The following is a 103546-nucleotide window of genomic DNA, read 5'->3' as shown; positions in this document are numbered from 1 at the left end:
CCAAGCCACCATTGTTCCCATGCACATGATTCTTTGATAAAGTTGTGGTGGGTCTGTAGAAAGAGACTGAAATCCCCAGGAAAGCTCATCCAATTCTCCTGATCGCTAACACAATTCTCTGCAGTGAATACCTTCTTGTGGCATCCCCATTGAATATCAATATGTTCATTCTCAGTGCCTATTTCTAGAGGTGGCTCCACATAATTCTACTGCAGATCTGGTCACTAAACTACAGATCAGATTCTTCCCATGTTTTAATCAACCAGTCAATCCTTTACCAGTGCCCATGAAACTGTATATCTGCGTCTGAAGCCATTTGTCAAAAGGTAGATATTCAGATATGCTGTTCAGTGATTTGCACTCTCAGAAGATTTTGCTTCCTCCCTATATTTCATAGCCATCTTCAAGTGGAGCTATGTCATAGACCACCTCCTGCTGCTGCTGAAATATCATGTAGACTCATATTGAAAGTGGGAATGACTGTTTTTTTCTCTTCTTTTACCTGGAGTTTCCCACAATAGTGTAGTTAGGGTTTGAGGGAGATTGACTGAAAGACCTTTATAGGTTCCATGACGTTCTAAGACACCTGCTGAGACAATTATTTTGCTTGACTGGACATGCTCTTGCCTGATCTCATACACACCAGTTCCACTTAATGGTATAATCCTGCTTTTACTATTCAGTTATATTTTTGTTGTTATCACAATATACTGGGCATCTCAGGTATCATACTTATGTAGTGCCCATGGTCAGGCATTCAGTCTCTACAAGAGCTCAGCAACAAGCCAGGAGTTGATTTTCAAATACAGTTTTGTGAGAAATACTAAGCATGTATTTGCTTCAAGATTTAAGATTCAAGATTCCTCTAACTGAGTTTGTCTAAGGATTATTTAACATTGTATCTACTACAGTCATAGCAGCACAGTCACAACTGCCTAATTTTAAGATTAATTTCACAGTATACTTCTATTCAAGCTAGACACATGTGTATCATATACGTGTATATATGATACATAGGGTATATGTATATATCTATCCTATATAATAACAAAGGATGGAACAATATAAAGTAGGTTGTCCATATATTTCACCCAAAGTATAGTGAGATTAATTACTCAATGGCACAGTTACTTGTAGTTTAATACACTCTGCTTAAAACTCTGCCATGTGGATGGTTTTGGGTAACTTTTCTGATGAGGTCTATATTAACTAAAGAAATCCTCGAGGCCTCTATTATTCTACTTTCCTGTTATTCCCCCCTGAAATTGGAAATCCTACTCCATTGAATCAACTCCCAAATTCATCTGTAACCTACAGAAGGAAGTCATCATAGAGATTTTCAAGAACGCTGATGTTCCTCTCACTGATGCATTTCATATAGTCATAGGTAGGGTGAAATGGTATCTGAGAAGATTGTACAAAATAAATCCACTCTAACACACATCTCCCTCAACGTCTAGACTCTTTTCTATACAGTGTAACAATAGGTTCTGACATTTAAGTTTAATAATAAGCACAATTGACTCCAGCCTTTATTAGCCAACATAGCTGGCTGATAATGACAGTTAGTGCTTAGCCCAAAATATTAGCTATGAAATCCCGGATAAATATACACTTCTTTAAATCTGGCCAATTCAAACTTACAGGTTTTTTTGTTTGGGTCTAACACCATGAAAAAATAGGTGTCTAAATTATTCTACCAAATTTGCAAAATTTTGCCTTTCTTTCTGTACAAGCTAGTTTCTCTCCAAGCAGGTCTTATGATTCTCATGCTCAGCTAAATGGCTATTCTTGAAATCAATAAAAAGTGTAGGAACAACACAAAATTAGTTTCTTCAGATAGAGGAGGAGTATCTACTGCTCTTTGCAAGGGAAGCTCAAGTACATTTAAAAGTATATACTTTTTAACTCTCTATGAAACTCAAATGACCTTTCCTAAATCTCATGGCTCTTTTCATTTCTAATCAGAGCCATATTACAAACTAAGGAAAATTTGTGATTTGTGCACTTAACAGGCATTTTAATTCACCAGCACAATTAGATTTGGAGTCTGATACTCAGTCATAATTTCCCTTCAGCTGTATGACACAAGAGATATTTTACAGCTTCCATAGATGATTTTGTTGCTCCACACATGACTTTTGAGTCAATGGCTCTAAGATAATTTTCATTTCTTTTTTTGTGCTTTCCAACTTAGCAGCAGTCATATTCCTCTAACTTCTATTGGAACCATAATAATCAAGTATCTAATTTAAGCTCCCCAAACAAACACACTATCAGTATTTTGTAATGCTTTGTAACCAATGATAACTTCAGGAATCATGATACCACTCTACAAAATAGATGACTAGTTTCATAATTTCCTCTGCAAGGAAGGCAACCATATTTGAGTCAAATGTAAGAGTCATCTTAGACTATAAATGAGAGTTTCTTGCCTGGCCCCATGCTAAGTACCAATACAGAATCATCGGGCCCCCTGCAGATAACAAAATCACTCCAGATGTTTCAAATAAAGAGATTTTAATGAAGGGAATACTTACAAAGGTCTTGGTAATGTTAAGGGAACAGAAAGAAATGGTACAACACCCAGAGATAAGCAATAATTTTCTTTCTATTCCTATCCTTCAAAGTGTTTTCAGCAAATAGGGATGCTGAATTTTGTCAAATGCATTTTCTGCATCATTTGAGATGATCATGTAATTTTTCTTCTTTAATTTATTGATATGGTGTGTTACATTGATTGATTTTCTTGTGTTGAACCACCCTTGCATAAATGGAATAAAACTCAATTGGTCATTGTGTATCTTTCTTTTAATGCACTGTTGGATTTGGTTTGCAAGATTTTGTTGAAGATGTTTGCATCTAAAGTCATTAAAGGAATTGGTCTGTAATTTTCTTTTCTTGAAGTATCTTTGCCTGGCTTTGGTATTAGGGGATGTTGGCTTCATAGAATATTAGGTACCTTTCCCTCCTCTTCAATTTGTTTTGAAGAGTCTGAGCAGCATTGGTACTAATTCTTTCTTGAGTGTTTGGTAGAATTCACATGTGAAGCCACCTGGTCCTGGACTTTTCTTTTTGGGAAGTTTTTTAATGACTGATGCAATCTCTTCACTTGTGATTGGTTTGTTGAGGTCTATAACTCTTCTAAAGTCAATGTTGGTGTTCATGCTTTTCTAGGAAGTTGTCCATTTTGTCTAAGTTTTCTAGTTAGGAAAATAACTGTAAATATGTTTGAATATAATTATTTGTAGTATCTTCTCATTCTCTCCTTTATTTCTGTGGGGTCAGTAGTTATGTTCCCCTCTCCTGTTTCTCATTTTATTTACTTGCACCCTCTCTCTTCTTTGTCAGCCTAGCTAAGGTCCATAAATTTTATTGAATTTCTCAAAGGACTAACTTCTGATTTTACTGATTCTTTCTGTTATTTTCATGTTCTCAATTTCATGTATTTCTGCTCTAATTTTTGTTATTCCTTTCCTTCTGTTTGCTTTGGGTTGTGTTTGTCATTCTTTCTCTAGTTTCTCCAGGTGAGCGTTTAATTTCTCATTTTTTCCTCTTTCTTCTTTCTTAATATAGGCATTTAGGGCAATAAATTTCCCTCTCAGCACTGCCATTGCTGCTCCCCATAAGTTTTGATATGTTGTGTTCTCATTTTCATTTTCCTTGAGATATTTATTGATTCCTCTTGTAATTCCCTCCTTGACACACTGGTGGTTTAAGAATGTGCTGTTTAGCCTCCATACATTTGTGAATTTTCTAGCCTTTTGCCTTTTATTGATTTCCAAATTCATTCCATTATGAAATGAGAAACAGTTTTGTATAATTTCAATCTTTTTAAATTTACTGAGCTGCTTTGTGACCCAACCTATGGTCTATGATAGAGAATGATCCGTAAGCATTTTGAGAAAAATATGCATGCTGCTATTGTTGGGTGCAATGTTCTGTAAATGTTGTTAAGTCTTGTTCATTTATCATATTGTTCAAAATCTCCATTTCTTTATTGATCATTTGTCTAGGTGTTCTAGCCATTAATACCAGTTGTGCACTGAAGTCTCCAACTATTATTGTCAAAGTGTCTACTTCTCTATTCAATGTTGTCAGTGTTTGTCTCATGTAGTTTTGGTCTCTGGCTCATGCATATATATTTATAAATGTTATGTCTTCTTGATAGATTGTCCCTTTATTAATACAGTGTCCTTCTTTGTCTCTTTCAGTTGTTTTAAATCTGAATTCTAATTTTTCTCATATTAGTATAGCTACCTCCACTCTTTTCTGATTGTTGTTTATATGAAACATCTTTATCCAACTTTTAAATTTCAGTCTGTTTTAGTCCTTGGATCTTAAGTGAGTTTCTTTCTAGACAACATATTATGGATCCTTTTGTTTTGTTTATTCTTCATTCTTCCAATCTTTTTTTTTTTTTTTTTTTGATTGGGAGTTTAATCCATTGACACAATGTGATTAGTGTAACGGCAGTTCTTTCTTCAAGCATATTTTTAATTTTATGTGACATATTTTATTTTTTCTTTCTTTTCACCCTTTTAGTTACACTTACTGAAAATCTTCAGTTCTACACTCCTCTCCAAAACTGTCTCTCTAGTCTTTTCCTATCTGCCTGTAGTGTTCCCTTTAGTATTTCTCATAGAGCAGGTCTCTTGTTCATGAAATCAGTCAGTATCTGGTTTCCCGACAGTTTTGCTGGATATAGGATTCTTGGTTGGCAGTAGTTCTCTTTCACTATGTTAAATATACCATTGCCTTCTTGCCTCCATGGTTTCTGCTGAAAGATCTGTACTTTGTATTATCATGCACCCCTTGTATATGATGGATCACTTTTCTCTTGCTGTTTTCAGAATTCTCTCTTTATCTTTGACATTTGACAATCTGATTATTAAGTGCCTTGGAATAGGTCTATTTAGATCTATTCTGATTGGGGTATGCTGTACTTCTGGGACCTGTAAATTTATGTCTTTCCTAAGAGTTGGGAAAATTTTCATTGATCATTTCCTCCTTTATTCTTTCTGCCCCTTTTCCCTTCTCTTCTCCTTCTGGGACACTCATAACAAATACATTCATGCATTTAGTGTTGTCATTCAGTTCACCAAAACCCTGCTCATATTTTTTCCATTTTTTCCTTATCTGTTCTTTATTTATTTTTATTAAAGTAGTTGTGGGTTTACAAAACAATCATGCTTAAAACAGAGGATTCTCATAAACTACCCCACCAACAGAAACTTGCTTTGATGTTGAACATTTTTTTTTTTTTTTTTTTTTACAACTAAACCTGTCTGTTCTTTTCTGTGTAGAATTTTGGAAGACTTGATCCTTTCTCCTCTCTCTTCAAATCTGCTATTGTACATTTCCATTTTCTTTCCTTCTTTTCTTAACTGCCTTTCATTCCCTTAAGTTCTGTCATTTGTTTTTTCAAGTTTTCAAATTCTTCTGCATGGACACACTGAGTCTTCTTTATATCCTTCATCACTTTTTCCACATTTTCTTCCAGTTCAGTGATTTGATTTAGATCTGTTTGAACATCTTTAATTAGTTGTTTCAACTCCTGTATCTCACTTGAGGTGTTAGATTGTTCCTTCCACTGGGCTTTATCTTCATGCTTCCCTGTATGAGTCTTAATTTTTTTTCTGGTATCTAGACATCTGATTTTCTTAATTAGTTTATTCTGGAGGTCATTATATCTGTTTGCCTAGGGTTTTCTTGTTGAATGGTTTTGTTCCTTACCTGATCATCTGTTTTTCTGGGGAGTTGTCAGGTTTGCTCTGTCGCCACTCTCCCCACAAAACCAATGCCTTCAGCAACCTTCCTCAGGAGGGGTAGGCACTGGGCACCACAGCAAGATTTCTGTGTGTGATAAAACAAGTCTGCTGGCCCACAGTGGTGCTCTTTTTTGACAGGACAGCAAGACATTGGTTTGTTTTAGGGCACTGATTTGACAGTTGGCCTATCTGTATTTCTCAGCCAAAAGAGGGCCTGGATTCCATGCAGGGGATGTAGACCAGCTCCAGTGGTCCTAAGATGGGGTCTGGAGAGTCTTAAAAGTCTTTCAATTCCCTTGTCCTTTGTGGTCTGTTCAGCAGTTGGTGCTGTTCTGTGACTTAATTGTCCTCAGAAGCTCTTTTGCCTCTTAGCACAAGCTGTGTCTGAATTTTGTGGCTGAAAACTACTGAGATCCTGTGCCTTCATTTTGCTGGCAAAAATCTGGCATGATGTATGGCTGTGTCTCAGCACTGGGAGAGGCAGCCAAGGAATGACTGTGCTAGGTGTGGGCAGGAGCCACATTGGCAGTGGTAGCTGGGGTCAGTGAACACAGTGGGCAGCTGCCCCCTCCCAGCAGTAGTGGAGGTGATGGGGGTCCCTGGGAGCCATGCCACACTGCACAGTGCAGTGGCCATGCAGTGAGTCTATGGCCTGGCAGGAATTGCAGGAGGTGCTACTGAGAAGACATGGGCTAGTGTGTATGATCATGGAATCTCCTTGCTAACATCACCACCTGCTCTCCTTGATAAGTGAGAGATTGAGTCAGGGGCAAAGGAAAAGAGGTCAACATGAAGCTGAAGCAGTGAGTCATGATGTCAGCAATTATCCTTCTCATCTTCATCTTCACCAAAGGTTTTCTGATTGATAGTTTAGATACATTAGCTGCCAAGTGAAAGGACCAGAGTACTTTTCATTGAATGATGGCTGGCTTGTGGGTAGAGCTGTGTGGCTCAACCTGGATCATACCCTATGGTCTCTCTGTGAGATTGCAGCCCAATAGGTGGTTCCCCAGGAAGTGCACCCCAAAGAGACACCAGAACTGGGGGCAATCATGCATGCCATGGCCGCTAAGAAAATCATTAAAACTGATGTGGTTTATAAAAGGACACAACTGAAAATCTTACTGATACTCAAAGGAGGTCAGAAAACTGTCTTCAAACCTAAGCAGTATAGCCAAGACTATGTGGTAGAAGGGGAACCATATGCCAGTTAAGACAGACACAATGCAGAGGTAGCAGCCTTCATTTGGATAGGATTCTGGGCTTCTGCTGAGCCCCCTTGGTGGTTGGCAGATTTGCTAATCTGCAGATAGAGATCAAGTCTATTGTCATAGAGCAGCTGTTGAGCACATTCTTAACTGTAGGAAACAATATTTGCTTCTATGGGAAGTGCTATTACTGCCAAGATATAGAGCCAGCTTGTGCCAGTGTAGACACAATGGAGGGATCTGTCACACTCTGGTTTCCAGATATGTGGCCTCTGCAGAAACACTGACACCAATGGGGTAGAACTCACAGACGGAGCAAATTGTCTAGGTGGGAGTATGATGAGAACTACTGCAGTGCTGTGAAGAAAATGTCTCCTTATGACTCTAGCCCATGCCTCCTGGACATCATCGACATAGCCATGTTTGATTACCTGATTGGCATTGCTGATCATCATCAACACAAGATCTTTCAAGATAATGAAGGAGATAGTATGCTCATCCTTCCTGATATTTCCCAAAGATTTGGCACCCATCACTAGACAAGAGAAACATTCTTGCCCCTCTCTGTCAGTGTTATATCATTCAAGTTTCTACTTGAAACAGAGTAAACTACCTAAAGAACAGTGTGCTGAAGTCTGCCTTAAAATCTGCCATGGCCCATGACCCCATCACTCCAGTGCTCTCTGGGCCTCATCTGGACCCCATGGACCCACAGCTCCTGAGCATCCTGGCCACTGCAAAGCAGTGCAGTGACCAGTTTGGGGTGGATTCTGTGTTGGTGGAAGATGGGATGCCTCTCTCCCACTTGTAATTTTCAACACAGAATATGTGAAGCTTCTTTTAGAAAGACAGAAAAACACCACAATCAATTCTAAATGGTAACAGATGGATTGGAAATGGCCAGCTGCAAGTTGTGGTGATAGGGGACAGGATGGCCTTGGATGTCCTTGGTGTTTTCTGTAGCAGAAACTAAAGCAAAGACTACAAGTTTCAGACCACAGAGATGTTCCTGCTGAATCACTTTCTGACTTCCTTGGCATCATCTGCCCATTCTAGCAATGGGCATCATGGTTAGTGTTAATTTCTCATGCCAAAGGACAAGCAGAGAAATGCCATTGGATAGGTTAATGCTGGCATTCTTTCTGGAGTGTGTGTTTTGAGTTAAACCTTACAGTCCTTTCTCCACATGTGTGGATTTCCTGAAAACACTTTACAGTCTCTTGTGTCATTTTTTACCATGGCTAGTCAAGTTGGAAAGCTTACTGCCTCCTAGGGAGTGGTGGCAAATAAAACCTTGCATTCTATTGAGCCAAAAGAGCACTCTGTGTTGCAGTGGGCATGTTTTAGGATAGCACTGGAGAGGAGGGCAAAAGCAGAGAAGGCATTTGGGCTTTTAAGCAGTTGGCTAGTGGTGCTTCTGATGAGGAGGAAAGAAAAGAAAGGGCACACTTGATCTACAGAACCAGGGAGATAGTTGAATTGTATACTGAGACCATTAGTGAAAACAGATTCCCTGAATTTGGGTTCTTCAGGTATGTAAAAATCAAAGATGTCTTTGTATGTAAGTAAAATCTGCATTCTCACAGTTGTGTCCAAATTAGCCAAATAATTATCTCTAAAGAAAATATTGTACATCCCAAGCATGATTCTCTTATGGAGACTTTTTTTTCCTTTTGCCCAAAGCAAGCAAATCCTTTGTTAATTAACAAAGCAAGCTGAAATAATACCTTGAGCAAGAGTCAGGTTGCCTGTGTTCTCTGCCTTCTTCATTTCTCTACTGAACTGAATTTCCACTTCTGCCTTTAAGGCACTTGTGCCTAGTGGAGACACAATGGAGGGGTCAGTGAAGTTACTGCTTCCAAGAGATTGACAACCCTGTCTGGTCCTTTCTTGTGAGAAAAGCCAGGTCACTCCTACAGATGATAGTGGACGTTCTGCTGGTGGCTTACGATTTGGGCCATCAAAAGACTGGAAACAAAGATTTTAATCCTTCTGGGCCTTGAAATTAAGGAGGTTACCATGAGGTGCCTTCAGATTTTGATTTAATCAAACCCTGATCTCATTATTCAGTCTCTGATGGAGTTCTGAACCCATGATGTAGTCCTCTCCTTCCACCTCTTAGTACATTCAGATTTTAGGCTGCTAAATCACAAGCTCATTTTTGTGTTCTGTCAAAGTGATTTGACATGTAAGCAGTGACAATGAAATACAGGCCAGAAAGCAACATGCCTGGTGCACCCACTCACCTGTGCTCAGAGTCATGTGTTTCTGTCCTGCATCTTGTCTGGGTGCTGTTTGAGTTTTGTACTTCTGTCCAACAGAGACTAATATTTAAATAATGTGGTTGAACAAATTTTATTTCAGCCATTGGAGATCAATTTTATGCAACCACACTTTAAATAAAAAAAGCAACTTTAGGATATATGCCCTAATTTTCTCCTATTGGAAGATAACTGAGTAACTTGCAATGACTTTAAAATAGCATAAAATTGGGTGTACTTTTGTACTTTGCATATTTGTTTTAAGATGGGCATGGGCTGAGTTTTAAAAGGGGTATTGAATTTAAGAAGACAGATATTAGCACAAAACTGAGGGAATATTAACAAAAGGAGGCATTGATTTCCATTTTCAGGTCATTTGCTATGTGCTTCAAGGGACATGCACAATTCAGCTTGAGAATACTTTGGGTAGTGCTTATCCTACAGCTTCTGGTAGACAGCTAGAGCAAGACAGTAGGAAAGATGTCAGCTCTGTTCTTGGTAAATTGTTAGTTTTGGACTAAATTGTGAATTAGTGTCTTTTCAAAATCATGATGCCACACAGTGTGCCACACCGGAATAAGTCAAAACTTCCCAAACTGGTAACTTCATTTATAACATTGAAGGAAGAAGATTCTGCTAAAGAAAAAAAAAAAAAAACAGGTGGGAAAGCTACTTTGAAAAATGCCTCACTCTTTCTTCAAAATATTGCCAAAAATATATCATTTGTCTCCCTAATAATTTCAAATTCATGATATTAAAAAATGTTCAGATCCATTAAGTTAAAGCTAGAATTCTGCTAGTAGAATGGCATGACATGACACTGAGAATACAGATTTATGTCCTGAGTCAGGATTGGATTCACCTGGAAAAGTTTGTTAAGGTGAGTCTTGGAGAAAGGAACCATAAGTTTATAGCCCTAAATTTCACAAACAGTACTGTTAGAAAAATGGGGTAGCTATCTTTTTAAAGTTTTATAACACTGTCCTCCTTATGTTTTATTTATTAGGATCTAGCACTATTATAATCAAAACCAGCCATTGGAAGGATATTTGGCATTTCATCAACACTGAGTTGAGTGTACCTAGCTAATATCTAATATGTGGATGTGGATACATTTTAGTATTACAAAACAAGGAAAATCAGAGCTGACTGCCAATTCCTCCTACCCTTCTCATACTTTTAAAAAATGTTTATTTGAAAGTTTGAGTGGGGAAGTGGGTGAAGTTGTTTCATTCTAAAAGTGTTCCTTAATATGAGGCTGGTTGTGGATTTTAGGAGGGACTTAAATAAATTTCTGTAAAGAACAGATTAATGGACAGGATCTGCTTGCTCAGAGTATTGTTCAGTAACGTATTAATGAAACATTTCTCTTCATTAATAAACCCTGTTTTCACTCAGGGAAAAAAAAAAAGGCAGTGAGTTGAAATTCTTAAAGTGCTGAATTAAAACAACTGCCAGTCAAGAATGTTTACATGGTGAGACTTTCTTTCAACAATGAGGGAGAGATTAAGACATTACCAGATTAAAAAAAAAAAAAAAGCTAAGGGAGTTCATCACCACAAGACCCGCCCTACAAGCAATATTAAAGGGAGTTCTTCAGACAAAATGAAAAGGACACTAGACAATGATTCAAAGAAAGAAATAAAGGCCTCTGGTAAAGGTAATCATTTGGATAATTATAAATGCCAGTATTATTGTATTGCATTGTTTGGTATGTAACTCCATTTCTTACTTCCTGCAGGTGCTAAAATGCAAATGCATAAAAGTATTGATAATCAGTGGTTTGGGACATATGATGTACAAAGACATCAGTGATAACAATTACAAAACAGATGGGATTAGAGGGATATGGAAAATGTATATTTGCATGATATTAAAATCAAAGTGTATCAAACCAAATATGATTGCTAAATATTTAGTATATTAAATTTTAGCCACCAAGTAACCACAAGGAAAATAGAATAAACAAAAATTGAGATAGGAAAGAAAAGGCACTCATTATGGTACAACAGAAAAAATAAAATAAATATGAAATTAGGAATTAACAGAGTAATTAAAGATACAAAATGTATAAGACTTACAAAAGATAAATGGCAAAATGGCAGAAGAAATTCCTGTATTATCATCAGTGACCTTAAACATAAACAGATTGTGCTATCCAGTCAAAGGCAGAGATTGGCTAAAAAAAAAAAAAAATAATAATAATAAAAGAAAGTATGTCCCAGTGATATGCTATCTGCAAGAGAATCACCTTAAATTCAAAGACACAAATCGGTTGAAGTGAAAGTTCGGGAAACAATATCATGAAAGTGGTAACCTAAAGAGAGCTTTGGAGCCTAAATTAATATCAGATAAAATAGACTTCATGTCAAAAATAATTTCAGGGGGAAAAATGACATTATATTCCGATAAAGAGGTCAATTCAATGAGAAGATGTAACAATCATGTATCAATTATAGATATGTATGCACCTAACAGCAGAGCCCCAAATTATATGAAGCAAATTGTGACAGATTGGAAGAGAGAAATAGATGGTGCTACATTAAAGTAGAATATTAAAGTATGTCAATTTCATAATGGACAGAAAATCTAGTCAGAAGATCAATAAGGAAATACAAGACTTGAATGATAATCCAGACCCACTAGAATAACAGATATGAATAGAAAACTTCACCAAACAACAACAGATTACACATTCTTAGGTGTACATGGATCATTCTCCATGATCAACCATTTCTTAGGTCACAAAACAAGTCTCAATAAACTAAAAAAGTATTGAAATCATACAATGTATCTTCTCTGATGACCATGGAATGAAGCTAGAAATCAGTATTAGAGGGATCATTGGAGAACCTTAAAAATGTGAAAATTAAATAACATACTCTTAAACAAACAGTGGGTTAAAGGAGAAATCAGGAAATATCTTGAGGAAAGTGAAAATGATAACACAACATACAAAAATGTAAGAGATGCTGTAAAGACAGTACTGAGATGGAAATTTCTAGCCTAAATGTTGGCATTAAAATAGAAGAAAGATTTTAAAGCAGAGACTGTTCCAGTTTGCTACAGCTGCTGTTATGCAAAATGCCAGAAATGGATTGGCTTTTTTAAAGGGGGTTTATTTGGTTACAAATTTACAGTTCTAAGACCATAAAAGTGTCCAAATTAGGGCACAAAGAAGAGGATACATTCACTGAACAGCCAAGGGTGTCTGGAACACCTCTGCTAGCTGGGAAGAAACATGGCGGGGGGTCTGCTGGTCCTTTCCTACTGGGTTGCATTTTTTTCAGCTTCTGATTCCAGTGGCTTTTTCACTAAGAATCTGGGCATCCTCTGTTAGCTTCTCTGGGTCAAACTCCGGTTCCATCTCTTACCTTAACTTCTCCAAAAGTCTTTCTGCCTGCAACTCTAAGCATCTCTAAGCATCAGCAAGTGTCAAGGCCTAGAGTTCTCTTAAGTAATCCAGTGATTTAATCAACACCTACCCTGAATGGGGGGGGGGAGTCAAATCTACATGGAAGCATTCAATGAAGAGGTCACACCATAATAAAAAAGATTAGTATGTCTGCCCCCATAATATTTCATTAAAGAATATGGCCTTTGGGGAGACATAATATATCCAAACTGGCACAGATACTTAACTTTAAAGCTGGAAAACTAGAAAAGAACAAACTAAGCCCAAAATGAGCAGAAGGAAATAATAACAAACATTAGAGAGAAGGTAAATAAAAAAGAAATCAAAGAACAACAGAGTAAACAAAACCAAAAGTTGGTTATTTGAGGAGACCAATAAAATTGACAGATATTTGCCCAGACTGACAAAGAAAAAGAGAGGACAAAAATAACAAAAAACAGAAATTAATCAGGATAACATAACTACCAAGTAGGTGAAATAAAAAGGAATTCAAGAGGGTACTATGAACAATTTTACATCAATAAATTAGATAACCCAGATGAAATAGACAAATTTTTAGAAACACACAAAGTATATACATTGACTCAAGAAGAAATAAAAGATCTTAAGAAACCTGTAACTAGTAAAGAGATTGAATCAGTTATCAAAAAACTCCCAGGAAAGGAAAGCACTGGACCAGATGACTTCACAGAGATATTTTACCAACCATTCCAACAAACCTTAACTCAAATTCTGTTCAAACTCTTCCAAAACATTGAAGAGGAGGGAGCACTCCCAAACTCATGTAATAAGACCAAGATAACCCTCATACCAGATTCAGATAAAGATGTCACAAGAGAAAAACTTAAAGGGAAATATCTCTTATGAATATAGATGCAAAAATCTTGAACAAAATAAAAACAATCTAATTCAACAGCATATTCAAAGAATTATGCACCATGATCAAGTTAGATTTATTCCTGGTATGCAAGGGTGGTTCAACATTAGAAAATCAGTTAATGTAATATACCACATTAACAGAATGAAGGGAAAAAAACACAATTTTCTCAATTGATGTAGAGAAGCATTTAATAAAATCCAGCACCGTTTCTTGATGAAAACACTTTGAACACTAGGAATAGAATGAAACTTCCTGAACATAATAAAGGAAATACATGAAAAACGTACAGTTAACATCCTACTTATTGGTGAAAGACTGAAAACTTTACCTGTTTGCCCAGGAACAAGAGAAGGATGCCCACTGTCACCACTATTATTCAACATTGCACTGAAAGTTCTAGTCATAGAAATTAGGCAAGAAAAAGATGTTGAAGTCATCCAAATGGAAAAAGGACAAGTGCAACTTTTTCTATTTACAGATGACATAAAAAAAATCCTGGAAAAAAACAACAAAGATCCAAGAGCTAATAATTGAATTCAGCAAAAGGTGAGGTATAAGATTCCAACACCCCAAAATTAGTAATGTTTCTATACATAAGTAATTGACAAACAGAAGAAGAAATCAAGAAAAAAATTCTGTTTGCAATAGCAACTAAATAAATCAAATATATAGGAGTAAATGTAAGGAAACATATAAAGGACATATACACAGAAAACTACAAACATTGCTAAAAGAAATCAAAGAAGGCCTAAACAAATGGAAGGAATTTCTATGCTCATGGATTGGAACACTAAATATGGTTAAGATGTCAGTCTTATACTAAGTGATTTATAGGTTCAACACAATCCAATCAAAATTCTAACAACCTTCTTTGAAGAAATGAAAAGCCAATCATCAAATTTATATGGAAGCTTAAATGACCCAGAATAGACAAACCCAGTTTAAAAAAGAAAAATGAATAGGAGGACTCACATATCCTAATCTTAAAACTTATTACAAAGTCACAGTAATCAAATCAGGGTACTAGCATCAGGACTAACATATATACCAATGGAACAGAATTGAGAACTCAGAAGTCAACCCTTACACTTTTCACAAGGGGGCAAAAATCACTTAATTGGTAAAGAAAAGTTTCTTCAACAAATGGTGTTGGATTTCCATTTGCAAAAGAAAGGAGGCAGACACTTACCTCACAACTTATGCAAAAATCAACTTAAAATTGATCACAGACCTACTATAAGAGCCAGAACTATCAAACCCCTGGGAAAAAAATCTAAGGAAGTATCTTTAGGACTTTGTGTTAGGCAATGGTTTCCTAGACTTTTCACCCAAAACACAAGCAACAAGAAAAACTAGTTCAATGCACTTCATCAAAATTGAAAACTTTGTGACATAAAGAAATTTATCATGAAAGTATAATAACAACCTACACAAAGGGAGAAAATATTTGGAAACCACATATTGAATGAAGATGAAAAATCCAGAATATATTTAAAAAATCCTTTAAGTCAACAACAAAAAGACAGACAAACCAATTTAAAAATTGGCAAAAGACTTGAATAGAGAGGTCTCCAAAGAAGATATACAAATAGTCAAAAGTGAACAAAAAGATGCTGAACAGCATTAACCATCAGGGAAATGCAAATCAAAACCACAATGAGACAATATTTTATGCCCAGCTGAATGGCTGCTATGAATCAAAAAAAAAAAAAGAAAAATTCAAGTGTTGGAGGGAATGTGGAGAAATAGGAACACTCATGCATTGCTGATGGGAATGTAAAATGGAGCTGTCACTGTGGAAGACAGTTTAGCAGCTCATCAGGAAGCTAAACAGAGACTTACCATGTGATACAGCATTCCCGCTAATAGGTATATACCCAAAGGATTGAAATCAGGGACTACAACAGATATTTTCACACTGATGTTCATAGTGGCATTATTCACAATTGCCAAAGATAGAAGCAACTGAATTATCCAGCAACTGATGAATGTGTATACAAAATATGATTCATACATACAATGGAATATTACTCAGCTGTAAAAAGGAATGAATTTCTGATACATGCAGCAGCATGGATGAACCTTGAAGACAATGTGTTGAGAGAAATAAACCAGACACAAAAGTACAAGTATGTTATGATCTCAGTGATATGAAATAATTAGCATAAGCAAAACAATACAGTCAAAATCTAGAATATAGCTTACCAGGGGATGGGGTGGGACTAGGGGATATGAAGTTAAGGATTAAAATGTAAAAATTTCCCATTTGGAGTAAAGGAAATGTTTTGGTAACAGATGGTGATGATAGTAACACAATATTGTGAATGTAATTGACAGCACTGAAATGTATATTTGTATGTGGCCTAAAGGGGAAATATTAGGATGCAAATATGGTAATAAAATAAAAATTTCAAAACTCCAAGAAACCACACTACAAAAAAGTGAACAATAAATTAAACCATAGACTGTAATTAATAGTGCAATTATACAAATGTGCTTTCAGTTGTAACAAATTCGCCACATCAGTGCAAAGTGTTAATAATAGGGTGGTATATGGGAATCCTGTATTTTATGTACGATAGTTTTGTAAGTCCACAAACTCTCTAATAAAAAAAAAAGAACATATAGAAGAATACATGCATCAATGGAGAAAGGGAAAACCTTCTTATACAGTAAGACATAACAGGCAAAGACCTAAAAGAATAGATTAACAAATATTTAAACATGATTTAAAACGTATTTTAAAAATCTTATAAACATGGAAGGAAAACTACAGAATAATTAAAAATCTTTGCTACATGTCTAAAAATCATATAATTTTTCAGATTATGTTTGTTTCTTAGAAACAAAAATAATAAATTTTTATATCAAGATGTTACACATATTTTCAAACCAGAATCAAATATTTTATCATGATTGATTTTCCAATGGCATAAAATTTTTGCTTTTCTTTTTGTTCCTTTATGCCTGAATTTTCAGCAAAATAATTTCTTCCATCTCTCTGTATGTATATATACATTGGATATAGATACAGATAACAGGTATAGATATATACATATGTATACATACATATATATACTTATTTTTCCAAAATGCCACAGCATATCTATTCCCATTGTCTTATTTTCCCAAGGTTTTCTTTTCTGAGACCTCCCTGCACCTGGTCCATTTGGGGCTGTGCTATCTAGAGCTGATGCAGAGCTTGCATTGAGTGATGTAACCTTTTCCACTCTCTTCAGTAGATCCCTCAATTCCTTTGTCTCCTAGGAAAACAGTCTTCTTCTTTCTAAGTTTTTCTGTTTCCACCTCTTATTTGGCAGAAGTATGTTTTCAAAAGTTTCCTTGAAAAGGGGTGCATTTTTAATTTTGGAGAATATTGCAAAGCCCACATTGCTCATCACTGTCTATTTACCCATATTCTTTCTAGCAGTAAGTTTTGCTACTGGGATAAGTAAAGTATCTTCTTGGTTTTTGCATTGCATTTACTAAATCATAAGTTTATTTGTCAACTGTATTTATTTTATTGAAATATCCTTTAGAATCTTTCATCTTTTTAAAATTTGGTAAAGTATCTTGTAAAACTTTTATGTGTCAGGAAAATAAAACAAATAAGTCCTTATACTATTATATTTATGGCAGATTTATTTCATTATGCGTCTTTCAACATTTGGTTCGTTTAAATTCTATTATACCATACCATAAAACTTATAAAACTATGAATATAAATTTATCAGTTTTTTCCTTATCACTTCTGAGTTACTTATCCTCTTAAAAGGACTTTCAACTTCTATTTCTTCTTCTTCTTCCTTTTTTCCTTTCTTTTTTTTTTTTGATATGGTCCTCTGCTGTCTTCCCATTTGTAATTTTTTGTATTTATCTCTACTCAGAGTTGACATCAGATATTATGCAAAATATAATGATGAAATACATTGTTGCTCTCTAATCCCTGACCTTGGATTTACCTTGCACCTTCCATAAAATCTATTTTTAGCAAAATATTAAAAAGTCATGATTTTAAATTTTAATAGTTTATCTATTCCACAAAATTTTATATCTAAATACAGTCCTTTATATAACCTACATCATGCTTCTTAGAACACACAAACACACATGTATCAATAATCCTTTTCTCTCAAATGATACTTTTCAACCTGCTAAAATACTCACTCCTAAAGACTAAGCTAAATCATTATTCATCATTTCCTTCCTCCACCAAGCAAGCATATTCATAGGATTGCCCCTCTCTAGGTATTCATATCTTCTAAGACTCATCCCCATTACACTTGGAGAATAGGTGTTGGTAAACTGAATTATAGTCTGCAATATTTCCACTTTAAATTCTAACTGTATCTTTCTTGTAACTTTATGTCCTGTGCATAGTGTAAACTTTTTCAAATAGCAAGTAATTTCTAAAAGTTGTCTGTTGAAGTTATGAAATAATGTATTTAGAGCGGAACTTAAAGTGGATTCAAAAATGTATGGATGACTGGACATCAAACCTATATTATTAAATATACTTCTCAAAAGATTCAAGTATTCATAGATTTGGTGGATTGAACTGTGTAGCCCAGTTTAGATATGTTCTTGGTCTTGGTGTGAATTCTGGTGGGTGTGGACCCCTTGTAGATAAGACAACTTCAAAGTATGGTTACAATTATCCAATGACCCAACTGAATCAGGAGTAGCTTTAAACTGTATTACTGGAGCCCTTTACAAGCAGAGTGAAAGTCTGACAGATATAAGCCACCAGAAGCAGCCAAAAGTTAACAGAACCAAAAGAAAATAGAAAATGTCAGCATATGCACTACCATGTGACAGAAAAGCCAAAGAACAAGGATAGTCAGCAGCCAACCCCAGAATGCCAGAATCTCCTGGGAGATACCATCACCTTGCTAAAACCTCAATTTTGGACCTCCTTCACCTCAAAACTGTAAGCCAATAAATGTCAATAAATCCCCATTTGTAAGCCAAGCCAAACCATTGTGTAGTATGGTGTTTTTTGTTTGTTTGTTTGTTTGTTTTTTATATTTTTTAGCAGTTAGGAAATTGAAACAACTTGCCAAATAGGTATCTTCACTGGCAAGATGTGTCTAATCATTACCCACAAACTGCACGTCAAATAAAAATCTTTCCACAGCAACTCCTCCGTTTTGGTTTCTTGTTTTTACTAGAATCGTTGTAATTCTCTGGCTACACAAATTGGAAACCAAAGCACTTACTATGTCTTTTACCTTATTTCTCACCTCTTATTTCTCATCAAAGAATTCTTGTTCTATGCTTTCCATTTACAAACCAACATTATTTACTCACTGACATTTTCATCAAATCTTGCTTTTCTGATATATATTTCTTTAACACATGACAGTATTTTTTGTTCTCTTGTCTACCATTCAAATTCTATTTAGATGGCAGAACAGTTATATTAAAGAACAAATATGGTTAACTTACAAACCTGATTTGAAAATTTGAGTAGACATCATTTTATAGAGATTAAAACACTGCCTAAAATACAGAAATTGATGCTCTCCAAAGCACGCTATTTGAAATAACTTTCTTTTTCTTCACTGCCCCTGTATCAACATCTACTCCATAAACACCGAGTTAGTGTCTACTAATGAAACCATTATTTTTCTCATGCTGTTCTATTCACTTTGAGTATCCTCCTTCTGTCAACTTTGCTTCTAGTCTCCCTGCCAGAAATTATCAGATTGTGCCATGCCCAAAAACAACATCGAACAAAGTTCAGTGCATATAAACGTCCTTTCGTAGCTCTAGAAATTAAATTTTAATTTATCCTTTGATTGACTGCCATTTTATATCTGTACCCAGCAGCACAAAAACGCCTGCAGACCAGTGTGTGATAGAGCTGCTGTCATGGTGACCGAGAAGTGGGTTTTGGCTCTTCTGCTTCTGCAGCTGTGCTGTGTTGGATGTGGATTGTGTGGGAAGGTCCTGGTGTGGCCCTGTGACATGAGCCATTGGCTCAACATGAAGATCATTCTGGAGGAACTCATGGCAAGGGGTCATGAGGTGACGGTGCTGGTTCCTTCATACAATAACATCATTGACCACAACAAGCCTTCCACACCAAACTTCAAGGTGGTTTATGTGCCAAATGATGGAGAAAGAGCTAAGAATTTACTAAAAGAATTTTTGGATGAAGCTGTTACTGACATGCCAAAATTGTCAGACTGGCAAGCAGCAATAAAACTACAAGAGTTTCTCCTTCGGTCAACTGGAGAGCTGAAATTTGTGTGTGAGAATGTTGTGTACAATCAGACACTCATGAATAATCTCAAGGAAACTAACTACAATGTAATGATTATAGATCCTGTGATACCCTGTGGAGAGCTTGTAGCTGAGTTGCTTGCAATCCCCTTTGTGCACACATTAAGGTTTTCTGTAGGTGGCATTTTGGAGAAATACTGTGGAAAACTTCCATCTCCACCTTCCTATGTGCCTGTTCCCATGGCTGTACTACAAGACAAGATGACCTTTCTGGAAAGGTTGAAAAATCTGGTGTTTTCCCTTTTTTTTGACTTCTTGTTCCAGCAACTTAATGTTCAGATTTGGGATCAGTTTTACAGTGAAGCATTAGGTAAGAGACTCTGCTTTTCTTTCTAAACTAGCAACCAAAGTGTAAGAAAAGTCCACAGTGATGAAAGAAAGTCCATTTTAAAATTCTGTCTATCCTGTAAAACTCTTCAAGTGATACCAATGATATGATCATTAATAACTAATTGCAGGTGTGGAGGCAAAAAGGTTTTCCTATACCTACTCTTTCTTCAGAGTCTTCTGAACTTTTCTGTGTTACCTTGCTTATACTTAACAGATGCCTTTGATACAAAACAAAATGTAAAACACACAAATATATTAATCTAATGAAGAGATTTTGTTTGTTACACATAAGTAAACATAAGTATATGAATTTTCATATAGGTTGTAGATACACTATTATACCTTTTTTGGTAATATGAGTTATAATGCTTGTTCTGTGAGATAACCTCTTTGCCTGCATACAGTAATAAACTGAAATATGATCTACATTAAAAATGTAATTTTTAATTTTCTACATTTTTTACTTTGCTTGAACATTCCTTAACAACTTTTGAGATTGTTTGAGAATCACTAAGTTTCACTCTTTATTTTAAACAATTTCTCTTGTAAAACTATACCTGTCCTTCTTACCCATTTCATAAATTTTAGATGGAATTTCAGAAAATCTTATGTCAACTATTTCATCATGGCTGGTCATACTGAAGAGTTTCATGGATGCACTATATTTCTTGGGAGAGTGTTAACAGAGCCCTCAAAAGTTAAATAGAGACTATTAAAAGACTTTGCATCCGGAAGTCGTAAAAGAGAGTTGATTTTTCTCTTCAGCGATTTATTAATTCTACCTACTTTAAGTTGGTTGCCACTTCTACTGAAAGGTGTTTGGCTTTGTAATTTTTATGCACCCAGCTGTTATCTGAATTCATCTAAGGTAGGTTTTTATTCTGTCATCTTTTAGAATTACCTAGGGATATGAACTAACAAAGGAAGGATTATAATAGAGACTACAAATATTACCTAATTTAACTCAGTGACCTTCAAATGATAAGTTGTTTCATGGAACTAATATCAAAGGAATCCACATCCAAAATTCTTAGCTTTAGGCATGACTGACTTTATACTGCATTGATATCACAGTAAATAATTTACAATCACTAAACACTACCTGTTTTTCAGGATTATGTTAGGCACAATAGGTTTGAGTTAAATATTACAAGGATCTTGACTTCAAGTCTGTGTTCAGAGACAAATGGAAGAGATAAATTTCTATAAATACCACTGTGAATTCTTTGGGATATGAGGTTATGAAGAAAGCCCTCTCAGAGGGCAAAAGTTGAAGGCAAGAGGAAACAGAAACATTTTTACTGGGGAAGAATAGGGAAAATCATTTTCCATTAAGCAAGAGAGTGTACTGACAGTAACTCCCATCCTTGTGCTACCTATTATAACAAAGATTTGCAATATCATTCCCCTGGTGAAAAGAAGTGGATAGCTCTAACTTTCCTCAGTTTTGCATCTTACTGGCATAAAGCTACTTATGGACCCTGCCTTTTCACCTTAGTCCCCCATTCTTTATTATATGTTTAATGTATATGTTTCTATTTCTACTTCCCTAATCTTCATTTTCTTCTACCTATTCCTATATTCTTAACCAGACTGAGAGAAAATGTCATTCTGTCTATAAAATCTTTTGAAGTTTATTATTAATATCTGTGAAATCTAAGAGAATATTTATTTCACAGTGTGTGAACAATTCTGGATTACATCAGAACATAAAACAACAAATATTGAAAACAAATAGTAAAAATTCCTGTTTTGCAACATCTTTGGACCACAGGCATCAGATTTTGCATTATACAGGGCATTTTCATACTGATGTCTGCCTCTTGTCATGTTTTGGGGCTTCTCTCCACTTTTTTAAAAAAAAATTAATTTTTTTTAGAGACACTGTTGGTATACAGAAAAATCCTGTAAAATATATCCACCTATTATTGATACTTTGCAATTGATGAAAGAATATTAAAATATTACTATTAACTATAGCCTACTGTTTACATTAGATTTATTTTTTCATATATCACACTATCTTCTTATATTCTCATATTTCATAAATTTCTTATGATTTATGAAAGAATATTCTTCTACTGTACTTCACTAACCTAAGTCCATCATCCACAATAAGGTTCACTGTTATACAGGCTCATGTTTTATCTTTTGACTTTCATTCTAATAACATTCTAATAACAATTCTAAGGACCCAAAATTTCCTCTTTCAACCACATTTACTTACTTAATTCAATGCTGTTAAATACTCTCACAATAATGATCTACGATCACCACCATCCCCTTCCAAAGCCTTACAATCAGCCAAAATGAAACTTATGTACAAATTAAGCATCAACTCCTGATTCACTACCCTCAGTCTCTTCCTTGATAATCTGTTGTCTAGATCCTAACTCTATGAGTTTGCTGATCATAATTAGTTCATATTAGTGAGATTATACAATAGTTGTTCTTTTGTGTCTGGCTTATTTCACTCAAAATAATGGCCTCAAAGTTCATCACTGTTGTTGCCTACATCAAGACTTCATTCTTTTTAGAGCTGAATAATATTCTATTGCATGTATATACTGCATTTAGTTTATCCATTCCTCAGCTGATGGACACTTGAGTTCTTTCCATCTTTTGACATTTGTGAATAATGCTACTATGAACATTGGTGTTCAAAAGTCTCTTTGAGTCCCTGCTTTCAGTTCTTCTAGTTATATATTTAGTAAGTGGGTTGCCAGATTATATGGCAATTCTATACTTAGCTTCCTGAGGAACTGTCAAAAACTGTCTTACACAGCTGCTGCACTGTTTTACATTCCCACCAGCAATGAATGAGAGTTTATATTTCTTCACATACACTCCAACACTGGTAATTTTCTGTTTTTCAATAGTGGCCATTCTAGTAGGTGTGAAATGATATCTCATTGTGGTTTTCATATGCATTTCCCTAATAGTGATGTTGAGCGTCTTTTCATGTACTTTTTAGTCACTTGTATTTCCACTTTGTAGAAACGTTTATTCAAGTCTTTGGCCATGTTTTTAAATTATGTTTTTTGTCTTTTTATTGTCTAGTTTTAGGATTTTTTTTTATATATTCTAGATATTAAACCTTTATCAAATATGTATTTATAGTCCAAATATTTCTCCCACTGAGTAGGTTTTCTTTTTATTTTTGTGTAAAAGCCCTCTACAGCAAAAAAGTTTTTATTTAGTAGGTTCCATTCATCTATTTTTTCATTTGCTGCTTGTGCTTATGTGTGAAGTCTAAGAAACCATTGGCTAACACTAGATCCTAAAGATGCTTCCCTACATTTTGTTCTAGGAGTTTTATACTCTAGGCTCCTATATTCAGGTCTTTGATCCATTTTGAGTGAATGCGTATATGAAGTAAGACTGGAATCATCTTTCATTTTTTTGTGTATGGATATCCAGCTCTCCCAGCGCCGTTTGTTGAAGAGACAATTCTTTCCCAATTGAAGGGAATTGGCAGCCTTAAAAAAAATCAATTGGCCACAGGTATGAAGGTCAATGTCTGAGCTCTCAATTCAGTTCCAGTGGTTGAGATATATCCTGGTGCCAATACAATGCTGTTTTGACCACTGTAGCTTTGTAATATGCTTTAGAGTCAGGAAGTATGAGCCCTCCAACTTCATTCTTCTTTCTAAAGATGTTTTTGGAAATTCAGGGCCCCTCACCATTCCAAATAAATTTTACAGTTGGCTGTTCCATTTTTGCAAAGTAGGCTGCTGGAAATTTTATTACGAGTTTGTTGAATCTGTAGATCAATTTGGGCAGAATTGACCTTTTAACAATATTTAATCTTCCAATCCATGAGCATGGAATGTCCTTCTATTTATTTAGGTCTTCTTTGATTTACCCAGGTATTGTAGTTTTCTGTGTATAGATCCTTTATACCCTTTACTAAATTTATTCCTAGATATTTGATTCTTATAGTTGTTATTGTAAATGGAAATTTTCTATTTCCTCCTCGATTGCTTATTGCTAGTGTATATAAAAACTACTGATTGCTTTTAAAATTTTTAACCAGTTTTGTTTGGAGTTATTTTCACACACCGTACAATCAATTCAAAGTATACAAACAAAGACTTTCAGTATAATTACAGAGTTGTATATTCAACAACACAATCAATTTTAGAATATTTTCATTATTCCAAAAAGAAAAACCACATATCTCTTATAGCCCCTTTTTGTTCACACTTATCAATGGTGTAGTAACTTTGTCAAAACTGATGAAAGAATATTAAAATATTACTGTTAATTCTAGTCCCTAATTTGCATTAACTGTATTTTTCCTACTTATAACCCTATTCTTGACACCTTATAATGGTGATGTAGATTTGTTCTAGTTAATGAAAGAACATTCTTATATTCATACTATTAACCACAGTCATCATCCACAATAAGGTCCATTGTGTTATACAGTCCCATGTTTTATCCTGTAGCTTTACTTCTAGTATCTACATGGGTCTAAACTGACCATTTTAAACACAATCACATAATTAAATCTATTAATTACACTCACCAAAATGTGCTGCCATCACATATACCCATTTCCAAATTTTATATTCAACCTAATTAAAAACTCTATGTACATAAATAATCAGCTGCCCATATAGACACTCATTCTATCTGCTGGTAACCTATGTTCTAGAGTTTAACTCTTTGACTTTGCTTATTAAACTAGTTCATAACATTGTGAATGTACAATATTGGTTCCTTTGTTTCTGGCTTATTTCACTCAATGTAATGTCCTGAAGGCTTAGCCCTGTTGTTAGTTGCATCAGGACTTCATTCATTTTTACAGTTGAATAACTTTCTATTGTATATATACCACACTTTGGTTATCCATTCATCAGTTGATGGACACTTGAGTAGTTTCCATCTTTTGGCAATTGTGAATAATGTCACTATGAACACTGGTGTTCAAATATCTGTTTGAGTCCCTGCTTTCAGTTCTTCTGGGTATATACCTATTAGCAGGATTGCCAGATCACATTGCAATCCTACACTTAGCTTCCTGAGGAACTGCCAAAATGTCTTCTACAGCTGCTGTGCCATTTTGCATTCCCAGCAGCAATGAATGAGGGTTCCTATTTCTCCAAATCCTCTCCAACTCTTGTAGTTTTCTGGTTTTTAAACAGTGGCTTTCTAGCAGGTATGAAATGATAATCTCATTGTGGTTTTGATTCACATTTCCCTAAAAGCTAATGAAGACAAGCATCTTTTAAAGTGTTTTTTAGCCGTTTGTATTTTTTTTCTCTTTGGAAAAAATGTCTAGTCATGTCTGTTGCCCATTTTTAATTGTGTTTTTTGTCTTTTTTATTGTTGAGTTGCAGGATTTCTTCATACAGTGTAGATATTAAACCTTATCAGATATATGGATTCCAAATACTTTCTCCCATTGTGGAGTGGGCCAGTTCATTTTCTTGACTTTTGAAGCACAAAAGTATTTAATGTTGATGAGGACCTATTTATCTCTTTTGTTTTTGTTGTTGCTTTTGCTTTGGGTGTGAAGTCTAAGGAACCATTGTCCACCAGAAGATCTTTTTGAATATACTGAAATGTCCCAGTTCAGTGGTCTTGGCAGCATTGTCAAAAATCAATTAGCATAAGGAGGAGGTGCAAGATGGCAGCATAGAGAGGTGTGTAATTTAGTTAGTCCCCTGGAGCAATTAATAAACAACCAGAAACAACTAGTAAACAATCTGGAACAACTTCTGGGGGATAACCACAACTGTCCACACATCATACACTAACCTGGATTGGATTGAGTAGCTGAGATTGCAGCATAAAAACTGTAAGTAAAATCTGTAGAACCATGTGGGAGCCCCTTCCCCCCATATGAGGCTAAACTGAAAGACCTCACTGTGAGAGAAAGAAGCATTCCCAGAGTGAGCAAATACAGCAATAATCCAGCTCTAACTGGGGTTTTAATTAACAAAGGTGGACTGCTGAAAAGCTACACACATAGACAAACAAGCAACAAGCAGCAAAGTACTCTGAAGTCACTCCCAGTAGAGAGGAGGTGTGGCTGATGGAAAAAAATAAATAAAAACAAATACAGAGGCTTTTAGAGAAGACTGAAAGTGGAGAGCCAAAAAATGCCTGTGCACCAGGAAAGGGAGCCCAGAAGACCAGGTGCTCACTCTGACTGATGGGTGAAGCTTGGGGCAGTGGGCTGGCTCTGAAGGGGGGGCTTTCTTCCCCATTTTCCCTCTCCACTGAGTGGCTCAATGGAGAAAGGCCCAGCCATTTTCAGTTTGCAGTGCTCTGACCCAGACAGGGTGGAGATAGAATCAGAGACAATAAGGAGTAATTCAAAAGCAGAAGATAATTCTCTAGGGGGTATATTTTCCTAATATCAATAGATATATTTCCTAGTATCAATAGAGTTACAGTTGTGATATTGTCTCACTTTAATGAAACAATCAATTAAAGATTTTCAAGTAAATATGCTAAATCCATTCAAAAACCAAGTCAAAGAGTTCAGGGAAGATATGGCAAAAGAGACAAAGGATATAAAGAAAACAAAGTGTGAACATAAGGTAGAAATCAGAAGTTTGAAAAAACAACTGATAGATTCTACGGAAATGAGAGGCCCAACACAAAAGATGGAAAAACACAGTGGAGACATACAATAGCAGATTTCAAGAGGCATAAGAAAGCATTCAGGAACTGGAGAAAAAGACACTTGAAATCCTATACACAAAAGAACAGATAGGGAAAAGAATGGAAAAATATGAGCAATGTCTCAGGGAATTTAATGACACAGAGAAGCACAAATGTACATGTCATGGGTGTCCCAGAATGAGAAAAAGAAGGGAAAAAGGGCAGAAGCAATAATAGAGGAAATAATCAATGAAAACTTCCCATCTCTTATGAAAGACATAAAATTACAGAACCAAGAAGTGCAGCATACCCCAAACAGACTAGATGTGAATATACCTACACCAAGGCACTTAACAATCAGATTATCAAATATAAAAGACAAAGAAGAATCCCAAAAGCAGCAAGAGAAAAGCAATCCATCACATCCAAGGGAAGCTTGATAAGACTATGAGTGGATTTCTCAGTAGAAACTATGGAGGCAAGAAGGAAGTGGTGTAATATATTTATGGTACTGAAAGAGAAAAACTGCCAACCAAGAATCCTATATCTGGCAAAACTATCCTTCAAATATGAGGGAAAGTTTAAAATATTCTCTGACAGATGAGAGAGTTTTTGACAAGATACCTGCTCTACAGGAAATAGTAAATGGAGCACTACAGACAGATAGGAAAAGGCAGGAGCGTGAGGTTTGGAACACAATTTTGGGTGATGGTAGCACAACAATGTATGTACACTGAACAAAGATGACTGTGAGTATGGTTGAAAGAGGAAGGTAAGGAGCATGTGGGACACCAGAAGAAAAAACAAAAGATAAATAATGGGATGGTATAACTCAGTGAAACCTAGAGTGCTCAACAACTGTGATAAAATTTACAAATATGTTTTTACATGACGGAGAACAAAGAATGTCAACCTTGCAAGGTGTTAAAAATGAGGTGGTATTGGGGAAAAATACAATGAATGCAAACTAGAGACTACAATTAACAGAAACATATACTTCCTTTAATGTAACAAAGGCAATATACCAAAGTTAAATGCCTATAAGAGGGGGACATAAGGGATGGGTATGGAAGTCTTGACACTGGTAATATTGTCTGACTGTTTTATCATACTTGAGTTTAAGTCTATCTTTCCTTTTGTTGATTTCTACCTGCCATGTTTTTTCTTTCTTTTTCTTTTGTCTCTCTACCTTCTTTGACTCTTCCTCCTTCTTTGTGGAAGAAATGGAGTTGTCCTTATATATATCATGGTGATGGTGGTGAATACATACATATGTGATTATACAGGGAAACATAGTTTACTTAGGACATAAAGTATGGTGGGTGAACAAAACTGTCTTAAAAATAGGGCTGATGAAGAAATCTTGAGGGAACAATATTCAGTGAAACAAGTCAGTCACAAAAGGACAAATAATGTATGGTCTCAATGATATGGACTAATTATAATAAGTAACTCACAGATATCAAATATGAGTTACCAGGGTATAGAATGAGGCTAAAGAATGGGGAATGGTTGCTTATTATGAGTAGAATGTTTAACTAGGTTGAACTTAAGGGTCTGGAAATGGACAGAGGTGATGGTAGCATGTTATTGTGAGAATAATGATGAGTGCTGAATGGTTTGTGAATGTGGTGCAAAGGGGAAGCTTAGAGTCATATATGTCACTAGAAGGAAAGTTGGAGGTTAAAATATGGGAATGTATAAAACAGTGAATCCTGTGATGGACAATGTCTGTGATGAACGGTACAAATATTAGAAATATCTTTCATGAACTAGAACAAATGTATGACACTATAACTAGAAGTTAATAATAGAGGAGTCTATAGGGAATATATACCTATTGCAAACTATGTGCTACAGTTAGTATTATTTTAACATTCTTCATCAACAGTCACAAATGTACTATACCAATACTATGAATCAATACTAGAGGAGGGTTAGGGGTATGGGAGGATGTGAGTTTTCTTTTTTGTTTTATTTGTTTGTTTTAGAATATGAAAATATTCTAAAAATTGAAAAAAATTAATTGTGGTGATGGATGCACAGCTGTGTGATGGTACCATGGACAATTGTGCACTGTGGATGACTGTATGGTATGTGAACAATCTCAATAACATTTAATTTAAAAAATTGCAAGAAAATCAACTACTGTAAATTTTAAGGTCTATTTCCAAACTCTCACTTTGGTTCTATTGGTCAGTATAGCTATCATTATGTCAGTACCCTGCTGTTTTTGTTTGTTTATTTTTCAGTTTTTCTTAATTTAATGAAATAGAGCATAATAAGAAAGCAATTGCTAGCACAGTTCACTGGTAATATTTTCTGATGGCTTTCCTAATTCAGCCAGCAGAACAGAAGGAAATATTTTAATGAAGGAAAGAAACATAAAACAGAAGAAACAGTCATACAGCTATCCCTTAATTCGGTGTTTTAAATGATTGACAAAATTCATCTTCTTGTCTCTCTCTTTTTTTTTTTTTTTTTGACATTTATAGCCATCCTCTCTTTATATCCATTTTATCAGTATATTATATCAACTCCCTATATCCTGCTTAAAATACTGGCACAAGCCTCCTAAGTGGCCTCCTTGGCTCCAGTCTTCACCTATTTTACCTTTTATCTTTTTTAATGAAATTCAGTTTTATTGAGATATATTCACATGCCATACAATCATCTATGGCGTACAATCAACTGTTCACAGTACCAGCATATGCATTCATTACCACAATCTATTTTTTCCACCTTCCTTACACCAGAAAGAATCAGAATCATAATAAGAAATAAAAGTAAAAAAGAACACCCAAATCCTCTGTCCCATCCCACCCTACTCTTCATTCAGTCTTTGTCTCCATTCTTCTACTCATCCATCCATACACTGGATAAAGGGATTGCAATCCACATGGTTTTCACAATCACACTCTCACCCCTTGTAAGCTACACTGTCATACAATCATCCTTAAGAGTCAAGGCTACTGGGTTGGAGTTTGATAATTTCAGGTATTTACTTCTAGCTATTCTAATACATTAAAACATAAAAAGTGTTATTGATATAGTGTGTAAGAGTGTCCATCAGAGTGAACTCTCAACTCCATTTGAAATCTCTCAGCCACTGAAGCTTTATTTTGTTTCATTTCTCATCCCCCTTTTGGTCAAGAAGATGTTCTCAATCCCATGATGCCTGGCCCAGATTCATCCCCTGGGGACACATCTTTTGTTGCCGGGGAGATTTATGCCCCTGGAAGTCAGGTCCCACATAGTGGAGGAGGGCAGTGAGCTAGAGAGAGAGGGCCACATCTGAGCAACAAAGAAGAACTCAGGGGGAGGCACTTAGGCACAATTACAATCAGGTTTAGCCTCTCCCCTGCAGCAACAAGCTTCATAAGGGCAAGCCATAAGACACAGGGCTCAGCATAGAAAGCTGTCACTCCTGAATGTTGTGAGAATATCAGCAACAATCCAGGTGAGGAAGTCCAACACTTCTGCATTTTCCCCCAGCTCCTCAGGGGGGCCCTGCATATATATTTTTATTCTCTGCCCAAATTACTTTGAGGAAGTGTTGCTATTTCACTCTAACCTATACAAACCTACCATATCTCATTTCCTATTCAAAGTTCAATGTAATTGTGGTGTTTGAACAAACTGGCTGTAGATGTTATATTGTTTAGAAAGTATAGATCCTAAACCAAATAAACAGCTCTTCCCTTGGACTCACATGGAAGTTGAAGTTGTAACACACAGTCAGTTTCAACCTTTACCCTTTGGCCTGATTTGCCTTAGTCTTAACCAGATCTGCTTCATGCATATCTCTAATTGAAGTCTGGGCTCTTTTCCAGGTTATTTTTTTTTTTTTAACCATTGCTGTATGCATTAATACTGACTTCATATCTGCCAGGCTCTAGCTCTGAGTTTCAGGTGTCACTTAAACACCCAATCTTCCAGACACCAATCAAGTTATTAAAAAAGGGATCAGCATCACAGACTTTGCAGATAGCCATTACAATTCAGGAATGGATTTGGCTGCTATAATTGCTTACAATCTAGTGATCATCACAATAATCATTTCCCTGTTAGGCTGTGCTCTAAGATTCAATTCTGAGTTTATACATTGTAGTTAGTCCACATTGGTGAGGCATTATAGTGTTTGCCTTGGTTTCTGGCATACTTCACTCAATATGCTGTCTACAGGATCCATTCACCTCATTGTGTGTCTCACAGCTTCACTCCTCATGGTTGCTTAGTATTCCATTGTATGCATACACCACAGTTCACCGTTCTGTTCCTCAGTAGGTGTACCCTTAGCCACCTTCACCCATTACATATCTTGAATACTGCCTCCATAAACACCAGTGTGCAAATGTCCACTCATGTCTCTGTTCTCAGTTCTCCCAAGTATGTACAACATAATGAGGTTACAGGAACCCCATGGCCCACACATACTCAGCTTCTTGCGGAACCACCACACACTGACCTCAAGAAAGGCGACACCATTCTGCCTCCTCATAAACAGTAGATAGGTACATGACTCTCTCCATGTTTTCTCCAGCACCTTTACCCATATTCATATTTTTCCTACAATTTTATACAGCTATATTCATGTACCATACAATTATCCACAGTGTATAGGCAGTTCGTGGTATCATCATATAGTTGTATATTTATCACCACAGTCAGCATTTGAACATATTGATCACTATGAAAAAGTTTTTTTTTTTTTTGGTGAATAATAAAAAAGATAATAAAAAGGAAAATAAAATGTCACACAATAAAATATGATAGTAAGGACAGAAAACAACCCCACTGCCAAGAATCCCATATCCCTCCCTGATATCCCACTCTCATACACATTTAGTTTTGGTATATTCCCTTTGTTACATTTAATGGAAGCATATTACAAAGTTACTGTTGACCATAGACTCCTCTTTGCTTTGATTATGTTTTTTTCCCGAATACCATCCCTTTTTCAACAATCTGCATAGTTGATATTCATTCATTCTCCCATATGTAAAAACATTTTTATATTTGTACATTTAACAGTCATTGGCCACTCCAGTTTTGCAAAGTCATACAGACCCAGTCTTTATCAGTTATCTTTATCTCTGATGTCATACATCCCCCATCCCACCTCTTTCACCTTTACTCACAGACATCTTTGTTCATTGTACTTACAATATTGTGCTACCATCACACAGTACTATGCCATCTATTTCTGGAGCTATGCAATCAATCCTGCTGAACATTCTGTAATCCTTCAGCATCAAATGCCTGATCTCTACCCTCTTTCTATCTCCTGGTAGCCCATGTTATCAGCTTTTAACTCTCAAAGTTTGCTCATTGTTAGTTCATATTAGTGAGACCATACAGTATTTGTCCTTTTGCTTCTGGCTAACTTCACTCAACATAATGTCCTCAAGTTTCATCCACATTATATGTTCAATGTCTTTGTTCTATCTTACAGCTGCATAATATTCCATCATGTGTATATATCACAGTTTATCCACTCATCCATTGATGGACATTTGGGCTGCTTCCATCTCTTGGCAATCATAAAAAGTGCTGCAATAAACATCAGTTTACAAATGTTCATTTGTGCCTTAACTTTCCATTTCTTTGAGTATATACCTAGCCATGGAATAGTTGGGTCATATGGTAAATCTATAATTCGCTTCCTGAGGAACCTCCACACTGTCTTCCAGATTGGTTGCACCATTCTTCATGCCCACCAACAATGAATAAGTGTGGCATTTTCTCCACATCCTCTCCAGCACTTGAAACTTTCTGTTTTTTGGATAATGGCCATTCTGGTAGGTGTGAGATAATATCACACTGTGGTTTTGAGTTGCATTTCCATAATAGCCAGTGAAGTTGAACATTTTATTCATATGGTTTTGAGCCATTTGCATTTTCTCTTCAGAAAAGTGTCTGTCCATGTCTTTTGCCCTTTTTTTAAATTGGGTTGTTATTGACTTGCAAGATTGCTTTATATATCTGGGATAATAATCCCTTATCTGATATGTGATTTCCAAATATTGTCTCCCATTGTATAGGCTGGATTTTTACTTTTCCAACAGAGTCCTGTGACGTACAAAGGTGTTTAATTTTGAGGAGATGCCATTTGTCTATTTGTTCTTTGGTTGCTCATGCTTTGGGTGTAAGGTCTAGGAAACCACCTCCTATCACAAGATCTTTAAGATATTGCCCTCCAGTTTCTTCTAAGAGTCTTATGGTCTCAGCACTTATGTTTTGGTGTTTGATCCAGTTGGAGTTCATTTTTGTATAAGGTGTGTGGTAGGAGTCCTCTTTCATTCTTTTGGAAATGGATATCCAGTTCTCCAAATACCATTTATTGAAGAGGTTGCTCTTTTCCAGTTGTTTGGCTTGACTGTCTTATCAAAGATCAATTGTCCATAGATGTGAGAGTCTATTTCTGAACACCAATTTTATTCCATTTGTTGGTATCTATGTCCTTATGCCAGGACAGAGATAGCACAGTAGCTTTGTAATATGCTTCAAAGTCAGGTAGTGTGAGACTTCCTACTTTGTTCCTCTTTCTCAAGATATTTTTGGCTATTTGGGGCACCTTGCCTTTCCAAATAAATTTGGCTATTGTTTTTTTCTACTTTTTCAAAGGAAGTTGTTGGGGTTTTAATTGGTATTGCATTGAATATATAAATCAGTTAGGTAGAGTTGACATCTAAATTATATTGAGTCTTCTAATATGCGAACATAATTAGGTTCTTCCATTTTTTTAAGGTCCAATTCAATTTCTTTTAGTAGTTTCTTGTAGTTTTCTTGTATAGGTCTTTTGTGTCCTTCCTTCAGTTTATTCCTAAATACTTCATTGTTTTTGTTGCTATTTTAAATAAATTGTAAGTTGAAGACTCCAAAATTTGCATTTCTTAGTGGCATGTATTCCCCTGCACTGCAGCCTTATAAATCCCTTTTGCTACTCCACATATCTGTTTGGATGTCAACTAGTGTTTCATAATTTTCTTATTTAAACCTGAGTTCCAACTCAAACCCCACCCCAAACATGTTCTTCCTATCTTTCTCCATTTGATAATGGAAACTTAATTCATGCACTTACTCAAATAAAAAATACAAGCCACAACATGGGTCTCTCTTTTTTCCCCTACTCCACAAAGAATTTGCCAGAAATTCCTATCAGCTATACCCTCAAAATGTACACAGAATTCCACTCTTTTTATCACATGCATTGGCATTATCCTGGTGAGAGTTACCATCATTACTCACCTAAATTAAACCAGTTAATTTTGCAGTATAAGCTGCAATGAAAAAGAGGAAAACAGATACCATGCTCTAAGGTGCAGAGAAGTTAATTTCTTTTGATTAACTGTTCAAAGGAAGAAAGACAATTCTGCTTATCAAGTCATCCATGTATCCAGGAACTAAGTATGATATTACTCTGGCACCCCTTACGGTGCCAGTTTTTTCCATAAGGTTAAGAAAGGACATTTGTTTTCTGACTAGAGAGAAAGTTAAAGAGAAATGGAGGACAAGCAATATCCTTTTTTAAAAATGTAATCCAAAAATTGTACATATTATTTTATTCACATGGCTTGAACAAGAGTAAGTTATTGGAATAAATGACCTGAAGCATAACTTCAAACTTAGAATGTGAAGACTCAAAAAAGGTGCTTTTCCTGACATACATATGACCACCAGCTGAGATTCTCTTTTCTTTCTCTTATTTTTAAAATATGCTTTCCTCCTATTGAAATGATCCAGCTGGTAATTTGTAAAGGTAGTTATTTTGTACATAATTCCTAATAATACCTAGAATTTGTTCCCCTTTAAAAAACATCATTTGAAGATAAAATAAAGTAAGCATGTAATAATGGTATGTTCATGTGTACCTTACATTCCAAAAGAGGGTCAATATGGATGTGAATTACACAGGCTCTTGTTACTAAGAAATTAATGACCCTTCCATAGTAATGATGGAATTGACTAAGGAGGATAAAGTGGGATGTAAGTGGTGACATCTTTTAAATATGAGGCAAGTATATTCCTGACAGGAAACTGGAAACTATTGACTGATGATTTTGTACAGATATGTTGTGAATGAACCAGCATCTGTAATTTAACCAGAGAGAAAAAAAATGAGTAATAATTCATCAGTATCTTGGAGCTATGGTTCAATTTTGATTGAACCTATTGTGGTACCAGTACACTTACTTAAAGCTATTCTTTCTATGCAAAATTCCTTGCCCCTCTCCACTCTCCTGTACTTCATTCATCTCTATCTCTTTTCCTTTCTCTCTCTTCTTTCCACTTTCCTCTTTCCTTCCTACTTCCTGCCTTCTTCCTTTCTTCATCCTTCATTCTTTCTTTCTTTTTTTTATCTGTTCACCTTTCCTCTGTCTTTCTTTATTCTTATCTACATTCCTTATTTACATTCTAATTGTTTCATATTAGAACCTTCATGCACCCTAATGCACTACATTTTGACATCTAGAACCCATGGGTTTCTAGGGGATACAAATTGATTTTCCTTTCATAGCTTAGCAGAAAATTGCCAGTGCAATTGTTTTCATTTATCTTTTATGCTAATCTTCCCCCACCATTCTTTCTTTCTCCAGGAAGACCCACTACATTATGTGAGACTGTGGGGAAAGCTGAAATTTGGCTAATTCGAACATTTTGGGATTTTGAATATCCTCGTCCATATTTACCTAATTTTGAGTTTGTTGGAGGATTGCAGTGCAAGCCTGCCAAACCTTTACCTAAGGTAAGTCTATTAAATGGGAGGCTTTTGTATACCTTAAGACACTATAACTTATCCTTATTTTCTTTTAAAGCATGCTGTCTCAGTAACAGATACGTGGGCTAGGTAACTTTAGTTTTCCATTCTAGTTCTATTTTCCAGGTCACAGGTGTTTTTATGAGTAATATTAAGTATGTTGGTCTTCACATTGAAATGTTAAGCAGAAAAGTGATGTAGACACTCTTAAAAATGTCCTTGTGGCTATCATTCAGGTAACAGGTTGGTGGGCCAGGAAACTAGAACTAAAAAAAAAAAAAAAACCAAAAAACTAAGAATCTAACATGATAGAATTCTGAACAAGGGAATTTACCATGGTAGAAAAAAAGATAAAGTTGCTTTCACAAGAACTTTGGATTAAATACACAGATTTGGTAAGTATAGATTCCATGAAGACTGAATTTCCATCGTGGAGGTTATTTGGACACTGGTGAATTTTACTGAGATAGGAAACACTTAGTGGAAAAACATCTCTGTGCTGAGAATGAGTTCATTTTGTTCCTAATCACTGTGAGGTGACAACACAATTTTAGGGGGAATTTAGGAATTAATTAGATAGTACAAGGTCCCAATCTCAGCAGACAACAACAGAAATAGATTAAGATACATCAGCATAAAGTAGAATTCAGAGAAATGAGAGACCAAATGTTGAATTGGTTCTTTATCAGCATGAGTTTTGGGAGTGAAAAATAAAATTCTATACCATACACCAAAGTATAAATGTAGAGTTCCAGGAATGTTGGAAGTTAATAGTACTGAGAATCAAAGAGAGTAATAACAAGCATGATAAGAATCTTGTATTTAGTTATCAATAGTAATAAGAATACAGATCCTATTTACTGAGGTTGTGGGAAAATGACCAAAATCTCCTTAGGAATATATCAGGTAAATGTTATTCTTGCCAGGAGAGTTCTTTATTTCTTTTTATGATCAGGTGCATATTGATGTATGAAATTTGTTTTGAGGATTCTGAATATCCTTTTGATACCAGTGAATTATACTTGCAAATCAAGCTCTATTGAGAGTTGGTTTTATGGGCGATAATGAACCACTATCCAACTAGAGAGAAAGAGATGTGACTTTGTCATGGCTCTCTAGATCCTCTCTCATTATACACTACTATGCTTTTCCTTCCACCTTCACAGCCTCCCACCTCCACCTTCCCCATACACACACAACCACATGAATCTCATGATTTCATAAAAACATATCAGGTAATTTATGCAAGAGGGAGATAATTATTCTCTTTCAAATTCAGTGTACCTATTGATATAGAAGTTTGGGAAATCATGGTTTATGACACCTATGAATGATTTATGTCAGTCAATAAATGCACAGAATAAAATAATACTGGGATTACAAAAATTAAAATGACACTCAGTATAGTGAAATCAAGGTCAAAAACTCAACTGATACATATCTATGTTTTTATATACATTTGTACACAAACGCACACACATTTGTTTAGAGTAGATAAATCAAAATAGTAAAACACCAATTTCTGTGGCTACTGAGATGTTCCTCTAACATTAGGCAAGCTGAGAAATAGCATTCTATGTTCACCTCATATACTCCCCTCCCCTGATTATTTTAATATCTGCAAATTGAGAACCATAGTAACTCCAGAGGTGCTACAAACAGTTTCACAGGGAATATGACATATATTAGAGGGTAGCACTCACAGATATTATGAAATGAATGACTGCAAACCCAGAGGCTGCAGTGCCAAACTTGCACAAGTATAAGTGTGACACAGGGAATTACATGTCAATTCTGGGATAAGGTCCAATTGAAGGCCTGAAGTTAGTATTCCACTGTGGTGGGAATTTTATACATCAGGATGCCAAAATAGCACTGTTTCATAATATTTTTTATGGCATAACAGCATCAGACAATTTATCCTCTTTTAAAAGAAATTATTATATGTTCCTTTTCTAACAAAATTCTTCTTCACCCAATTAATCTGTAAAGTGTAAGCTTGTGAAAATAATCCTGAACTTCTGTCTGAAAGGAAAGATGATCAATTTGGTAATAATTTATTGGATGAAAAATAGCTTGCTGAAAGTTCCAGAAGCCCACTTCAGGACCCTTCCTTGGGCTTGCTTCCAAATAATATTTTTATAAGTTTACAAACTCAGTTGTTTGGTAAATTTAAACCTGGGGGATAACAGTGTCCATCAACCAGGAAAAGTGCTACCCTACTTTATCACCTATTGCTGTTGTATGAGATTTCATTTAATGGCTATCCTAGTAATCACTGATTATATATTTAAGCCATAAGTATCAGTTTATATTTCCTCCTAAAGAATTAGATGCTTCTAACTTTTAATAAGCCTTTCTAACAATGGTTTTTATACTTTGCTTGAATCTTCAAGTTAAGAAATGTAGGTGAACCTTACTTTTTTTCCATTGATGTTGTACGTTTGTAATAGAGCTATTTTTCTTTGCAGGAAATGGAAGAATTTGTCCAGAGCTCGGGTGAAGATGGTGTTGTGGTGTTTTCTCTTGGGTCAATGGTCACAAACCTCACAGAAGAAAAGGCCAATCTCATTGCCTCTGCCTTTTCACAGATTCCACAGATGGTTAGTTCAACTGCTTATCTTGTGGACATTGCTTTAGTTTCCTAAAAAGGACCACTTTTCTTTCAATTTCCAATAGCACATTCATCCTTTCCTTCTAAGGCCTCATTGAAAGGACTTTTTGCATCCATATTTCTACCAACAGTCTCTAGTCTTCTATCAGTCACATCACAGTTCTTCCAGCCTTTACCTATTATCCAATTCCAAACCTGTTTCCACATTTTAGCTATTTTTAATAGCTGTACACCACTTGCTGGTACCAAAAACTGTTTGAATTTCCTATCTGTGAAAACAAATACCATGCAATGGCTTGGCTTAAAAACAGGAATTTATTGGACCACAAGTTTGAGGCTAGAATTCCAGTAAAGGAGTTATCAAGTGATGCTTGATTACTGGCATTCTGGGGCTAGATGTCAGCGATTCTTGGTCCTTGGCCCTTCCGTCATATAGCTATGCATATGGTGGCCTCTCCTGGTTTCTCTGTGTTCCATTGCCTTCTGACTACTTGTGGCTTTCCCTCTTTCTACCTGAATTTCATTCTGCTAATCAAGGACTCCAGTGATAGGATTAAGACCCATCCTGATTCAGTTTGGCCATCACATAAATGAAGTAACCTTATCAAAAGGTCCATTTATAATGGGTTCACATCCAATGGAATAGATTAAGATAAAGAATGTTTTTCTGAAGTGCATAGCGCCAAGTTACCCCAGGCAGTTACTATAAGAATTGGAAAGTGAATGTAGTCACAAGTTCTCCTCTGAACTGAATGTCAGAACTAATTATAGAATATTATTTGTTGCACATAACTAGCAAGACATAGTTATCATGGATAATTAGCAAGAGCATTAAGTAAAAATTCATTAAATATTAACAGTGCACTTAGGAACATTTTCTCATTTATCTACTCAGTCTTGGAATTACTGGGGAAATAAATTTTTGTAGTCATGTATTTTAAAGGTAATAAATATGAAAGCATTAGGCCCCCACCAATATTTCAGTATTTGAAAATAAGGGCTTGTCTGACTACTGACAAAAGTTCTGAAGTATTTTATGTCCAAGTTCTTGGTTAGGGAGAACCAAAATGACTGAGAGTTGAGAGGAATTATGCTCAAGAATATACTCCACACCTCTATGCATTCTTAGGACTCTATCCAAGTATAGATGGGTCAGGAGAATTTGTGTTCTGTCAAAGTGATTTGACATGTAAGCAGTGACAATGAAATACAGGCCAGAAGCAACATGCCTGGTGCACCCACTCACCTGTGCTCAGAGTCATGTGTTTCTGTCCTGCATCTTGTCTGGGTGCTGTTTGAGTTTTGTACTTCTGTCCAACAGAGACTAATATTTAAATAATGTGGTTGAACAAATTTTATTTCAGCCATTGGAGATCAATTTTATGCAACCACACTTTAAATAAAAAAAGCAACTTTAGGATATATGCCCTAATTTTCTCCTATTGGAAGATAACTGAGTAACTTGCAATGACTTTAAAATAGCATAAAATTGGGTGTACTTTTGTACTTTGCATATTTGTTTTAAGATGGGCATGGGCTGAGTTTTAAAAGGGGTATTGAATTTTAGAAGACAGATATTAGCACAAAACTGAGGGAATATTAACAAAAGGAGGCATTGATTTCCATTTTCAGGTCATTTGCTATGTGCTTCAAGGGGCATGCACAATTCAGCTTGAGAATACTTTGGGTAGTGCTTATCCTACAGCTTCTGGTAGACAGCTAGAGCAAGACAGTAGGAAAGATGTCAGCTCTGTTCTTGGTAAATTGTTAGTTTTGGACTAAATTGTGAATTAGTGTCTTTTCAAAATCATGATGCCACACAGTGTGCCACACCGGAATAAGTCAAAACTTCCCAAACTGGTAACTTCATTTATAACATTGAAGGGAGAAGATTCTGCTAAAGAAAAAAAAAAAAGCAGGTGGGAAAGCTACTTTGAAAAATGCCTCACTCTTTCTTCATAATATTGCCAAAAATATATCATTTGTCTCCCTAATAATTTCAAATTCATGATCTTAAAAAATGTTCAGATCCATTAAGTTAAAGCTAGAATTCTGCTAGTAGAATGGCATGACATGACACTGAGAATACAGATTTATGTCCTGAGTCAGGATTGGATTCACCTGGAAAAGTTTGTTAAGGTGAGTCTTGGAGAAAGGAACCATAAGTTTATAGCCCTAAATTTCACAAACAGTACTGTTAGAAAAATGGGGTAGCTATCTTTTTAAAGTTTTATAACACTGTCCTCCTTATGTTTTATTTATTAGGATCTAGCACTATTATAATCAAAACCAGCCATTGGAAGGATATTTGGCATTTCATCAACACTGAGTTGAGTGTACCTAGCTAATATCTAATATGTGGATGTGGATACATTTTAGTATTACAAAACAAGGAAAATCAGAGCTGACTGCCAATTCCTCCTACCCTTCCCATACTTTTAAAAAATGTTTATTTGAAAGTTTGAGTGGGGAAGTGGGTGAAGTTGTTTCATTCTAAAAGTGTTCCTTAATATGAGGCTGGTTGTGGATTTTAGGAGGGACTTAAATAAATTTCTGTAAAGAACAGATTAATGGACAGGATCTGCTTGCTCAGAGTATTGTTCAGTAACGTATTAATGAAACATTTCTCTTCATTAATAAACCCTGTTTTCACTCAGGGGAAAAAAAAAAGGCAGTGAGTTGAAATTCTTAAAGTGCTGAATTAAAACAACTGCCAGTCAAGAATGTTTACATGGTGAGACTTTCTTTCAACAATGAGGGAGAGATTAAGACATTACCAGGTTAAAAAAAAAAAAAAGCTAAGGGAGTTCATCACCACAAGACCCGCCCTACAAGCAATATTAAAGGGAGTTCTTCAGACAAAATGAAACACTAGACAATGATTCAAAGAAAGAAATAAAGGCCTCTGGTAAAGGTAATCATTTGGATAATTATAAATGCCAGTATTATTGTATTGCATTGTTTGGTATGTAACTCCATTTCTTACTTCCTGCAGGTGCTAAAATGCAAATGCATAAAAGTATTGATAATCAGTGGTTTGGGACATATGATGTACAAAGACATCAGTGATAACAATTACAAAACAGATGGGATTAGAGGGATATGGAAAATGTATATTTGCATGATATTAAAATCAAAGTGTATCAAACCAAATATGATTGCTAAATATTTAGTATATTAAATTTTAGCCACCAAGTAACCACAAGGAAAATAGAATAAACAAAAATTGAGATAGGAAAGAAAAGGCACTCATTATGGTACAACAGAAAAAATAAAATAAATATGAAATTAGGAATTAACAGAGGAATTAAAGATACAAAATGTATAAGACTTACAAAAGATAAATGGCAAAATGGCAGAAGAAATTCCTGTATTATCATCAGTGACCTTAAACATAAACAGATTGTGCTATCCAGTCAAAGGCAGAGATTGGCTAAAAAAAAAAAAAATAATAATAATAAAAGAAAGTATGTCCCAGTGATATGCTATCTGCAAGAGAATCACCTTAAATTCAAAGACACAAATCGGTTGAAGTGAAAGTTCGGGAAACAATATCATGAAAGTGGTAACCTAAAGAGAGCTTTGGAGCCTAAATTAATATCAGATAAAATAGACTTCATGTCAAAAATAATTTCAGGGGGAAAAATGACATTATATTGATAAAGAGGTCAATTCAATGAGAAGATGTAACAATCATGTATCAATTATAGATATGTATGCACCTAACACAGAGCCCCAAATTATATGAAGCAAATTGTGACAGATTGGAAGAGAGAAATAGATGGTGCTACATTAAAGTAGAATATTAAAGTATGTCAATTTCATAATGGACAGAAAATCTAGTCAGAAGATCAATAAGGAAATACAAGACTTGAATGATAATCCAGACCCACTAGAATAACAGATAATAGAAAACTTCACCAAACAACAACAACAGATTACACATTCTTAGGTGTACATGGATCATTCTCCATGATCAACCATTTCTTAGGTCACAAAACAAGTCTCAATAAACTAAAAAAGTATTGAAATCATACAATGTATCTTCTGATGACCATGGAATGAAGCTAGAAATCAGTATTAGAGGGATCATTGGAGAACCTTAAAAATGTGAAAATTAAATAACATACTCTTAAACAAACAGTGGGTTAAAGGAGAAATCAGGAAATATCTTGAGGAAAGTGAAAATGATAACACAACATACAAAAATGTAAGAGATGCTGTAAAGACAGTACTGAGATGGAAATTTCTAGCCTAAATGTTGGCATTAAAATAGAAGAAAGATTTTAAAGCAGAGACTGTTCCAGTTTGCTACAGCTGCTGTTATGCAAAATGCCAGAAATGGATTGGCTTTTTAAAGGGGGTTTATTTGGTTACAAATTTACAGTTCTAAGACCATAAAAGTGTCCAAATTAGGCACAAAGAAGGATACATTCACTGAACAGCCAAGGGTGTCTGGAACACCTCTGCTAGCTGGGAAGAACATGGCGGGGGGTCTGCTGGTCCTTTCCTACTGGGTTGCATTTTTTCAGCTTCTGATTCCAGTGGCTTTTTCACTAAGAATCTGGGCATCCTCTGTTAGCTTCTCTGGGTCAAACTCCGGTTCCATCTCTTACTTAACATCTCCAAAAGTCCTTCTGTCTGCATCTCGAAGCATCTCTAAGCATCAGCAAGTGTCAAGGCCTAGAGTTCTCTAAAGTAATCCAGTGATCTAATCAAGACCTACCCTGAATGGGGGGGAGAGGGGTCAAATCTACATGGAAATATTCAATCAAGAGGTCACACCATAATAAGAAGATTAATATGTCTGCCCCCATAATATTGCAGTTAAAGAATATGGCCTTTGGGGAGACATAATATATCCAAACTGGCACAAGATACTTAACTTCCAAAGCTGGAAACTAGAAAAAGAAGAGCAAACGAGCCCAAATGAGCAGAAAGAAGTAATAATAAACATTAGAGAGAAGGTAAATGAAATAAAAATCAAAGAACACACAGAGTAAGCAAAACCAAAGTTGGTTATTTGAGGAGACCAATAAATTTGGCAGATATTTACCCAGACTGACAAAGAAAAGAGAGGACAAAAATAACAAAAAACAAAATTAATCAGGATAACATAACTACCAGCAGGTGAAATAAAAATGGAATACAAGAGGGTACTATGAACAATTTTACATCAATAAATTAGATAACCTAGATGAAATAGACAAATTTTTAGAAACACACAGTATATATACTGACTCAGGAAGAAATAAAAGATCTCAGGAAACCAATAACTAGTAAAGAGATTGAATCAGTTATCAAAAAACTCCCAGCAAGGAAAGCAACTGGCCCAGATGACTTCACAGAGATATTTTACCAACCATTCCAACAAGCCTTAGCTCCACTTCTGTTCAAACTCTTCCAAAACATTGAAGAGGAGGGAGCACTCCCAAACTCATTTAATGAGGCCAGGATAACTCTCATAGCAGAGCCAGATAAAGGTACCAGAAGAAAAATACTTAAAGTGCAATATCTCTTATGAATATAGATGCAAAAATCCTAAACAAATAAAAACAATCTCACTCAACAGCATATTCAAAGAATTATACACCATGATCAAGTGAGATTTACTCCTGGTATACAAGGGTGGTTCAACATTAGAAAATCAGTTAATGTAATATACCACAGTAAACAGAATGAAGGGAAAAAAACACAATTTTCTCAATTGATGTAGAGAAGCATTGATAAAATCCAGCACCCTTTCTTGATAAAAACACTTTGATCACTAGGAATAGAATGAAACCTCCTCAACATAATAAAGGACACATATGAAAAATATACAGTTAACATCCTACTTGTTGGTGAAAGACTGAAACCTTTACCTGTTTGCCCAGGAACAAGAGAAGGATGCCCCACTGTCACCACTATTATTCAACATTGCACTGAAAGTTCTACTCATAGAAATTAGGCAAGAAAAAGATGTTGAAGTCATCCAAATGGAAAAGGAAAAGTAAAACTCTTCCTATTTACAGACGACATAAAAAATCCTACAAAAACACAACAAGATCCAAGAGCTAATAATTGAATTCAGGCAAAAGGTGAGGTACAACGATTCCAACACCCCAAATTAGTAGTGTTTCTATACATAGGTAATTAACAAACAGAAGAATGAAATCAAGAAAAAAATTCCATTTGCAATAACAACTAAATAAATCAAATATATAGGAGTAAATGTAAGCAAATATATAAAGGACATATACACAGAAAACTACAAACATTGCTAAAAGAAATCAAAGAAGACCTAAACAAATGGAAGGAATTTCTATGTTCATGGATTGGAACACTAAATATGGTTAAGATGTCAATCTTATACTAAGTGATTTATGGGTTCAACACAATCCAATCAAAATTCTAACAACCTTCTTTGAAGGAATGTAAAAGCCAATCATCAAATTATATGGAAGCTTAAATGACCCAGAATAGACAAACCCAGTTTGAAAAAGAAAAATGAATAGGAGGACTCACATATCCTATCTTAAACTTATTACAAAGTCACAGTAATCAAATCAGGGTACTAGCATCAGGACAAACATATATACCAATGGAATAGAATTGAGAACTCAGAAACAACCCTTACACTTTTGATAAGGGGGCAAAAATCACTTAATTGGTAAAGAAGAGTCTCTTCAACAAATGGTGTTGGATTTTCCATTTGCTAAAAGAAAGGAGGTGGACACCTACCTCACACCTTATGCAAAAACCAACTTGAAATGTATCAAAGACCTACTATAAGAGCCAGAACTATCAAACCCCTGGGAAAAAAATCTAAGGGTTGCATCTTTGGGACCTTGTGTTAGGCAATGTTTCTGAGACTTTTCACCCAAAACACAAGCAACAAGAAAAAATAGTTCAATGGACTTCATCAAAATTGAAAACTTTGTGACATAAAAAAAATTATCAAAGTATAATAACAACCTACACAAAGGGAGAAAATATTTGGAAACCACATATCCAATGAAGATGAAAAATCCAGAATATATTTAAAAAATAGAATATATTTAAAAAATCCTTCAAGTCAACAACCAAAAGACAAACAAACCAATTTAAAAATTGGCAAAAGAGTTGAACACAGAGCTCTCCAAAGAAGATATACAAATAGTCAAAAGTAAACAAAAAGATGCTGAACAGCATTAGCCATCAGGGAAATGCAAATCAAAACCATACTGAGACAATATTTTACACCCAGTGGAATGGCTGCTATGAATTAAAAAAAAAAAAAGAGAGAAAATTCAAGTATTGGAGGGAATGTGGAGAAATAGGAACACTCATGCATTGCTGATGGGAATGTAAAATGGAGCAGCCACTGTGAAAGTTTGGCAGCTCATCAGGAAGCTAAATAGAGACTTACCATATGATACAGCAATCCCACTAGTAGGTACATATCAAAGGATTGAAATCAGAGACTACAACAGATACTTTCACCACTGATGTTCATAGTGGCATTATTCACAATTGCCAAAGATGGAAGAAACCTCAATTGTCCAGCAACTGATGAATGTGTATACAAATTATGATTCATACATACAATGGACTATTACTCAGCTGTAAAAAGGAACGAATTTCTGATACATGCAGCAGCATGGATGAACCTTGAAGACAACGTGTTGAGAGAAATAAACCAGACACAAAAGTACAAGTATGTTATGATCTCACTGATATGAAATAATTAGCATAAGCAAACCAATACAGGCAGAATCTAGAATATAGCTTACCAGGGAATGGGATGGAACTAGGGAATGTGAAATCAAGGCTTAAAATGTACAAATTTCCTATTTGGAGTGAAGGAAATATTTTGGTAACCGATGGTGGTGATGGTAACACAATATTGTGAATGTAATTGACAACACTGAAGTTTATGTTTGTATGTGGCCTAAAGGGGAAATATTAGGGTGTATACATGGTAATAGAGTAAAAATGTCAAAACTCCATGGAACCACACTACAAAGAAGTGAACCATAAATTAAACCACAGATGGCAATTAATAGTACAATTATACAATTGTGCTTTCTTCAGTTTTGACAAATTTGCCACATCAGTGCAAAGTGTTAATAATAGGGTGGTATATGGGAATCCTGTATTTTTTGTATGATAGTTTTGTAAGCCCACAACCCCTCTATTAAAAAAAAAAAGAACATATAAGAGAATACATGCATCAATGGAGAGAGGGAAAAGCTTCTTATACAGTAAGACATAACAGGCAAAGACCTAAAGGAATAGATTAACAAATATTTAAACATGATTTAAAACTTATCTTAAAAATCATGTAAACATGGAAGGAAAACTACAGACTAATTCAAAAATCCTTGCTACACAGTCCAAAAATCATATAATTTTTCAGACTATGTTTCTTAGAAACAAAAATAATAAATTTTTATATCAAGGATGTTACACATATTTTCAAACCAGAATCAAATATTTTATCATGATTGATTTTCCAATGGCATAAAATTTTTGCTTTTCTTTTTGTTCCTTTATGCCTGAATTTTCAACAAAATAATTTCTTCCGTCTCTCTGTATGTATAATATAATTGGATATAGACATAGATAATATAGATATATACATATGTATACATACATATATATACTTATTTTTCCAAACTGCCACAGCATATCTATTCCCATTGTCTTATTTTCCCAAGGTTTTCTTTTCTGAAGACCTCCCGCACCTGGTCCATTTGGGGCTGTGCTATCTAGAGCTGATGCAGAGCTTGCATTGAGTGATGTACCTTTTCCACTCTCTTCAGTAGATCCCTCAATTCCTTGGTGTTCTAGGAAAACAGTCTTCTTCTTTCTAAGTTTTTCTGTTTCCACCTCCTATTTGGCAGAAGTATGTTTTTCAAAAGCTTTTCTTGAATAGGGGTGCATTTTTAATTTTGGAGAATATTGCAAAGCCCACATTGTTCATCACTGTCTATTTACCCATATTCTTTCTAGCAGTAAGTTTTGCTACCGGGATAAGTAAAGTATCTTCTTGGTTTTTGCATTGCATTTACTAAATCATAAGTTTATTTGTCAACGGTATTTATTTTACTAAAATGTCCTTTAAAATCTTTCATCTTTTTAAGATTTGGTGAAGTATCTTTAAAACTTTTATGTGTCAGGAAAACAAAGCAAAACAGTCCTTATACTATTATATTTATGGCAGATTTATTTCATTTTGTTGTCTTTCAACATTTGGTTGGTTGAAAATCTATTATACCATATCATAAAACTTATAAAAACAGGAAGATGAATTTATCAGTTTTTTCCCTTATCACTTCTGAGTTATTTATCCTCTTAAAAAAGGATTTTCAACTACTATTTCTTCTCTCTCTTTTTTTTTTTTTTTTTCTGGTATGGTCCTCTGCTGTCTCCCCATTTGTGATTTTTTTTATTTATCTCTACTCAGAGTTGGCACCAGATATTATGGAAAATATAATGATGAAATACATTGCTGCTCTCTAATCCCTGACCTTGGATTTACCTTTGCACCTTCCATAAAATCTATTTTTAGGAAAATATTAAAAAGTCATAGATTTTAAATTTCATTAGCTTATCTATTCCACAAAATTTTATATCTAAATACAGTCCTTTGTATAACCTACATCATGCTTCTTAGAACACACAAACACACATGTATCAATAATCCATTTCTCTCAAATGATGCTTTTCAACCTGCTATAATACTCCTAAAGACTAAGCTAAATCATTATTCATCATTTCCTTCCTCCACCAAGCAAGCACATTCATAGGATTGGCCCCTCTTTAGGTATTCATATCTTCTAAGACTTATCCCCATTACACTTGTAGAATTGGTGTTGGTTAACTGAATTATAGTCTGCAATATTTCTACTTTAAATTGAAACTGTATCTTTTTCGTAACTTTATGTCCTGTGCATAGTGTAAACTTTTCAAATAGTAAGTTATTTCTAAAAGTTGTTTGTTGAAGGTATGAAATAATGTATTTAGAGGGGAATTTAAAATGAATTGAAAAATGTATGGATGACTGGACATCAAACCTACATTATTAAATATACTTCTCAAAAAATTCAAGTGTTCATACATTTAGTGGATTGAACTGTGCAGCCCAGTTCAGATATTTTCTTGGTCTTGGTGTGAATTCTGGTGGGTGTGGACCCCTTGTAGATAAGAAAACTTCAAAGTATTGTTACAGTTATCCAATGACCCCACTGAATCAGGAGTGGCTTTAAACTGTATTACTGGAGCCCTTTATAAGCAGAGTGAAAGTCTGAAAGAGAGAAGCCATCAGAAGCAGCCAAAAGTTAACAGAACCAAAAGAAAATAGAAAACACCAGCATATGAACTACCATGTGACAGAAAAGCCAAAGAACAAGGATAGTCAGCAGCCAACCCCAGAATGCCAGAATCTTCTGGGAGATACCATCACCTTGCTAAAACCTCAATTTTGGACCTCCTTCACCTCAAAACTGTGAGCCAATAAATGCCAATAAATTCCTATCTGTAAGCCAAGCCAAACCATTGTATGGTACGGTGCTTTTTTTTGTTTTTTTTTTTTTTGTTGTTGTTTGTTTGTTTTTAGCAGTTAGGAAATTAAAACAACTGGCCAAATAGGATAGGTATCTCCATAGGCAAGATGTGTCTAATCATTACCCACAAACTGCAGGCCAAAAAAAAAAAAAAAAATCTTTCCACAGTAACTCCTCCTTTTTGGTTTCTTGTCTTTGCTAGAATCATTGTAATTCGCTGGTTACACAAATTGGAAACCAAAGCGCTTACTACATCTTTTACCTATTTCTCACCTCTATTTCTCATCAAAGAATTCTCATTCTATGCTTTCCATTTACCAAACCAACATTATGTACTCACTGACATTTTCATCAATCTTGCTTTTCTGATATATATTTCCTTAACACATGACACTATTTTGTGTTCTCTTGTCTACCATTCAAATTCTGTTTAGATGGCAGAAACAGTTATACTAAGGACAAACATGGTTAACTTATGAACCTGATTTGAAAATTTGAGTAGACATCATTTTATAGAGATTAAAACACTGCCTAAAATACAGAAATTGATGCTCTCCAAAGCACACTATTTGAAATAACTTTCTTTTTCTGCACTGCCCCTGTAACAAAATCTACTCCATAAACACCAAGTTAGTGTCTACTAAAGAAACCATTCTCTTTCTCATGCTGTTCTATTCACTTTTGAGTATCCTCCTTGTGTCAACTTTGCTTCTAGTCTCCCTGCCAGAAATGATCAGATTGTGCCATGCCCAAAAACAACATTGAACAAAGTTCAGTGCATATAAATGTCCTTTCCTATCTCTAGAAATCAAATTTTAATTTATCCTTTGATTGACTGCCATATTCTATCTGTACCCAGCAGCACAAAAACTCCTGCAGACCAGTGTGTGATAGAGCTGCTGTCATGGTGATCGAGAAGTGGGTTTTGGTACTGCTTCTGCAGCTGTGCTGTGTTGGGTGTGGATTGTGTGGGAAGGTCCTGGTGTGGCCCTGTGACATGAGCCATTGGCTCAACATGAAGATCATTCTGGAGGAACTCATGGCAAGGGGTCATGAGGTGACGGTGCTGTTTCTTTCACACAATTACATCATTGACCACAACAAGCCTTCCACACAAGGTGGTTTATGTGCCAAATGAAAGAGAGAAAGCTTAGAATTTACTAAATGAATTTTTGGATGAAGCTGTTACTGACATGCAAAATTTTCATACTTGCAATCAGCAATAAACTTACAAGAGTTGCTCTCTTCGGTCAACTGGAGATCTGAAAATTCTGTGTGAGAATGTCATGTACAATCAGACTCTCATGAAGAATCTCAAGGACACTATCTACAATGTAATGATTATAGATCTTGTGATGCCCTGTGGAGAGCTTATAGCTGAGTTCCTTGCAATCCCCTTGTGCAACATTAAGGACTTTTATAGGTGGCATGTTGGAGAGAATATGTGGAAAACTTCCAGCTCCACCTTCCTATGTGCCTGTTCCCATGGCTGTACTAGACGCAAGATGATCTTCTGGAAAGGTTGAAAAATCTCATGCTTTCCCTTTTTTTTGACTTCTGGCTCCAGCAACATGATGTTCAGATTTGGGATCAGTTTTACAGTGAAGCATTAGGTAAGAGACTCTACTTCTCTTTCTAAACTAGTAACCAAAGTGTAAGAAAAGTCCACAATGATGAAAGAAAGCCCTTTTTAAAATTCTGTCTATCCTGTAAAACTCTTCAAGTGATACCAATGATCTGATCATTAGTAACTAATTGCAGGTGTGGAGGCAAAAAAGATTTTCCTATAGCTACTCTTTCTTCAGAGTCTTCTAAGCATTTCTGTGTGTTATCTTCCTTATACTTAACAGATGCCTTTGAAACAAGCCAAAATGTAAAACACGCAAATATATTAATCTAATTAAGAGATTTTGTTTGTTACATGTAAGTAAACACCAAATAAGTCCAGTATGCTGAATTTTCATATAGGTTTTAGATACGCTATTATACCTGTTTTGGTAATATGCGTATAATGCTTGTGTAAAGGAGATACCTCTTTGCTTGGATACCAGTAATAAACTGAAATATGATCTACATTAAAAATGAGACCGAATTTTGTACATTTTTTGCTTTGCTTGAACATTCCTTAACAACTTTTGAGAATGTTTGAGAATCACTAATTATCACCTTTTGATTTAAACAATTTCTCTTGTAAAACTAGTACCTGTCCTTCTTACCCATTTCATAAATTTTAGATGGAATTTCAGAAAATCTTATGTCAACTATTTCATCATGGCTGGTCATACTGAAGAGTTTCATGGATGCACTATATTTCTTGGGAGAGTATTAACAGAGCCCTCAAAGTTAAATAGAGACTATTAAAAGACTTTGCATCTGGAAGTCTTAAAAGAGAGTTGATTTTTTCCCTTCAGCGATTTATTAATCTACCTGTTTTAAGTTGGTTGCCATTTCTACTAAAGGTGTTTGGCTTTGTAATTTTTATACACCTAGCTGTTATCTGAATTCATCTAAGTCAGGTTTTTATTCCATCATCTTTTAGAATTACCTAGGGATATGAACTAACAAAGAAAGGATTATATTAGACACTACAATATTACCTAATTTAGCTCAGTGATCTTAAAATGATAAATTGTTTCACAGAACCAATATCAAAGGAATCCACTTCAAAATTCTTACTTTAGACATGACTGAATTTATACTGCATTGATATCACAGTAAATACTTACTAATTACTAAGCACTACCTGTTTTTCAGGATTACGTTAGGCACAATAGATTCGAGGTTAAATATGACAAGAATCTTGCTTCAAGTCCCTGTTCAGAGATAAATGGAAGAGATAAATTTCTATATATATCACTGTGAATTCTTTTGGATATGAGGGTTATGAAGAAAGCCCTCTCAGAGGGTAAGAAGTTGAAGGCAAGAGGAACAGACACATTCTTACTGGGAAGAATAGGGAAAATCATTTCCATTAAGCAAGAGTGTGTACTGACAGTAATAGCTGTCCTTGTGCTACTTATTATAACAAGATTTGCAATATCATTCCCCTGGTGAAAAGAAGTGGATAGCTCTAACTTTCCTCAGTTTTGCATCTTACTAGCATAAGCTACTTATTGACCCTGTCTTTTCACCTCAGTCCCCCATTCTTTATTATATGTTTAATTATATTTTTTCTGCTTCTGGTTTCCCTAATCTTCATTTTCTTCTACCTATTCCTACATTTTTAACCAGACTGAGAGAAAATGTCATTCTGTCTCTAAAATATTTGAAGTTTATTATTAGTATCTGTAAATCTAAGAGAAATATTTACAGTGCATAAACAATTCTGGATTACATCAGAACATAAAACAACAAATATTGAAAACAAATAGTGAAATTTCCTGTTTTGGCAACATCTTTGGATCACAAGCATCAGATTTACATTATATAGGGCATTTTCATACTGGCCTCTGCCTCTTGTCATGTTTTGGGGCCTCTCTCCACCTTTTTTTTAAAAAAATTATTAATTTTTTTTAGAGACAGCTGTTGGTATACAGAAAAATCCTGTAAAATATACCCACCTATTATTGATACTTTACAATTGATTGAAAGAATATAAAATATTACTATTAACTATAGTCCTACTGTTTACATTAGATTTATTTTTTCATATATCACACTATCTTCTTATATTCTTATATTTCATAAATTTCTTATGATATATGAAAGAAATATTCTTCTACTGTACTTCACTAACCCTAAGTCCATCATCCACAATAAGGTTCACTGTTTATACAGGCTCATGTTTTATCTTTTGACTTCATTCTAATAACATTCTAATAACATACATGACCCAAAATTTCCCTCTTTCAACCACATTTACATACTAATTCAATGCTGTTAAATACTCTCACAATAATGATCTACGATCACCACCATCCCCTTCCAAAGCCCTTACAATCAGCCAAAATGAAACTTATGTACAAATTAAGCATCAACTCCTGATTCTCTAACCCTCAATCTTTTCTTGTATAATCTGTAGTCTAGATTCTAACTCTATGAGTTTGCTGATCATATTAGTTCATATTAGTGAGATTATATACACTAGTTGTTCTTTTGTGTCTGGCTTATTTCACTCAAATAATGTCCTCAAAGTTCATCACTGTGTTGCCTACATCAAGACTTCATTCTTTTTAGAGCTGAATAATATTCTATTGCATGTATATACTGCATTTAGTTTATCCATTCCTCAGCTGAGGACACTTGAGTTTTTCCATCTTTGACATTGTGGAATAATGCTACTATGAACATTGGTGTTCAAAAGTCTCTTTGAGTCCCTGCTTTCAGTTCTTCTAGTTACATATTTAGTAAGTGGATTGCCAGATCATATGGTAATTCTACTTGCTACTTCCTGAGGAACTGTCAAAACTGTCTTACACAGCTGCTGCACTGTTTTACATTCCCACCAGCAATGAATGAGGGTTTCTATTTCTCCACATGCTCTCCAACACTGGATAATTTTCTGTTTTTTAATGGTAGCCATTCTAGTAGTGTGAAATGATAGTCTCATTGTGGTTTTCATATGCATTTCCCTAATAGTGATGTTGTGCTTTTCAGTTCATTTGTATTTCCACTTTGTAGAAATGTCTATTCAAGTCAGTCTTTGGCCATTCTTTTAGATTGTGTTTTTTGTCTTTTTATTGTCTTGTTTATGATACTTTATATATTCTAGATATATACAACCTTCATTGAATATATATAGTTCAAATATTTTCTCCCACTGAGTAGGTTTTTCTTTTCATTTTTGTGTCAAGCCTCTGCAGCACAAAAAGTTTTATTTAGTAGGTTCCATTTATCTATTTTTTCATTTGCTATTTGTGCTTATGTTGTGAAGTCTAAGAAACCATGGCTAACGTAAGATCCTAAGATTGCTTCCCTTCATTTTGTTCAAGAGTTTTATACTCTAGGCTCCTATATTAGGTCTTTGAGCCATATTGAATTAATATGCATATGAAGTAAGAAAGAAGTCATCTTTCACTTTTTTGAATATAGATATACAGCTCTCCCAGCACCATTGTTGAAAGAGACAAGTCTTTCCCAATGAGGGAATTGGCAGTCTTGTAAAAAATCAAAATCAATTGGCCATAGGTGTGAAGAGTCAAAGTCTGAGCTTTCAATTCAGTTCCAGTGGTTGAGATATACCCTGGTGCCAATACAATGCTGTTTTGACCACTGTAGCTTTGTAATATGCTTTAGAGTCAGGAAGTATGAGCCCTCCAACTTCATTCTTCTTTCTAAAGATGTTTTTGGAAATTCAGGGCCCCTCACCATTCCAAATAAATTTTACAGTTGGCTGTTCCATTTTTGCAACGTAGGCTGCTGGAAATTTTATACGAGTTTGTTGAATCTGTAGATCAATTTGGGCAGAATTGACCTTTTAACAATATTTAATCTTCCAATCCATGAGCATGGAATGTCCTTCTATTTATTTAGGTCTCTTTGATTTACCCAGGTATTGTAGTTTTTCTGGTATAGATCCTTTATACCCTTTACTAAATTTATTCCTAGATATTTGATTCTTATAGTTGTTATTGTAAATGGAAATTTTCTATTTCCTCCTCGATTGCTTATTGCTAGTGTATATAAAAACTACTGATTGCTTTTAAAATTTTTAACCAGTTTTGTTTGGAGTTATTTTCACACACCGTACAATCAATTCAAAGTATACAAACAAAGACTTTCAATATAATTACAGAGTTGTATATTCAACAACACAATCAATTTTAGAATATTTTCATTATTCCAAAAAGAAAAACCACATATCTCTTATAGCCCCTTTTTGTTCCACACTTATCAATGGTGTAGTAACTTTGTCAAAACTGATGAAAGAATATTAAAATATTACTGTTAATTCTAGTCCCTAATTTGCATTAACTGTATTTTTCCTATTTATAACCCTATTCTTGACACCTTATAATGGGTGATGTAGATTGTTCTAGTTAATGAAAGACATTCTTATATTCATACTATTAACCACAGTCATCATCCACAATAAGGTCCATTGTGTTATACAGTCCCATGTTTTATCCTGTAGCTTTACTTCTAGTATCTACATGGGTCTAAACTGGACCATTTTAACACAATCACATAATTAAATCTATTAATTACACTCACCAAAATGTGCTGCCATCACATATACCCATTTCCAAATTTTATATTCAACCTAATTAAAAACTCTATGTAAATAAATAATCAGCTGCCCATATAGACACTCATTCTATCTGCTGGTAACCTATGTTCTAGAGTTTAACTCTTTGACTTTGCTTATTAAACTAGTTCATAACATTGTGAATGTACAATATTGGTTCCTTGTTTTCTGGCTTATTTCACTCAATGTAATGTCCGGAAGGCTTAGCCCTGTTGTTAGTTGCATCAGGACTTCATTCATTTTTACAGTTGAATAATGTTCTATTGTATATATACCACACTTTGGTTATCCATTCATCAGTTGATGGACACTTGAGTAGTTTCCATCTTTTGGCAATTGTGAATAATGTCACTAGTGAACACTGGGTGTCAAATATCTGTTTGAGTCCCTGCTTTCAGTTCTTCTGGGTATATACCTATTAGCAGGATTGCCAGGATCACATTGCAATCCTACACTTAGCTTCCTGAGGAACTGCCAAACTGTCTTCTACAGCTGCTGTGCCATTTTGCATTCCCAGCAGCAATGAATGAGGGTTCCTATTTCTCCAAATCCTCTCCAACTCTTGTAGTTTTCTGGTTTTTAAACAGTGGCTTTCTAGCAGGTATGAAATGATAATCTCATTGTGGTTTTGATTCACATTTCCCTAAAAGCTAATGAAGACAAGCATCTTTTAAAGTGTTTTTAGCCGTTTGTATTTTTTTCTCTTTGGAAAAAATGTCTAGTCATGTCTGTTGCCCATTTTTAATTGTGTTTTTTGTCTTTTTTATTGTTGAGTTGCAGGATTTCTTCATACAGTGTAGATATTAAACCTTATCAGATATATGGATTCCAAATACTTTCTCCCATTGTGGAGTGGGCCAGTTCATTTTCTTGACTTTTGAAGCACAAAAGTATTTAATGTTGATGAGGACCTATTTATCTCTTTTGTTTTTGTGTTGCTTTTGCTTTGGGTGTGAAGTCTAAGGAACCATTGTCCACCAGAAGATTTTTGAATATACTGAAATGTCCCAGTTCAGTGGTCTTGGCAGCATTGTCAAAAATCAATTAGCATAAGGAGGAGGTGCAAGATGGCAGCATAGAGAGGTGTGTAATTTAGTTAGTCCCCTGGAGCAATTAATAAACAACCAGAAACAACTAGTAAACAATCTGGAACAACTTCTGGGGGATAACCACAACTGTCCACACATCATACACTAACCTGGATTGGATTGAGTAGCTGAGATTGCAGCATAAACTACTGTAAGTAAAATCTGTAGAACCATGTGGGAGCCCCTTCCCCCCATATGAGGCTAAACTGAAAGACCTCACTGTGAGAGAAAGAAGCATTCCCAGAGTGAGCAAATACAGCAATAATCCAGCTCTAACTGGGGTTTTAATTAACAAAGGTGGACTGCTGAAAAGCTACACACATAGACAAACAAGCAACAAGCAGCAAAGTACTCTGAGGTCCACTCCCAGTAGAGAGGAGGTGTGGCTGATGGAAAAAAATAAATAAAAACAAATACAGAGGCTTTTAGAGAAGACTGAAAGTGGAGAGCCAAAAAATGCCTGTGCACCAGGAAAGGGAGCCCAGAAGACAGGTGCTCACTCTGACTGATGGGTGAAGCTTGGGGCAGTGGGCTGGCTCTGAAGGGGGGGGTGCTTTCTTCCCCATTTTCCCTCTCCACTGAGTGGCTCAATGGAGAAAAGGCCCAGCCATTTTCAGTTTGCAGTGCTCTGACCCAGACAGGGTGGAGATAGAATCAGAGACAATAAGGAGTAATTCAAAAGCAGAAGATAATTCTCTAGGGGGTATATTTTCCTAATATCAATAGATATATTTCCTAGTATCAATAGAGTTACAGTTGTGATATTGTCTCACTTTAATGAAACAATCAATTAAAGATTTTCAAGTAAATATGCTAAATCCATTCAAAACCAAGTCAAAGAGTTCAGGGAAGATATGGCAAAAGAGACAAAGGATATAAAGAAAACAAAGTGTGAACATAAGGTAGAAATCAGAAGTTTGAAAAAACAACTGATAGATTCTACGGAAATGAGAGGCCCAACACAAAAGATGGAAAAACACAGTGGAGACATACAATAGCAGATTTCAAGAGGCATAAGAAAGCATTCAGGAACTGGAGAAAAAGACACTTGAAATCCTATACACAAAAGAACAGATAGGGAAAAGAATGGAAAAATATGAGCAATGTCTCAGGGAATTTAATGACACAGAGAAGCACAAATGTACATGTCATGGGTGTCCCAGAATGAGAAAAAGAAGGGAAAAAGGGCAGAAGCAATAACAGAGGAAATAATCAATGAAAACTTCCCATCTCTTATGAAAGACATAAAATTACAGAACCAAGAAGTGCAGCATACCCCAAACAGACTAGATGTGAATATACCTACACCAAGGCACTTAACAATCAGATTATCAAATATAAAAGACAAAGAAGAATCCCAAAAGCAGCAAGAGAAAAGCAATCCATCACATCCAAGGGAAGCTTGATAAGACTATGAGTGGATTTCTCAGTAGAAACTATGGAGGCAAGAAGGAAGTGGTGTAATATATTTATGGTACTGAAAGAGAAAAACTGCCAACCAAGAATCCTATATCTGGCAAAACTATCCTTCAAATATGAGGGAAAGTTTAAAATATTCTCTGACAGATGAGAGAGTTTTTGACAAGATACCTGCTCTACAGGAAATAGTAAATGGAGCACTACAGACAGATAGGAAAAGGCAGGAGCGTGAGGTTTGGAACACAATTTTGGGTGATGGTAGCACAACAATGTATGTACACTGAACAAAGATGACTGTGAGTATGGTTGAAAGAGGAAGGTAAGGAGCATGTGGGACACCAGAAGAAAAACAAAAGATAAATAATGGGATGGTATAACTCAGTGAAACCTAGAGTGCTCAACAACTGTGATAAAATTTACAAATATGTTTTTACATGACGGAGAACAAAGAATGTCAACCTTGCAAGGTGTTAAAAATGAGGTGGTATTGGGGAAAAATACAATGAATGCAAACTAGAGACTACAATTAACAGAAACATATACTTCCTTTAATGTAACAAAGGCAATATACCAAAGTTAAATGCCTATAAGAGGGGGACATAAGGGATGGGTATGGAAGTCTTGACACTGGTAATATTGTCTGACTGTTTTATCATACTTGAGTTTAAGTCTATCTTTCCTTTTGTTGATTTCTACCTGCCATGTTTTTTCTTTCTTTTTCTTTTGTCTCTCTACCTTCTTTGACTCTTCCTCCTTCTTTGTGGAAGAAATGGAGATGTCCTTATATATATCATGGTGATGGTGGTGAATACATACATATGTGATTATACAGGGAAACATAGTTTACTTAGGACATAAAGTATGGTGGGTGAACAAAACTGTCTTAAAAATAGGGCTGATGAAGAAATCTTGAGGGAACAATATTCAGTGAAACAAGTCAGTCACAAAAGGACAAATAATGTATGGTCTCAATGATATGGACTAATTATAATAAGTAAACTCACAGATATCAAATATGAGTTACCAGGGTATAGAATGAGGCTAAAGAATGGGGAATGGTTGCTTATTATGAGTAGAATGTTTAACTAGGTTGAACTTAAGGGTCTGGAAATGGACAGAGGTGATGGTAGCATGTTATTGTGAGAATAATGATGAGTGCTGAATGGTTTGTGAATGTGGTGCAAAGGGGAAGCTTAGAGTCATATATGTCACTAGAAGGAAAGTTGGAGGTTAAAATATGGGAATGTATAAAACAGTGAATCCTGTGATGGACAATGTCTGTGATGAACGGTACAAATATTAGAAATATCTTTCATGAACTAGAACAAATGTATGACACTATAACTAGAAGTTAATAATAGAGGAGTCTATAGGGAATATATACCTATTGCAAACTATGTGCTACAGTTAGTATTATTTTAACATTCTTCATCAACAGTCACAAATGTACTATACCAATACTATGAATCAATACTAGAGGAGGGTTAGGGGTATGGGAGGATGTGAGTTTTCTTTTTTGTTTTTATTTCTTTTCTGGAGTTATGAAAATATTCTAAAAATTGAAAAAAATTAATTGTGGTGATGGATGCACAGCTGTGTGATGGTACCATGGACAATTGTGCACTGTGGATGACTGTATGGTATGTGAACAATCTCAATAACATTTAATTTAAAAAATTGCAAGAAAATCAACTACTGTAAATTTTAAGGTCTATTTCCAAACTCTCACTTTGGTTCTATTGGTCAGTATAGCTATCATTATGTCAGTACCCTGCTGTTTTTGTTTGTTTATTTTTCAGTTTTTCTTAATTTAATGAAATAGAGCATAATAAGAAAGCAATTGCTAGCACAGTTCACTGGTAATATTTTCTGATGGCTTTCCTAATTCAGCCAGCAGAACAGAAGGAAATATTTTAATGAAGGAAAGAAACATAAAACAGAAGAAACAGTCATACAGCTATCCCTTAATTCGGTGTTTTAAATGATTGACAAAATTCATCTTCTTGTCTCTCTCTTTTTTTTTTTTTTTTGACATTTATAGCCATCCTCTCTTTATATCCATTTTATCAGTATATTATATCAACTCCCTATATCCTGCTTAAAATACTGGCACAAGCCTCCTAAGTGGCCTCCTTGGCTCCAGTCTTCACCTATTTTACCTTTTATCTTTTTTAATGAAATTCAGTTTTATTGAGATATATTCACATGCCATACAATCATCTATGGCGTACAATCAACTGTTCACAGTACCAGCATATGCATTCATTACCACAATCTATTTTTTCCACCTTCCTTACACCAGAAAGAATCAGAATCATAATAAGAAATAAAAGTAAAAAAGAACACCCAAATCCTCCGTCCCATCCCACCCTACTCTTCATTCAGTCTTTGTCTCCATTCTTCTACTCATCCATCCATACACTGGATAAAGGGATTGCAATCCACATGGTTTTCACAATCACACTCTCACCCCTTGTAAGCTACACTGTCATACAATCATCCTTAAGAGTCAAGGCTACTGGGTTGGAGTTTGATAATTTCAGGTATTTACTTCTAGCTATTCTAATACATTAAAACATAAAAAGTGTTATTGATATAGTGTGTAAGAGTGTCCATCAGAGTGAACTCTCAACTCCATTTGAAATCTCTCAGCCAATGAAGCTTTATTTTGTTTCATTTCTCATCCCCCTTTTGGTCAAGAAGATGTTCTCAATCCCATGATGCCTGGCCCAGATTCATCCCCTGGGGACACATCTTTTGTTGCCGGGGAGATTTATGCCCCTGGGAGTCAGGTCCCACATAGTGGAGGAGGGCAGTGAGCTAGAGAGAGAGGGCCACATCTGAGCAACAAAGAAGAACTCAGGGGGAGGCACTTAGGCACAATTACAATCAGGTTTAGCCTCTCCCCTGCAGCAACAAGCTTCATAAGGGCAAGCCATAAGACACAGGGCTCAGCATAGAAAGCTGTCACTCCTGAATGTTGTGAGAATATCAGCAACAATCCAGGTGATGAAGTCCAACACTTCTGCATTTTCCCCCAGCTCCTCAGGGGGGCCCTGCATATATATTTTTATTCTCTGCCCAAATTACTTTGAGGAAGTGTTGCTATTTCACTCTAACCTATACAAACCTACCATATCTCATTTCCTATTCAAAGTTCAATGTAATTGTGGTGTTTGAACAAACTGGCTGTAGATGTTATATTGTTTAGAAAGTATAGATCCTAAACCAAATAAACAGCTCTTCCCTTGGACTCACATGGAAGTTGAAGTTGTAACACACAGTCAGTTTCAACCTTTACCCTTTGGCCTGATTTGCCTTAGTCTTAACCAGATCTGCTTCATGCATATCTCTAATTGAAGTCTGGGCTCTTTTCCAGGTTATTTTTTTTTTTTTAACCATTGCTGTATGCATTAATACTGACTTCATATCTGCCAGGCTCTAGCTCTGAGTTTCAGGTGTCACTTAAACACCCAATCTTCCAGACACCAATCAAGTTATTAAAAAAGGGATCAGCATCACAGACTTTGCAGATAGCCATTACAATTCAGGAATGGATTTGGCTGCTATAATTGCTTACAATCTAGTGATCATCACAATAATCATTTCCCTGTTAGGCTGTGCTCTAAGATTCAATTCTGAGTTTATACATTGTAGTTAGTCCACATTGGTGAGGCATTATAGTGTTTGCCTTGGTTTCTGGCATACTTCACTCAATATGCTGTCTACAGGATCCATTCACCTCATTGTGTGTCTCACAGCTTCACTCCTCATGGTTGCTTAGTATTCCATTGTATGCATACACCACAGTTCACCGTTCTGTTCCTCAGTAGGTGTACCCTTAGCCACCTTCACCCATTACATATCTTGAATACTGCCTCCATAAACACCAGTGTGCAAATGTCCACTCATGTCTCTGTTCTCAGTTCTCCCAAGTATGTACAACATAATGATGTTACAGGAACCCCATGGCCCACACATACTCAGCTTCTTGTGGAACCACCACACACTGACCTCAAGAAAGGCGACACCATTCTGCCTCCTCATAAACAGTAGATAGGTACATGACTCTCTCCATGTTTTCTCCAGCACCTTTACCCATATTCATATTTTTCCTACAATTTTATACAGCTATATTCATGTACCATACAATTATCCACAGTGTATAGGCAGTTCGTGGTATCATCATATAGTTGTATATTTATCACCACAGTCAGCATTTGAACATATTGATCACTATGAAAAAGTTTTTTTTTTTTTTTGGTGAATAATAAAAAAGATAATAAAAAGGAAAATAAAATGTCACACAATAAAATATGATAGTAAGGACAGAAAACAACCCCACTGCCAAGAATCCCATATCCCTCCCTGATATCCCACTCTCATACACATTTAATTTTGGTATATTCCCTTTGTTACATTTAATGGAAGCATATTACAAAGTTACTGTTGACCATAGACTCCTCTTTGCTTTGATTATGTTTTTTTCCCGAATACCATCCCTTTTTCAACAATCTGCATAGTTGACATTCATTCATTCTCCCATATGTAAAAACATTTTTATATTTGTACATTTAACAGTCATTGGCCACTCCAGTTTTGCAAAGTCATACAGACCCAGTCTTTATCAGTTATCTTTATCTCTGATGTCATACATCCCCCATCCCACCTCTTTCACCTTTACTCACAGACATCTTTGTTCATTGTACTTACAATATTGTGCTACCATCTCACAGTACTATGCCATCTATTTCTGGAGCTATGCAATCAATCCTGCTGAACATTCTGTAATCCTTCAGCATCAAATGCCTGATCTCTACCCTCTTTCTATCTCCTGGTAGCCCATGTTATCAGCTTTTAACTCTCAAAGTTTGCTCATTGTTAGTTCATATTAGTGAGACCATACAGTATTTGTCCTTTTGCTTCTGGCTAACTTCACTCAACATAATGTCCTCAAGTTTCATCCACATTATATGTTCAATGTCTTTGTTCTGTCTTACAGCTGCATAATATTCCATCATGTGTATATATCACAGTTTATCCACTCATCCATTGATGGACATTTGGGCTGCTTCCATCTCTTGGCAATCATAAAAAGTGCTGCAATAAACATCAGTTTACAAATGTTCATTTGTGCCTTAACTTTCCGTTTCTTTGAGTATATACCTAGCCATGGAATAGTTGGGTCATATGGTAAATCTATAATTCGCTTCCTGAGGAACCTCCACACTGTCTTCCAGATTGGTTGCACCATTCTTCATGCCCACCAACAATGAATAAGTGTGGCATTTTCTCCACATCCTCTCCAGCAGTTGAAACTTTCTGTTTTTTGGATAATGGCCATTCTGGTAGGTGTGAGATAATATCACACTGTGGTTTTGAGTTGCATTTCCATAATAGCCAGTGAAGTTGAACATTTTATTCATATGGTTTTGAGCCATTTGCATTTTCTCTTCAGAAAAGTGTCTGTCCATGTCTTTTGCCCTTTTTTTAAATTGGGTTGTTATTGACTTGCAAGATTGCTTTATATATCTGGGATAATAATCCCTTATCTGATATGTGATTTCCAAATATTGTCTCCCATTGTATAGGCTGGATTTTTACTTTTCCAACAGAGTCCTGTGACGTACAAAGGTGTTTAATTTTGAGGAGATGCCATTTGTCTATTTGTTCTTTGGTTGCTCATGCTTTGGGTGTAAGGTCTAGGAAACCACCTCCTATCACAAGATCTTTAAGATATTGCCCTCCAGTTTCTTCTAAGAGTCTTATGGTCTCAGCACTTATGTTTTGGTGTTTGATCCAGTTGGAGTTCATTTTTGTATAAGGTGTGTGGTAGGAGTCCTCTTTCATTCTTTTGGAAATGGATATCCAGTTCTCCAAATACCATTTATTGAAGAGGTTGCTCTTTTCCAGTTGTTTGGCTTGACTGTCTTATCAAAGATCAATTGTCCATAGATGTGAGAGTCTATTTCTGAACACCAATTTTATTCCATTTGTTGGTATCTATGTCCTTATGCCAGGACAGAGATAGCACTGTAGCTTTGTAATATGCTTCAAAGTCAGGTAGTGTGAGACTTCCTACTTTGTTCCTCTTTCTCAAGATATTTTTGGCTATTTGGGGCACCTTGCCCTTCCAAATAAATTTGGCTATTGTTTTTTTCTACTTTTTCAAAGGAAGTTGTTGGGGTTTTAATTGGTATTGCATTGAATATATAAATCAGTTTAGGTAGAGTTGACATCTAAATTATATTGAGTCTTCTAATATGCGAACATAATTAGGTTCTTCCATTTTTTTAAGGTCCAATTCAATTTCTTTTAGTAGTTTCTTGTAGTTTTCTTGTATAGGTCTTTTGTGGCCTTCCTTCAGTTTATTCCTAAATACTTCATTGTTTTTGTTGCTATTTTAAATAAATTGTAAGTTGAAGACTCCAAAATTTGCATTTCTTAGTGGCATGTATTCCCCTGCACTGCAGCCTTATAAATCCCTTTTGCTACTCCACATATCTGTTTGGATGTCAACTAGTGTTTCATAATTTTCTTATTTAAACCTGAGTTCCAACTCAAACCCCACCCCAAACATGTTATTCCTATCTTTCTCCATTTGATAATGGAAACTTAATTCATGCACTTACTCAAATAAAAAATACAAGCCACAACATGGGTCTCTCTTTTTTCCCCTACTCCACAAAGAATTTGCCAGAAATTCCTATCAGCTATACCCTCAAAATGTACACAGAATTCCACTCTTTTTATCACATGCATTGGCATTATCCTGGTGAAAGTTACCATCATTACTCACCTAAATTAAACCAGTTAATTTTGCAGTATAAGCTGCAATGAAAAAGAGAAAACAGATACCATGCTCTAAGGTGCAGAGAAGTTAATTTCTTTTGATTAACTGTTCAAAGGAAGAAAGACAATTCTGCTTATCAAGTCATCCATGTATCCAGGAACTAAGTATGATATTACTCTGGCACCCCTTACGGTGCAGTTTTTTCCATAAGGTTAAGAAAGGACATTTGTTTTCTGACTAGAGAGAAAGTTAAAGAGAAATGGAGGACAAGCAATATCCTTTTTTAAAAATGTAATCCAAAAATTGTACATATTATTTTATTCACATGGCTTGAACAAGAGTAAGTTATTGGAATAAATGACCTGAAGCATAACTTCAAACTTAGAATGTGAAGACTCAAAAAAGGTGCTTTTCCTGACATACATATGACCACCAGCTGAGATTCTCTTTTCTTTCTCTTATTTTTAAAATATGCTTTCCTCCTATTGAAATGATCCAGCTGGTAATTTGTAAAGGTAGTTATTTTGTACATAATTCCTAATAATACCTAGAATTTGTTCCCCTTTAAAAAACATCATTTGAAGATAAAATAAAAGTAAGCATGTAATAATGGTATGTTCATGTGTACCTTACATTCCAAAAGAGGGTCAATATGGATGTGAATTACACAGGCTCTTGTTACTAAGAAATTAATGACCCTTCCATAGTAATGATGGAATTGACTAAGGAGGATAAAGTGGGATGTAAGTGATGACATCTTTTAAATATGAGGCAAGTATATTCCTGACAGGAAACTGGAAACTATTGACTGATGATTTTGTACAGATATGTTGTGAATGAACCAGCATCTGTAATTTAACCAGAGAGAAAAAAAATGAGTAATAAATTCATCAGTATCTTGGAGCTATGGTTCAATTTTGATTGAACCTATTGTGGTACCAGTACACTTACTTAAAGCTATTCTTTCTATGCAAAATTCCTTGCCCTCTCCACTCTCCTGTACTTCATTCATCTCTATCTCTTTTCCTTTCTCTCTCTTCTTTCCACTTTCCTCTTTCCTTCCTACTTCCTGCCTTCCTTCCTTTCTTCATCCTTCATTCTTTCTTTCTTTTTTTATCTTGTTCACCTTTCCTCTGTCTTTCTTTATTTCTTATCTACATTCCTTATTTACATTCTAATTGTTTCATATTAGAACCTTAATGCACCCTAATGCACTACATTTTGACATCTAGAACCCATGGGTTTCTAGGGGATACAAATTGATTTTCCTTTCATAGCTTAGCAGAAAATTGCCAGTGCAATTGTTTTCATTTATCTTTTATGCTAATCTTCCCACCCACCATTCTTTCTTTCCTCCAGGAAGACCCACTACATTATGTGAGACTGTGGGGAAAGCTGAAATTTGGCTAATTCGAACATTTTGGGATTTTGAATATCCTCGTCCATATTTACCTAATTTTGAGTTTGTTGGAGGATTGCAGTGCAAGCCTGCCAAACCTTTACCTAAGGTAAGTCTATTAAATGGGAGGCTTTTGTATACCTTAAGACACTATAACTTATCCTTATTTTCTTTTAAAGCATGCTGTCTCAGTAACAGATACGTGGGCTAGGTAACTTTAGTTTTCCATTCTAGTTCTATTTTCCAGGTCACAGGTGTTTTTATGAGTAATATTAAGTATGTTGGTCTTCACATTGAAATGTTAAGCAGAAAAGTGATGTAGACACTCTTAAAAATGTCCTTGTGGCTATCATTCAGGTAACAGGTTGGTGGGCCAGGAAACTAGAACTAAAAAAAAAAAAAAAAACCAAAAAACTAAGAATCTAACATGATAGAATTCTGAACAAGGGAATTTACCATGGTAGAAAAAAAGATAAAGTTGCTTTCACAAGAACTTTGGATTAAATACACAGATTTGGTAAGTATAGATTCCATGAAGACTGAATTTCCATCGTGGAGGTTATTTGGACACTGGTGAATTTTACTGAGATAGGAAACACTTAGTGGAAAAACGTCTCTGTGCTGAGAATGAGTTCATTTTGTTCCTAATCACTGTGAGGTGACAACACAATTTTAGGGGGAATTTAGGAATTAATTAGATAGTACAAGGTCCCAATCTCAGCAGACAACAACAGAAATAGATTAAGATACATCAGCATAAAGTAGAATTCAGAGAAATGAGAGACCAAATGTTGAATTGGTTCTTTATCAGCATGAGTTTTGGGAGTGAAAAATAAAATTCTATACCATACACCAAAGTATAAATGTAGAGTTCCAGGAATGTTGGAAGTTAATAGTACTGAGAATCAAAGAGAGTAATAAACAAGCATGATAAGAATCTTGTATTTAGTTATCAATAGGTAATAAGAATACAGATCCTATTTACTGAGGTTGTGGGAAAATGACCAAAATCTCCTTAGGAATATATCAGAGTAAATGTTACTTCTTGCCAGGAGAGTTCTTTATTTCTTTTTATGATCAGGTGCATATTGATGTATGAAATTTGTTTTGAGGATTGTGAATATCCTTTTGATACCAGTGAATTATACTTGCAAATCAAGCTCTATTGAGAGTTGTTCTTATGGGCGATAATGAACCACTATCCAACTACAGATTGAGAAAGAGATGTGACTTTGTCATGGCTCTCTAGATCCTCTCTCATTATACACTACTATGCTTTTCCTTCCACCTTCACAGCCTCCCACCTCCACCTTCCCCTGATACACACAAACATACCACATGAATCTCATGATTTCATAAAAACATATCAGGTAATTTATGCAAGAGGGAGATAATTATTCTCTTTCAAATTCAGTGTACCTATTGATATAGAAGTTTGGGAAGTCATGGTTTATGACACCTATGAATGATTTATGTCAGTCAATAAATGCACAGAATAAAAATAATACTGGGATTACAAAAATTAAAATGACACTCCAGTATAGTGAAATCAAGGTCAAAAACTCAACTGATACATATCTATGTTTTTATATACATTTGTACACAAACGCACACACATTTGTTTAGAGTAGATAAATCAAAATAGTAAAACACCAATTTCTGTGGCTACTGAGATGTTCCTCTAACATTAGGCAAGCTGAGAAATAGCATTCTATGTTCACCTCATATACGTCCCCTCCCCTGATTATTTTAATATCTGCAAATTGAGAACCATAGTAACTCCAGAGGTGCTACAAACAGTTTCACAGGGAATATATGACATATACTTAGAGGGTAGCACTCACAGATATTATGAAATGAATGACTGCAAACCCAGAGGCTGCAGTGCCAAACTTGCACAAGTATAAGTGTTGACACAGGGAATTACATGTCAATTCTGGGATAAGGTCCAATTGAAGGCCTGAAGTTAGTATTCCACTGTGGTGGGAATTTTATACATCAGGATGCCAAAAATAGCACTGTTTCATAATATTTTTTATGGCATAACAGCATCAGACAATTTATCCTCTTTTAAAAGAAATTATTATATGTTCCTTTTCTAACAAAATTCTTCTTCACCCAATTAATCTGTAAAGTGTAAGCTTGTGAAAGATAATCCTGAACTTCTGTCTGAAAGGAAAGATGATCAATTTGGTAATAATTTATTGGATGAAAAATAGCTTGCTGAAAGTTCCAGAAGCCCACTTCAGGACCCTTCCTTGGGCTTGCTTCCAAATAATATTTTTATAAGTTTACAAACTCAGTTGTTTGGTAAATTTAAACCTGGGGGATAACAGTGTCCATCAACCAGGAAAAGTGCTACCCTACTTTTTATCACCTATTGCTGTTGTATAGAGATTTCATTTAATGGCTATCCTAGTAATCACTGATTATATATTTAAGCCATAAGTATCAGTTTATATTTCCTCCTAAAGATATTAGATGCTTCTAACTTTTAATAAGCCTTTCTAACAATGGTTTTTATACTTTGCTTGAATCTTCAAGTTAAGAAATGTAGGTGAACCTTACTTTTTTCTATTGATGTTGTACGTTTGTAATAGAGCTATTTTTCTTTGCAGGAAATGGAAGAATTTGTCCAGAGCTCGGGTGAAGATGGTGTTGTGGTGTTTTCTCTTGGGTCAATGGTCACAAACCTCACAGAAGAAAAGGCCAATCTCATTGCCTCTGCCTTTGCCCAGATTCCACAGAAGGTTAGTTCAATTGCTTATCTTGTGGACCTTGCTTTAGTTTCCTAAACAGGACCACTTTTTTTTCAATTTCCAATAGCACATTCATCCGTTCCTTCTAAGGCCTCATTGAAAGGACTTTTTGCATCCATATTTCTACCAACAGTCTCTAGTCTTCTATCAATCACATCACAGTTCTTCCAGCCTTTACCCATTATCCAATTCCAAACCCGTTTCCACATTTTAGCTATTTTTAATAGCTGTGCCCCACTTGCTGGTACCAAAAACTGTTTGAATTTCCTATCTGTGAAAACAAATACCATGCAATGGCTTGGCTTAAAAACAGGAATTTATTGGACCACAAGTTTGAGGCTAGAATTCCAATAAAGGAGTCATCAAGTGTTGTTTGATTACTGGCATTCTGGGGCTAGATGTTGGCGATTCTTGGTCCTTGGCCCTTCTGTCATATAGCTATGCATATGGTGGACTCTCCTGGTTTCTCTGGGTTCCATTGCCTTCTGACTTCTTCTTGTGGCTTTCCCTCTTTCTACCTGAATTTCATTCTGCTAATCAAGGACTCCAGTGATAGGATTAAGACCCATCCTGATTCAGTTTGGCCATCCCATAAATGAAGTAACCTTTTCAAAACGTCCATTTATAATGGGTTCACATCCAATGGAATGGATTAAGATAAAGAATGTTTTTCTGAGGTACATAGCTCCAAGTCACCCCAGGCAGTTACTATAAGAATTGGAAAGAGAATGTAGTCACAAGTGCTCCTCTGAATAGAATGTGGGAACTAATTATAGAATATTATTTATTGTGCATAACTAGCAAGATATAGTTATTATGGATAACTAGCAAGAGCATTAAGTAAAAATTCATTAAATATTAACAGTGCACTTAGGAACATTTGATCGTTTCTTTACTCAGTCTTGGAATTACTGCGGAGATATATTTTTGTAGTCATGTATTTTAAAGTTAACAAATATGAAAGCATTAGGCCCCGATCAGTATTTCAGTATTTGAAAATAAGGGATTGTCTGACTACTGACAATAGTTCTGAAGTATTTTATATCCAAGGTCTTGGTTAGGGAGAGCCAAAATGACCGAGAGTAGAGAGGAATTATGCTCAATAATATACTCCACACCTCTAGGTATTCTTAGGACTCTATTCAAGTATAGAAGGGTTAGGAGAAGCAGTCTAGATTTGCATACAACTATTTATGGAATATCCAAGGGTTCTTTTTATTTTGATCATTTTTAAAACACATGACATTCTATAGAACAAGTATGCTAATTGAATATATTAAAACTTTGATTTTGTGTTTAAATATCTTTAGTTAAATGTATAGGACATCTATATCTTTCTTTATTATTTAATCTCAGATTAGTCTAACAGACTTCCCAAAGCATAAAGAGCATGAAACAAAAGGTTCATAGCCTCACTAGAAACTTCATACAAGAATGGAATGAAAGCAAACCCCTCATCTCATTCTCATTCAAAAAAAACTATTAAAAAAAAAAAAAAGGAAAGAAGGGAGGGAGGAAGGAAGGGAAGGAGGGAGGGAAGGAGGGAGGGAAGGACAGAGGGAAGGAGGGAGGGAGGAGGAGAAGAAGAGAAGGTGGGACTAAGGAAGGGAGAAAGAAATGAAACCAATCATTCAGATAAGAGACACAAAATATAAAACCAATTATATTTATGAAAAACATTACATTTGAAACATGAGAGTTAGGATGTCCAAAGTGACAGATTTACACAGAAGTTATATTGTCCACAATAAATTTTAACACCCAACCCTGATTCATTAAACTGTTCTTTTGATTTTCTAATTTTGCTCCTATGATCTCATTATCTCAACTTCTTAAATGACAAATGGCAGTATGATTTTGTGATAAAACAATAAAATTGGAACATGAGAGTGTGGCCCAGGACTTAAATTTACACAGATATTCATGTTTTCTGGAAAAATTTTGACTCTATAATTTGATTGAACCAATATTAATTTATTTTTCATCCACTTGCAATCTCACTACCCAAATCTTTTAATGAATAACTGTCAAAATGATACTATACCTAAAAGACTATTAATAATCCCTGTAAAAAGATGGTTTCAAACCACCCTACTAATTCATTCACTGTTTGCAAAGAACCTATTTTATACTCCCTCTCATCTACCACCTGAAGTAGGATGTGAACTGTGATTATGTGATTTATAAATAGTTCTAAAGCATGAAAATGCCATAGTCTTGGGGTTTTACTTGTGAAATTAATTCATTTTCTTGTGCAGGTTTTATGGAGATACAAAGGAAAAACACCAGCCACATTAGGAGCCAATACTCGGCTCTATGACTGGATGCCCCAGAATGATCTTCTTGGTAAGGTTATGAGGAGGAAAAGCTTTAGTGTTGCACGAGGGACAAATCGAGTAACTGTTTAAAGCAAAGAAATTAAAGTCTTGTTTAACAATTGTAAAGTTTCACATTTTATTTCCTGTTTTAAATCAGATATAATTTAATAATTGTCCACAACTTTTATAGATTTATGCCTCCGATTGTTGACTTACATGTATCTTCAGTTCAGACTCATAATTCTTCAAGTTTCATGCTCAGATCAGATAGCATCTGTCCAGTAAAAACCTTCCTGACAATGCAGGGGTGTTAAGTCAGGATTTCCAAAGTTGCGATTTTTCTTTGGAAGCAAAGCGTCAGGTGTTTGGCTTTTATACAATATGTTTATACAATATATTTCCTCCTAGACTGTTGTTTTTTCCCCTTCTGTCTCTGAAATTATGTTAACATGTTGTAACGAAATTCTACCCCACATCTCACCTATCTCCCAAACTAGGTCATCCCAAAACAAAAGCTTTTGTCACTCATGGTGGACTGAATGGAATCTATGAAGCTATTTATCACGGGGGTCCCTTTGGTGGGAATTCCCCTGTTTGCTGATCAGCCTGATAACATCGCACACTTGAAGGCCAAAGGAGCAGCTGTGGACGTGAACATGAACACAATGACAAGTGCAGATTTGCTCAGAGCTTTGAGAACAGTCACTAACGAACCCTCGTAAGTACAGCTGCTCTCTAAAGAGTCACCATGGATGTGTTAAACATCATATTAGAAAATGTCCAATGTTAACATTGAGGAAGTTCTGATGCACCCTCTCCTTGCTACCACTTGCCGGTCCCACACTGGACCCTGGAAATGCAGCCATGAGCACAATCCAGGCCGGGCCTGCCCAGTCAGGACTGTTGTCTCCTTTCAAAGTAAACAATAATTTCTGAGATTTATGTGAAGAGGCCTGAGATGGGGTGGGATCAACCCACCCCCACCCTCTCCTGGCCACTAGGGACCTCAGACCCTGAGGATCAGGCACAGCACGACCCCTGCCTCAGGCTTCACTTCTCTGGAGGCCTCTGGCACAGTGCACCCCTTCTCATAGCCCAACGCAGCAGATCTGTGCATAACCACAGAAACACTCCTCAGTGGGTGCTTATTCAGAAGCCCGATGTGTTAAACTATCTGTAATTCACAGAAACCCACGTTTACTCTATAGATGGAGAGTTGGAGGCTCAGGTCCCCATACCCCCCACCCTGAATGGGCTATGGCCAGCTCCTCAAGGAGGTTGCAGACCCCTCAGCCCTCACCTTCCCGACTCAGAGAGGGAGCATGTGCCAAAGCCTGGGGATGAGCTGTCAGCAGCAGACAGGGAGCTGTTGGCTCACCTGGCTCCTCACTTGCAGCCCCCAGGCCCTGCCCTGAAGCCTGACCCCAAGGCAGACAGTCCTTAGAAGCTTGAAGTGACCTTCCCAAAGGCCCAGTGTGTGAGCTGAGCCTCACTTAGAAGGAAGGAACAAAGCAAAGGGAATATTTCTAGTCTGCTCTTTAAAAACATGTAATTTTTGTAAATGGCTTATTTTCTAATAACCACCATAATATGAAAAACATAAAAGTCACTGTTTTGTGTTTTTCCCAAACTAAGTTCTTTACTGAAATTGCAATAAAAAAATGATGACCACAGATATTCTATCAAAATATTTTTCAAAATGAATATATAGTGTTATGGCTTATATAAATTCTCAGAGTTTTTCCAGAAAGATCTCTTTATTTTGGTAAACATATACACATACACACACACACCTACATATATATATGTACACACACTGTCTAATTTATACATTATAAACCATTCAGTAAGAACAGAAATGAAAGAGATAATTTGCCTGATAGTAGCCATTCTGAAATGATCACTATCAACACAGAATGTAAACCATTCATCATTATGCACATAATACAAGAGGAGTGATGTAGATAAATAAATAATTTTATACATATTGTTGGAACTATATGTGGTTGTTTAAAATAATATCTTTAAATATAATACCATTTTATTTAACTGAAAAATGAATTGAAATAAAACTATATGTGTATTTAATTTTAGATAGATCTCCTTATTCTTTTTTCCCTTTAATTCAGTTTTATTGAGATACATTCACATACCATGCAGTCATCCATTGTATACAATCAAGTGTTCACAGCACCAACATATAGTTATGCATTCATCATCCCAATCTATTTTTGAACATTTTCCTTAAACCAGAAAGAAAAAGATAAGAATAAAAAATATAAGTAAAAAAGAACACCCAAATCATACACCCATCACACCCTATTTTTCACTTGGTTTTAGTCCCCACTTTTCTACTCATCTATCCATACACTGGAAAAAGCGAGTGTGATCCACAGGTTTTCACAATCACTCTGTCATCCCTTATACGCTACATAGTTACACAAACATCTTCAAGAGTCAAGGCTACTGGGTTGGAGTTTTATAGTTTCAGGTGTTTATTTCTAGCTATTCCAATACATTAAAACCTAAAAAGGGATATCTATATAGTACAGAAGAATGTCCACCAGAGTGACCTCTCAACTGCATTTGAAATATCTCAGCCACTGACACTTCATTTTGTTTCATTTCGCATCCCCCCTTTTGATCAAGAAGATGTTCTCAGTCCTGCAATGCCATGTCCAGGTTCATCTCCTGGAGTCATATCCTGCATTGCTAGGGACATTTAAACCCCTGAGTCTGGCTCCACATAGCGGGGAGGGCAGCTAGTTCATCTGCTGACATGACTTAGCTAGAGAGAGAGGATCACATCTGAGTAACAAAGAGGCAGTCAGGGGGAGACCCTTAGGCAAAATTATAAGCAGGTTTAGCCTCTCCTTTGCAGTAACAAGCTTCATAGGGGCAAGCCCCAAGATAGAGAGCTCAGCATACCAAACTGTCAGTCCACAATCTTTGTGAGAACATCAGCAACAACCCAGGTGAGGAAGTCCAACACTTCTGCATTTTCCCCCAGCAATTCATAGGGGCCTACATATCTATTTTTATTCTCTGAACAAATTACTTTGGGATATGTCACTATTTCACACTAACCTAAACAGACCTACCAGATCTCACTTCCTGTTCAAAGTTCCATGTAATTATGGTGCTTGAGCAAGCTGTAGAACTTAAATTGTTTAGAAAATATTGATCCTGCACCAAATAAACATCTCTTCCCTTGGTCTTATAAAGAAGCTGAAGTTTAAAAACACAGCCCATATAATCCTTTACCCTTTGGCCAATTTGCCCTAGTCCTTACCAGATCTGCTTCATTTATATCTCTAATTGAAGTCTGGACCCTTTTTCAGCTTTTTTAACAGTTGCTGTATGCGCCATTACTGACATTCATATCTGCCAAGCTCTAGCTCTGAGTTTCAGGTGTCACACAGATACCCAAAGTTCCAGAGACTGATCAGGTTATACATAAAGGGATCAGCATCTCAGAATTTAGACATAACCATTACAATTCAGGAATAGATGTGACTGCTATACAAGCTTATAATCTAGGGACCCATTACATTAAGCGTTTCCCTGATAAACTGTGCTCTAAGATTCAATTATGAATTTATACATTGTAGTTAGTCCATATTGGTGAGGCATCATACTGTTTGCCTTTGTTTCTGGAGTATTTCATTCAAAATGCTGTCTACAGGATCCATTCACCTCGATGCATGTCTCACAGCTTCACTCCTCCTGGCAGTTGCTCAATATTCCATACACCACAGGTCACCATTCTGTTCCTCAGTCGATGTACCCTCAGGGCACCTCCACCCACTGCAAATCATGAATACTGCCTCCATAAACATCAGTGTGCAAAGGTCTATACATGCTCCTCTTCTCAGATCTTCCAAGAATATATCCCATAACAAGGTTGCAGGAATTGCACCTACATACTTAACTTCTTGTGGAACCACCACTCTGTCCTCCAGAGAGGCTATACCATTCTGCCTCCTTACCAATAGTAAATACGTACATCCCTCTGTCCATGTTTTTTTTTTCCCCAGCACTTTTATCCCTATGTATATTTTTTCCTACAATTTTATAGAGATATATTCATATACAGTACAATTACCCACAGTGTACAGTCATTAATGGTATCGTCATATAGTTGTGCATTTATCACCACACTCAGCACTTAAACTATTGATTACTATGAAAACAGTTTTTTTTAAAGAATAATAGAAAAAGATAGTAAAAATAGAAATAAACTATCATATAATATAATAGTAAGGGCAGACAACAACACCACTACCAAGAATCCCATATCCCTCCCCATATCCCCCAGTCATGCACATTTAGCTTTGGTATATTGCCTTTGGTACATTTAATGGAAGCATATTATAATGTTACTGTTGACCATAGACTCCAGTGTGCTTTAATTATACTTTTTCCCCAATACCATCCCTTTTTCAATACTTTGCATTGTTGACATTCATTTATTCTCCCACATGTTAAAACCCTTTTTTATTTGTACATTCAGTCACGGTCATGGGCCACTCCAGTTTTTGCTAAGTTATACAGTCTCAGTCTTCACCATCTGTCTTTACCTCTGGTGTCATGCATGCCCCTAGCCCTCCTCTTTCAGCTTTACTCACAGGCATCTTTGTTCGGTGTACTTACAAAATTGTGCTACCATCACACAGTATTCTGCCAACTATTTTTGGATCTATACAATCAATCCTGCTGAACATTCTGTAGTCCTTCAGCATCAAATGGCCTATTTCCACCCTCTTTCTATCTCCTGGTAGCCTGTGTTATCAGCTTTTAACTCTCAAAGTTTACTCATTAATTTTAGTTCATATTAGTGAGACCATACAGTATTTGTCCTTTTGTTTCTCACTAACTTTGCTCAACATAACATCCTTAAGGATTATCCACGTTATTATATGTTCCATGTCCTCATTCTGTCTTACAGCTGCATAATGAACCATAGGGTGTATATGTCACAGTTTTCCCATCCACTCATCTGTTGATGGACATTTCTCTTGGCAACTGTGAATAATGCCGCTATAAACATCAGTTTACAAATGTCCATTCATGTCTTAACTTTCAGTTCCTTTGAATATAAACTAGCAATGGAATAGCTGGGTCATATGGCAAATCTATACTTAGCTTCCTGAGGAACTGCCACACTGCCTTTGCAAGTGGTTGTACCATTCTACATTCCCACCAGCAGTGAATAAGACTGTCACTTTCTCCATATCCCCTCCAGAATTTTTAATTTCTGATTTTTGGATAACAGCCATTCTGGTAGGTGTGAGATGATATCTCATTGTGGTTTTGATTTGCATTTCCCTAACAGCCAGTGAACTTGAGAAGTTTCTCATGTTTTTGAGCCATTTCTACTTCCTCTTCAGAAGTGTCTTCCAGTGAATTTTGGCCATTTTTAAATTGGGTTGTTTATCTTTCTGTTGTTGAGTTGTAGGATCCCTTTATATATTTGGGATATTAAATCCTTATCTAATATGTGGTTTCCAAATATTGTCTGCCATTGTGAAGGCTGCATTTTTACTTTTCTGACAAAGTTCTTTGATGTACAAAAGTGTTTAATTTTGAGGAGATCCCATTTGTCTATTTGTTCTTTGGTTGCTAATGCTTTGGGTATAAGGTTTAAGAAACCACTTCCTACCACAAGATCTTTAAGATATTGCCGTACATTTTCTTCTAGGAGTCTTATGTTGTCAGTGTTAATGTTCAGGTCTTTGATCTATTTTGAGTTAATTTTTGTATAAGGTGTGAGATAGAAGTCCTCTTTCATTCTTTTGGAAATGGATATCCAGTTCTCCAAACACAATTTATTGAAGAGGCTATGCTGTCCCAGTTGCTTTAGCTTGACTGTCTTATTGAAGATCAATTGTCTGTAGATGTGAGGGTTTGTTTCTGAGCACTCAATTTGATTCCATTGGTCAGTATATCTATCCTTATGCCAGTTCCATGCTGTTTTGACCACTGTAACTTTGTAATATGTTTCAAAGTCAGGTAGTGTGAGACTCTCACTTTGTTCCTCTTTCTCAAAATATTTTTGGCTATTTGGGGCACCTTACCCTTCCAAATAAATTTGGTTATTGGTTTTTCAATTTCTGCAAAGTAAGTTGTTGGGATTTTAATTTTTATGGCATTGAATCTATGAATCAGTTTAGGTAGAATTGACATCTTAACTATATTTAGTCTTCCAATCCATGAACATAAGTATGTTCTTCCATTCTTTTAGGTCCTGTTCAATTTCTTTTAGCAGTTTCTTGTAGTTTTCTCTGTATAGGTCTTCTGTGGCCTTGGTTAAGTTTATTCCTAAATATTTGATTGTTTTGGTTATGATTGTAAACAAAATTTCCTTCTTGATTTCCTCCTCTTGTTGCACATTACTTGTGTATAGAAACACTACAAATTTTTACATGTTGAACTTGTAGCCTACCACTTTCTCTATTCACTGATTATTCTAGTAACTTTGCTGTAGATTTTTCTGGATTTTCTATGTATAGAATCATGTTATGCTCAAACAGTGAGAGTTTTATTTCTCCCTCTCCAATTTGGATACCTTTTAGTTCTGTTTCTTGCCTAATTACTCCAGCTAGAACTTCCAGCACAATGTTAAATGACAATGGTGAGACTGGGCATCCCTGTCTTATTCCTGAGCTTAGAGGGAAAGTTTTCAGTCTTTCCCCATTGAGTATGATCTTAGCTGTGGGTTTTTCATATATTGCCTTTATCATATTGAGAAAATTCCCTTCTACTCCTATCCTTTGAAGTGTTTTCATCAAGAAACGATGATGAATTTTGTCAAATGCCATTTTACATCAATCAAGATGATCATGTGGTTCTTCTGCTTTGATTTATTGATGTGGTATATTACGTTAATTGATTTTCTTGTGTTGAACCAGCCTTGCATACCTGAAATAAATCCTACCTGGTTGTGTTGTATTATTCTTTTAACGTGCTGCTGGATTTGATTTGTAATTATTTTGTTGAGGACTTTTGCATCTATATTCACTAAAGAGATTGGTCTATAATTTTCTTTCTTTTTTTTTTTGTAGCATCTTTGTCTGACTTTGGTATTAGGGTGATATTGGCTTCATAGAATGAATTAGGTAGCTTTCCCTCATCTTCAATTTTTTGAAGAGTTTGAGCAGGATTGGTACTAATACTTTCTTGAATGTTTCTTATAATTCACATGTGAAGCCCTCTTGTCCTAGGTTTTTGTTTTTTGAGATCTTTTTGAGGACTGACTCAGTTTCTTCATTTGTGATTGGTCTGTTGAGGTCATCTATTTCTTCCTGAGTCAATGCTGGTTGTTTCTGCTTTTCTAGGAAGTTGTTCATTTCATCTAAGTTTATTAGCATATAGTTGGTCTTAATAGCCTCTCATTATCTCCTTTGTTTCTGCAGGGTCAGCAGTTATATCTCCTTTCCCATTTCTGTTTTTATTTATTTACATCCACTCTCTTTTTTGTTAGCCTAGGTAGGGGTCCATAAATTTTGTTTATTTTCTCAGAGAATCAGCTTCCGTTTTTTTTTGATTCTCTTTATTGTTCTTCTGTTCTCAATTTCATTTTTTTATGTGCTAATCTCTGTTATTTCTTTCCTTCTGTTTGCTTTGGGGTTAGTTTGCTGTTCTTTCTCTAGTTCTTCAAGGTGAACAGTTAATTCCTCATTTTTTGCTCTCTCTTCTTTTTTAATATAGGTGTTTAGGGCAATAAATTTTCTTCTCAGCATCACCTTTGCTCCATTACATAACATTTGATATCTGCATTTTCATTGTCATTTGCCTTGAGGTATTTAATAATTTCACTTGTAATTTCCTCCTTTACTCACTGGTTTTCTTTTTTTTTTTTTTCTTAAATATTCATTTTATTGAGACATATTCACATACCACACAGTCATACAAAACAAATCTTACATTCGATTGTTCACAGTACCATTACATAGTTGTACATTCATCACCTAAATCAATCCCTGACACCTCCATTAGCACACACACAAAAATAACAGGAATAATAACTAAAGTGAAAAAGAGCAATTAAAGTAAAAAAGAACACTGGGTGCCCTTGTCTGTTTGTTTGTTTGTTTGTTTCCTTCCCCTATTTTTCTACTCATCCATCCATAAACTAGACAAAGGGGAGTGTGGTCCTTATGGCTTCCCCAATCCCATTGTCACCCCTCATAAGCTACATTTTTATACAGTTGTCTTCAAGATTCCTGGGTTCTGGGTTGTAGCTTGATAGTTTCAGGTATCTACCACCAGCTACCGCAATTCATTAGAACCTAAAAAGGGTTGTCTAAATTGTGCGTAAGAGTGCCCACCAGAGTGACCTCTCGGCTCCTTTTGGAAACTCTCTGCCACTGAAGCTTATTTCATTTCCTTTCACATCCCCCTTTTGGTCAAGAAGATGTTCTCCATCCCATGATGCTGGGTCTACATTCCTCCCTGGGAGTCATATTCCACGTTGCCAGGGAGATTCACTCCCCTGGCTGTCTGATCCCACGTAGGGGGGAGAGCAGTGATTTCACCTTTCAGGTTGGCTTAGGTAGAGAGAGAGGGCCACATCTGAGCAACAAAGAGGCATTTGGGAGGAGGCTCTTAGGCACAATTACAGGGAGGCCTAGCCTCTCCTTTACAGCAACTGGTTTCCTAAGAGTGTGTTCTTTAGCCTCAATATGTTTGTGAATTTTATGACCTTCTGCCTGTTATATTTTTCCAACTTTATTCCGTTATGGTCAGAGAAATCGTATTGTATAATGGCAATATTTTTTAACTTGTTGAGACTTGCTTTGTGACCCAATATGTGGTCTATCCTAAAGAATGTTCCATGAGCACTTGAGAAAATTGTGTATCCTGCTGTTGTGGGTTGCAGTCGTCTACAAATATATGTCAAATTTATTCATTTATTGTAAAATTCAACATCTCCATTCCCTTATTGATTTTCTGTCTAGATGTTCCTTCCATTGATGAGAGCAGTGTATTGAATCTCTGACTATTATTGTAGAGGTATCTACTTCTCCTTTCATTGTTGTCAGTGTTTGCTTCATGTATTTTGCAGTACTCTGGCCTGGTGCATAAATATTTCTGATTGTTATGTTTTCTTGATGAATTGATCCTTTTATTAATAAATAGTATCCTTTTTTGTCTCTTTTAATTGTTTCCCTTTTGAAGTCTAATTTGTCTGATACTAATATATCTGCTCCTGCTTTTTTCTGGTTGTTGTTTGGGTGATATATCTTTCCCCAACTTTCACTATCAGCCTATATTTGTCCTTGGGTCTAAAGTGAGTTTCTTGAAGACAACATATAGAAGAGTCCCATTTTTAAATCCATTTTGCTAGTATATGTCTTTTTATTGGGGATTTTAATCCACTAACATTTAGTGTTATTACTGTAAGGGCAGTATTTTCTTCTACCATTTGCCTTTTGGATTTTATATGTCTTGTCTTATTTTTTTTTTCTCTCTCTCTCTCCTTTTACCCTTCCTAGTAATCTTCATTTGTACAATCTTCTCCAAACCTCTGTCTCCTGTCTTTTCCTAACATTCTGTAGCACTCTCTTTGGTATTTCTTGTAGCACTGGTCTATTATTTGCAAACTTTCTAAGTATCTGTTTGTCTGAAAATATTTTAAATTCCTCCTCATTTTTGAAGGACAGTTTTGCCAGCTATAGAATTCTTGTTTGGCAGTTTTTCTTTCAGTATCTTAAATATATCATTCCACTGCTTTCTTGTCTCTATTATTTCTGTGGAGAAATCTGTACATAGTCCTATCGAGCTTCTCTTGTATGTGATGGATTTCTTCTATCTTGATGCTTTCAGAATTCTCTCTTTCTTTTTGACATTGGACAATCTGATCAGTGTCTTGGAGTAGGTCTATTGGGATCTCTTCTGTTTGGGTTATACTGTAATTCTTGAATTTGTAATTTTCTGTCTTTCATAAGAGTTGGGAAGTTTTCAGTGAATATTTCTTCTATTATTCTTTCTGCCCCCTTTCCGTTCTCTTCTCCTCCTGGGACACACATAACATGTATATTCATGCACTTTATGTCATCACTCAGCTAACACCCTACTCATATTTTTCCATTCTTTTCTGTATCTGTTTTTTTTTTTATGTGTGTGAATTCAAATGTCTTGTCTTCCAGTTCACTGATCCTTTCTTCTGCCTGTTCAAGTCTACTGTTGTATCCCTTCATTTTGTTTTTCATCTCTTCTGTTGTGCCTTTCATTCCCATAAGTTCTACCATTTGCTTTTTCAAGCTTATGAATTCTTTATTGTCATCCAGTGTCTTCTTTATATCCTTCATCTCTTTTGCTGTATCTTCCCTCAATTCATTGAATTGATTTAGGACATTTGTTTGAACATCGTTAATTCATTGTCTCAACTCCTGTATCTCAGGTTGTTCCATTGGGTGGTCAGTATTTTCATGTTGCCTAGTATCACCCATTAATTTAAGCTCCCTAGGCTTCTGGTTTTCTTGAATAGTTTACTCTGGAGCTCATTTTCGCTCTTTTTTTGTAGGTTTTTCTTGTTGGTTGGTTTGTTTTCTATCCTTTGGGGTTCTGTTCAACTTATTCTAGACCTCTAACTTTGGCTCTATTTATTTGATAAGAATTTTTCATGTCTTGCTTTTCTGTTTCTTCCCCTGCCTCTATGTAGCCTTTTTGTGAGAGGCTTTTCTCAGATGTGGTCAACCCCAGTCAGCTTTACCCAGTCCAGAGAGAGGACCTCTCTGGAGGATATGGAGTTTCCCTGAAAATGAGACCCTCTTTGAGGCCTCTAGAGTCTACACTTTTCCTATCCTATCTAGCAGGTGGTGCTTATCAGCCTGCAGCTCCCCACCAGTGTAAAGAGGTGTGATTCATTTAGTTCTCTGAAGACTTGCTCCCTATCAGGGGCATGGCTGACTGAAGCTGGTTTCTATTTTCCAGACCTTGGGGTCTGAGTTCCCTGGAGGAGGGCTGCCCCTGAAGCTGGATAATGCCCCCCTTTTCTAGAGGAACTTATGCCCTTTAGGGAATTGTCTCTCCTGCTAATTTCATTGCTTTGTCTGTCAGACTTATCCCGGCTCTCTGTTGTCTGGGTCTAAGGGTGAGTTGCAAATATCAGGCTTTCTGAAAAGAGCTACTTAGAATAGTTATTTAAAAAAGAATAAAAAAAAGAGAAAGAAAAGAAAATTCCTTTTTAAGCCTTTCTGAAGCCACCAAGTTTTCTCAGTGTCACTATAGAGTATTTAAAGATATGCACTTTAGGCTATTACCTGGATAGTTACTGTCCAACAGCTTTAATTCTGCCCTTGCCAGGGGGCTATTTAAATGTTAAAAGATAAGGAGTCAGGGAGCTAGAAAAGAAAAGGTACAAAATGTAGATAAACAAACAAGCCTTTTTGGAGCCAAGGGATGTGTGCCTCCTTCTATGGTCTCTCTTTCCCAGAGCCCAGTCCTTCTCCAGGAGTGTGAACACTGCACCCCAAGAGTTAATCTATTAATTTATTTATTAAATCTGCAGTTGAGGCTGGGGTTCACCCCCTTCTTGATCCCAGCAGATTTTTCTTTTTTTTTTCCTTTAGAGAGCCAGCTGTAAGAGAGTCCATGGGGTCTGGGCAGGGAGGAATTCCAGACCCCTGGCTGGGGGAACATACAGGTTTTCCTGTGATCTCCACTGTTCCACTCATTCCAGAGTAGTGTACGGTCTGTGACTGGTCACTGGAGACCCTGAAAATGCTGTTTCTTACATTTCCTGGCTAATTACCCACTGCCCTAGTAGAGTGACTAAATTCTACACTTCACCACTCTCCCATATTGCCCTGCCTCCCAGATCTCCTTACTCTTAATTTTTTCTCTTAAACAATTCCCTGAGAATTAATATAGTACATTTATATAATATTTGAGGTCCTTATTTTTATCTGTGCTCATTAAATTTTATCATAATGCAATTCACAATTTGTATTATTTATATGACCATTTTAAGATGTTTGTATTACATTTTTTATCCTTATATTTGTTGTATTTTCGCTATATTTGAGTTGATTGAATGTTCACCATCTGTCTTTTAATTATTCTTTATTCCAAAGAATTTTTGGATTGATTTCTTCTCTCTGAATAGTATAAAGATTTTTTCAATGAAAGGCGAAGGATTTCAGTTTTCTGTGATGATGTTAACAATGTTTGTTTTGTTGTCTTTATGTGAGAATGACCACTGTCTGAGTATAGTATACTTTGGTCTTAGTTTCTTTTCTTCAGAAATTTATAAATATTACTCATAAACTTCTGGTTTGGAATGTTCTTTTAGAATTTTATTTTTAGTATCATTTTATTGATATGTAGCCACATACCATATAATCCATCTAAAGTACACAATCAGTGGCTCACAATATCATCACATAGTTTTGTATCATCACATCAATTTAAGAACATTTTCACTATTCAGGAAAAAGAAAAGAGAGAAAACCAAAAACTCCCACAACCATTATACTCCCGTCATTGACCCCTTTCATTGATGTGATACATTTGTTACTGTTGATGAAAGATTATTAAGATACTACTGTTAACTGTAGTCCAAAGTTTGCAATACTTGTGTGTTTTTTATATATACCACACTATTACTAACTCCTTGTAATGGTTTCATACGTTTTTTTCCAGTTCATGGAGAAATTTTTTATGTATGTACTATTAATCTTCATCCACCACAAAACTTACTGTGTTATGCAGGCCCATGTTTTAACCTCTGGCTTTCCTTCTCATGACATACATGACTCTAAACTTCCCCTACACCACATTTGTACATGATGCAGCACTGTTACTTTTACTCACAATGATGTACTACCATCACCACTATTTCCACACATTTAAATTCAACCTAGTTAAAAATTCTGTATATCTTAAACAAGCAATCCCCCTTCTCTAGCACCATTCTATCTTCTGATAACTTATACTCTGGAGTCTATGTCTATGAGTTTACAAATTATAATTAGGTCACATTAGTAAGATAATACAATACTTGTCCTTCTTTATATCACTTATTTCATTCAACACAATGTCCTCAAGGCTTATCTATGTTGCATGCATCAGGATTTCATTCATTCTTACTGCTGAATAATATTCCAAGTTATGTATATACCATATATTTTTTATCCATTCATCAGTTGATGGACACTTTGGTTATTTCTATCTTTTAGCAACTGGGAATAATGCTGCTATGAACCTCAGTGTGCAAGTACCTGAATGTGTCCCTGCTTTCAGTTCTTCTGAGTATATACCAAGTACTGGGATTGCTAAATTATATGGCAATTCTACACCTAGCTTTCTGAGAAACTGTAAATCCATCCTCTAGAGTGAGTGTACCATTTCACATTCCCACCATTATTAAATGAGTTCGTATTTCTCCACATCCACTGCAGCACTTACATTTTCCTTTTTGTTTAACAGCAGCCATTCTGGTAGGTGTGAGATGATATTTCGTTGTGGGTTTCATTTGTATTTCCCTAATAGCTACTGAATGTGAGCATACTTTCAAGAGCTTTTTAGCTACTTGTATATCCTCTTTGGAAAAATGCCTGTTACCTGTTTTTAAATTGAGTTGTCTGTCTTTTTATTTACCAAAGCCAGTAAAGATACTGGAAGAAAGGAAAATTACAGACCAATGCCTTTAATGAATATAGTTGCAATAGTCCTCAAAAAAGAAAATACTTGCAAATTGAATCCAGCAGCACATTAAATGAATTATACACCATGACTGATTGGGTTTACTCTGGGTATACAAGGGTGGTTCAGCAGAAGAAACTCAATTAACATAATATACCACATAAAAAAATTAAAGAGGAAGAAGCACTTGATCATCTCAATCATTGCAGAAAAGACTTTTGATAAAATTCAGCATCCTTTCTTGATGAAAACACTTCAAAGGGTAGAAATGGAAGGAAACTTCCTCATCGTAATAAAGGGAATATATGAAAAACTGACAGCTAACATACTCAATGGGGAAAGATTGAAAGCTTTACTGCTAAAATCAGGAAATAGACAAAGATGCCCAATGTCACATTGTTGTTCACCAATGTGCTAGAAATTTTAGCTGGAGCAATTAGGCAAGAAAAAAAAAAATAAAAGGCATCCAAATTGGAAAGGAAGAAGTAAACCTTTCACTGTTTGCAGACAACATGATTCTATACATAGAAAACCTGAAAAATATTCAATAAAGCCACTAGAGCTAATAAGTATTGTAAAATGGCAGGATAGAAGATCAACATACAAAAATCAGTAGTGTTTCTATATACTAGTCAATCTGAAGAGCAAATGAATAAAAAATTCCATTTACAATAACAGCCAAAAGAATCAAATATTTAGGAATAAATTTATCCAAGGATATAAAAGACCTAAACACAGAAAACTACAAAATATTGCTAAAAGAAATCAAGGAAGAACTAAATAATGAAAGCTAAGTATAGAATTGCTATATGATCCAACAATCCCATTACTAGGAATGTACCCAGAGGAACTGAAAGTAGAAAAATGGTATGTTCATGGTATATCAATGGTATGTCTATATGGAAGACTAAATATAGTTAGGATGTCAATTCTACCTAAATTGATTTATAGATTCAGTGCAATACCAATTAAAATCCCAAATTTCCTTGTGGAAATAGAAAAAATAACTTGAGAAAGAAAAATGTAGTGGGAAGTGTCACACTACCTGACTTTAAAGCATGTTACACAACTATATTGATCAAAACAGCATGGTACTGGCAGAAAGATAGCTATGCTGAACAGCGGAATCAGATTGAATGTTCAGAAGTAGAATCTATCATCTACAATTGATCTTTTCTAAAGTGGTCAAGTCAAAGGAACTGAGACAGAGCAGCTTCTTCAACAAATGCTGCTTGGAGAACTGGATATCCATATCCAAAAGAATAATAGACAACCGCCATCTCACACATCTCAACCTTATACAAAAATTAAATCCAAATGGATTAGAAACCTAAACATTTGAGCTAATACCATGAAACATTTAGAAGAAAATGTAGGGAAATATTTTAAGGATCTTTTGCTAGGAGGTAGTTTCCTTGACCTTACACACAAAACACAAGCAATGAAATAAATAAATGGAATCTCGTCAAAATTGAATACTTTTCCACATCCAAGGACTTTGTCAGGAGAATGAAAAGACAGCTTATGCAGTGGGAATCATTATTTGAAATCCCCATATCAGTTAAGGTTTTAATATCCAGAATATAAAGAGATACTACAACTCAACAACAAAAAGACAAATAACCCAACTGAAAATGGGCAAAAGACATGGGCAGACACTTTTCCAAAGAGGAAATACAAATGGCTCAAAAATATGAAAAGACGCTCAGCTTCACTAGTGATTAGGGAAATGCAAATCACAACCACAATGAGATATCATCTCACATCTACTAGAATGGCCATTATCAAAAAACAAACAAACAAACAAAAAATGGAAATCTACAAATGCTGGAGATGATGAGGAGAAATAGATACACTCATTCACTTTTGGTGGGAATGAAGAATGCTGCCACTTCTCTAGAAGGCTGTTTGGCAGTTTCTCAGGAAGCTAAGTATAGAATTGCTAAATGATCCAGCAATCCCATTACTAGGAATGTACCCAGAGGAACTGAAAGCAGGAAGATGAACATTTTTAATCATTTTATGTTGAGTGAAATAAGTTAGAGACAAGGGACAAATACTGTATGATCTCACTAACATAAACAAACTATAATGAAGAAAAAGAATTGAGTCCTAGTGCCTAGGTTATCAGGGAATAGGAAGTGGGCAGAGACTGAGCAATCAATGATTAAGGAGTATAGAATGCTCAAATAAGTCTCATTATAAAGGTTCCTAGGTTGTAAGCTTTTAAAGCAGTCATATCTATTTCTAAGTTGTAATTTTTATTTCTAAATTCTGAGATGCTGTGCTTTTTGTGTGTAACCTGATAGTTCCCTGGAACATTGGGTATCTATGTGACATCTGAGACTCAGAGTTAGAATTCTGAAGCTCTATAACTAATCATTACTCTATACAGGGACTGTTAAAGAAGCTGAATATGAGATCAAACTCCAATTAGAGATATGAATGAAATGAATCTGGTTAGGGCAAAGGTAAATCAGAATGCACGGTAAAGGATGATATTGTCTGTATTTCAAAACTCCAACTTATGTGAGAGACCAAAGGAAGCATGCTTATTTTGTCCAAAATTTTAGTTTTCTGTAGCACATTATCTAACTTTGACCCTGTCTGGTTAGTTTCTTTAAACAACCTAATTACATGGAACCTAGAATAGGGAATGAGGCCTTGTTATTCTGTATAGGTTAATGTAATAACCTGATACATTCCAGAGTAATTTGGGCAGAAATTTAAAAAGTATTTGCCAAGTCCCTTGAGTGAATGGAGAAAAAATATGGAACTATTAAAATCCCCCATCTGGAGAATTCCTGATACTCTCTCAGGCACTAGGGACTCACAATTTAATAAGCAAAGTCCTCAATCTTAAGGATTGTCCTTATGAAATTTATTTCTGTAATGGCAAAACTAGGCCTGCATGTAATTATACCTAAGTGTCACCTCCAGGTAGCTTCTTTTGCTGCTCAAATGTGGTCTCTGTCTTTAAGCCAGCTCTGCAAATAGACTCACTACATTCCACTCTACGTGGGACATGACTTCCATGGGTGTAATCCACCCTGGAAACATGGGACATGACTCCCAGGGTGAGCTTGGCTCAGGCACTGAGGGATTGAGAATGCCTTCTGGACTAAAATGGGGAAAAGAAATGTAACAAAATAAAGTTTCAGTGGCTAAGAGATTTGAAATAGCACCAAGAGGTCATTCTTGTGGTTACTCTTATGCAAGCTTCAGCCAGATAATGCAAATACTATAGTATGCCAAACCCAAACCAACATTATTCCTGAAAACCCTTAGGAGTGCACTGGGCTCCATCTAAGTCTCTATAAAAGTTTACCTTAGTAAGTTTATTTTTTCAGAAATTTAATGCCTCCAGATTGATCCTATGCCAGATGAGCCCTGAACCCAGAGGAACCAGTCTCTCCAAAGACATTGACCAGTTTCATTCCTCTATGCTATAAGGTCAATACCCCTTTCCAGCATAAGGAAGTTAAAAAGGTCATTGCCCAGTTACCCCTAAATATTGAGAGAAAGATGAAATGAGAGGAAGGAGATGTAACTGAGAAATTAGTATTTAACTAATGACTGTGACTGACACATTATATAGGTATTTCTTTTTAGTGTCTAGTGTTTTAGAATATTCAGAAAGAAACACCTGAAGTTGTTGAGCTGTAATGCAGCAGCCTTGATCTTTGATAATGATTGCATAACTGTATTGCAAAGAAGAACTGACTTGGGGGGAGAAACAGGAAGAATTTGATTCCAGACATATAAAGATGAAGATTAGGAGTTGAGGTCACTTGATAATGCAAAAAGAGATGCAGAATTATGACATGACATGACTTCCACAGAATGAAATAAGCCACTATGAAATAAGCCAATCTAAGTTTGCATTCTATAGTGAGAAATATTCCTGGTTTATCCTATTCTGAAACCATAATTTTGAGCCACAAAAGTCAAGTATCACATGTCTCTATTTAGAATACAGAAATATTCTTTAAAGCATCACTTTTGGGAGGTTAAAAAACAAGTTAACAGAAAATGATTGAAATGTCACCATAAACTGAAGAAAATACTTAATTTTCTATAGAATTAGCCTAAGGGTAATTATGAACTCCCTGGTGAAACCATGGATATTTTCCATTCTCATCTGAATTACTAGTTTTGAGTTGTTCAGAATTTTTTATTCTTTTTTGTCCAAGGTGGTCAGCACTAGGTTTCCTGTATTAGGGGTCTTGGTTCCATCTTTGTTTTATTCACTTGCTTAACTTTTAGGTGTCCATTTTTATCCATGTCATTTCCAAAGAAGCTTTATTTTCTTCAAATATTTTTACAAAATGTCTATTGCTAGTTACTGGCTGGGAGGGTAAAAACAAGATTCTGAGTATATAATTACATATGTCTTAGAGATGCCCAAGATAATTTAGTTGGCAAATTGTAGGAGTGGGCCCAAAGCCCAAATCCTCATGTCCAGATATGGACCCTCATCCATTGGCCATTTTATTTCCTCCATACTCCTCCCAAGAAGCATCAACTGATCTTGCCATTGAAATCATTCATTTCAATAGGAAATATAGGGATAAAATCGTTCCTCTCTGTGTGATGTCTGAGGAATAAATTTCAAGTTGGAAGTTTAAAAAATTAAAATATAGAAGAATTCCATCACTGCAAAAAACTACATTGTACCCAACTGTAGTCAATACCTTCCCCAACCTTTGGTCCCTGACACCACTTCTCTGTTTTTCTGTCTCTATAGTTTTGCCTTTTTCCAAAATGTCCTATGAAAAGGAATCATACATTAAAAAAAAATCAATTGACTATAGATATGAGGGTCTATTTCTGAGCCCTCAATTAAATTCTATTGATCAATATGCCTATCTATATGCCAGTACCATGCTGTTTTGACAACTGTGGCTTTATAATATGCTTTAAAGTGGAAGCATGAGTTTGCCTACTCCATTTTTCTTTTTCAAGATGTTTTTGGCTAGTGAGGTCCCTTTGTCTTCCAAATAAATTTGATAATTTGCTTTTCCATTTCTTCAGAGTAGGCTGTTGGGACATTAATTGGTATTGCATTGAATCTGTAGATCAGTTTGGGTAGAATTAACATATTAACAATATTTAGCCTTCCAATACATGAACACAGAAGTTCTTTCTATTTATTTAAGTCTTCTTTGATTTCTTTTAGAAATGTTTTGTAGTTACCTGTGTATGGGTGCTTTACATCTTTGGTTAAGTTTATTCCTAGATATTTATTGTTTTAGTTGCTATTGTGAATGGAATTTTTTCCTAATTACCTCCTCAGATAGCAGATTACTATTGTATGGAAGTGCTATTGATTTTGCTCATTGACCTTGTATCCTGCCACTTCAAAGATCTCATTTATTAACTCTAGTAAATTTGTCCTAGGTTTGTTGAGACTTTCTAAATGCAGGATCATATCCTCTGCAAATGGTGCAAGTTTTATTTCTTGCTTTCCAATTTTGGTGCCTTTTATTTCTTTTTCTTGCCTAATTAATCTAGTTAGGCCTTGTAGCACAAGGTTGACTAACAGGGATGACAGTGGGCATCTTTGTCTTGTTCCTAACCTTAGTAGGAAAACTTTTAGCCTCTCACTGTTGAGTATGATGTTAGCTGTATGTTTTTCACACATGTCCTCATGTGGAGGAAGTTTCCTTTCATATCTAACTTTTGAAGTGTTTTACCAAGAAAGGATGGTGGATTTTGTCAAATGTCTTTTCTGCATTGATTGAGATGATCATGTGGTTTTTCCCTTCTGATTTGTTGATTGGTGGAGTACATTAATTGATTTTCTCGTGTTGAACTACCCTTGCATCCCTGAGATAAAACACGCTTGGTAATGGTGTGTAATTCTTTTAATGTGCTTTTGTATTTGATTTGCTGGAGTTTTGTTGAGGATTTTTTCCATCTGTATTCCATCTGAGTTCCAGCTTCATTCCATTATGATCAGAGAGAGTACTTTGTATAATTTCAATCTTTTGAATTTATTGAGACCTGTTTTGTGCTCCAGCACATGGTCTATCCTTGAGAATTTTCCATGAGCACTTAAAAGAAATGTGTATCCTGCAGTTTTGGGATGTGGTGTCCTGTATAAGTCTCTTAGGTGTAGTTCATTTATCATATTATTTAGCTTCTCTGTTTCATTATTGATCCTCTGTTTAGTTGTTCTATCTATTGGAGAGAGTGGTGTGTTGAAGTCCCCCATATAATGGTAGAGTCACCTATTACTCCCTTCAGTTTTCCCAGTGTTTGCCTCATGTACTTTGGAGGACCTTGATTAGGCACATAGATATTTATGATTGTTTATTTCTTCTTGTTGAATTGCCCCTTTTATTACTATATGGTGCCCTTCTTTGTCTCTTATAACATTTTTGCAGTTGGAGATGTTAACTACATTACTTTGCTGCTGCAATTCTCAATTTTATTAGCAGCCCTCCTTCTAAGAAAATACTTATCTTCAAAATTCAAAGTCTATGTAAAAGGACATGCAACCACTTAAACCAATCTTGTGTGCATCTTATCTTGGTACTATTAAAAGTGATATTATCCTTTGCATCACAAACACACAAGTGAATGCAGAGCAAGAAGTATCACAGTGTCATGATCTTGGAAACTGAGAAAATGACTCAGTAATGCTGACTACCAGTTTCCTGTGTCAGCCCTCTTTAACTAGAGAGAAATTAGAGGACATGCTTATGAACTTCTTAATGGGATCTTTTCCCACCATCTGGGCCTTGGAATAGTCCTGGGAACTGGAGTTCTACTTGTCACAATTTTTTCCTGGAAAAACTATCATACATGCTTATAACTACTTATTCCACTTTTTCCTCAGTCCTCAGTGCACATACCTGCTAAGATTATATTTTTCCCTCTCCATCCCCTTTATACCTGTTAAAAAGTTGCAAAACCAGTAAAGTACATCTCACAGCAAGGATAAATCGTGTCCTCCATATTTCTATGGACCTTGTCTTATACAACTTTTAAAATATGTGTCACATACATACCTATAATGCAAGAAGACCCTAATTTCTCTGTGTGCATTTGTCTTCCAGTTATAAAGAGAATGCTATGAAGTTATCAAGAATCCACCATGACCAGCCCATGAAGCCCCTGGACCGAGCGGTCTTCTGGATTGAGTTTGTTATGCGCCACAAAGGAGCCAAGCACCTCAGGCCAGCTGCCCACGACCTCACCTGGTTCCAGTACCACTCTCTGGATGTCATTGGGTTCCTGCTGGCCTGTGTGGCAACTGCTATATTCTTGGTCACAAAATGCTGTATGTTCTCTTATCAAAAATTTGGTAAAAATGGAAAGAAGAGAAAGAGGGACTAGATCCTTCCATTTCAGCAAATGCCTAAGTGGAGCAAACCTACTTATTCTAGTCGCAGCAAGCTTTTTGAGAGCTTTTCGCCTCCTTCTTTTCCAATTCCCATTCCACTGCTTTAGCCTAGTGGCAAGGCTTAGACTTCGACATTAAGTAGTGAGCGTGTCCCATTCTTCCTTTGTCTCTTCCAGGCTACTTTACTGTCTTCCTCCCACTGTCTTGACACAGGGGTACTAATAATGATAATATATTCTATTAGAACATCTAATATGCTCTAAAATCAATATCTTCATTTTTTTACCTTAAGTGATATACCAACAGCAATATGCTGACCATTAGGGGGCACAACCTGTGAGCTGAATTCAGTGGATGCAGGGAACTCAGAAGAGCAAAATTCATAAGTTCTCTTACACCACCCAAATCAGGGACACATCATAGAAATTTAGTTTGCTATGAGAAAATTAATATTTTTTTCAATTAAAACATGCCTTTCTGCTTGCCACTTTCTACTGGGATTAGAGTATAAATTGATAATAAATGTGATAGGGCATCACACTAGGAAAGATTCATGATATTTCAATAAAGCTCATCTGGAATATCATGGCCTAAGTTTCTGCCTATAGACAACAAATGTTCTTGTCTGCCCTCTGCAGGCAATGGACAGTTCTAGGCACTGCTTTCAAATAGAGAGTATCAATGTCATTAATTTTTTCTCAAGGGTAGAATATAATCAATTTTTTTAAAGGTGAACATATCATTTTGGGAGAAAAAACTATAAAAACATATATAAATATATTTTACAAAACACCAGAGCAGAGAAGGGACGAAGATAGACCTGGTAACACAATTGAAAAATAACAAGGACATTCCATTGAGACAATATGTGTAATCCCTTTGGTACACACCTGAAGTTCACTATGGGTAGTACAATGGAGAAATACCATGGGGAGACTTCCGGCTCCACTTTCATAGTCCATAGCTGGACTAAGAGTCAAGATGACCTTTATGGAAAGGATGAAAATCCTAATGCTTTCCTTTTTCTTTGACTTCTGGCTCCAGCAATATGGTGATCAGTTATGGGATCATTTTTAAAGTGAAGCATTGGGTAAGAGACTCTACTTTTCTTTCTAAACTAGTACCAAAGTGTAAGAAAAATCTAGCATGATGAAAGAAATCCCTTTTGAAAATTCTGTCTACACTGTAAAACTCTTCCAGGAATGCCAATGAACTGATTAATAACTAATTATGGGATTGGAGGCAAGAAATATTTTGCTATAGTTATTCTTACTTTAGCATCATCTAAACATTTCTATATGATACCTTGCTTATTCTTAATAGACGGTTATCAGAACAAAAAAATAAAATACACAAATAAATGTTATGTAATGAAGACATTTTGTTTGTCACATATAGACTATCACAAATAAGTCCAGTGCCCTGAGTTTTCATATAGAATGAGGTTCTAACTATAATGCTTACTGTGTATGTGACAACAGTAATAAACTGAAATGTGATCTATATTAACAATGAGATTGAATTTGGTACATTCTTAAATTTGCATGAATGTTACACAACAACTTTTGAGAATTTTTAAGAATCACTGATTATTACTCTCAATTTTAAGTCATTCCTCTTAGAAAAGTGTCCTTGCCTTCTTAGACTTCTCTAAATTTTAGATAAAATTTAAGAACATATTATATGGGTTGTTTTAACATGGCTGGTCATACAGAAGAATTTGCTAGGATGCTTTAGGAAGAGTGTTATAAAAAATCCTGAAAAATCAAGGGAGCCCATTAAAATCTTTGCAGCTTGAAGGATTAAAAGACAGTAATTTTGTTTCCTTCATTGGTTTACTTCTTCTATCTGTGTTAAATTGGTTTCCATTGCTACAAAAGAGTGGTTTTGCTTTGCATTTTCACACACCACCTGCCATCTTAATTCATCAATTTAGGCAGATATCCATTCCAACATCTTTAAAAATTATGCAGAGAAATAAAATAACAAAGGAAAGCTCATATTAGAAATTTAAAATGTTACCTAATTTAACTCAATGATTTTTAAAATGATAAATTGTTTCTCAGATTCAATAGCAAAGGAATCCACTTAAACAATTCTTAGCTTTAGATATGATTTGGATTTACAATGCATTGATGTCACAAGTAAATAATTTACAATCAGTAAGTATTACTTGTTTGCCGGGATCATGTTAGACACAACGGATTTGAATTAAGTATGACAGGGATCTGGCCCTCAAGTCCATGTTCAGAGATAAATGAAAGAGACAGAATTACAACATTACTACTGTTAATTCTTTGGTACATGGGATTATGAATAAAACTCTCTTATAGGACAAAACTTAAGACGAAAGAGAAGCATCACTGGGGAAAAATAGGGAAAGTCACTTTCCAATAAGCAAGAGTGTGTACGGACAGCAACAGCCATCCTTGTGCTACAGGGATTTTTTTATTATAGTAAAGGTTTGCAATATTATTCTTCTGATGAAAAGATTGGATGGCTCTCCATTTCTTCAGTAATGTGGTCTTACCAGCTTAAGGCAGCTGATTAACCCTGTCTTTTCACCCTAATCTCCCATTATTATATATTTAATACCCTATATTTGCTTCTGGTTTCCTAATTTCCATCTTTCTTCTCCTGCCTAATCCTTCACTTTTAATAAGACTGAACTAAAATGTCATTCTGTCTGTAAAATCTACCAAAGTTCATTACTAACATCCTTAAAATCTGAGAGGATCTTCATTTCACAGTCCATAAACAATGTTGGATTGCATCATAGCACAAAATAGCAAATAATTTAAAATAATATAGTAAACTTTCCTGTTTCTAAGTATCTCTGAACCAAAGGCATCAGATTTTGCATTCTACAGTATGTTTTTTACACTGACCTCTGGCTTTTGTCATGTTTTTAGGCATCTTCCTTTTGACTTGGGTGCCATTGAATAATAAATATCTGTCCATTCTGTTTTCTGGCATACTCAATTGGGATCTCAGCAGCCACTAATTCAAAGAAGATTCTGGGACCAACTTTGCATATATAAGAAGTTGTTAAACTGCTTCATTAAACACAGAGATCTATCTTTAGTGGCAGAAAGCATATATAAAAACTTGAAAACTTTCATTTTTTTTCCCCTTTATTGTGGTCTAGTTTGATTTCAGTTTGGGTGTATTTTAGTATAAATAATGTCATACCTCTTAGTAGAGACTTTTTGTTGGGTCATTGCCTCTAAGACATGAGACTTCCTTTCTTCTTCTTGGTATCTTACCTAGTTTTACTCCCCAAAATATTTAGGGAGAATTTTCCTCTACATAGGTTTGATAAAGTCATAATAAAGGATTCCAAACATGTTTTATGATATAACTAAAAGCTCCCAAGATAAATCCTTATAGAATAACATGCTTTCTTTCCATGGAGCCCTTTCTTGTCATATCTGCACAGTTGTCGTGGGTTCCAGGATGTGACCTCTGGAATGTAGCCAAGGATAGCAACAGAGTCTGTAGCTCAGCTAGTGAAGTATCACAAGATCTGTGTAATCTCTGCCTTGGAAACATCAATCAGATTTTCTGCTTACTTGTTTATTTTTCAGAACTGAAGGCTGTTCCTTGAAATAGCTGTGGTTGCCAATTCATTGATAAATCCAAGACTGACATCTAATTGTCTTTGCAGTAGCTAGCAAGCAATAAAGGTATTTAAGAAAAATGAAGAGGAAAGTTTGAGAATTGTTTTACCATTGCTATATTGATTGGCTTTCCATAAGGTGTTATGGCTACCAAAGAACAGCAAATCTAAAGAGACTATATAGAAATATATTTAGAATATATAGAGAGTATATATATTTTCTATACCTATACCTTCACTAAAACAACTCTCCATTTTCTTTTTATTCAGAAAATCATGAATGCTTCCTTAGTTCCAAACAGTAGTTTACTAGGTCAAAGGACTGAATGAAGTTGTGATATTATGAATAAATAGAGAAAAAGTATAGACTTTTTAATGTATAAATATTTGGGCTAAATGTAGTTTGTAGGATCTATATCAAATTATGTCCTCAGCAGAGGACAATAAAAATAGATTGAGATTCATTAACATAAGGTAGAACTCATAGAAATGAGAGACCCAAATGATTGGTTTTTATCAGCATGGCTTTTGTAGTAAAAAAAGAAAATTGTATACCATTCAGCAAAGTATAATTGCAGAGTGCCAGGAATATTTGCAACACTATTCAGAATCCAATAGAGTAATAAATAAGCATGATAAATGCTGTAGTTATCAATAGGTAATGAGAATACAGACCCCTATTTACTTGCATTGTGGGAAAATAAACAAAAACTCCTTAGGAAGGTTGCTAAAATAAATGGTGTGACCAGGAGATTTCTTGAATTCTTTTTATGATCATATATATTGACATATGAAATTTTATTTCAGGTCTGAATATCCTTTTTCTACCAGTGAATTTTTTAGCTGCAAACCAAGATCAATTGAGAATTGGTATTATAGGAGATAATGAACCACTATCAAACTAGAGTTAGAGAAAGAAAGGTGACAATAACCCTGGCTCTCTGGAGCATCTCATTTCACACTATGATGCTTTGCTTTCTGCCCCCACTGCCCCCTCCCACCATCTCCTAAAACACAGAAACACACCACACTATCTCTGATTTCCCAAAACCCTCCCAGATAAGTGATAAAATTGAGGGGGGGGGGCAAGATGGCAGAGTGGTGACGTGCAGAATTTCATCTCTCCCTTAGAGCAACTGGCAATTAACAAAGAACTATATGAAACAGTGTTTTCAGGTTCTCCAGTAACCAGTCACACATTGGACACAAGTTTGGAATTGGAGGAAAAGCTGAGATTGCAGCTAACATTGTGAGTTTCCCAGACCAGTGGTCTGGTGCCCCTCTCCACCTTGACCTCACAGACTGTCTCCTTGCTGGCTCCCTGAAAGGTGGAAAAAAAAAAACAAAAAACAGCAATCAGATGAGGGCAAGAAAGGGGGCTCAAACCAGCCTCAACTGCAGAATTAATTAACAAATTAATTAACTAATTTTGGAAGCTGAAGGTGCTAAAGAAGGTCTGGGATCAAAGAAGGGGGGGTACATAAAAGTGGGCACCCATTCCCAGGCTCCAAAAAAGCAATTTTTCCCCCTACATTTTGCCCCTTCTGCTTCTCACTGATTCCTTATCTTTTTGCATTTTAATAGCCCCCAGCAGGGGTGGAATTGAAGCTGTTGGAGAGTAATTATCAGACAATAGTCCAAACTACATCTTTAGTTGCTCTATTCTGACACTGACAAAACTTCCAAGTTGGGGAAAGACTTTCAAAAGGGATTCGTTTTTTTTATATTTCTTTTCTCTTTTTCTAGTTTTCTTTTCTATTTTTTTTTTAATCTAAAAGCAACATGTGGTTATTTTCTATCAGAAAGTTCAAGTTGAGGGACTAAGCTGGGCTTGGGGGGAGACAGAGTAACCACAGCATCTTTGTATTCCAGATTCACTTCTGAGGAAGTTCTGCAGCCCCATCTTTACTTGGCAACTCAGGCTGACCAAAGAATCTAGATGGAGATGCCCCAAAGAGGAGAGGGGAGAAGGGAAAAGTGCTCCTGAGAGACAACTGGAGTTCCTAGGATTGGGAGAGAGGAGGTAGGTCCAGCTCAACTGGCAATCCTCCTTCTGGGAACTCAGACCCTGGGGCTGGAATTCAGATTCCAGCTTCAGTCAGCCATGCCCCTCACAGGATCAGAGTCACCAGGAGAACTAAAGTCTCCATACCACCTTAAACTGCTTGGGGAGCTGCAGGATGGCAAGTGCCATCTGCTGGACAGGATAGGAAAATCACTAATTCTAAAGACCTCATAGAAGTGTATCATTCTCAAAAAAAAAAAAAAACTCCATACCCTCCCAATGAGACCTGGGCCTCTCTAAACTGGGAAAAACTGATTGGACTCAGTCATATCTGAGGAGACCCTCTCATAAAAAGGCTACACAGAGGCAGGGCAAGAAACAGATAAAACAAGAGGTGGAAAATTCTGATCAACTAAAGAGACCCTAATTTAGTGGTCTAGAATAAGTTGAACTGAATAACAGAGGCCAGAGAACAAAGCCAACCAACAACAAAACCCCTAGGTAAATGATAGAAAACAAGCTCCACAATAAACTAATCAAGAAAATCAGATACCTAGACAATTTAAGTTAACAAGCCATACCAGGAAACACAAAAATATGGACCAGCCAAACAAACAAACTAATATTCAACTGAGATACAGGAGTTGAGGCAAATAATGCTAAATAAATTCAGTGGAATGAAGGAAGATATAGCGAAAAAGATGAAGGATATAAAGAAGACACTGGATGACCACAAAGAAGAATTTATTATCTTGAAAAAACAAATGGCAGAACTCATGGGAATGTAGGCCACAATGGAGGAGATGAAAAACACAATGGAGGGTCACAACAGTAGATTTGAACAGGCAGAAGAAAGGATAAGTGAACTGTAAGACAAGACATGAATTCATACACACTAAAGAATAGATGGTGAAAAAAATGGAAAAATATGAGCAGAGTCTTAGGGAGAGGAGTGACAACATGAAACACACAAATATACGTGTTATGGGTATCCCAGAAAGAGAAGAGAGGGGAAAAGGGGCAGAAAGAGTAATAGAAGACATATTCACTAAAAATTTCCCAACTCTTATAAAAGACAGAAAATTAGAGATTCAAAAATTACAGCATACCCCAAATGGAACAGATCCCAATAGAACTATACTCCAAGAAACTTACTGATCAGATTGTCCAATGTCAAAGACAAAGAGAGGATTCTGAAAGCAGCAAGAGAAAAGCAATGCATCACATACAAGGGATGGTCAATAAGACCATGTTCAGATTTCTCCACAGAAACCATGGAGGCAAGAAGATGGTGGCATGATATATATTTAAGATACTGAAAGAAAAAAAAATGCCAGCCCCAAATTCTATATCTGGCAAAACTTTCCTTCAAAAATGAGGGAGAGATTAAATCATTTTCAGACAAACAGACACTGAGAGAGTTTGCGAAAAAGAGACCAGTACTGCAAGAACTATTAAAGGGAGAGCTACAGGCTGATAGGAAAAGACAGGAGACAGAGAGTTGGAGAAGAGTGCAGAAATAAAGATAATCAAGAAAGGTAAAAGGCGAGAGAAGAAAAAATGATACAACAGATTAATTCCAAAAGACAAAATGATAGTACAAAGTACTGCCCTTACAGTAATAACACTAAAAGCAAATGGATTAAATTCCCCCCAAAAAGACACAGACTGACAGAATGGATTAAAAAACAGGACCCATCTATATGCTGTTTACAAGAAATTCACCTTAGACACAAGGACAAAAATGGACTGAAAGTGAAAGTTTGGAAAAAGATGTTTCACACAAACAACAACTAGAAAAAAGTAGGTGTAGCTATGATAATATCAGACAAATTAGACTTCAAAAGTAAAACAATTAAAAGAGACAAAGAAGGACACTTTATATTAATAAAAGTGTCAATTCATCGAGAAAACATAACAATCATAAATATTTATGCACCAAGCCAGAATGTCACAAAATTCATGAGGCAAACACTGAGATCACTGAAAGGAGTAGACACCTCTACAATAATAGTTGGAGACTTCAATACACCACTTTCAGCAATGGATAGAACATCTAGACAGAGGATCACTAAAGAAATGGAGATGTTGAATTGTATGATAAATGTAATAGACTCGACAGACATTTTTAGAACACTACATCCAACAACAGCAGGATATACTTTTTTCTCAAGTGCTCATGGAACATTCTCTAGGATAGACCACATGTTGGGTCACAAAGTAAGTCTCAACAAATTTAAAAATATTGATATTATGCAAAACACTTTCTCAGATCATAATGGAATGAAGTTGGAGATAAATAAAAGGCAGAAGATTATAAAATTCACAAACATATGGAGGCTAAGCAACACCCTTTTAGAAAACCAGTGGGTAAAGGAAGAAATTACAAGAGAAGTTAGTAAATACCTCAAGGCAAATTACAATGAAAACACAACTTATCAAAACTTATGGGATACAGCAAAGGTGGTGCTGAGAGGGAAATTTATTGACCTAAACATCTATATTAAAAGAGAAGAGAGGGCAAAAATTGAAAAGTTAACTGTTCACCTGGAGGAATTAGAGAAAGAACAGCAAACTAACCCCAAAGCAAGCAGAAGGGAAGAAATAACAAAGATTAGAGCAGAAATAAATGCAATTGAGAACAGGAAAACAATAGAGAGAATCAAGAAAACCAGAAGCTGGTTCTTTGAGGAAATCAATAAAATTGATGGACTGCTGGCTAAGCTAACCAAAAAAAGAAAAAAAGAAAAAAAGAAAAAAGAAAAAAAAAAAGAGAGAGTGGATGCAAATAAATACAATCAGAAATGGGAAAGGTAATATAACTGCCAACCCTGCAGAAATTAAGGAGATAATGAGAAGATATTATGAGCAACTATATGCTAATAAACTAGACAACTTAGATGAAATGGGCAAATTCCTAGAAAAGGATAATCAACCCTCATTGACTCAAGATGAAATAGATGACCTCAACAAACCAACCACAAGTAAACGGATTGAGTCAATCATCAAAAAGCTGCCAAAAAGGAAAAGCCCAAGACCAGATGGTTTCACATGTGAATTCTACCAAGCATTCAAGAAAGAATTAGTACCAATCCTGCTCAAACTCTTCAAAAAATTGAAGAAGCTGGAAAGCTACCTAACTCATTCTATGAAGCCAACTTCACCCTAATACCAAAATCAGACAAAGATACTACAAAAAAAGAAAATTATACACCAATTTCTTTAATGAATATAGATGCAAAAATCCTCAACAAAATACTGATAAATCAAATCCAGCCACACATTAAAAGAATTATACACCATGAGCAGGTGTGATTTATTCCAGGTATGCAAGGCTGGTTCAACACAAGAAAATCAGTTAATGTAATACACCACATCAATACATCAAAGCAGAAGAACTAAATGATCATCTTGATTGGTGCAGAAAAGGCATTTGACAAAATTCAACATCCTTTCCTGATGAAAACACTTCAATGGATTGGAATAGAAGGGAACTTTTTCAGTATGATAAAGATGATAGTTTAAAAACCCACAGCTAACAACATACTAAATGGGGAGAGAGTGAAAGCTTTTACTCTAAGATCAGGAACAAGACAGGGATGCCCGCTATCACCATTGTTACTCAACATTGTGCTGGAAGTTCTAGCTAGAGCAATTAGGCAAGAAAAAGAACTAAAAGGCATCCAAATTGGAGAGGAAGAAGTAAAACATTCATAATTTGCAGATGACATGATTCTATATGTAGGAAATTCAGGGAAAAATCTGCAGCAAAGCTACTAGAACTAGTCAATGAATACAGCAAAGCGTCAGGCTACAAGATCAATATGCAAAAATCTGTAGTGTTCCTATACACAAGTAATGTGCAATAAGAGGGGGAAATCAAGAAAAAAATCCCATTTACAATAGCAACCAAATAAATCAAATATTTAGAAATAAACTTAACCAAGGACACAGAAGACCTTTACACAGAAAACTATAAGAAACTACTAAAAGAAATTAAACAAGACCTAAAGAAATGGAAGAACATGCCATGTTCATGGATTGGAAGACTAAACATAGTTAAGATGGCAATCTTACCTAAACTGATTTATAGATTCAATGCAATACAAACTCAAATCCCAATAACTTACTTTGCAGAAATAGAGAAACCAATAACCAAATTTATTTGGAAGGGCAAGGTGCCTTGAATAGCCAAAGATATCTTGAGAAAGAGGACCGAAGAAGGAGGTCTCACACTACCTGACTTTGAAGCATATTGCAAAACTACAGTGCTCAAAACAGCATGGTACTGGCATAAGGACAGATATACCAACCTACAGAATTGAATTGAGTGTTCAGAAGTAGACCCTTGCACCTGCAGACAACTGATCTTGATAAGGCAGTCAAGCCAAAGCAACTTGGAAAGAGCAACCTCTTCAATAAATGGTGTTTAAAGAACTGGATATCCATTTCCAAAAGAATGGAAAAGGATGCCTATCTCACACCTTATGCAAAAATTAACTTCAAATGGATCAAAGTCCTAAATGTTAGCATCAAGACCATAAAGCTCTTAGAAGAAAATGTAGATCAATATCTTAAAGATTTTATGATAGGAGGTGGTTTCTTAGACCTCACACCTAAGGCACGAGCAACCAAAGAACAAATAGACAAATGGGATCTCTTCAAAATTAAACACTTTTGTACATCAAAGGACTTGGCCAGAAAAGTAAAAAGGCAACCTACACAATGGGAGATGATATTTGGAAAGCACATATCAGATAAAGTTTTAATATTCTGAATATATAAAGGAATCCTACAACTCAATAACAGAAAGACAAACAATCCAATTAAGAAATGGGGAAAAGATATGAACAGACATTTTTCTGAAGAGAAAATACAAATGGCTCAAAAGCATATGAAAAAATGCTCAACTTCACTGGCTATTAAGGAAATGCAAATCAAAACCACAATGAGATATCATCTCACACCTACCAGAATGGCCATTATCCATAAAACAAAATGACAAGTGCTGGAGAGGATGTGGAGAAAGAGGCACATTTATTCATTGTTGATGGGAATGTAGAATGGTGCAACCACTCTGGAAGACAGTGTGGAGTTTCCTCAGGAAGCTAAATATAGATTTGCCTTGTGACCCAGCTAGTCCATTGCTAGGTATATACTCAGAGGAACTGAAACTTAAGACACAAACAGACATTTGTAAACCAATGTTTATTGCAGCATTATTCACGACTCCCAGGAGATGGAAACAGCCTAAATGTCCATCAATGGACAAGTGGATAAACAAACTGTGGTATATACACATGATGGAATATTATACAGCTGTAAGACAGCACAAAGACATGAATCATATAATAACATGGATGAACCTTGAGGACATTATATTGAGTGAAGTTAGCCAGAAACAAAAGGACAGAGTCTGTATGGTCTCACTAATATGAACAGACATTAATGAACAAACTTTGGGAGTTAAAACCTGACAACACAGGTGACCAGGAGGTAGAAAGAGGGTAGAGATCAGGCATTTGGACTACAGAATGTTTAGCAGGATTGATCATATAGATCTAGAAATAGATAACATAATACTGTGTGATGGTAGCACAGTATTGTAAGTACACCAAACAAAGATGTCTGTGAGTAAAGCTGAAAGAGGTGGGATAGGAGAATGTATGACACCAGAGGTAAAGATAGATGATAAAGACTGGGACTGTATAACTTGGCAAAAACTGGAGTGCCCAATGACTGTTACTAAATATACAAATATAAAAATATTTTTGCAGGTGGGAGAGAAAATGAATGTCAACCATTCAGAGTGTTGAAAAAGAGATGGTATTTGGGAAAAAAACATAATCAAAGCAAACTAGGAGTTTATGATCAACAGTAACATTGTAATATGCTTCCATTAAATGTAACAAAGGCAATATGCCAATGCTAAGTATATATGAGAGGGGGATATAAGGGAAGAATATGGGATTCTTTGTAGTGGTGTTATTTACTGTTCTTACTATTATATTGTATTGTATGACATATTATTCTTCTTTTTATCATCTTTTTTATTACTGCTAAAAAAAGCAATTTTTCTTGTAATCAATATGTTCAAGTGCTGATTGAGGTGATAAATGTACAACTTTATGATGATACCATGAACAACTGATTGTGCACTGTGGATGAATGTATGGTATATGCATATAACTGTATAAAATTTTGGGAAAAATATATAGGAGTAAAAGTTTTGGAGAAAACATGGTGAGAGGGATGTACTTATCTACTGTTGATGAGCAGGTAG

The 103546-nt window shown here is 35.6% G+C and overlaps 2 pseudogenes; both read left to right on the top strand.

Annotated features, from left to right (window-relative positions):
- Positions 1-6560: 6560 nt before the first annotated feature.
- On the top strand, positions 6561-7790 carry LOC119528650 (annotated as a pseudogene).
- Positions 7791-19388: 11598 nt separating this feature from the next.
- Positions 19389-93626, top strand: LOC119529484 (annotated as a pseudogene).
- Positions 93627-103546: the final 9920 nt, after the last annotated feature.

Source organism: Choloepus didactylus, chromosome 3 (assembly GCF_015220235.1).
Source record: "Choloepus didactylus isolate mChoDid1 chromosome 3, mChoDid1.pri, whole genome shotgun sequence".
Lineage (NCBI taxonomy): Eukaryota > Metazoa > Chordata > Mammalia > Pilosa > Megalonychidae > Choloepus > Choloepus didactylus.
The sequence above is the reverse complement of the archived record's forward strand: the minus strand, read 5'-3'. Positions and strand labels throughout refer to the sequence as shown.